The following is a 144,179-nucleotide window of genomic DNA, read 5'->3' as shown; positions in this document are numbered from 1 at the left end:
TGTGAAGAAGTATCAGGAGAGACTGTGTACAGAATGGAAAAAGGTGAGAACAATGGAAGTAAGGGGAGTGGGGGAGGAATGGGATGTATTTAGGGAATCAGTGATGGATTGCGCAAAAGATGCTTGTGGCATGAGAAGAGTGGGAGGTGGGCTGTTTAGAAAGGGTAGTGAGTGGTGGGATGAAGAAGTAAGAGTATTAGTGAAAGAGAAGAGAGAGGCATTTGGACGATTTTTGCAGGGAAAAAATGCAATTGAGTGGGAGAAGTATAAAAGAAAGAGACAGGAGGTCAAGAGAAAGGTGCAAGAGGTGAAAAAAAGGGCAAATGAGAGTTGGGGTGAGAGACTATCAGTAAATTTTAGGGAGAATAAAAAGATGTTCTGGAAGGAGGTAAATAGGGTGCGTAAGACAAGGGAGCAAATGGGAACTTCAGTGAAGGGCGTAAATGGGGAGGTGATAACAAGTGGTGGTGATGTGAGAAGGAGATGGAATGAGTATTTTGAAGGTTTGTTGAATGTGTCTGATGACAGAGTGGCAGATATAGGGTGTTTGGGTCGAGGTGGTGTGCAAAGTGAGAGGGTTAGGGAAAATGATTTGGTAAACAGAGAAGAGGTAGTAAAAGCTTTGCGGAAGATGAAAGCCGGCAAGGCAGCAGGTTTGGATGGTATTGCAGTGGAATTTATTAAAAAAGGGGGTGACTGTATTGTTGACTGGTTGGTAAGGTTATTTAATGTATGTATGACTCATGGTGAGGTGCCTGAGGATTGGCGGAATGCGTGCATAGTGCCATTGTACAAAGGCAAAGGGGATAAAAGTGAGTGCTCAAATTACAGAGGTATAAGTTTGTTGAGTATTCCTGGTAAATTATATGGGAGGGTATTGATTGAGAGGGTGAAGGCATGTACAGAGCATCAGATTGGGGAAGAGCAGTGTGGTTTCAGAAGTGGTAGAGGATGTGTGGATCAGGTGTTTGCTTTGAAGAATGTATGTGAGAAATACTTAGAAAAGCAAATGGATTTGTATGTAGCATTTATGGATCTGGAGAAGGCATATGATAGAGTTGATAGAGATGCTCTGTGGAAGGTATTAAGAATATATGGTGTGGGAGGCAAGTTGTTAGAAGCAGTGAAAAGTTTTTATCGAGGATGTAAGGCATGTGTACGTGTAGGAAGAGAGGAAAGTGATTGGTTCTCAGTGAATGTAGGTTTGCGGCAGGGGTGTGTGATGTCTCCATGGTTGTTTAATTTGTTTATGGATGGTGTTGTTAGGGAGGTAAATGCAAGAGTCTTGGAAAGAGGGGCAAGTATGAAGTCTGTTGGGGATGAGAGAGCTTGGGAAGTGAGTCAGTTGTCGTTCGCTGATGATACAGCGCTGGTGGCGGATTCATGTGAGAAACTGCAGAAGCTGGTGACTGAGTTTGGTAAAGTGTGTGGAAGAAGAAAGTTAAGAGTAAATGTGAATAAGAGCAAGGTTATTAGGTACAGTAGGGTTGAGGGTCAAGTCAATTGGGAGGTGAGTTTGAATGGAGAAAAACTGGAGGAAGTGAAGTGTTTTAGATATCTGGGAGTGGATCTGTTAGCGGATGGAACCATGGAAGCGGAAGTGGATCATAGGGTGGGGGAGGGGGCGAAAATTTTGGGAGCCTTGAAAAATGTGTGGAAGTCGAGAACATTATCCCGGAAAGCAAAAATGGGTATGTTTGAAGGAATAGTAGTTCCAACAATGTTGTATGGTTGCGAGGCGTGGGCTATGGATAGAGTTGTGCGCAGGAGGATGGATGTGCTGGAAATGAGATGTTTGAGGACAATGTGTGGTGTGAGGTGGTTTGATCGAGTAAGTAACGTAAGGGTAAGAGAGATGTGTGGAAATAAAAAGAGCGTGGTTGAGAGAGCAGAAGAGGGTGTTTTGAAATGGTTTGGGCACATGGAGAGAATGAGTGAGGAAAGATTGACCAAGAGGATATATGTGTCGGAGGTGGAGGGAACGAGGAGAAGAGGGAGACCAAATTGGAGGTGGAAAGATGGAGTGAAAAGGATTTTGTGTGATCGGGGCCTGAACATGCAGGAGGGTGAAAGGAGGGCAAGGAATAGAGTGAATTGGAGCGATGTGGTATACAGGGGTTGACGTGCTGTCAGTGGATTGAATCAAGGCATGTGAAGCGTGTGGGGTAAACCAAGGAAAGCTGTGTAGGTATGTATATTTGCGTGTGTGGACGTGTGTATGTACATGTGTATGGGGGGGGTTGGGCCATTTCTTTCGTCTGTTTCCTTGCGCTACCTCGCAAACGCGGGAGACAGCGACAAAGTATAAAAAAAAAAAAAAAAAAAAAAAATATATATATATATATATATATATATATATATATATATATATATATATATATATATATATATATATATATATATATACTGTCTGTTCTGAGTCCTTTATCTCGTTCTTATATCTCTTCTGACGACTCTTCACAATCCTCCTGAGGGAGATGACGATTTTCTGATAAGACTTTTCTTAACCGTATTATTTTTGCTGAAGACTATATCAATATCGAGAAAGAGTGAACAAAACTGGAACATCGAGTATTTTCATCTCACTAGCAGTAGGCCACGAACAAATATCAACAATATACCTGGACCATTAGATAGTACTAGGTAAGATGTCGTGAACCATCTTGCTTTGAAAAGATATATAAATCCCTTAAGAGGCATGAGAGAGGATTTCCCATAATCATACCATACTACTGTGAGAAGACACTATCACACAGTTGAAACGTACAATCTTTAACACATAGTTTAATCAACTTAACATGGTTTTTGTAGGCAGTGGTGAGGTATGTCTGTCAAGGTCTGCCGCCATAACCTCTTAATATATCACCAATAGTGACTTTGGTGGCCTGAACTTACACCAAATGACCTAACCATGCTCCTCCTTGACCCTGAACTTACACCAAATGACCTAACCATGCTCCTCCTTGCGTCTGAACTTACACCAAATGACCTGACCATGCTCCTCCTTGAGTCTAAACTTACACCAAATGACCAAACCATGTTCCTCCTTGAGTCTAAACTTACACCAAATGACCTAACCATGCTCCTCCTTGACCCTGAACTTACACCAAATGACCTAACCATGCTTCTCCTTGAGTATGAGCTTACACCAAATGACCTAACCATGCTCCTCCTTGAGTATGAACTTATACCAAATGACCTAACCATGCTCCACCTTGTGTCTGAACTTAGACCAAATGACCCAACCATGCTCCTCCTTGAGTCTGAACTTACACCAAATGACCTAACCATGCTCCTCCTTGAGTATGAACTTACACCAAATGACCTAACCATGCTCCTCCTTGAGTCTAAACTTACACCAAAGGACCTAACCATGCTCCACCTTGTGTCTGAACTTACACCAAATGACCCAACCATGCTCCTCCTTGAGTCTGAACTTACACCAAATGACCTGACCATGCTCCTCCTTGAGTCTAAACTTACACCAAATGACCTAATCATGCTCCTCCTTGAGCCTGAACTTACACCAAATGACCTGACCATGCTCCTCCTTGAGTCTAAACTTACACCAAATGACCTAACCATGCTCCTCCTTGAGCCTGAACTTATACGAAATGACCTAACCATATTCCTCCTTGTGCCTGAACTTACACCAAATGACCTAACCATGCTCCTCCTTGACCCTGAACTTACACCAAATTACCTAACCATGCTCCTCCTTGCGTCTGAACTTACACCAAATTACCTGACCATGCTCCTCCTTGAGTCTAAACTTACACCAAATGACCAAACCATGTTCCTCCTTGAGTCTAAACTTACACCAAATGACCTAACCATGCTCCTCCTTGACCCTGAACTTACACCAAATGACCTAACCATGCTTCTCCTTGAGTATGAACTTACACCAAATGACCTAACCATGCTCCTCCTTGAGTATGAACTTACACCAAATGACCCAACCATGCTCCTCCTTGAGTATGAACTTATACCAAATGACCTAACCATGCTCCTCCTTGACCCTGAACTTATACCAAATGACCTAACCATGCTCCTCCTTGACCCTGAACGTACACCAAATGACCTAACCATGCTCCACCTTGAGTCTGAACTTACACCAAATGACCTAACCATGCTCCTCCTTGAGTATGAACTTATACCAAATGACCTGACCATGCTCCTCCTTGAGTCTAAACTTACACCAAATGACCTAACAATGTTCCTCCTTGCATCTGAACTTACACCAAATGACCTGACCATGCTCCTCCTTGAGTCTAAACTTACACCAAATGACCTATCCATACTCTTCCTTGCGTCTGAACATACACCAAAGGACCTAACCATGCTTCTCCTTGCGTCTGAACTTACACCAAAGGACCTAGCCATGCTCCTACTTGCGTCTGAACTTACATCGAATGACCTAACCATGCTCCTCCTTGAGTCTAAACTTACACCAAATGACCTATCCATGCTCCTCCTTGAGCCTGAACTTACACCAAATGACCTAATCATGCTCCTTCTTGACCCTGAACTTACACCAAATGACCTAACCATGCTCCTCCTTGACCCTGAACTTACACCAAATGACCTAACCATGCTCCTCCTTGAATATGAACTTATACCAAATGACCTAACCATGCTCCTTCTTGAGTATGAACTTATACCAAATGACCTAACCATACTCCTCCTTGACCCTGAACTTACACCAAATGACCTAACCATGCTCCTCCTTGAGTGTGAACTTACACCAAATGACCTAACCATGCTCCTCCTTGACCCAGAAGTTACACCAAATGACCTAACCATGCTTCTCCTTGAGTATGAACTTACTCCAAATGACCTAACCATGCTCCTCCTTGACCCTGAACTTACACCAAATGACCTAGCCATGCTTCTCCTTGACCCTGAACTTACACCAAATGACCTAACCATGCTTCTCCTTGCGTCTGAACTTACACCAAACGATCTGACTATGCTTTCCTTGAGTCTGAACTTACACCAAATGACCTAACCATGCTCCTCCTTGACCCTGAACTTACACCAAATGACCTAACCATGCTCCTCCTTGAGTCTGAACTTACACCAAAGACCTAACCATGCTTCTCCTTGAGTCTGAACTTACACCAAATGACCTAACTATGTTCCTCTTCCTTGAATCTGAACTTACAACAAAATGACCCTACCATGCTCCTCCTTGAATATGAACTTAAGCAAATGACATAAACATGCTCCTCACTGAGTCTGAACTTACACTAAATGACTCAACCAGGCTCTTTCTTGAGGCTCACCACCTACTCTGCATGGCCCAACCAAGCTCACTTTCCAGCTCACATTTTGTGACGAAATGTAATCAAGTCCCAGTGTGGCCGAGCGTCGAGAGATATTTGCCTATGAGTAAAATGTCTCAAGAACTTTTGAATCGGTACGAATACTTACCCTCATAGAAAACATCTGGCTAAGGATTTTGAATTTTTGACTCCTTCGGCCTTGTTTGCGGTAGTAGTGATATTGTAGTTATATCAGAGCCTTCTATATACGATATATATCGTTAGATAGTGAGTGTCTAGGATTTTGAATTAAAGAATCCGGGAGAGAATTGAGTGAATCATAAAGATGGAGAATGGACGCTATTTTGGGTGACATGATCTGACGCCACGATGTCGAAAATGTAAATGGAGGCTAATGTAGGTGATCGAATGAGTTCGGTGCTGCCGTTTTTGAAGGGTTTTGCATCTCCTTGAGCGCACTGCTGGGAACTGTGAGCATATAACCGCTTGAGAACCGGGAGGGGGGACTTGACGGGCTATCATTACTGAGGAAGTGTTGAGGGTGATACGTGTGTGATAATGAGACTGTTCGACTGCCTTTCCTTACATTATCTTCACCTCCTTGAAAACAAACCTACTCCCCCTTTGATATGATGGCGTGTCCGTTAACCTAACGCGTAAGAGTCAGGTCAAAGGTCACGCCATTATACCCAATGATTTTGCTGTCTTGCTTAAGGGTCGTACCGTCGTGTCCTAGGATTGTACCGTCGTGCTCAGTGGGCGGACGCATCATTGCTCAAGGAGATAACCTCCTACCCTACCCATTGGTCTTTGGTGTCGGTAGATGTAGTGATGTAGTGGATGTTGTCTGTTGGTCCACACACCCGCTTAAATTATTCCACGTAGCCTGTAGTGTATTCCGTGGTACCTGTTCGTTGACCGCATTGGTCTAGTGATGTTTAATGATTCAGAATAGCTTGTATTCAGCGATTCAACGAGCCAGTATATTGATATTTAAGGATTCAGATTGCTTGTATTTAGTGGTTCATCGAGGCAATATACTGATATTCAATGATTCAGGATAGGCTGTATTCATTGGTTCAACGAACCAGTATAACGATATCTAATGATTCAGAATAGGTTGTCAGCCTCTTCTACATCTTAATAGATCTCGTATCACGTCTTTTCTCGAATAATATTTGTTAGCGTTCGTCGCTGGTTGAGTGATCTAGTTTTACTGATACACACGACATATAGGCCTCTGTCTGAGGCTCGTGCTCATATGTTGAAGATCGCCAAGCAGAGCTGTACAGTGCAGGCCCCAACTGCCGTAAACACTGTGTGAAAGCGGTCATGAGTGTATATACTGGTGAAAGGTGTGTGATGGCCTCCCGTGGAGGTGAGAATGTGTCTTGACCGAGGAGACTCACACGCTCCTCTACGATAAGCTGACACTGAGAAATAGATATTATACTCTTTGTAAATGTAGTGTATATATATATATATATATATATATATGTATATATATATATATATATATATATATATATATATATATATATATATATATATATATATATATATATGGAAAGGATCACAATTTTGCGCTCGATCAAGATATTCCTATGAGTCCACGGGGAAAATGAAACACGAAAAGTTCCCAAGTGCACTTTCGTGTAATAATCACATCATCAGGGGAGACACAAGAGAGAAATATAACAGTCAGTTGATATACATCGAAGAGACGAAGCTAGGACGCCATTTGGTAAACATGTGATTGTCCAAAACATGTTTTGGACAATCGCATATATATATATATATATATATATATATATATATATATATATATATATATATATCCCTGGGGATAGGGGAGAAAGAATACTTCCCACGTATTCCCTGCGTGTCGTAGAAGGCGACTAAAAGGGGAGGGAGCGGGGGGCTGGAAATCCTCCCCTCTCGTTTTTTTTTTTTTTTTTAATTTTCCAAAAGAAGGAACAGAGAACGAGGCCAGGTGAGGATATTCCATCAGGGGCCCAGTCCTCTGTTCTTAACGCTACCTTGCTAACGCAGGAAATATATATATATATATATATATATATATATATATATATATATATATATATATATATATATATATATATATATATATATATATATATATATAAAAATATATATATGTCGCCTTCTACGACACGCAGGGAATACGTGGGAAGTATTCTTAATCCCCTATCCCCAGGGATATATATATATATATATATATATATATATATATATATATATATATATATATATATATATATATACATATATATATATATATATATATATATATATATATATATATTTATATTATTTATTATACTTTGTCGCTGTCTCCCGCGTTTGCGAGGTAGCGCAAGGAAACAGACGAAAGAAATGGCCCAACCCCCCCCCCCCCCATACACATGCATATACATACGTCCACACACGCAAATATACATACCTACACAGCTTTCCATGGTTTACCCCAGACGCTTCACATGCCTTGCTTCAATCCACTGACTGCACGTCAACCCCGGTATACCACATCGCTCCAATTCACTCTATTCCTTGCCCTCCTTTCACCCTCCTGCATGTTCAGGCCCCGATCACACAAAATCTTTTTCACTCCATCTTTCCACCTCCAATTTGGTCTCCCTCTTCTCCTTGTTCCCTCCACCTCCGACACATATATCCTCTTGGTCAATCTTTCCTCACTCATCCTCTCCATGTGCCCAAACCACTTCAAAACATCCTCTTCTGCTCTCTCAACCACGCTCTTTTTATTTCCACACATCTCTCTTACCCTTACATTACTCACTCGATCAAACCACCTCACACCACACATTGTCCTCAAACATCTCATTTCCAGCACATCCATCCTCCTGCGCACAGCTCTATCCATAGCCAACGCCTCGCAACCATACAACATTGTTGGAACCACTATTCCTTCAAACATACCCATTTTTGCTTTCCGTGATAATGTTCTCGACTTCCACACATTCTTCAAGGCCCCCAGGATTTTCGCCCCCTCCCCCACCCTATGATCCACTTCCGCTTCCATGGTTCCATCCGCTGCCAGATCCACTCCCAGATATCTAAAACACTTCACTTCCTCCAGTTTTTCTCCATTCAAACTCACCTCCCAATTGACTTGACCCTCAACCCTACTGTACCTAATAACCTTGCTCTTATTCACATTTACTCTTAACTTTCTTCTTCCACACACTTTTCCAAACTCAGTCACCAGCTTCTGCAGTTTCTCACATGAATCAGCCACCAGCGCTGTATCATCAGCGAACAACAACTGACTCACTTCCCAAGCTCTCTCATCCCCAACAAACTTCATACTTGCCCCTCTTTCCAAAACTCTTGCATTTACCTCCCTAACAACCCCATCCATAAACAAATTAAACAACCATGGAGACATCACACACCCCTGCCGCAAACCTACATTCACTGAGAACCAATCACTTTCCTCTCTTCCTACACGTACACATGCCTTACATCCTCGATAAAAACTTTTCACTGCTTCTAACAACTTTCCTCCCACACCATATATTCTTAATACCTTCTTAATATATATATATATATATATATATATATATATATATATATATATATATATATATATATATATTATAGTTTGTCGCTGTCTCCCGCGTTAGCGAGGTATCGCAAGGAAACAGACGAAAGAATGGCCCAACCCACCCACATACACATGTATATACGTACACGTCCACACACAGCACAATTACATACATATACATCTCAACGTATACATATATATATATATATACACATACATATATACACATGTACATAATTCATACTGTCTGCCCTTATTCATTCCCGTCGCCACTCCGCCACACATGAAATGACAACCCCCTTCCCCCCGCATGTGCGCGAGGTAGCGTTAGGAAAAGACAACAAAGGCCACATTCGTTCACACTCAGTCTCTAGCTGTCTTATATAATGCACCGAAACCACAGCTCCCTTTCCACATCCAGGCCCCACACAACTTTCCATGGTTTACCCCACACGCTTCACACTCCCTGGTTCAATCCAGTGACAGCACGTCGACCCCAGTATACCACATCGTTCCAATTCACTCTATTCCTTGCACGCCTTTCACCCTCCTGCATGTTCAAGCCCCGATCACACAAAATCTTTTTCACTCCATCTTTCCACCTAAAATTTGGTCCTCCACTTCTCCTTGTTCCCTCCATCTCTGACATATATATCTTCTTTGTCAATCATTCCTCACTCATTCTCTCCACGTGCCCAAACCATTTCAAAACACCCTCTTCTGCTCTCTCAACCACACTCTTTTTATTACCACACATCTCTTTTACCCTTTCATTACTTACTCGATCAAACCACCTCACACCACATATTGTCCTCAAACATTTCATTTCTAGCATATCCACTCTCTTCCGCACAACTCTATCTACAGCCCACGACTCGCAACCATATAACATTGTTGGAACCACTCTTCCTTCAAACATACCCATTTTTGCTTTCCAAGAAAGCGTTCTCGACTTCCACACGTTTTTCAACGTTCCCAGAACTTTCGCCCCCTCCCCCAGTGTATGATTCACTTCCGCTTCCATGGTTCCATCCGCTGCCAAATCCACTCCCAGATATCTAAAACACTTCACTTCCTCCAGTTTTTCTCCATTCAAACTTACCTCCCAATTGACTTGTTCCTCAACCCTACTGTACCTAACCTAACCTAACCTAACCTTGTTCTTATTCACATTTACTCTCAGCTTTCTTCTTTCACACACTTTACCAAACTCAGTCACCAGCTTCTGCAGTTTCTAACATGAATCAGCCACCAGCGCTGTATCATCAGCGAACAACAACTGACTCACTTCCCAAGCTCTCTCATCCACAACAGAATGCATACTTGCCCCTCTTTCCAAAACTCTTGCATTCACCTCCCTAACAACCCCATCCATAAACAAATTAAACAACCATGGAGACATCACGCACCCCTGCCGCAATCCAACATTCACTGAGAACCAATCACTTTCCTCTCTTCCCTCTTGTACACATGCCTTACATCCTCGATAAAGACTTTTCACTGCTTCTAACAACTTGCCCCCCTCACCATATATTCTTAATACCTTCCACAGAGCATCGCTATCAACTCTATCATATGCCTTCTCCAGATCCAAGCATATGAAATAACAAAGCAAATCCATTCGCTTTTCTAAGTATTTCTCACATACACTCTTCAAAGCAAACACCTGATCCACACATCCTCTACCACTTCTGAAACCACACTGCTCTTCCCCAATCTGATGCTCTGTACATGCCTTCACCCTCTCAATCAATACCCTCCCATATAATTTCCCAGGAATATTCAACAAACTTATTATATATATATTACACACACACACACACACACACACACACACACACACACACACACACACACATATATTTTTTTTTCTTTTTTTTTTGCCGCTGTCTCCCGCGTTAGCGAGGTAGCGCAAGGAAACAGACGAAAGAAATGGCCCAACCCCCCCCATACACATGTATATACATACACGTCCACACACGCAAATATACATACCTATACATCACAATGTACACATATATGTACACACACAGACATATACATATATACACATGTACATAATTCATACTGTCTGCCTTTATTTGTTCCCATCGCCACCTCGCCACACATGAAATAACAACCCCTCCCCCCTCATGTGTGCGAGGTAGCGCTAGGAAAAGACACCAAAGGCCCCATTCGTTCACACTCAGTCTCTAGCTGTCATGTAATAATGCACCGAAACCACACACACACACACACACATATATATATATATATATATATATATATATATATATATATATATATATATATAAACTGGAGGAAGTAAAGTGTTTTAGATATCTGGGAGTGGATCTGGCAGCGGATGGAACCATGGAAGCGGAAGTGGATCATAAGATGGGGGAGGGGGCGAAAATTCTGGGAGCCATGAAGAATGTGTGGAAGTCGAGAACATTATCTCGGAAAGCAAAAATGGGTATGTTTGAAGGAATAGTGGTTCCAACAATGTTGTATGGTTGCGAGGCGTGGGCTATGGATAGAGTGGTGCGCAGGAGGATGGATGTGCTGGAAATGAGATGTTTGAGGACAATGTGTGGTGTGAGGTGGTTTGATCGAGTAAGTAACGTAAGGGTAAGAGAGATGTGTGGAAATAAAAAGAGCGTGGTTGAGAGAGCAGAAGAGAGTGTTTTGAAATGGTTTGGGCACATGGAGAGAATGAGTGAGGAAAGATTGACCAAGAGGATATATGTGTCGGAGGTGGAGGGAACGAGGAGAAGAGGGAGACCAAATTGGAGGTGGAAAGATCGAGTGAAAAAGATTTAGTGTGATCGGGGCCTGAACATGCAGGAGGGTGAAAGGAGGGCAAGGAATAGAGTGAATTGGAGCGATGTGGTATACCGGGGTTGACGTGCTGTCAGTGGATTGAATCAGGGCATGTGAAGCGTCTGGGGTAAACCATGGAAAGCTGTGTAGGTATGTATATTTGTATGTATATATATATATATATTTCTTTCTTTCAAACTATTCGCCATTTCCCGCATTAGCGAGGTAGCGTTAAGAACAGAGGACTGGGCCTTTGAGGGAATACCCTCACCTGGCCCAATTCTCTGTTCCTTCTTTTGAAAAAAAAAAAAAACGAGAGGGGAGGATTTGCAGCCCCCCGCTCCCTCCCCTTTTAGTCGCCTTCTACGACACGCAGGGAATACGATTGGCTCTGAGGATTGAGCCAGTCGGGCCTGTGCAGGAAGCGGGCCTGGGTTCAGGCGCAGGACTGGACGAGGTGAAGGAGGTTGTGGTGGTGGTGTTGGACTTACTTTTGGTGTTGTTGATTTTGTGTCCAAGCCCTCTGCATCATCACAGCAAAGTTCTTCTTCTTCTTCCTCCTCACCCGCCACCCATTGTTGGCACATCTCCGTGTTGCCCCTGTACTGTGTTTCTGCTACTTCTTTTTCTGTGCTGCTGCTGATGCTGTCGTATGACATGCATACACGCGTGCAGGCAGGGCTGTAGTAGTCAAGTGGTGCAGGCAAGCAAGGCAGTAGTAATGTGTCTGCGTCTTTGGTGTGGTTGCCTAAGGTGAAGGAAGGAAGGGTGTGGAATTTTGTGATGCACGGCTTGTCACTGATGATACCGATAGTAATAGTAATAATAATATATATATATATATATATATATATATATATTATATATATATATATATATATATATATATATATATATATATATATATATATATATATATATATATACCTACTTATACTGTGTTTTTTAATCGTTAGATAATTTCCAAAGTCACCTTAATGTTGCTTTAAGGAGATTACATTCAGCCACGGAGCGTGGCGACGTGCTCACACAAACACGCGGGTACTTACACAGGTGGAGGGCTCGTAACACTATGCTGGGTGATCTCTGATGTCCGTGACCATGCAGTCCCCTCACGAAGGCCATAACCCCTGCGTGTAACACAGATCGTAAAGAGCTTCAAGGCCCCTCATGAGGGTTACAATCTCAGCGATTAAGTCTGGCTGTGACGTGCTCGAGGTCCCTCCTCATTGGTGCCACAATTCCAGCTTTTCATTCGGGTCATGAGTTGCTCGAGGTCCCTTCAGGAGGGCTATACCCTCAGTGTGCAACTCTGGTCGTGATATGCTCGAGATCCCTTCAAGAGAGCCACACCCTCAGGATGTAACTGTGGTCGTGACATGATCGAGGCCTCCCTCTAGGGATATAACTCCAGCGATTAACTCAGGTCGTGGACTGCTTGGCTCGGTACGAACGCCTCCCGAAAACTGGCATATAGGACTGAGCAGGATGGCAGTCGTCTGTCCTTCGCTTCCTGTGTAGATATTTACCTTCGTCAGGCGCAGGACGTAGAAGCTGTAGCCTGGGAATAAGCCTATATTTTACAGCTTCAGAACCACTGATTGATATCTTGAATCCTCTGTGCGTCGAGTATTTATATGAAACCACTGGTGTGATCTTAGGTCTCCTCTCATTCTGTTTATCATTACTGGCTCCGAGAGCTGGCAGAGGCGTATGAGGGAGAGGAGGGCTGTGCCGCCTAGAAAGTTGATTCAGTTTATACTTTAAACTATTCAAGTTTCCTGGGGTAACTTTAGTGTTGGTACATGATAACCCTAATATAGTAAAAAAAAAGATAACTTTGTGAAAGCCGTTGTCTTACCATGTGTTGTCACCTTCTAATGACCAGATTTAAGTCATTTTAGTGAAGATTAAAGGGCTGAAGGGTTGAGAAGCTTAAGGTGATGATTCATTTATCAGTATTGTATGAGACACAGATGGACTGAGGATGGAATGACGAGATCCAGTGGGAGGTGAGGCAGTAGGGTGTGAGGACAGTGGGAGGTGGGTAGTGGGGAGTAAGATCCAGTGGGACGTGGGCTACTGGAATCTGAGGACAGAGGGAGGTTGGTGTAGGATGACTCCAGTGCAACTCTGGGCAGGGGGCTGGAAATTTTTTGATGTTTCAACCTGCAAAACTCATATCAGAACTAAAAGTATTCAAAATGCCCCGAGCACTAAACTGACTCCCTGATACCTTGGAACAAGCAATACAGTATTAATCAATAAACCCAACAGCAGAATAGTGTCAACATATATTATACGACAGCTTCTGGTACACTGATGTGATTTACTTAAACAGTACACCCTGAACAGTTTCCATCCAGAACACAATGCAGAATCTTTCTATTATCAAGAATATCATATATGATAGATAATTGCAAAATTGAAAGATTTAGTTATATAGCACATCACAGTACATAACAGAACAGAGCATTAACTTACACGGTACCTCCCGCCAGTGGACACCCGCCAAGACAACATACCACTCGTAACACAAGCCCACACATGAAACAACTCCCACAATGTACATGACATCCAGGCCTGGTACCACGATGGTGAGGTGACCAGGTAACCAGCACATTTCACTCAACATAGCTTACCTATCTATACTCCTAATGTTCACAGTTATGATTACTGTAAGATCAATACTTGATACTTGAATATACTTTTGTTCAGATTACAAGGTCCAAATTCACAAGCACTCTGTCACCAATTATGGCTTCCTCACAACATCAGCTATACTGCTGGTCCAGTCCTCAACCCAGTTCTTCAGATACTGTTTCTTGTTATTACAACTATCACCACATAACCAACATAGACACAAGTTTGAATTAAATTAAGAGTAAGACAGTGTTTACGTTATACAATCTCAGTCAAAACGTGTTACTAAACAAAGACAGAACCTCTCCCCAGTACTGCTCCAATCAAACTCCCGTCAAATTTGAACTACATGATCGTCTCTGACGATGCAGTGGGGTGTGAGGTCTAGGGAGATGGGTAGTGGAGTGTGAAGTCCAGTGGGAAGTGGGGTGATAGAGTGTGAGGACACTGGGCTATGTTAATGTCAGTCTGGAGTTTCTCTTTATGTTCAAGAGCCTTAATCTTAGCTAAGTGTTGAAGATAACGATTATAATTAATGAGTGTCTTCGGTGGATAAGTAGGTGTAGTGACGTCAAAGGGAGTTATCTGCCAGGGAGGTAAGAAATGCTGCTGCTTCTTAATTCTATAGAAATTATGCACATCAAACATTGTCATGTGGTTGCATCTATACTGACGGTTCTCGCGACTCTGCCACTGGGAAGGCAGGCAGTGCTGCCATTGTGATCCAACCCAATGGTAATAGAGAAAATAATAGAGAGTAATAGAAAGTAATAGAGAAAAATGATGCAATAAACAACTGGACATCTACTCTACACACTGAATTGTTCGCTATACTTATCGTCCTTGAGCAGATAGAAACCACTTCCACAGACAGCTTAATCAATTCTGATTCTTTATCTTCACTACTTGCCCTGAACACCCTGAGGTCAGAGCGTAACAAGCTGGTCTCTGAGGCCAGACACAAGTACTCAGCCATTATTGCTAAAAGGATTCGGATCCCCGTAAGTATGACAAAGCTGATGCTCTAGCCAAACTTGCACTGAGTAAAGGTGATGTTAAAGACAACGTTGGGTTGTCAATTAGAACCCTCAAACCTACAAATGGGACAGAACCAATTGACCTCTTTGAAGCACGAAGACGAGTTCAGATAAGCATAAGGAAAAACATTTTCCATCACAGTGAGATGTGTAAAGTAAAACATATCTATGGAAAAAACATTAAGATCAGCAGATTACAAGATGTTGTAACTGCTAGACCAAGGCTAGGCTATAGGTATTATTGGCGCTTTGGCCTAACTGGAGATGTTAACCGTTTGAATTGTAAAGTTTGTGGTCAAAGATTTCGTCACAAAGTAGAACACTGTGTCTTAGAATGTGAAAAAATAGAGCCTTTTAGGGATAGATCTAAACCAACCCTGCAAGGAGTGTCCCAACACCTTATTGTTAATAAGAAGATACCTGAAATATTAAGTTTGTATGCACTTTTTGCCTCTAGTCGATAGAACTTACCATATAAAATTGTGTAATGTACAGAAATACGAATTGTATTATCTTATGTCTGACTAAGACCCTTTGTGACCCCTGTAATCCTTTTGCGCTATCGCTCATAGGATGAGCATGGGGTGCACGATAGACTTACTGGGGACACTGGCACAATTCAAGTTAAGGACAGAGGGAGGTGGGGTTTGAGGACAGTGGAAGGTGGGGTAGTGGGCTGCGAGGTCCAGTGGGAGGTGGGTACTGGGGTGTGAAGTCCAGTGGGCGGTGGGTTGTGGGTTCTGAGGACAGTATGAGGTGGGGTAGTTAGGTGTGAGGAAAGTAGGAGGTGGGGTAGTGGGCTGTGAGGTCACTAGGGTGTCTAATGTTCATGCTAGACAAGAACATTAACATAGATAAGGGAAATGCGAGAGTCAGCAGTTATAGATAAGGGAAATGCGAGAGTCAGAAGTTTTAACGGCTTGTGTTATGCTCGAGGCAGCGCGAAGCCTTATAGTGGAGACCACTCTGAATATTACACCACATTCTTCGTGCAAGTTACACGCTCTTCACTTTTCGTGAAAAACGAAGCACTTAATTTTTGCGCTGAATAATGGAGCGTGAGTGTATAACTCTCATGAAGAATGTGGTCTCCACCATAGGGCTTCGTCCTGCCTTGAGCGTTACATAAATTGTTAAAACTGCTGACCTTCGCACTTCCCTTATCTATGCATGAACATAAAGTGTGTGGCTCAGTGGGAACCGGGGCAGTGGGATGTGAGATCCAGTGATAGGTGGGATGGTGGGGTGTGAAGTCCTGTGGGAGGTGGGGCAGTGGGGTGTGAGGTCCTGTGGGAGGTGGGGCGGTGGGGTGTGAGGCCCTGTGGGAGGTGGGGCGGTGGTGGGTGCGACTGTGGGGTGTGAGGACCAAGTGGGATATGGGGTGTTGGGTCCATTGGGAATGTAAGGCAATGAGTGGTGGGGTCCAGAGGGAGGGCTGTCCCCGCCGCGAGGTGTGAGGTTGGGGGAGGCAGGGTGTGTGGTGGTGAGCGAGTGTGCGGCGCGCCGCAGAAACCAGCTTTACCAGCATCACGAGGTCAGGCCCCGAGACTCAAGCTTTTGTTCTGGTCGGCTTGGACTGCCTTCCCCCTTAGTCATGCAGTGAGACGCCAGTTGTAGCTTACCTGTCGCCATGTTGACCATCAGGGAGGGCTGGACGAGCTGGCTTATGTAACCCCCATTACCGCTACTGTGCGACCCTGGAGTATGATGGCACGAACTTTGACGAAACCATTAGTGGTTGGGTCAGACGCCATCATGCCCAAGGGTCGTGCGGTCGAGCTCGAAGGATTAACTGGGAGGAAATGATGGCGGACACAGTCAGGAATTATGGGATTTACGTGGAGCAAATCGGAACAAAGCTGTCGCAGTTCTCCAACTTCACTTGGATTCATAAGATAATCTGGATTACGTCAGACTTCTTATACCTACCCAGGGCTCTCTGTGGAGCATGTATATCCCCCCTTCACGGTAGGTTCACCAAGATTGCTCTCTACAGCGGTTTCTCTCCACTCGATATAGTTGACCAAGCACAGTGGTCATCCCGTCCCCCAAAGTGGAATGACGATGGCAGTCGTAGTAGTACGGGTATCCGTGGTCTCCTGCTGGGGTGTACCGTGCGATGCCCTCACACACCTGCAGGAGGATCTGACGTGAGGGATCAGCTTCGTATACGTTATTATGTTACACGTGTCACTTGAGAACCTGGTAAGTGGAAGAGGGGTCTATCCGTGGCTTTCTTATCGCCTCGTGACTTATCACACAAACTCCTGGTGCACAGCAGATGTTGGATGCTAAGACATCTGGTTTCGTGTACAAGTGGATGATTTGAAGAGCAGCCTCTGTCCTTGTTACACACACACACACACACACACACACACACACACACAGACCCATATATGGTGGTTAAGAAGATTCTCTCAGGAAATTCCAATATAATATATATATATATATATATATATATATATATATATATATATATATATATATATATATATGTGTATATACATATATATATATTTTTTTTTTTTTTTTTTTTTTTTTTTTTGCCGCTGTCTCCCGCGTTTGCGAGGTAGCGCAAGGAAACAGACGAAAGAAATGGCCCAACCCACCCCATACACATGTATATACATACGTCCACACACGCAAATATACATACCTACACAGCTTTCCATGGTTTACCCCAGACGCTTCACATGCCCTGATTCAATCCACTGACAGCACGTCAACCCCGGTATACCACATCGATCCAATTCACTCTATTCCTTGCCCTCCTTTCACCCTCCTGCATGTTCAGGCCCCGATCACACTAAATCTTTTTCACTCCATCTTTCCACCTCCAATTTGGTCTCCCACTTCTCCTCGTTCCCTCCACCTCCGACACATATATCCTCTTGGTCAATCTTTCCTTACTCATTCTCTCCATGTGCCCAAACCATTTCAAAACACCCTCTTCTGCTCTCTCAACCACACTCTTTTTATTTCCACACATCTCTCTTACCCTTACCTTACTTACTCGATCAAATCACCTCACACCACACATTGTCCTCAAACATCTCATTTCCAGCACATCCATCCTCCTGCGCACAACTCTATCCATAGCCCACGCCTCGCAACCATACAACATTGTTGGAACCACTATTCCTTCAAACATACCCATTTTTGCTTTCAGAGATAATGTTCTCGACTTCCACACATTCTTCAAGGCTCCCAGAATTTTCGCCCCCTCCCCCACCCTATGATCCACTTCCGCTTCCATGGTTCCATCTGCTGCCAGATCCACTCCCAGATATCTAAAACTCATATTCCTATGAGTCCACGGGGAAAATAAAACACGATAAGTTCCCAAGTGCACTTTCGTGTAATAATCACATCATCAGGCGAGACACAAGAGAGAAATAAAAGTCAGTTGATATACATCGAAGAGACTAAGCTAGGACGCCATTTGGTAAACATGTGATTGTCCAAAACATACAACGAGCGTTCATAAACTTATCATTTTACAAATTTTATCAACAGTAAATTATCTAATTTGTATAGACTATCACTGATATTAAGATTATAATTCTTTGTGTATTTGATAATAGAAGATGATAGAAGATTCCAACAAGACCTATAGTGAGTTCAGTCGGCTCCATCACACATATATTGTCAAAATGGTTAGTTTCTTTATTAAGCCCTTTAGTGGGTAAGGTATAAAATTCTAATATGAACAATGTAGATTTAGTTAACAAGTTAAACAATGTCATTGTTAGTTTTGATTTCAAGCTAGTTAGCTTTGATGTTTCCTCACTATCACTAAAATTCCAGTTGATGACCTTTTAGAATATTCATTTGATGTCTTGGATGATATTCATTTACCTGTTTCAAGGTCTGTTTTCATTGAACTGATAAAATTGTGTATAAAAGACTGTGTATTTCAATTCAGTGGAGATTATTATGCTAAAAAGTTTGGTATGGCAATGGGTAACCCTCTTTCACCTGTACTAAGTAATCTTTATATGGAATTTTTTGAAATAAAATTACTAAAAGATATCTTACCTTCTAATGCAATTTGGTTTAGGTATGTAGATGATGTTCTTTTTTGTGTTTGGCCAACAAATGAAAATTTACAAATATTTCTCCCCTTACTTAACAACTTAGTACCTTCCATCAAATTTAGTGTAGAAAATGAAAATAATGGTATGTTACCATTTTTAGATTGCATGATCCATAGGCAAGGAAGCAAGTTTAAGTTTAGCATATACAGAAAACGCACCAATGTATGCTCATATATCCATTATTACTCATCTCAACATGACAAAGTTAAATTATCATCATTTCAATCTATGTTCCTTAGGGCATTACGTATTTGCAGTCCAGAGTTTATTGATGATGAGTTTGAGAAGATATATTCTATTGGATCTAAGTTAGAGTACCCTAGATCTTTCATTGATAAATCCTTTAAGTTAGCAAAGAAATGGTTTTATAGAGTTAAGCCCAAACCTCCCATTGATACCAAGAATCTTTTGGTTCTCCCTTTTAATAATAATAATTTCACTTTACTTCCCATGTTGCTTAAATCCTTTAATGTAAATGTTGCCTTTAGTAACAATAATACTATAAAGAATATCTTAATCAGGAATTCACCAGAAAATTCTCTTGGATGCATCTATAAAGTACCTTGTGGAAATTGTGATAAATTTTATGTTGGTCAGACTGGAAAGGATCTTTCTGTTAGACTTAAGCAACATAAATATAGTATAAGAATGGGACAAGATTCAAATGCCTTGTTTAATCACGTTAAAAACTATGATCATTGTATTGACTGGAGTAATGCCATCTCAGTTATTAACTCTAACTCTATTACCAAGAGAAATATCGTTGAATCTTCTATTGTTAGATGCACAAAGAATTATGATCTTAGTATTATTTATGATCCATACAAATTAGATAACTTTATTGTTGAAAAATATGTAAAATAAGTTTATGAACGCTCGTTGTATGTTTTGGGCAATCACATGTTTACCAAATGGCGTCCTAGCTTCGTCTCTTCGATGTATTACCAACTGACTTTTATTTCTATCTTGCGTCTCCCCTGATGATGTGATTATTACACGAAAATGCACTTGGGAACTTATCGTGTTTCATTTTCCCCATGGACTCATGGGAATATCTTTTTCACGCGCAAAATTGTGATCCTTTCCAATATATATATATATATATATATATATATATATATATATATATATATATATATATATATATATGTATATATATATATATATATATATATATATATATATATATATATATATATATATATATATATATATATATATATATATATATATATTCCTCTCAGCCCAGTCTATAGAAGCGATAGATAATGAAATTGCGAGAGTCAGTAGTTTTAACGACATGTGATACGATCGAGGTAGGACGAAGCCTAACAGTGGAGAACATCGTGAATGTTACACAACATTCTTCATGAAGGTTATACATTCTCTACACTGTTCACGAGGGGTTAAGTACCTTATTGTTCCCTTATCACCAAACTTGCTGATTTTCTAAACAGGACTGGAATAGAGCACTTCAGCCGCCATATGGCCTCTTGGCATACAAGATGAGCTGATTTTTCCAAGCTCGCTCACCCTTAAGTTTACAGACTTACCATAACAAGTTTCCAGCTTCCCGGGGACAGAAGTAGTCCTCTGTACTCCACCTTGTTGAAATATGATTTATTTTCGGTAATGGAAGATTTTCCTTTATATCTTACGTCCACGACTACAAGCAATTACAATCCCTGATTACGGGGACATCGACTGGTCAAGCCGGCATCTGCGCGAAGGCGTAATCACAATGGAATTCAGGTTGCGAGTGTTTACGAAAGAAGGTTTTGTAACAGCATATAAATGAGCACGCTTGGGTTAGACGTACCGTCGTCCAGTTAAGGTTGGATCTGGAAATTGAACTTCTGTATAGAAATCGCCCTGGGGAAAGGCTATCATGTCTTGTTAGAAGTAGATTGTACAAGAAAAGTGGGGAAATCCCGTAAGGTAAGAACAGACAAACTTCAGCAGTAGATACAACATGCAGAGAAACAACATAAGACTGAACAGTTAGTGCTTTATGCATGTGAGCCGGGAGGATAGATATCAACACAAGAGGAGAGAAATGTTGCAACAGATTCTGTGAGAACCACAATGGAGCAGGAAGTTTAGTACGAAGAGTAAGGAATGGACAGAGGAAATGCAAACACGAGATCAAGGTTAGTTAGATAGATATCAGTAGACAAAGGAAGGAGATAATCACTGTGAAGTTATACATAGTAAATGAAGGAACTAGGCTGGAGACAAATAGTTCAAAAAGGCTAGGAAATGCTGTAAACATGAGGGGGAAACAAAGAGAGGCATAGATGATTTTTTTTTTTTTTTTGAGGAATTAGGTGACCATCCCAAACTATATCATAAAAATATTAGGATCAATATAAAAGTTCAGGATGATGTGAACAAAAGTTCAGAAAATCATTGACTCAGGTCAAGGTATATGTGAGAAAGAATTAAGAAAATTGTAGTGGATCTTTGGCTCCCAGGAACTAATCAGAAAGAAATCTCCTCTTTGAATCTCTTAGGCCTCTATGAGAAAGGATCGCGTTTGAAAACATAAGCAGGGAGGTATATTATGCTTTCTTGCACTGCCAAAGAGCCGCCGGCACTGACCTTAAACAGAAGTTTGACCAAGATTTATGAAATCCAGGCTGTTGTCAGGGAAAAACTAATTTTATGGATCGACGGTCAATAATGAGAGAACTGAAAATACCGGTTTGTGTCGACTGGTACAAGCTGGGTACAGAAATGTAAAAGGATACCGTAGGGCATGGTATTGGAACCACCGATGATTCTGATCCATGTATATTACCTTCAAGAGAGAACTCATTTATGCTATTTCTTTTTTTATTTTATATATAAATCAAGTGGCATTTTATAGATTGTCAACATCCCATGGCATTTATAGTGTAGAAAGTTTGATCTTATGTAATCAAGAATAATCTTGATCTCTCATCTACTTTCCCTGCTTTTCTTGCCACACCACAAGAAAGACTTCCTTTACCTCTGGGTGGCAACTGAGGGTTGTACTTGAATTCTAACTCAGTCCATGAAGCCTCGTAATGCGTCCACCTTTACCAGATGGAACACAGTTATGGGCGTTCAGGGAATATCTCCCACCCTAACTACCCGCGTAAGCTAATGTACCAACTTCAAGTGTACATGAAAACTGATAAAAAGAAAATATCAATTGATTGCCTTTTGACGGTATGTCAGTGTGCCAATTACTAGCTTTCGAATGTGTGCACGTACGTACTACATATGCCCACATATTAATGTACATATTCCACGTACAAATAATTGCCACAGTACCTGGTGATATTCTCAAGGGAAGAAAAGAAAATACGACTGGCGTGGTTGCGAAACTATCAAACAGATAAATGGGAATATGGTGGTGTATGGCAGCGCCCGTGTCATTAAGGAAAACGTCTATAAGATCACGAGGCACAGAGTTACCCTCTGTGTGTATGTATGTATGTGCGCGCGGGCACTCAGCGTTTGTGAGTGTGTGCGTACCATACCCACAGTATTGCAACCAGCCAACCCCCAGTTACTGCCAGTTCCTCACTCAGCGCTCACCATCCGTCGGGGAATCTCCGTATTTAGACATGAAGTGAGATGAGCTTTGAACTATAGCAGTCACTGGTCTGTCCTGGTGTGCTTGGCCTTGATTCGAGATGGAAATGATAAAGGGAGGATTTTATTTTCTAAGAAGAGTATCTTCCACATCATTGTCAAAACAGGACAGACTAGACATTTTGTTCGTGAGTATAGTCAGTGCGTCTTTTTAAGTGCCATTGTTAACCTGATTTGAGATATGTTCGCCTCATGAATGGAAGATAGTTTTTTTTTTATCTATTTGAAAAAGACATCAGTCGTTTGTGTCAGTTTAATAATTTCACGTGAAGATGTGATTGATGTAAGGCTTATAGATCTAGAATATGGATTAAAAGAATGGGGCGTTGTTCTTAGATGTGTGTTATCTGTAAAGTTTTAGATCCACCACGGTGTTAAAGTAGCTTGCTGGAGTAGAAAATTGTTGCCGGCACTTATCTTGGGTATTGAAGATTGACACTAGTGACAGATAGTGTAGTAAATTTTGTGTTTAGTTTGGAAATCTGTCACTGGGGATATTTTTCTGGCATTAAGGTAAAACTGTATGTACATTATTGTAAAATTTCAGTTTGTGAAATTGATTTGATTTTAAGATTCTATCACCCAGCTTGATTTTAAGGTGGGTATCACAGTGGCACTGGGTAAAGCGTTGCAGGAAGTATCAAAAAGAATTAACCGTGAACTGTTTGCAGAGGATCAGAGACCATCGTGAATGTTACACAACATTCTTCATGAAGGTTATACATTCTCTACACTGTTCACGAGGGGTTAGATGCCTCATTGTTCCCATATCACCAAACTTGCTGACTTTCTAAACAGAACAGGTATAGAGCACATAAGCTAAGCCAGGTTTAAGCGGTAATGGTATTCTGGTTGACCTGTAATATAAATGACAACAGTTACGCTTAAGATTCTACTGGTCATTGAGTATGATTAGATACACTGGAGATTTATACTATCTTAGCTTGTGTTGGTCAGCTGTTTTGACTGCGACAGTTTGAGGCTGTTAACCGTGAACAGTACCAAGGCAGAGCAGTACGAAGGTACTGAAGACTGGTGATGTGTAATCCCACGAAGAATGCAATGAGCTGAAAATAGAAAGAAAAACATCAATGTTAGGTTAGTACAAAGATGAAAAGATATGAATTACTACGCGATATTGGCACTAAATAAATGCTGCTGGTAAGTTGTTTTAGACGTAATTCATCCCTGTTTTTATGTTTTTTTCACCAAAGACCTCCACTAGTTTAAGCATTTTGGTTATTCATGTAAATATTGTTTAAACCACAATTTGAACTCGAATAGAGTAGAATACATCACCGATGTCAAAAATGTTCTTTATTCTGAGTATGTTAGGGGGAAATATGGGAAGATATGTGTGATACTTAGAACATTGGAGCATTTTTTTTTTTTTTTTGTTAGGAAGAACATGCGAGCACGTGCCTGCTTGGGAAAAATATGGGGACATATGTTTCCGAGAAACGGAGCTTAGGTTTGCGAGGTACAACATAGGGATATGTGCCTTACTAGGAATAACTTGCGAGCATGAATCTCCTAGGAACAAGGGAACATGTGTGGGCAAGGAATATATGGGTAACGCGAGGGCATGTGTCTGCTAGGAACAACATAGGAGCATGTGTGCTAAGAACAACAGGTGAGCATATGGATGCAAAGGAAGAGCATGGGAGCATGTGTGGGCTAGGAACAAGGGAGTACACAGGTTAATAGGCCTCTACTTTTATTAGCCTATCAAAAGATGACGGTCATAAATGAAATCACGAGAAGGGAAATCATTTATATCGTGAAAGAGATTTATTTGATCTTCAGACTAACTCGGAATCTGTATAAACACTACCTTGAGATTATTGCATCTTTACTTTTCAAGACATAGATATTGAAACTAGAAATGGTTTTCTCGGCGCATCTGTGAAGTTCCTTCGTCTTAAAAAAAAAAGAAAAAAAAGTGGTAATTGCAAAATCAGTCGTCAGAACTATTTCAGATGAAGTAGAACAATGTTAGATGGTATGAAGATTGAGAGAAAAGACAGATTAACAATTCTAAGACGACTTTCCTATCCATATATCAAGAACTCCAGAGCATTGCATCTTATCACAATTGAAGTAGTCTATAGACGTATCAAGGATTCGCACACAAAAACGGAATCACCATATACATATTTGTTTTTCTGATACGTAATTTCCCTCATCAGCGAGGTAGCGCAAGAACTATACAAATTCTTACCAATGTACATTATTCCCAGTGTCACCGCTTCATTTTGGAACGTCATAGATCCGATCTCATTATTTCGAAACACAAGAATGACACTAAATAGCCTGAAATTAGGGAAACATACGTACTTTTATGCTAGGTTAGAGTTGTGATGTCCTGGATTTATGATGACTGAATCAATACTTCCGGAGTAATGATTAATGCCCTTGAATTACAACGATTCCGATAATTAGGATTATCCCTTTTCCTCAAACCCCATTAGTATTCCTTGATGATTCAGGTCTGCCATCACTTGAATGTTAAATTTTTATGAACAGTCCACAGCAGATTGGGAAAGTACGCCATCATCCCCAACCGTTTCTGTTGACCTTTACCACACCCAAACCGTCCACGATGGACACTGGCTGATTTCAAGGGCATATATATATATATATATATATATATATATATATATATATATATATATATATATATATATATAACGGCCTTCTCTCTGGACTTGCTGTGGTTTGCTGTGAGATCTTTTACAGTTGCACTCCAGAGGTTAATGAGTATCACGCTCCTCAAAATTTATAACCTTGTTTTAAAACCGTGTAGAATTGCAAACTTGGCGCCTTACACATGCTAACTTATTGTTATGTACTGAAGTAGTTTCCTCGGAAGGAAAGTATGCACTCTGGGGGAATAAAGACAAGGAAGATTGAAAATAGAGGAACGTAAGATGAACAAAAATGGTCCAGAGAGAGTGACTAACAGAGTGATGAAACGATGTTGATATTAGCTGAAATTAGGCTTCTTATTTTGAATGTTGGAACCATGTTATTCTATTGTTAGGTTACAAATCAAAAGGAGATTTTTTAGAGAATTTAGCTGTACTCTGCAACCTACGAGTGTTCCTCGACTTGCAACCGTACCCATCGTTATTTTACTCGGCTATTTATTGTCTACAACATTTTGGTTTTAGTTGAGTTAGGTTTTAAGTTAGACTTGGTGGGGTATAATGTCAGTTTTGATTGCTCATTAGATCATGTGATTAATGAAAGCTGGCTTACGTAAAGACGGCAACAAATGATAATGTTTATTACATTTTCTATTATTGTTTGTTTTCTTTTATTCAATTAATTTATGAATACTTTTGATATCATCTCCCCTCCTCCTGGTCCCCTAGAGGCTCATAACTCGGGAATTTTGCCTCGGTATCCGTTCCCTGCCGCTGGGCCTGATGATCAGTGGTGCAGCGTTCCAGTGTCTTATGTCATCAACACTTGTAGGAAGTTGGGATATGTTGTACCAAAGGCAATAACCTTCCTCTCTTCCACAGGGGATATTCTTCGTCCACCTGATCCTGACAGTATGGTAAATATTCCAGGCTCGTCACCATCTTGCTGCTGCTTTAGCCTTTTAGAGTTTGTTGATGGTATGGAATTATGTGCTTTTGAGATGGAAACTTTTGACCATTTGTGAGGGACTTCCTGGCTTGCTCTCACTTATGGGTGTTGGGAAAGTAGTTTTATGCTGATTGTAATGGTTATTTGCTGGAGTTCAGTAGAAATGTATGCTTTGATAACTATTTAATGCTAGATAACTTCTTTGCTAGCCTTAACGCTTGCAGATTTTTTTAGAATTATTTGTGCTATTCTTGACTATATATATATATATATATATATATATATATATATATATATATATATATATATATATATATATATGAGTGGGAGTATGGTAGTAAAAAGATACGGAATGAAACAGGACCACTTTAATCTCTTACGTTTCGAGAGATTGGACAGAATCACCTTATACAGGACTTTTATACACTCTCACAAGATCAGCTTCCTGACCGACCACGAACGCGTCCACTTGACTAGCCATTCCTGTGGTTGGATATGTTTGTTCACCTTGTTTTCTTGTGTCCCTTTTTGTGTAATATTTCAGCATCTTACCACCTTGGCCACGTGAAGTATCGCCATAAGCAACTGAGCAGCTACCACGAGGAATTTTGTGTACCGAACTTTTTTCGTTAATATTTGTGTCTGCATTTCATGTTCGCCAAGTCTTTAGTTTTTGTGTCTGACGCATATACTATTTTCATACCTGCGTTCCGTAGAGTTCTGCCCATAATCTCAGTCTTCTTATAATTTTGTTCTTTCACTGGGAGCAAACATAAGATGTATGAAATCATCTCTGTTTCTTGGTTTCCGTTACACTGAGAATTTCAAAATTGTTTATCCTGTGAACTGCCTATCTAAGAAGGGTAACTTCATTCCCTCCCCCATTTCTACAGTGAATGTTTTCGTCCACATTATTTAGCATCCTCAATTTGTTGTCTTCTCTTGCTCCACGTAGCGGTACCATGCCGATCCTCTTTCCCTGATCCTTATAGATTTATCCGCCTCTAACGTTTCCATGTACAGCGGGGCCATGACTCCACTAACAGGGGACTCCATAGCGAGGCCTCTGTGTTGCTTGTATTCTTGATTCCCAAACACAATGGCACCGAATTCCACGCACAGTGTGATAAGTTTCACGTAATCCGTCCTTCTCACTGGCAGGTCGCTCTACTCACTAATGGATCGTTTTACCGCTATTATCGCACTGTCTCCTAGAGCGTTAGTGAAAAGTGCTTTAACATCAAAACTAGCGAGTCTTTTATTACTGAAATTTAAGCACTTTAACCTTTCAGTCAAATGCGAGGAGTACCACTTATTGTTCCTGGAGTGTGATAGTGTCCGTGCTAAAGCATATGACTAGCCTGAGTGGAGCGGTACATGAGCTAGGTCTTATTGGTACCAATCCCAGGTTTGTGTACTTTTGGAAGGCCTCGCATTCTTGGAGATCTGAGTACTTCTTCCTAGAGCCTAAATAATTTCATTCCTTTCTCGATCTTGTTTAAGATCTTTCTGGTCTCGATCTTAAACCTGGTTGCCCCAGACTCTGCCAGACGCGTTCGTGGTCGGTTGGGAAGCTGATCTTGTGAGTGTACGAATCTGCTGTAAATGTGATTCTGGTCAGTTTCTCTGAAGAAGGCCTTTGGTCGAAATTTAAGAGATTTAAGTGCTTCCGTTTCACCCATACTCAATACTCCCACTCATGTCATGAATTACGTCAATATATATATATATATATATATATATATATATATATATATATATATATATATATATATATATATTTTTTTTTTTTTATTTATTTTGCTTTGTCGCTGTCTCCCGCGTTAGCGAGGTAGCGCAAGGAAACAGACGAAAGAATGGCCCAACCCGCCCACATACACATGTATATACATACATGTATATATATATATATATATATATATATATATATATATATATATATATATATATATATATATTATATATATATATATATATATATATATATATATTTAAAAAAAAAAATATATATATATATATTCCTATGAGTCCACGGGGAAAATGAAACGCGCAAAGTTGTGATCCTTTTCAATATATATATATATATATATATATATATATATATATATATATATATATATATATATATATATATATCTTTCTTTCATACTATTCGCCATTTCCCGCGTTAGCGAGGTAGCGTTAAGAACAGAGGACTGGGCCTTTTTTGGAATATCCTCACCTGGCCCCACTCTGTTCCTTCTTTTGGAAAATTAAAAAAAAAAAAAAAAAACGAGAGGGGAGGATTTCCAGCCCCCCGCTCCCTCCCCTTTTAGTCGCCTTCTACGACACGCAGGGAATACGTGGGAAGTATTCTTAATCCCCTATCCCTAGGGATAAGATAGATAGATAGATAGATAGATATTTAAGATCTTTGTAAATGAAAAAGTGAAAACGAAACTTAACTCTATCCTTTGCTCTTTAACAATGCATGACCAAATCTCGCAAGAAAGTTAATGGAAAACGGAGAGTGTTCTCTGTCGCAACATTTTCCATCTCAAGCCATAACATGTGCAGGGTATAGTGTTCTGCCTTGTAAGTAACAACGGCTGCAGAGAAGTGTTTTGCGACTTCTTTCACAAGAAGTGGCTGCAGGTCATGAATGTTGTGTTTTGCCTCATCTTTCAAAAAAAAATGTGTTGAAAACTCACTCTTGTTGCTTATGCTCTCACTCAAATCTGTTTTACTGTAAGATTTGCTTTTTTGTGTAAGTGTCATGTGGCTTGCAGTTCTTATTGGTTTAAACTAGCTCTGTGAACATCTCAGTGGTAGTAGGTATTATTTGCCGCTTGATTTTATATGTATGTTGTTGCGGTAGGTTAAGTGCTATGGAATCTAATTTGATTGCAGATTAGACCTTATTTTCTTTTCTTATTGAAATTCATCTTTCTTTCCTAATTATTATATTCTGTAATTCTATTTTTCCATGTTAAGAGCATGGTCACTATCTAGGAATTTACCAAAGTTCTGAGCCAGCTCCCTTTACCTTTCTCAGCCAATTTCTTTTTTTTTTTGTCAGTTTCCGTCGCTCAACCTGTCACAGTCACCCATACTCTACAATATAGACAAGCCAAGTCAGGCAAGTCAGAACGGCAATGGTGTTTGCTTCTTATGAGGCTGCTTCGTCATAAGACTCTTTATATGCCTGGTGCCGTCCCCAAGTCACTAAGACAAGTAGTCTTATTGCTCACGTTCTTAAACAGACGGAACTCAGTCGTGCCGTCGCGACGTACCCAGCTAGGCTTCCATTACGTTGCAGGTTTACCACCGCGCGGTGCGGCACTTGCTGTCATTCTGGAAGTTAGGCTTACGCGTTGAGGCACTTTGTTGTGGTGCGAATCCTTATACTAAGGAGACACGGAGCCAATGTGGTACACCTTTCCAGATTAACATTATAATCGACTCGCACAAGAGTCAAGTGGTATGTTAGCACAATCTCTTGTTAAATGAAGATGCTACCGGACTGGTGCTCGAACCCGAAAGCTGCTTTTCTAAAAACTCCACCACGGAGGTTAATAGTCGCCACAGACGTAGTATTTTTGCTGGAAGTAAGGCCTGGGGCTCCCATTCGGCAGCGTCACACCGCCAGTGTCCACGTATCATCTGAACCTGCCCCGTTGGACACTTGATATCCCCACAGTGTTGCTGTAGCCTCCTCGCCAACGTGTGATAGGATGGTGCATCTGTAGGAAGCGAAAATAACGAGGAAATATGAAATATTTAATGATCAATGGAAAATCTATATTGTAATTATGTATTGTTAGATTACTATCATAACTCGGCGGTATCTTGTAAATTGTTTGAATTCACGATACTGTCGGCTTGTCATATGAGTATTAAAGTGATGCCCAGAACCATCCCGCACCCTTCATGTTGGTCGGAGTGATACCCAGAACCATATCACACCCTCCATGTCAGTAGGTTGTAGGCTGCAGCCGCCCAGGGAAGTGCTGTCCTCCTGACCTATTAGTGTTGAAGTGTTGCCTAGGGTCACCTTACACCTCCGTGTCGAGGGTGTATTGTATTTTGCCTCTGATGCTAAGCTGCCAAGGTAGATTTTAAATCTTACCCCACGTCAATATTACACTCCGTCTTCCGCTCTTCCCCTTTCTTTTTCCAATTCACAAACTTTCACACACGTTTTTAGACCATCCCCCTACCCCTACACACACACAATCTCTCTCTCTCTCTCTCTCTCTCTCTCTCTCTCTCTCTCTCTCTCTCTCTCTCTCTCTCTCTCTCTCTCTCTCTCTCTCTCTCACTTCGTTAAGGGCCTCTTTCCGGAACTGGAGCCTGACTTACGTGTAACTTTATTGTACAAGCCCAGAACACCCTTTACGGGGTTGCTTCAGCTCTCAGGTTGCTTTCCAGTTAGGAGCAGAGGGTGATGGACTTCTTCGGAACGACAAGTTTCTCGACGAGACGGATGTACCCCTGTATGTCGAGTGATGATGGCCTTACCTTATATATATATATTATATATATATATATATATATATATATATATATATATATATATATATATATATATATATATATTGCATACTTGTTAGCCGTTTACTGTGGAACAGGCGATGAAAAGGCCTCACTCGCTTGCATCCATTGTCCAGCTTGAGTGGGTGTTCACGGTGAACCGATGCTCTGATTTTTTTTTTTTTTCATTCGCTATTTGTGGATCTTTTCTGATCTACCTAATGACACAGCATCGTTTGCATACAATGACCGCAGGAATAGCCCTTCTTTTTCTCCAAAGTTATATATAATACTAATGTATCTCACATTTTCTTTTAACTTTATTGCATTATTTTTCTTTCGTCGTATAACATACTTTTCCCTCCTTAGAACTCACATGATTTTCTTGCTATCAGCATCATGACTTCACGTAAGTATTGTACATCATTAGTTCTTCCAGAACGAGGGAGAGGAGAACTATTCTGCTCTACCCACGGTGTTCACGTCCTACGTAGCGATGATCGTCCACCCCTAGGTTAAGTTTTACGTCCAGGTCCAGTTCTCAGCCAGTACGGTCACTTAACTTCACACGTTCATATACGTTGGCGAATGCCTCAGCATCCCAACAAAAAATCTATCGTCATAACGTAGAAGTCATGCGCGAGAGGTAGCGAAAATCGTAACTGGAAATTTTGTTTCGAATTAGATATTGTTTAGACATGTTGCATATCCCAAAGTAAAGTGTTGTTAGATATACCTCATTGTTTAGTATATCACGTAATTATTTTCTTTTTAAATTGAAGTTTCATAACATGTGACGTACCTCCCATGCAATCTATACCTCACAACTTCATTACGATTATACCAAAGAATTACGGGACATATCAGTAATTTTCTTCTCATAATAGTAAAGCATTCCTTGGGATTTATTTCTTCACACAGTTTCACCTAGATGTGTGATCATTCGAGGTTTTCATCCATGTTACTTCTGGTTGACACGTCGAGTGTGGTAGCCGAGTCTGGTACTGGAAAAAAGTGTAAGCGTATGTAATGAACCACCTTCGTAACATCTGTTGTTAAGCGAATCTGGTCACAGGGTTAGACAAAGACCCTGTATGACTTGTGTAATCCTTTGGTACGACCGGTCGCTCATGGGGTGAGTGTGGCTGCCGCAGTGAATTAATTACTGATATCAACAAACGCTAGATCCGTGTGCTTAGATTTACCAGGTGCAGGATATCAAGATTTAACATGTTTTACATTTACCATGCACTGAATTTACCATGTGTTAAAAGTACCACATACTAGATTTACCTTGCACTAGAGTTGTTATGTGCTAGATTTATCATGTTCTGAATTTGAAGTATCCTAGATTTTTCATGAGCCATATATATACCATATACTGGATATACCACGTACTGAATTCACTGTGTACCAGAGTTGCCAAGGCTAGATTTACCATGTAGTGGATTTGCCATGTACCAAGTGTAAGACGTGATATTGCTTTTGCAGGAGCAACCTCTGTGGGTGTCTGCCCCAGAGCTTCATCATCTACAACACCCTCTTCTTGCTTACCCTCGTATGGAGCCTACATCACAGAGAGTCTGAGGAGGCTCCCTTCATGGTGAGTCACAGGAAGCGCCCCGTCTCTCTCTCTCTCTCTCTCTCTCTCTCTCTCTCTCTCTCTCTCTCTCTCTCTCTCTCTCTCTCTCTCTCTCTCTCTCTCCTTCCCATTGTTCATGGTGAGTCTCAGGAGGGCCTTCCCTCGTGGTGAGTAGGCGTTGTTACTCTATACTGGGGGGTGGGGGGTCTGAGAAGTCTTCGTTTGTGGTGAGTCACTGGGGAGTGCGTTCATGGTGAGTCACTGCATAGGACAGTCCGAGGATTCTCCATCCAGGTTGGGTCATGAGTTGAGGAGAGCCACGCGCTTGTTATTTGAGCCTGGGGTGAGTCTGTAGAGGTCCTGTTCATGAGAAGTCTGAGATTCTGACTGTTGTGAGTCCAGGTTTGGCTGTACCATCGGGCCCAAGAGCCGTTGCAACGTGCTCAAGGGTCGTACCGTTGTGCTCAGTGGCCGAAGTGTCGTACTCTGGAGACATACAGTCGTGTTCAAGGATCCTAGCTCATATCTACTGGTTGGACTTCACAGGCAAATGAAGCTTTGGTGTCTGCCACCTGGATTTTCCTTATCTTCCTTTTTTTTGCCAAGTTTTTCATGATTCTCATCTGTCATGAGCGGCGGACTAGAGATCCTTGCACGGAAGCCTGCAGCAGAGCCACAGTGGAGGATGCAAAGTGGCTTACACCTTACGCTGCAGATTTGTTATTTTGGAGTCTTTTTATTCTGGTAAGACCTGGTTCAGTGGCTCTGAGGTGCGCTAGCCCAGGCTTTGTCAACAGTCCAGAAGTCATGGGTTCGGAGCTTCACTCATCAAGCACAAAGCAGTCCAGTCGTCTCGATTCGAAGTTGTACTAATCATCAAACGAGTCAAGGACAAACAGAAATCCTGAAGTCAGGGTTCGTTGCTTCACTTTTCATCAATGAGGTCAGGGACACGGCAGTCTAGAGGTCAATGGTTCGGAGCTTTTATCATGAAGTGGGTCAAGGACACAGAGGGCGAATGTTTGCTTGACCTAGAGGTACAGGACGGTACCATCCTTGATACCTCTACATAATGGCGTGACCCAAGGATTATACCAAGGGTCGCACCGTCGTGATCGAGGGTCATACCATCCTGATCGAGGGTCGTACCGTCTTGGATATGTCGCAGCTCTTGTTTATGTCTGTGGCCAGTGCCTGACGTAAGTTTTCGCCTGGGTCATGAAGGACGACTGGCGTGGGTGTTGCCCCATTATTCAGCAGAGCAGGTGAGGCTTCACGTAGTAGGATATAGTAGCTCTGAATGGACAGTTCAAAGGAATAATTCTGATCTTAAAAACTCGTGGGTCAAAATATTTTTTGCATTAATATATTATGGATTATATTTCTTGGGATATTTATGGAAAAACTTACAGAAATTGTTCGTTCTTTAAAATAGATTTATTACAAAGTCTGTCGCAATTTATACGACCTTTTCAATTAAAAATGACAGCTATAAGTATATACAGGCACTGAGCTCACATATGTCTGCCTTTATTGTGGTGCACATGAGTACAGCCCTTACACTGAGGCATCGAATATTGATTGTTATTCCTTTTATTTCAGGCTCTGTGTACAAACGTCCTGGCCATAGTATTCGACACGGTGAACCTCACATTGTTCTGGCCCTTCATCATGAGTAAGTGCTTTCACATCTGGTGTCATCTGTCCTGCAAAATGTACCCAGAAGTAATGATAGTTATGGCCTTCATGCTTTTTTGCCTCAGTTGGGAAGTGATACACCGCAGAACGTCCTCTTGGATGCATATCGTGATACTGGATAGTGTTGTTACTGATCATGACGCTTCACGGATCGTTCGGGGTTGAACCAACATAAGTTGGAAGTCTTAGTTGAGGCAGACGGTTCCCAGTGGATCCATCCGTTCATCCTCTTCTAGGGACTAGTTGATAAACTGGGTAACTGGCTTAGAGTAAATATATATATATATATATATATATATATATATATATATATATATATATATATATATATATATACATATATATCATAGCGTTAATTAGGGCATTCAATCACCTGCTCTCTCAGCTGACATGAAATAAATAAAGAAAATTACTTTTTGCAGCAGTGCCATTAACAGTATATGACTATAGCTGTAGTGTTGCCAGTAATAGCATCTCATTGTATAGTCAGTCATAGGGCCGGTCACCAAAACATGATCCTTTTTTTCTGCGCGTGCGCAAAAAATGTTGGTGGACAAAATAACAATTATGACCGCTTAATTAGCTGTGAATATGATGTCAGTTTGCTACAGATCTTTGGATTCTGCGGCACACACACACACACACACAAAAAAGATTCAAAGTAACTTGTTTCAGTTGAAGAAGACGCTTAACAGATCCTTAATTTCTGACGGATGGTTGGCCAGACAGACCTAGGCATGGCCAGATGTTTCTTTTGGAGGTATTTTTCTTTATCAAACTCAGGCCATCCGGAAGTTTCACCAAATTAGATGAAAGAACATGCAAATCCCATGAAGTATGCAGGTAAGTCTTTAGATTTTGAATGATCTTTTTTTATTTGTAAATAATTTTGTAAATAATTTCTCTGTAAGTTCTGCTCTTTCTAATATCACCATGAAACCAGATGGACGTTAGTGGAGCTGTCATCCCACCAGTTCCCAGCTGGGATAGGCCTGTTTCTGAACCGTGTTGCAAGAGCCCAAACCTTGATATGCAAAACAAAATATTTAAAGTAACGACTAGATACTTGTTTACATTTAAGCTAGGCTTTACGAGCAGAAACTAAAGTACTAAAGAAAGAGATCAGTTATCACCAATTAAATGAATTCCGCATACTCTCACGTCATTATCTGGGCCAGGTTTAACGTCTTTTCGATTGATAGCTACCAACCAAAATGTCCATTCGAGTTTTTTTCTTTGTACAACTGGAACCCAAATTTGAACCGGTAGTTTGCCGATTGGCACATTCGTTAACGATACAGTTGTTCACCGTGATGGAAAACGTAAAACCAAGAGATCTTACAGAGAAAACATTGCTAAATGCTCCGTAAGAGAATACAAAGATAATTGAAAGCCAAAGCGCAATCTTTAATGTTGATGTTTTGCCCACCAACCTTTTAGGAGAGTCACGTTACATCGGTATTGAAGTCATGTCGACTGTTCCTATAGCGTTGCTGGGCCAACATCAGACTATAACCGTATAGTCCAGGTGGAGCTCCAACAAGGCGTATGACAGGCGTTGGGATTACATGTGCTCATGAATGCTATCCGTGATGACTCGTCAGACATGAGAACAATACCTGTACACACTCTTCCTCATGCCATTCTTCTCCAGGGTCGTAACTGCTCTCAACTATTCATCCAAATCCCCTTCACCCGTCTCAGAAAACACCAGATCATTTGAACCTAAAGTCTGCGTGAATGACCAATGGATGCTGCTGTATAAAGTCTCCACATTTCATACCAGTTTAACAACTTAGATGGCCACCTCGGGAAAATAAAAAAATGTCCTTCGATTGGTTGAAGGTTCTATTTTTTAATACAATGCAGTTAGATTTAACAGAAGTGATTGATGGATGGTCGTCTCCCGATCGCCTCATTTCGTGACGTCCAGTGTTGTGATAGGCTAGCAATACAGGCCCGCCTCAACCTCTGGTTTTCCCTTCATTTCGCCTCGTTAACGCACCAGGTTCCTACGGTAAGGTACACGACACTTGGCTCTGCTGATGATGTTTTGAAGTTAGCTTGAACCTTCTTAATCTTCCCTGGTGGTACAGCGACATCTCTCTAGTACTTACCCTTCTCCGCACGGTACTGTAAGATCTCTGGGGTACTTACTCACCCCGCAAGGTGCATTAGAGTCTCTGTGGTACTGATCGTTTCCTTCAGTTCCAGGTACAAAAAAGTGCATGTCTTGGAGAGGGTAATTAGCAGACCTTACTTGGAGGAGACGGGAGCCGCTGCTCTATCCTCGTCGAAGTCATCACGTCCTGAAGTGATAGCCTTATACATGACCCCACCAGCATGATCTTAACCCCGCCGCCATGATCTTAACCCCACCGCCATGATCCTAACCCCATCACCATGATCCCAACCCCACTACCATGATCTTAACCCCATCATCATGATCTTAACCCCATCACCATGATCCTAATCCTACCACCATGATCCCAACCCCACTACCATGATCTTAACCCGACCACCATGATCCCAACCCCACCGCCATGATCTTAACCCCACCGCCATGATCCTAACCCCATCACCATGACCCCAACCTCACCACCATGATCTTAACCCCATCACCATGATCCTAATCCTACCACCATGATCCCAGCCCCACTGCCATGATCTTAACCCGACCACCATGATCCTAACCCCACCGCCATGATCTTAACCCCATCACCATGATTCTAATCCTGCCACCATGATCCCAGCCCCACCACCATGATCCCAACCTCACCACCATGATCCCAACCTCACCACCATGATCCGAACCCCATCATTATTGTCCTAACCCTACCACTATGATCACAACCTCACTACCTTGTTCCAACTCTGCTGCAATGACATTGATCCCAAAACCATGATCCAAACCCCAAAATTCTGACCCCATTACAATGACCCTGATATCACTACCATGGTAACAACCAGACCCCCATGATTCCAATCCCACTACCATGATCCTGACCCCGGTACCATGACCTCAACCCACCACCATGATTCCAACCCCACTTTCGTGATCCTAAACCACCACCATGATCACAACCCCACCACCATGATTCCAACCCCACTTTCGTGATCCTAAACCACCACCATGATCACAACCTCACCACCATGATTCCAACCCCACTTTCGTGATCCTAAACCACCACCATGATCACAACCCCACCACCATGATTCCAACCCTACTTTCGTGATCCTAAACCACCACCATGATCTCACATTTACTGCCTGAGACAGGACTAGCGTTATCATACGAGACAGAAACCTTTCTTTAGTTATAATTTCCTGTAAGATAACACCATCTTTAATCTGTTCTGCGATTACCAATAACATGCTTCTTTCTTTGTATTGAAACCTTAGTCTTATCTTCTTCTTTGTTACTCTTTACATTGATAATCAAGATATATTCACCTATCCCTCACGGTTGGCCAAGCAACACACCCTCAGCAAATTGTGTTGTAACCTTGACCTGTACTGTATACATATGATGTATACATGTGTCTCATAAGCCATATATATACATTTGTTTCAGTACCCTCCACAATGCATTCCAGTCCTCTGTCGTATGCCTTTTGCCAAGATCAGGAACGTTGCATGACGGCTTCTTTCGTCCTGCACTCTTCCTTTACCCATATCAACAGAGACGATTTGATCTTGTCGCCTGTGTCACCCAAGGTTACAGGGAGTTCCTCTTTCCAGCGGGAACCATGAGGTTTGGAGCGACGATGGCCGTCCTGAACTTGGTGGTGCGTCCTTTGTCCAGTTTCTTGCTCTTCCGCGTCGTGCAGGACAGGGCAGAGGCGCTCGGCGGCTCCAGTCTTCCGTCTGGCTTCGAAGGCTTTTTCGGTCAGTGTTCAGGATTTCATTTTATTTTTTAGCATCTGAGAGAGAGAGAGAGAGAGAGAGAGAGAGAGAGAGAGAGAGAGAGAGAGAGAGAGAGAGAGAGAGAGATGTTTGAGAGGTTTTTCACTTCCTCCAAAAATCGTAAATACTTTTCCTTATCTCTCCCTTTTTTTTCCCCTCTCATGATCTCTTTGTGTTTCACTTATGGCCAGTTCTTGATGTGGACTTTGGTCCGTGACTGGAGCCTCCAACGTAAAAGAGAAAAAGTGCGATCATGGAGATTACCATGTTTTCTTATCTGACTCCTTCAGTCTTGTTTACGCGTTTCTTTCGTGTCTGGTGGGTAGTTTCTCACGAGGTGGCCATTGCAAGGATGTTCGCCGAACAAGGTCAGATCTCGAGAAAGCAAAATCAATGTTCGAAGGATTTGCTTGCGTGTTCCCTGCCGGGTATGTAACTCTAGGACACCCTCTCTGGTGCTCCTGCGGTCTGAGGCTTTGCAAATAGAGTAGTCACTCGCTAGGAAATTGATACATTCCTAGTCTTCGACTAGACTATACTCCTTTTCGTCCACTGACAATGATACAACGCCTCCGAAGGCGACATTCGCGCTAATATAAGCACCTCATTCGTTATGCCAGTGGAACTCTTGGCAAACTTCAGGTCGTGGCTCCTTCGGGAAGGTGGAGCGAGAAGACCTAGTAACATTCTTGGAACAGATCCGTCGTTGATCTTCGTCTGAAAAGTTCTGCGGCTGCAGCACATCGCGACAGGAGGATAGTCATGAGACGGGTGTTCGTGGTGAGGCGAAGGGTCGGGCTGCTTTCGTGGTAAGATGACTGTGTTCAGCTGCTGTGCGGGGAGAGTGACTGGAACGCGGCACCTGAAGGTCCCGTGCACAAGGCAAACCAGAGAGGTAGCAGAATAGAATAGAATAGCGACGAATGGCAGTATCATTGAATTACGGTACATGAAAAGTGTTCAGGGTGTTAGGGGACAAGTTTGAGTGCTGTTCAAGAGGCAAAATTTGAAGTGCAAGGTAATGTACTCTGGTATGTTAAAAATGGAGGTGAGTATCAGCAGTGGACGAAGTCGACAATGAACTTTTCTCGAAGCGGGAAGGACGTGTTGGAGGCAAGAGAGGGTTGTAAGACTGAGGTGCCGAGGGTCGCGAATGTCCAGACTGGCGTATATATTGAGGCTGAAAATATAGCGGAAATGTAATCATGACTCAAGTGGGTCTGTACCAAACAAAAGATGGTACTTGGACGGCGCACGTCCTTGTCTGCACGGATATATCCTTTGTTACGTACGCCTAACGTACCTGTGTTTTCTCTAAGAAGATAAATATACATCTCTATGGACATGAAAAGCATTATTTCACTCGCTGAGAACGACCAGTTGAATGATTATTTACTTTCCACGCTTCTTCATACCAAGACACAAAATACTAACAAAGAGGCAGACAGACAGATCATAAGTGTCTTCCTACAGACAGACAGATCATAAGTGTCTTCCTACAGACAGACAGATCGCAACAGAGTCTTCCTACAGACAGACAGATCGCAACAGAGTCTTCCTACAGACAGACAGATCGCAACAGTGTCTTCCTTGGAAGGGATGGGAGTCAAGTGTAATTATTTAGACGTATGTTAGGCGCAGGTTGTTATCAGTCAATGTATCAAGATGATAAACGTTCTTTAATCGAAGGACGTCTACATAGGTAGAGACTGGCGGGTTACCTGTGCACCAGATAAAGATGAAAGTGAGTTGAAAGGTAATTAGAAGGAAATAAAAGAAAAAGATGGAAGTGCGGAAGAGGAAATGCAATGTGGATTATCATTTGGAGATAGAGAGGTTCAGACACCAAATGTAGTGTTTGCTCAATAAATAGTTCAAAAGAGGGAAGAGATGCAGTATGTTGGAAAGATGTGAAGAGAACAATTGAGTAGTGGTGATCGTATGATACTTAAAGCTGTTGAAAAATTGAAAAAGAGATTTGAAGAGAGCAAGCCAAGCATTGTAGTTAGACTAGAATGAGAGGTACGAGTTTTATGAAAGATAACAGATTAACCAGTAAAAACCACGAAAAGGTAAATGAAGCTTATAACAAGATAAGAATGTTTTCTATGTGGGGTTGATAAGGTAGATAGCAAGAAGGACGCATCAGACTGAATATGAGAGTAGCTATACCTTGCATGAAGCGAACGACACGAGACGTGAAAGATGTAGCTAACAGGTACAAGATCCTGGAGGCCACAGGTATAATGTCTTGGAAGCCACAGTTACAAAACCCTGAATGCCACAGTTACAAGATCCTGGAGGCCACAGCGAACTCCCAGTATCCGCTGTGGTTTATGGTAAAGAAACATTCTTGAGGGGAGTGATGAGAAATCGTCATGAAACAAGAGGCACAGCAATCCCCTGGGCCTGGAGGAAATATCGGGAAGGATGCTGACCAAGAGGAGCGTAGGAGGCTGAAGCGATGGACCGAAGGGAGGGTAAGATCTTAGCCAGTAGGGTGGACGGAGGCAAAGTATATCGAACCATCATCTAACTGCCACCTCTTGACTTACTTCTGCCTATGCTATCAGCAGTCTGATCTTAAATCTTCCTCTGATGGTGTCCATACGCTCCTTCCCTAAACTAACAACTTCCTTCACTATCAACACGTTGTTAGGTCGCTTACCGACATCCACCCTTGCATAAGTAGTTTAGAATTACAAAAAAAAAAAAAAAAAACAGTTGTAGTAGTAGTTAGACTTTCCTGCACGTCCCATCACTAATTGGGAATCGATGAAGAAAATAGTGGGGGCTAGGTCGTAAGTGAATGGGGTTAAATGTTTGTCACTGGGTTTGGACGGAGACAAGATCGTGTGCCAAGTGGATGATCGGTGCCTTCCCATCATGTACCAGTAAGCTTCTTGGGCGGGAGGGAACAATGATCTGACAGCATTATTGAGAGCGACAGTCTCGAAACTCCGGATGAAGAGGCGGGTTCCACGGAGGAAAGTTGGACTAGAACCTGATGTTTGTTCTCAGATAATTACGGCGAAGCTGTAGTTGAAGTGTGAGAAGATTTCGGTGGTTATGAAGAAAAGATGGGTGATGAATACTGTAGCCAGTTATTGGAATGAATGCCTTTTACTGAAGTAGTATAAATCACAATGAAGTGGCTCAGTTAGAGCAAGTGATGGCTTGCTTCATCAACCAGGAACCATATCAGTTCAGTTTTTACTCTGCTGGAACGATGTCGAAGGTTATTGTAAATACATGTAAACGAACAGATGCTTCAGTCTTGATTGGGAAGTTTTGGGATAGTGCTGTGTGCCAGTGATTAATGCCAATGCAGTCTTGGTGGGAGATGCAAGTTCTGAGTTTAGTGAGGTGTATAAGAAAAGCTGTAGACACTTAGAGGTATGTTCGTACGTAATATAAATTTATTGCAATCCAGGGGCTTTAAGGGTGAATAGATCAAAGGTATGTTGAAAGGATCTTACATATTTAGATCACCAACGACAGTGGCTCGTAGTAGTTAAGAAGGTGGCGATCACGCGTCAAATGCTGGAATCATTATAGCCTCTTAAGCACAACCGTTCGACCCTTAGTTATGATGACATAATCTTTGACTTCACGCTTCAGGATTACGCCACAGGTTCACACAGTCATACCCAAGTGTCATACCGCCGTGTTCAAGTGTCATACCGCCGTGTTCAAGTGTCATACCGCCGTGTTCAAGTGTCATACCGCCGTGTTCAAGTGTCGTACCGCCGTGTTCAAGTGTCGTACCGCCATGTTCAAGTGTCGTGCCGCCGTGTTCAAGTGTCGTACCGCCGTGTTCAAGTGTCATACCGCCGTGTTCAAGTGTCATACCGCCGTGTTCAAGTGTCGTACCGCCATGTTCAAATGTCGTACCGCCGTGTTTATGAGTCATACTCAAGGGTCGTACGTACATATTGTTAAGCAATAATCATGTTATGCTACACTTAACGGCAGTAAATTTATATTAGAGTTATATCACCTTACTCTATTTAAGATGGTGGAAGCGCTTCACTCTCTCTACGTAAGTTTTGGGTTCATTTGCATAAAAGCCCTTACAGCATAGGGCACCGTTTTGTACATGCGATTTGAACAAACCTTCAAATTCCAGTCATTCGTTTTGACTACATCCTGGGCATGGTGAAGGCTCCCTGAACTTTGTGTTTTGTCAATCTTGAAGGGTTCCTGCGAGTCAAATGTTGTACATCCTCTGAATTTCACTATATCCACCCAGGGAGGCTGTTTCCCCGTGAATGTAAAATGCTGCAAGCATATCCATGCATAAGAGGAAGTTGTTAGCTTTGGGCTGTTGAAAAAGCGGCACTCACTTCTGTGGTCTGGTTTAAGGTTCCGTTGCTGCTGCATTATTCAGGCCAGAGGTAAAGTCCATTTTTTATCATTTTTTTTCTCTTTGATGTCTCCGTTTCGCTGTTATTTTTGTCTCCTGATTTAAATTTCATTTTCACAGTTTCCCTCTGATTCAGTGGAGTTTCTGTCCACAGCTCCTCGAAACCGCGGCCCTTATCTGGACATAGACCAGAATGCCGAGCCCAGTCCTCCGTCTGCCACCAACACAGAGAACCTCCCAACCTTAACGTTGGAATAGCACAAGGGGAATCCGCCACCACCATCATCTCAAAAGACAAGCCACGCGACACATGATATGGCCTACGCAGTTTTGACAGTCCGTAATTAATCGTTATAAGTTGGTAGTGCAAAGGGTCGTTCTCATACATCTCTACAACTTGGTAGTTTAACTGTATAGGTGTATTGTTAACGGGAGATATAGTTATGTCTGTCTGACACAGACTTCACGATGCTCTGGTGGGTGATAGTACCGACAAAGGCAATATATATATATATATATATATATATATATATATATATATATATATATATATATATATATATATATATATATATATCTATATTATATATATATATATATATATATATATATATATATATATATATATATATATATATATATATATATACTTATATTATTTTGCTTTGTCGCTGTCTCCCGCGTTAGCGAGGTAGCGCAAGGAAACAGACGAAAGAATGGCCCAACCCACCCACATACACATGTATATACATACACGTCCACACACGCAAATATACATACCTATACATCTCAACGTATACATATATATATACACACACAGACATATACATATATACACGTGTACATAATTCATACTGTCTGCCTTTATTCATTCCCATCGCCACCCCGCCACAAATGTAATAACAACCCCCTCCCCCCTCATGTGCGCGAGGTAGCGCTAGGAAGACAACAAAGGCCCCATTCGTTCACACTCAGGCTCTAGCTGTCATGTAATAATGCACCGAAACCACAGCTCCTTTTCCACATCCAGGCCCCACAGAGCTTTCCATGGTTTACCCCAGACGCTTCACATGCCTTGGTTCAATCCATTGACAGCACGTCGACCCCGGTATACCACATCGTTCCAGTTCACTCTATTCCTTGCACGCCTTTCACCCTCCTGCATGTTCAGGCCCCAATCACTCAAAATCATTTTCACTCCATCTTTCTACCTCCAATTAGGTTTCCCACTTCGCGTTCCCTCCACCTCAGACACATATATCCTCTTGGTCAATCTTTCCTCACTCATTCTCTCCATGTGACCAAACCATTTCAAAACACCCTCTTCTGCTCTCTCAACCACACTCTTTCTGTTACCACACATCTCTCTTACCCTATCATTACTTACTCGATCAAACCACCTCACACCACATATTGTCCTCAAACATCTCATTTCCAGCACATCCACTCTCCTGCGCACAATTCTATCCATAGCCCACGCCTCGCAACCATACAACATTGTTGGAACCACAATTCCTTCAAACATACCCATTTTTGCTTTCCGAGATAATGTTCTCGACTTCCACACATTCTTCAAGGCTCCCAGAATTTTCGCCCCCTCCCCCACCCTATGATTCACTTCCGCTTCCATGGTTCCATCCGCTGCCAAATTCACTCCCAGACTTCTAAAACACTTCACTACCTCCAGTTTTTCTCCATTCAAACTTACCTCCCAATTGACTTGACCCTCAACCCTGCTGTACCTAATAACCTTACTCTTATTCACATTTACTCTCAACTTTCTTCTTTCACACTTTTTACCAAACTCAGTCACCAGCTTCTGCAGTTTCTCACATGAATCAGCCACCAGCGCTGTATCATCAGCGAACAACAACTGACTCACTTCCCAAGCTCTCTCATCCACAACAGACTACATACTTGCCCCTCTTTCCAAAACTCTTGCATTCACCTCCCTAACAACCCCATCCACAAACAAAAAAAAAACAACCGTGGAAACATCACACACCCCTGTCGCAAACCTACATTCACTAAGAACCAATCACTTTCCTCTCTTCCTACACGTACACATCCTCGATAAAAACTTTTCACTGCTTCTAACAACTTGCCTCCCACACCATATATTCTTAATACCTTCCACAGAGCATCTCTATCAACTCTATCATATGCCTTCTCCAGATCCATAAATGCTACATACAAATCCATTTGCTTTTCTAAGTATTTCTCACATACATTCTTCAAAACAAACACCTGATCCACACATCCTCTACCACTTCTGAAACCACACTGCTCTTCCCCAATCTGATGCTCTGTACATGCATTCACCCTCTCAATCAATACCCTCCCATATAGTTTACCAGGAATACTCAACAAACTTATACCTCTGAAATTTGAGCACTCACTCTTATCCCCTTTACCTTTGTACAAGGGCACTATGCAATAATTCCGCCAATCCTCAGGCACCTCACCATGAATCATACATACATTAAATAACCTTACCAACCAGTCAACAATACAGTCACCCCCTTTTTTAATAGATTCCATTGCAATACCATCCAAACCCGCTGCCTTGCCGGCTTTCATCTTCCGCAAAGCTTTTACTACCTCTTCTCGGTTTACCAAATCATTTTCCCTAACCCTCTCACTTTGCACACCACCTCGACCAAAACACCCTATATCTGCCACTCTATCATCAAACATTCAACAAACCTTCAAAATACTCACTCCATCTCCTCACATCACCACTACTTGTTATCGCCTCCCCATTAGCCCCTTCACTGAAGTTCCCATTTGTTCCCTTGTCTTACGCACATTATTTACCTCCTTCCAAAACATCTTTTTATTCTCCCTAAAATTTAATGATACTCTCTCACCCCAACTCTCATTTGCCCTCTTTTTCATCTCTTGCAACTTTTTATTGACCTCCTGCCTCTTTCTTTTATACATCTCCCACTCATTTGCATTATTTCCTTGCAAAAATCGTCCAAATACCTCTCTCTTCTCTTTCACTGATAATCTTACTTCTCATCCCACCACTCACTACCCTTTCTTATCTGTCCACCTCCCACGCTTCTCATGCCACAAGCATCTTTTGCGCAAGCCATCACTGCTTCCCCCAATACATCCCATTCCTCCCCCACTCCCCTTACCTCCTTTGTTCTCACCTTTTTCCATTCTGTACCCAGTCTCTCCTGGTACTTCCTCACACAAGTCTCCTTCTCAAGGTCACTTACTCTCACCATTCTCTTCACCCCAACATTCTCTCTTCTTTTCTGAAAACCTCTACAAATCTTCACCTTCGCCTCCACAAGATAATGATCAGACATCCCTCCAGTTGCACCTCTCAGCACATTTACATCCAAAAGTCTCTCTTTCGTGCGCTAATCAATTAACACGTAATACTTACATACGTAAATTTATGTATATCTCTCTTTTTAAACCAGGTATTCCCAATCACCAGTCCTTTTTCAATACATAAATCTACAAGTTCTTCCCCATTTCCATTTACAACACTGAACACCCACCCCATGTATACCAATTATTCCCTAAACTATATATATATATATATATATATATATATATATATATATATATATATATATATATATATATATACCTCGCTACCTCGCACACATGAGGGGGGAGGGGGAAGTTATTCCATGTGTGGCGAGGTGGCGATGGGAATGAATAAAGGCAGACAGTGTGAATTGTGTGCATGTGTATATATGTATATGTCTGTGTGTGTATATATATGTGTACATTGAGATGTATGGGTATGTATATTTGCGTGTGGGGACGTGTATGTATATACATGAGGATCGGGGTGGGTTGGGCCATTTCTTTCGTCTGTTTCCTTGCGCTACCTCGCAAACGCGGGAGACAGCGACAAAGCAAAATAATAATAATAATATATATATATATATATATATATATATATATATATATATATATATATATATATATATATATATATATATATATATCCCTGGGGATAGGGGAGAAAGAATACTTCCCACGTATTCCCTGCGTGTCGTAGAAGGCGACTAAAAGGGAAGGGAGCGGGGGCTGGAAATCTTCCCCTCTTTCTTCTTTTTTTTTTTTTTTTTCCAAAGGAAGGAACAGAGAAGGGGGCCGGGTGAGGATGTTTCCTCAGAGGCCCAGTCCTCTGTTCTTAACGCTACCTCGCTGAGGCGGGAAATGGCGAATAGTATGAAAGAAAGAATATATATATATATATATATATATATATATATATATATATATATATATATATATATATATATATATATATATATATATATATATCTTGCGCTACCTCGCAAACGCGGGAGACAGCGACAAAGTATAAAAAAAAAAAAAAAAAAATATATATATATATATATATATATATATATATATATATATATATATATATTGATTTTATATAAAACAGAAACTACAAGGTATGAGGAATCATCGACTGCGTATTTAAGAAAGTTTATATTCTTATCTAGTTCTAACACATAAGGGAGTACCTATTCCGATAGTATAGAAAGAGAATAACATGTTAATTGTAAGAATTTATGTATACAAAGAGCACCTTGATGTAATTTTTTTTTAATACATGAATATGAATTACTGCCTGTCTTTTACCTGGGGTATCTATCTATCTATCAGTATATATATATATATATATATATATATATATATATATATATATATATATATATATATATATATATATATCGACAGTTTGGGTGGAAGGTTGAAACTAGTTTAAACTTTCAACTGATGACGTGTGAAGTGAATTATCATGAAATGCTTCATGTATATCGTAGACTTTCCCCTGTAGTCTTGGTGAATATAGATAAGCATGTAGTAAATTGGCTGTCGAGGCAGCACTTGTCCATCCTGTGTATATGGATAGAAGTATAAGTGATGATAACGAGCTTAGTAATTTGAAGGCGCTAAGCTTACTCAGTAAAGAAAAATACAATATGTTCATTGATTTTTAGCAAAATATTCCGTAAGGTTTGCCATTATTTACCGTAAATGAGAGGTTAACCTCATATAGTATAATTAATACAATGTCATATTGCTGTCAGCAGGAATGAGAGTCAAACTGAGTTACCAAAATCCCGGGCGTCTGTGGGAGAACACTTTATGTACAAACCTGTCTTGGGCAGCTACCCTAATAGATACAGACTTAGCAATCTCTCTTTCTCGCTATAAGCTTTCAACAAGGCCCTTCAGGAGGTTCTATTCCTTTCAGCAGTTAAAAAAAAAAAAGGAAAAAGAAACGATAAAATTTAAACTAAAGTGAACTCATAATACGGGAGTCATACGAGACTAATAATACGGTCTTGTAAATAGAAGACATGGTTATAGTGATCAAATTTGTACTTTCAGCAGGACAAGCACAGATGACATTCCTTACAGCTACGTACAGCTTGTATCTGTCATTTTGTTATTGGTACTGACAGTCCCCCCCCCCCCCATCCCCTTCCATATTCACTGCTTTTCTCTGATTTTTCTTTTTCTGTTTTGGATGGATACTATTAGTACAGAAAAGTCATGAAAATAGAGCCACAGACATCAGAGATAACTGACAGGGGCCAAAAGCAGGTATCAGGCACAGAGACCAGAAGCAGGTATCAGAAACGGGGGCCAGACGCAAGTTTTAGACGCATGGGCCAGAAGCAGTTATCTGACACAGTAACCAGAGTAATGTATTACACACGAACCACAGAAACGTATCAGACACAGGGTCCAGAGGCAGGCACCAGATACAGGGGCCAGGAGGAGGTATCACACACGAATTTTACACGGGTCATTGGCAAGTACGAAACACGGGCTGTAGGCAGGGCGCAGGGACCAGGACAAGGTATAAAAAAAAACCTGAGGAAGTCATCAGACAAGTGACACGTCTATTAGCGTTGATCCACACAACTGATGACTGCTCCAATCACTTCACCCCATCCTAATGGCTGGTATAAGTTTTGTAGCCCGTCTTTACACATCGTTAATTGCGTCTATGATTTTTTTTTTTCCAAATGAGGTGCTAGAGTCTAACTGGCAAACTCCAAATGTGGTCTCACTAAAGTCTTATATAGCAAAAAGCTGTCATCTATGTAATCATTTGTTCTTATAATACTCGTCCATGATGTTGTTGGTTCTGCTTATTTTCAGCAAACTTATGGCTCTCAATGACAGTCCTTCTCATCATGGATCACACTTATGATTATCAGTTCCCAAAACGAGTTCTGCCCATTCTTATTACTCCATCCTTATCTTGGTGAAGCTGTAATATCGAATTATCAGACCAGGTAATTAGCCTAGCCATACACAAAAGTGCAACCCAACCTCACAATATTCACACCAGAAGCTTGTTCCTTTCATGTGAAAAAGTACATGTGTCACATTCCTAACTTTGCTCATTAGGAACCCCCATACTTGGCCCTCTTGGCTATCTTGGTCTGCATCTAGGGTAAACACTTTCCTGACTTGGCGTTGGCCACCGGTCACCATCTTTGTTTTCTTGTGATGGTTTTTACTTCATTTCTGACTCTTCTAAGTTCTAACTTCCCTCTTTCAGGGAGGGTTATTGACGCAATGAGCCAGTTATCAAATGTCACTCCTTTGGCCTGGGTTGCTGGTTTTTCGTTCTGCCTCAACAACATGTGGGCACCTAGCTTTCATCCGTACATAACGCTTGACAACACATAACTCACACGTATAAATCTTCTGATAGCCAGCACTATGGGATAGTCGTGTCTTTTGCCACACTGTCGTCATTCGTGTAGTTCTCATACATGCTAAGTACACACGAATCACAAGAAAACCTTGGGTGCATCCCACCCTGGAATTCTTTGGAAATTCATCAGAATTCAGTATCAGAATTTCATACGATTGTTAAATTTTTGAAAAAAAAAATGACGTGCATGAGCATAATATTTGTTTCAAGGTCATGAAAACTAGAAATACTTTTCATTTTGTACATACATAGGTTTCCCAATCGCGGAGATTGTTTTAATGATTTGCAGTGTATTACACCGCTAACTGTAAGGTCCACCATTCTTGAAATATGTACATTATGCTCGATATCAAGCGTTCTTTCCATATGATTTAATCATGGTCGTCCACTCAAGAGATAATCACAGTACACCAATAAATCAACCTTGTTTGATTAATACTGCATTTTGCCTGTAATCTTTATTTGTGTTTCCAGCTGAGATTTACTAAACTGATTTTCTGGCAACTCTTTATCAAATTGTTTATCCGCAACTAATAATGGTGCTTATTACAAGGAAACATTGGTCTGATGTTTATAACAATGCCTAATGATAATGGTACAAATTAATCGGATTAATAAGAATCACTCGACCTGGATCCATAGTTAGTGAAAAAACAAAGTATTCTGATAAAGTTTGCAAGTGTGATTAATTATGTTCTACGCATAAAGTTGCAAATACATTCATATTTTCTATTCATTCTTTTTATTACTTATGTCACTGAAAATTTGACAATCTTTTAAGGTCGAAATGACAGTGTAAAGGGTATAATCCAAGAGAGAATATGATCCAATGATTTTTTTTTTTTTCATACTATTCGCTATTTCCCGCGATAGCGAGGTAGCGTTAAGAACAGAGGACTGGGCCTTTGAGGGAATATCCTCACCTGGCCCTCTTCTCTGTTCCTTCTTTTGGAAAAAAAAAAAGATATCCAATGATATTTATTTATATTTATTTTACTTTGTCGCTGTCTCCCGCGTTTGCGAGGTAGCGCAAGGAAACAGACGAAAGAAATGGCCCAAACCACCCCCACACACGTACACACATACACGTCCACACACGCAAATATACACACCCATACATCTCAATGTACACATATATATACACACACAGACACATACATATATAACCATGCACACAATTCACGCTGTCTGCCTTTATTCATTCCCATCGCCACCTCGCTACACATGGAATACCATCCCAATATAATCCAATGATACCATCTTCAGGCTCTTGCAGCAAGTAACTGGAGGTACGGTACTGTTACTACCATATTGCCAAGATATGAGTGGGTGAAATGCAACCGAGTCTTCGTTGGAGGAAAGGTATTACACTCTACGGGTTAGCTTGTTGGAGGTGCCTGAAGATGATGTCATTGAATTATGATCTTTATTTCTATACAACTATGCTCTTCATATTAGTTATTATTTTAATTTTTTCGGGGAGGATTATTTTGCTTGTGGAAAATATGATAATGCATTAATGACTGACAAATGAATGTCTCTGCGGCGGAGAGTTCGGTGTCAGCAGTGTGTAAGCGACCACGAGCTAGTTGTCAACATTGTTCCATTAGATCGATACCTGTCACGTTGTCATCATGGAAATTAGCATCCCCCATGCTTCCATCACCCTAAAGGTAAACTTAACATATGAAGAATTATATGCAGCTCAAGTTGTTTCATTACTAACGTGTGTTATTCTAATGATAGTTGCTGTCATACGGTGTTTACTGGACGTGATTGTTGAGAAGGGCTAGTCTGTCACCGAGTGCAATCTGTCATCTAGTTCAATGCGATCTGTAGTTATATGTATATTGTCGAAAGGAGTCCGTTGACGCTGTGACAGCACATAACTGTTGTATGTTATAGAGTAATTGACCAGTTTATCTATGCATCATGTTGAATAATTTTGTTATGCAGAAGTGCAGCGTTTACAAAATTTATTGAAAGTTTCGGAACATTATTTGGAGTAATACAGTTGATTTTGGGATAGTGGTTAGGGTGTTTGAATGTCAATGCTGGGCAAACATGAGCATGTAAAAGTCAAGAAAACCGACTCGCGGCTTATAGTATTTTGATATGTTCTCTACACGTACTGAATCGTTGTTACCATTGTTAAGAGTGTTTTGAAAGTGCAGAATTTTCCTCTATCACTGTTAGAACCTATCTTTCAATATGAAATAAGTAGTTACTGATAGGGCTATGAGGAAGAGGAAAATGTGGGGTTATATAATAGATGATATAAAGTACCAGTAGATATGAAAAATAGGTAACCTGCTTGTGTTGTGAATTTTGTTGTTAATGAAATTTCAGTGTTAAAACATATACTACACTTGTTTATTAATTTTTTTTCGTTTGGATTGCAATGTAGATTGTAAGTTCAAATGTCTGTAAGAGACATAGGAATCTGTGTCCCTCTGTGGGATAGATCTGATAAGCATTAATTTGAACCCTAAATCAATGTACACTTTTGATCTCTCCCAACATAGTTGCAAAATTTAGGTTGTTCAGTTGAAACATAATGCAGGGCAGCATTATTGGAATGCATATAAAATAAGAAACAGGCATCTCTGTCCTCTACAGGCAAGTTTTCTTGTTTCATTTATAGCTCCATTTGCTTTGTGCATCAACATGCATGTTGAATCCAAACAAGTGCCAGGTGAATGTTTTTTGTCAGCTATCCACAGAATGGTCACTGACATTAGAAAAAAAAGAAGTTGAGATGCCATAGGCAGCTGTTAGTTTTCAGTGTTTTTACCCTACAGTTTCCCTCTGTTTCTTGAAAAGCCCTGCTCACTTTGTGAGAACTTAAATGATCGAGGTAGATATGCTGCACCTAAAATTTCACACTGTATTAACTCTTCACATTATAAGGAATCCTTTGCTGCCAGTTTCATTAGATCCATTCATTCACAAATTATGCATTCATTTTTGAGACAATTCCTCATAAATTCAGGTAAAACATTTAACCAGAAAAACCAATGAAACCCTTATATATCCTCCCTTGCAGCTAAGATTTTCAATATTTTGGTAGAAATATATCAGGCACATATATGATTGAGTTTCGGTAGCAGACCATGTTAGTTTTGACACATATTTCATGTCTTGGCTTTTAGGGGGAGTTAGGTGAGGTTGTTGTAGGTTATTTTGATTTCTTTACATGTGTTTAACATACTTTTACATTAATTGACCCCCTTATATCCTGCAGTATTTATAGCTCATGACTTTTTTTAATTTGAACCCAGTTGATGCTCTTTTCTTAGTTCATCCAGTTGCACATGCATCTTACTCATGTGACTCCATGTACTGAAACCTTTTGAGACTTCATTAGAGCTGAGACTATGGTGGTGTTGCATACAGTTTTTATATGACAGTACTGCATGAGGTGTTTTCAACCCTTGATTATCAGCACCATGTGTAAAATTTTGAATACATTTTGTACTTATACTTTTCAGCATATTTTAGCTGATGAAGTTTTCCAGTTGTATGGGTGTTAGGGCATCAGTTCAGTCTAGGAATAGGAACATAAGGCCCTTTTTTTTAGCTTCTGGTGAATTGTAATTTTTTTTATTTAAAGGTAGATAGTTATATCTTTGAATTTATTAATATGGTCATAACAAGAAGTCCACTGCAATTATTTTTTAATGTATTTATATAATGATTTTTGAATTCCTTTTTGTGGTTATTTTGACCATGGATTACTTGTCATGTTACAGTTTTTAAGTTGGCCATCATTTTTTTTCATTGTTGTGGAGGGTGATACCATGTATCTTTAGGGTGAAGATGTGTCATTGGACAGTGATGATGTCTCTTGCCATTAATATTGTTCTGTTGTGATTGGATGGAGTGATCTTGGTTAAGTTGTGTAAGGTCTGTGTGCAGTGTGCAGTTTGTTGGTGGAGTGGTTGTCGGTAAAATTTTGAATATATTTTGTACTTATACTTTTTAGCATATTTTAGCTGATGAAGTTTTCCAGTTGTATGGGTGTTAGGGCATCAGCTCAGTCTAGGAATCGGAACATAAGGCCCCTTTTTTTTAGCTTCTGGTGAATTGTAATTTTTTTATTTAATGGTAGAGAGTTATATCTTTGAATTTATTTATATGGTCATAACAAGAAGTCCACTGCAATTATTTTTTAATGTATTTATATCATGATTTTTGAATTCCTTTTTGTGGTTATTTTGACCTTGGATTACTTGTCATGTTACAGTTTTTAAGTTGGCCATCATTTTTTTTCATTGTTGTGGAGGGTGATACCATGTATCTTTAGGGTGAAGATGTGTCATTGGACAGTGATGATGTCTCTTGCCATTAATATTGTTCTGTTGTGGTTGGATGAAGTGATCTTGGTTAAGTTGTGTAAGGTCTGTGTGCAGTGTGCAGTTTGTTGGTGGAGTGGTTGTGTGTAAAGCTATGTTATTTATATGAAATTGGAATATATACAGTGCTCACCAATGAAGTAAGCGCAATTGACCCGTGACATTTATATTGATGCAAATCACTTTACTCCACCTAAAGGTGTTGATATCTGCTAGTGAAGTGAAATTGGCACCCTCTAGTGAGCAGTGACAACTATGACATGCCAGCATACCACATGAGCCCATTTCAATAGCAGTTCACCTCTTGTATGAGGTGGGAATGCTTTGTTGTGCTCCCCACTCATACCCTGGATTTTTGTAGTTTTCCCTTTTCATACCTCAACTGCCGACTATGGCTGGAAATGCTCACCTTACAAGAAAAATATTATCATATGTGGTTGCACTTTGCGAATGAAGTAAGCCACTTCAGGAAATTTCTAATATTACCAGTGTAAACTTGAGAGCAATACAGTCATGGGTAAAAAAAATTGATGATAGCGATGGCACCACTACAATGACCCATGTGAAATGCCCTGCGAAGGCCTGGAAACCTTTCCACATACTCTGAATGTTCTTCAGCTTCAAGTGGATGCAGATCCATGCTTGAATGCCAAAGAATTAGAAAACCTTATACTGCTCAATGATATGTCAGTAAAGATAGTGCAGTGCCACTTACATGAGGACCTTAGATACTAGAACTGCAGGCTGTATCCTGAATGGCTTTAACTAGTAGGCACCAGAAGGATAGAGTCAGTTTTTGCAAGAAATATGTTGTGTGGGATATGGCTAAGTTCAGAAGTGTCTTGTGGAGTGATTAGTCCACCAGGCTGTGATCCATTTGACCCCAAGTGCATCACAAGCACTATAAAGTTCTTTGCTTGACTTATCGTATGAATATGCATAAAACCACAAGAAAAATGAAACACAGTAAGTCCACAAGTGCACTTTTGTGTTATCTCTCTTCACGGGAGATACAAGAATGAGATAGAAGACACAGAACAGTCAGTTGATATGCAAGGAATAGACATAGCTAAGATGCTATTGGTAAACAAGCTTTACTGGTAACAATTGTTTATTAGTAGTGTCCTTTAGCTATTTCTCATCCTTGTATATAAACTGAGTGTTCTATGTCTTCTATCTCATTCTTATATCTCTCCTGATGGTGTGATTATTACACGAAAGTGCACTTGGGGACTTATCGTGTTTCATTTTCCTCTTGGTTTTATGCACATAATAGATAACATGCACCACTGTGACCTTGCAATCATGGTATGGAATTGTTTTAATGAGTATAGTGTTGGGGACAGAGCCATGAGCTGGTGTGTGACCATCTTCCATATTCGTTCAAAAAAAAAAATTCAGTGTTCATGCAGGATGGTGCTTCATGCCTTACTGCTAGACTCATCACTGATTTGCTTAATGACTGTACATTGGAGTTTTTCAGTGACTGGTGTGGGAATTCAGTGGATTTAAATCCAGAAGAGAACTTGAGGACACTTACGAAAATGAAACTATGTAACAGGGATACTTCTTTGCTACCTAAACTGAAGGCAGCCATTCATGAAATTTGGGTAAAGATGGACACTAAATGTCTTCAGAACCTTCCTGATTCAGTTCCTGGTTATTTCAAGGAGTGTATAAAGTGGAAAGGGAAACTAATAAAGTTCTAGTTTTTATGGTTTTATTTCATGTTTGTCCTTGATGATTGTGCTGCAGCCTCCTCATGCCTGCTTCATTGGTAGGCACTGTTTATATACTGGGGTCGGTGTGCCATTAGTGAACTGAACCAGGATATGTGAAACATCTGGGGTAAACCATGGAAAGGTCTGTGGTGCCTGGATGAGGATAGGGAGCTGTGGTTTTGGTGCATTGCACATGACGGCTAGAGACTGAGTGTGAACGAATGTGGCTTTTTTTGTCTTGTTTTCCTGGCTCTACCTTGCTGATGCAGGGGGTGGTGATGCTGTTTCCTTTGGTGCAGGATGGTGCCAGGAATGAAGACAAGCAAGTATGAATATGTACATGTATGCATATTTTTTTTTTTTTTTTTTTGCTTTGTCGCTGTCTCCCGCGTTTGCGAGGTAGCGCAAGGAAACAGACGAAAGAAATGGCCCAACCCACCCCCATACAACATGCATATACATACATCCACACACGCAAATATACATACCTACACAGCTTTCCATGGTTTACCCCAGACGCTTCACATGCCCTGATTCAATCCACTGACAGCACGTCAACCCTGGTATACCACATCGATCCAATTCACTCTATTCCTTGCCCTCCTTTCACCCTCCTGCATGTTCAGGCCCCGATCACACAAAATCTTTTTCACTCCATCTTTCCACCTCCAATTTGGTCTCCCACTTCTCCTCGTTCCCTCCACCTCCGACACATATATCCTCTTGGTCAATCTTTCCTCACTCTTTCTCTCCATGTGCCGAAACCATTTCAAAACACCCTCTTCTGCTCTCTCAACCACGCTCTTTTTATTTCCACACATCTCTCTTACCCTTACGTTACCTACTCGATCAAACCACCTCACACCACACATTGTCCTCAAACATCTCATTTCCAGCACATCCATCCTCCTGCGCACAACTCTATCCATAGCCCACGCCTTGCAACCATACAACATTGTTGGAACCACTATTCCTTCAAACACCCATTTTCACTTTCCGAGATAATGTTCTCGACTTCCACACATTCTTCAAGGCTCCCAGGATTTTCGCCCCCTCCCCCACCCTATGATCCACTTCCGCTTCCATGTTTCCATCCGCTGCCAGATCCACTCCCAGATATCTAAAACACTTTACTTCCTCCAGTTTTTCTCCATTCAAACTTACCTCCCAATTGACTTGACCCTCAACCCTACTGTACCTAATTACCTTGCTCTTATTCACATTTACTCTTAACTTTCTTCTTTCACACACTTTACCAAACTCAGTCACCAGCTTCTGCAGTTTCTCACATGAATCAGCCACCAGCGCTGTATCATCAGTGAACAACAACTGACTCACTTCCCAAGCTCTCTCATCCCCAACAGACTTCATACTTGCCCCTCTTTCCAAAACTCTTGCATTCACCTCCCTAACAACCCCATCCATAAACAAATTAAACAACCATGGAGACATCACACACCCCTGCCGCAAACATACATTCACTGAGAACCAATTGCTTTCCTCTCTTCCCACACGTACACATGCCTTACATCCTCGATAAAAACTTTTCACTGCTTCTAAGAACTTGCCTCCCACACCATATATTCTTAATACCTTCCACAGAGCATCTCTATCAACTCTATCATATATATATATATATATATATATATATATATATATATATATATATATTTTTTTTTTTTTTTTGCCGCTGTCTCCCGCGTTTGCGAGGTAGCGCAAGGAAACAGACGAAAGAAATGGCCCAACCCACCCCCATACACATGTATATACATACGTCCACACACACAAATATACATACCTACACAGCTTTCCATGGTTTACCCCAGACGCTTCACATGCCTTGATTCAATCCACTGACAGCATGTCAACCCCGGTATACCACATCGCTCCAATTCACTCTATTCCTTGCCCTCGTTTCACCCTCCTGCATGTTCAGGCCCCGATCACACAAAATCTTTTTCACTCCATCTTTCCACCTCCAATTTGGTCTCCCTCTTCTCCTCGTTCCCTCCACCTCCAACACATATATCCTCTTGGTCAATCTTTCCTCACTCATTCTCTCCATATGACCAAACCATTTCAAAACACCCTCTTCTGCTCTCTCAACCACGCTCTTTTTATTTCCACACATCTCTCTTACCCTTACGTTACTCACTCGATCAAACCACCTCACACCACACATTGTCCTCAAACATCTCATTTCCAGCACATCCATCCTCCTGCGCACAACTCTATCCATAGTCCACGCCTCGCAACCATACAACATTGTTGGAACCACTATTCCTTCAAACATACCCATTTTTGCTCTCCGAGATAATGTTCTCGACTTCCACACATTCTTCAAGGCTCCCAGAATTTTCGCCCCCTCCCCCACCCTAAGATCCACTTCCGCTTCCATGTTTCCATCCGCTGCCAGATCCACTCCCAGATATCTAAAACACTTCACTTCCTCCAGTTTTTCTCCATTCAAACTCACCTCCCAATTGACTTGACCCTCAACCCTACTGTACCTAATAACCTTGCTCTTATTCACATTTACTCTTAACTTTCTTCTTTCACCCACTTTACCAAACTCAGTCACCAGCTTCTGTAGTTTCTCACATGAATCAGCCACCAGCGCTGTATCATCAGCGAACAACAACTGACTCACTTCCCAAGCTCTCTCATCCCCAACAGACTTCATACTTGCCCCTCTTTCCAAAACTCTTGCATTCACCTCCCTAACAACCCCATCCATAAACAAATTAAACAACCATGGAGACATCACACACCCCTGCCGCAAACCTACATTCACTGAGAACCAATCACTTTCCTCTCTTCCTACACGTACACATGCCTTACATCCTCGATAAAAACTTTTCACTGCTTCTAAGAACTTGCCTCCCACACCATATATTCTTAATACCATCCACAGAGCATCTCTATCAACTCTATCATATGCCTTCTCCAGATCCATAAATGCTACATACAAATCCATTTGCTTTTCTAAGTATTTCTCACATACATTCTTCAAAGCAAACACCTGATCCACACATCCTCTACCACTTCTGAAACCACACTGCTCTTCCCCAATTTGATGCTCTGTACATGCCTTCACCCTCTCAATCAATACCCTCCTATATAATTTGCCAGGAATACTCAACAAACTTATACCTCTGTAATTTGAGCACTCACTCTTATCCCCTTTGCCTTTGTACAATGGCACTATGCACGCATTTCGCCAATCCTCAGGCACCTCACCATGAGTCATACATACATTAAATAACCTTACCAACCAGTCAACAATACAGTCACCCCCTTTTTTAATAAATTCCACTGCAGTACCATCCAAACCTGCTGCCTTGCCGGCTTTCATCTTCTGCAAAGCTTTTACTACCTCTTCTCAGTTTACCAAATCATTTTCCCTAACCCTCGCACTTTGCACACCACCTCGACCAAAACACCCTATATCTGCCACTCTATCATGAAACACATTCAACAAACCTTCAAAATACTCACTCCATCTCCTTCTCACATCACCACTACTTGTTATAACCTCCCCATTTGCGCCCTTCACTGAAGTTCCCATTTGCTCCCTTGTCTTACACACTTTATTTACCTCCTTCCAGAACATCTTTTTATTCTCCTTAAAATTTACTGATAGTCTCTCACCCCAACTCTCATTTGCCCTTTTTTTCACCTCTTGCACCTTTCTCTTGACCTCCTGTCTCTTTCTTTTATACGTCTCCCACTTAATTGCATTTTTTCCCTGCAAAAATCGTCCAAATGCCTCTCTCTTCTCTTTCACTAATACTCTTACTTCTTCATCCCACCACTCACTACCCTTTCTAATCAACCCACCTCCCACTCTTCTCATGCCACAAGCATCTTTTGCGCAATCCATCACTGATTCCCTAAATACATCCCATTCCTCCCCCACTCCCCTTACTTCCATTGTTCTCACCTTTTTCCATTCTGTACTCAGTCTCTCCTGGTACTTCCTCACACAAGTCTCCTTCCCAAGCTCACTTACTCTCACCACCCTCTTCACCCCAACATTCACTCTTCTTTTCTGAAAACCCATACAAATCTTCACCTTAGCCTCCACAAGATAATGATCAGACATCCCTCCAGTTGCACCTCTCAGCACATTAACATCCAAAAGTCTTTCTTTCGCGCGCCTGTCAATTAACACGTAATCCAATAACGCTCTCTGGCCATCTCTCCTACTTACATAAGTATACTTATGTATATCTAGCTTTTTAAACCAGGTATTCCCAATCATCAGTCCTTTTTCAGCACATAAATCTACAAGCTCTTCACCATTTCCATTTACAACACTGAACACCCCATGTATACCAATTATTCCCTCAACTGCCACACCTTTGCATTCAAATGACCCAACACTATAACCCGGTATCATGCATCAAAACCACTAACACACTCATTCAGCTGCTCCCAAAACACTTGCCTCTCATGATCTTTCTTCTCATGCCCAGGTGCATATGCACCAATAATCACCCATCTCTCTCCATCAACTTTCAGTTTTACCCATATTAATCGAGAATTTACTTTCTTACATTCTATCACATACTTCCACAACTCCTGTTTCAGGAGTACTGCTACTCCTTCCCTTGCTCTTGTCCTCTCACTAACCCCTGACTTTACTCCCAAGACATTCCCAAACCACTCTTCCCCTTTACCCTTGAGCTTCGTTTCACTCAGAGCCAAAACATCCAGGTTCCTTTCCTCAAACATACTACCTATCTCTCCTTTTTTCACATCTTGGTTACATCCATATATATATATATATATATATTTTTTTTTTTTTTTTTTTTTTTTTTTTTTTTACTTTGTCGCTGTCTCCCGCGTTTGCGAGGTAGCGCAAGGAAACAGACGAAAGAAATGGCCCAACCACCCCCCCCATACACATGTACATACACACGTCCACACACGCAAATATACATACCTACACAGCTTTCCATGGTTTACCCCAGACGCTTCACATGCCTTGATTCAATCCACTGACAGCACGTCAACCCCTGTATACCACATGACTCCAATTCACTCTATTCCTTGCCCTCCTTTCACCCTCCTGCATGTTCAGGCCCCGATCACACAAAATCTTTTTCACTCCATCTTTCCACCTCCAATTTGGTCTCCCTCTTCTCCTCGTTCCCTCCACCTCCGACACATATATCCTCTTGGTCAATCTCTCCTCACTCATTCTCTCCATGTGCCCAAACCATTTCAAAACACCCTCTTCTGCTCTCTCAACCACGCTCTTTTTATTTCCACACATCTCTCTTACCCTTACGTTACTTACTCGATCAAACCACCTCACACCACACATTGTCCTCAAACATCTCATTTCCAGCACATCCATCCTCCTGCGCACATCTCTATCCATAGCCCACGCCTCGCAACCATACAACATTGTTGGAACCACTATTCCCTCAAACATACCCATTTTCGCTTTCCGAGATAATGTTCTCGACTTCCACACATTTTTCAAGGCTCCCAAAATTTTCGCCCCCTCCCCCACCCTATGATCCACTTCCGCTTCCATGGTTCCATCCGCTGACAGATCCACTCCCAGATATCTAAAACACTTCACTTCCTCCAGTTTTTCTCCATTCAAACTCACCTCCCAATTGACTTGACCCTCACCCCTACTGTACCTAATAACCTTGCTCTTATTCACATTTACTCTCAACTTTCTTCTTCCACACACTTTACCAAACTCAGTCACCAGCTTCTGCAGTTTCTCACATGAATCAGCCACCAGCGCTGTATCATCAGCGAACAACAACTGACTCACTTCCCAAGCTCTCTCATCCCCAACAGACTTCAGACTTCATATATATATATATATATATATATATATATTTTTTTTTTTTTTTCAAACTATTCGCCATTTCCCGCGTTAGCGAGGTAGCGTTAAGAACAGAGAACTGGGCCACTGAGGGAATATCCTCACCTGGCCCCCTTCTCTGTTCCTTCTTTTGGAAAATTAAAAAAAATTAAGAGGGGAGGATTTCCAGCCCCCCGCTCCCTCCCCTTTTAGTCGCCTTCTACGACACGCAGGGAATACGTGGGAAGTATTCTTTCTCCCCTATCCCCTATCCCCAGGGGGTGACTGTATTGTTGACTGGTTGGTAAGGTTATTTAATGTATGTATGACTCATGGTGAGGTGCCTGAGGATTGGCGGAATGCGTGCATAGTGCCATTGTACAAAGGCAAAGGGGATAAGAGTGAGTGCTCAAATTACAGAGGTATAAGTTTGTTGAGTATTCCTGGTAAATTATATGGGAGGGTATTGATTGAGAGGGTGAAGGCATGTACAGAGCATCAGATTGGGGAAGAGCAGTGCGGTTTCAGAAGTGGTAGAGGATGTGTGGATCAGGTGTTTGGTTTGAAGAATGTATGTGAGAAATACTTAGAAAAGCAAATGGATTTGTATGTAGCATTTATGGATCTGGAGAAGGCATATGATAGAGTTGATAGAGATGCTCTGTGGAAGGTATTAAGAATATATGGTGTGGGAGGCAAGTTGTTAGAAGCAGTGAAAAGTTTTTATCGAGGATGTAAGGCATGTGTACGTGTAGGAAGAGAGGAAAGTGATTGGTTCTCAGTGAATGTAGGTTTGCGGCAGGGGTGTGTGATGTCTCCATGGTTGTTTAATTTGTTTATGGATGGGGTTGTAAGGGAGGTAAATGCAAGAGTCCTGGAAAGAGGGGCAAGTATGAAGTCTGTTGGGGATGAGAGAGCTTGGGAAGTGAGTCAGTTGTTGTTCGCTGATGATACAGCGCTGGTGGCTGATTCATGTGAGAAACTGCAGAAGCTGGTGACTGAGTTTGGTAAAGTGTGTGGAAGAAGAAAGTTGAGAGTAAATGTGAATAAGAGCAAGGTTATTAGGTACAGTAGGGGTGAGGGTCAAGTCAATTGGGAGGTGAGTTTGAATGGAGAAAAACTGGAGGAAGTGAAGTGTTTTAGATATCTGGGAGTGGATCTGTCAGCGGATGGAACCATGGAAGCGGAAGTGGATCATAGGGTGGGGGAGGGGGCGAAAATTTTGGGAGCCTTGAAAAATGTGTGGAAGTCGAGAACATTATCTCGGAAAGCAGAAATGGGTATGTTTGAGGGAATAGTGGTTCCAACAATGTTGTATGGCTGCGAGGCGTGGGCTATGGATAGAGATGTGCGCAGGAGGATGGATGTGCTGGAAATGAGATGTTTGAGGACAATGTGTGGTGTGAGGTGGTTTGATCGAGTAAGTAACGTAAGGGTGAGAGAGATGTGTGGAAATAAAAAGAGCGTGGTTGAGAGAGCAGAAGAGGGTGTTTTGAAATGGTTTGGGCACATGGAGAGAATGAGTGAGGAGAGATTGACCAAGAGGATATATGTGTCGGAGGTGGAGGGAACGAGGAGAAGAGGGAGACCAAATTGGAGGTGGAAAGATGGAGTGAAAAAGATTTTGTGTGATCGGGGCCTGAACATGCAGGAGGGTGAAAGGAGGGCAAGAAATAGAGTGAATTGGAGTCATGTGGTATACAGGGGTTGACGTGCTGTCAGTGGATTGAAGCAAGGCATGTGAAGCGTCTGGGGTAAACCATGGAAAGCTGTGTAGGTATGTATATTTGCGTGTGTGGACGTGTGTATATACATGTGTATGGGGGGGGGTTGGGCCATTTCTTTCGTCTGTTTCCTTGCGCTACCTCGCAAACGCGGGAGACAGCGACAAAGTATAAAAAAAAAAAAAAAAAAAAAAAAAAAAAAAAAAAATATATATATATATATATATATATATATCATGAGAGGCAAGTGTTTTGGGAGCAGCTGAATGAGTGTGTTAGTGGTTTTGATGCAGGAGACCGGGTTATAGTGATGGGTGATTTGAATGCAAAGGTGAGTAATGTGGCAGTTGAGGGAATAATTGGTATACATGGGGTGTTCAGTGTTGTAAATGGAAATGGTGAAGAGCTTGTAGATTTATGTGCTGAAAAAGGACTGATGATTGGGATATCCAGAGAGCGTTATTGGATTACGTGTTAATTGACAGGCGCGCATAAGAGAGACTTTTGGATGTTAATGTGCTGAGAGGTGCAACTGGAGGGATGTCTGATCATTATCTTGTGGAGGCTAAGGTGAAGATTTGTATGGGTTTTCAGAAAAGAAGAGTGAATGTTGGGGTGAAGAGGGTGGTGAGAGTAAGTGAGCTTGGGAAGGAGACTTGTGTGAGGAAGTACCAGGAGAGACTGAGTACAGAATGGAAAAAGGTGAGAACAATGGAAGTAAGGGGAGTGGGGGAGGAATGGGATGTATTTAGGGAATCAGTGATGGATTGCGCAAAAGATGCTTGTGGCATGAGAAGAGTGGGAGGTGGGTTGATTAGAAAGGGTAGTGAGTGGTGGGATGAAGAAGTAAGAGTATTAGTGAAAGAGAAGAGAGAGGCATTTGGACGATTTTTGCAGGGAAAAAATGCAATTAAGTGGGAGACATATAAAAGAAAGAGACAGGAGGTCAAGAGAAAGGTGCAAGAGGTGAAAAAAAGGGCAAATGAGAGTTGGGGTGAGAGAGTATCATTAAATTTTAGGGAGAATAAAAAGATGTTCTGGAAGGAGGTAAATAAAGTGCATAAGACAAGGGAGCAAATGGGAACTTCAGTGAAGGGCGCAAATGGGGAGGTGATAACAAGTAGTGGTGATGTGAGAAGGAGATGGAGTGAGTATTTTGAAGGTTTGTTGAATGTGTTTGATGATAGAGTGGCAGATATAGGGTGTTTTGGTCGAGGTGGTGTGCAAAGTGAGAGGGTTAGGGAAAATTATTTGGTAAACAGAGAAGAGGTAGTAAAAGCTTTGCGGAAGAAGAAAGTCGGCAAGGCAGCAGGTTTGGATGGTATTGCAGTGGAATTTATTAAAAAAGGGGGTGACTGTATTGTTGACTGGTTGGTAAGGTTATTTAATGTATGTATGACTCATGGTGAGGTGCCTGAGGATTGGCGGAATGCGTGCATAGTGCCATTGTACAAAGGCAAAGGGGATAAGAGTGAGTGCTCAAATTACAGAGGTATAAGTTTGTTGAGTATTCCTGGTAAATTATATGGGAGGGTATTGATTGAGAGGGTGAAGGCATGTACAGAGCATCAGATTGGGGAAGAGCAGTGTGGTTTCAGAAGTGGTAGAGGATGTGTGGATCAGGTGTTTGCTTTGAAGAATGTATGTGAGAAATACTTAGAAAAGCAAATGGATTTGTATGTAGCATTTATGGATCTGGAGAGGGCATATGATAGAGTTGATAGAGATGCTCTGTGGAAGGTATTAAGAATATATGGTGTGGGAGGCAAGTTGTTAGAAGCAGTGAAAAGTTTTTATCGAGGATGTAAGGCATGTGTACGTGTAGGAAGAGAGGAAAGTGATTGGTTCTCAGTGAATGTAGGTTTGCGGAAGGGGTGTGTGATGTCTCCATGGTTGTTTAATTTGTTTATGGATGGGGTTGTTAGGGAGGTGAATGCAAGAGTTTTGGAAAGAGGGGCAAGTATGAAGTCTGTTGGGGATGAGAGAGCTTGGGAAGTGAGTCAGTTGTTGTTCGCTGATGATACAGCACTGGTGACTGATTCATGTGAGAAACTGCAGAAGCTGGTGACTGAGTTTGGTAAAGTGTGTGAAAGAAGAAAGTTAAGAGTAAATGTGAATAAGAGCAAGGTTATTAGGTACAGTAGGGTTGAGGGTCAAGTCAATTGGGAGGTGAGTTTGAATGGAGAAAAACTGGAGGAAGTGAAGTGTTTTAGTTATCTGGGAGTGGATCTGGCAGCGGATGGAACCATGGAAGCGGAAGTGGATCATAGGGTGGGGGAGGGGGCGAAAATTCTGGGAGCCTTGAAGAATGTGTGGAAGTCGAGAACATTATCTCGGAAAGCAAAAATGGGTATGTTTGAAGGAATAGTGGTTCCAACAATGTTGTATGGTTGTGAGGCGTGGGCTATGGATAGAGTTGTGCGCAGGAGGATGGATGTGCTGGAAATGAGATGTTTGAGGACAACGTGTGGTGTGAGGTGGTTTGATCGAGTGAGTAACGTAAGGGTAAGAGAGATGTGTGGAAATAAAAAGAGCGTGGTTGAGAGAGCAGAAGAGGGTGTTTTGAAGTGGTTTGGGCACATGGAGAGAATGAGTGAGGAAAGATTGACCAAGAGGATATATGTGTCGGAGGTGGAGGGAACGAGGAGAAGAGGGAGACCAAATTGGAGGTGGAAAGATGGAGTGAAAAAGATTTTGTGTGATCGGGGCCTGAACATGCAGGAGGGTGAAAGGAGGGCAAGGAATAGAGTGAATTGGAGCGATGTGGTATACCGGGGTTGACGTGCTGTCAGTGGATTGAATCAGGGCATGTGAAGCGTCTGGGGTAAACCATGGAAAGCTGTGTAGGTATGTATATTTGCGTGTGTGGACGTATGTATATACATGTGTATGGGGGGGGGTTGGGCTATTTCTTTCGTCTGTTTCCTTGCGCTACCTCGCAAACGCGGGAGACAGCGACAAAGTATAATAAATAAAATAAAGATAAATATATATATATATATATATGGGGATAAGGGATTAAGAATACTTCCCGCGTATTCCCTGCGTGTCGTAGAAGGCGACTAAAAGGGGAGGGAGCGGGGGGCTGGATATCCTCCCCTCTCGTTTTTTTTTAAATTTTCCAAAAGAAGGAACAGAGGGGGCCAGGTGAGGATATTCCAAAAAAGGCCCAGTCCTCTGTTCTTAACGCTACCTCACTAACGCGGGAAATGGCGAATAGTTTAAAAGAAAAAAGATATATATATATATATATATATATATATATATATATATATATATATATATATATATATATATATATATATTTCTTTCTTTTCTTTCTTTTAAACTATTCGCCATTTCCCGCGTTAGCGAGGTAGCGTTAGGAACAGAGGACTGGGCCTTTTTTGGAATATCCTCACCTGGCCCCCTCTGTTCCTTCTTTTGGAAAATTAAAAAAAAAACGAGAGGGGAGGATTTCCAGCCCCCCACTCCCTCCCCTTTTAGTCGCCTTCTACGACACGCAGGGAATACGTGGGAAGTATTCTTAATCCCCTATCCCAGGGATAATATATATATATATATATATATATATATATATATATATATATTTTGAAGGTTTGTTGAATGTGTTTGATGACAGAGTGGCAGATATAGGGTGTTTTGGTCGAGGTGGTGTGCAGAGTGAGAGGGTTAGGGAAAATGATTTGAGAAACAGAGAGGAGGTAGTAAAAGCTTTGCGGAAGATGAAAGCCGGCAGGGCAGCAGGTTTGGATGGTATTGCATTGGAATTTATTAAAAAAGGGGATGACTGTATTATTGACTGGTTGGTAAGGTTATTTAATGTATGTATGACTCATGGTGAGGTGCCTGAGGATTGGCGGAATGCGTGCATAGTGCCATTGTACAAAGGCAAAGGGGATAAGAGTGAGTGCTCAAATTACAGAGGTATAAGTTTGTTGAGTATTCCTGGTAAATTATATGGGAGGGTATTGATTGAGAGGGTGAAGGCATGTACGGAGCATCAGATTGGGGAAGAGCAGTGTGGTTTCAGAAGTGGTAGAGGATGTGTGGATCAGGTGTTTGCTTTGAAGAATGTATGTGAGAAATACTTAGAAAAGCAAATGGATTTGTATGTAGCATTTATGGATCTTGAGAAGGCATATGATAGAGTTGATAGAGATGCTCTGTGGAAGGTATTAAGAATATATGGCGTGGGAGGAAAGTTGTTAGAAGCAGTGAAAAGTTTTTATCGAGGATGTAAGGCGTGTGTACATGTAGGAAGAGAGGAAAGTGATTGGTTCTCAGTGAATGTAGGTTTGCGGCAGGGGTGTGTGATGTCTCCATGGTTGTTTAATTTGTTTATGGATGGGGGTGTTAGGGAGGTAAATGCAAGAGTTTTGGAAAGAGGGGCAAGTATGAAGTCTGTTGGGGATGAGAGAGCTTGGGAAGTGAGTCAGTTGTTGTTCGCTGATGATACAGCGCTGGTGGCTGATTCATGTGAGAAACTGCAGAAGCTGGTGACTGAGTTTGGTAAAGTGTGTGAAAGAAGAAAGTTAAGAGTAAATGTGAATAAGAGCAAGGTAATTAGGTACAGTAGGGTTGAGGGTCAAGTCAATTGGGAGGTAAGTTTGAATAGAGAAAAACTGGAGTAAGTAAAGTGTTTTAGATATCTGGGAGTGGATCTGGCAGCGGATAGAACCATGGAAGCGGAAGTAGATCATAGGTTGGGGGAGGGGGCGAAAATCCTGGGAGCCTCGAAGAATGTGTGGAAGTCGAGAACATTATCTCGGAAAGCAAAAATGGGTATGTTTGAAGGAATAGTGGTTCCAACAATGTTGTATGGTTGCGAGGCGTGGGCTATGGATAGAGTTGTGCGCAGGAGGATGGATGTGCTGGAAATGAGATGTTTGAGGACAATGTGTGGTGTGAGGTGGTTTGATCGAGTAAGTAATGTAAGGGTAAGAGAGATGTGTGGAAATAAAAAGAGCGTGGTTGAGAGAGCAGAAGAGGGTGTTTTGAAATGGTTTGGGCACATGGAGAGAATGAGTGAGGAAAGATTGACCAAGAGGATATATGTGTCAGAGGTGGAGGGAACGAGGAGAAGTGGGAGACCAAATTTTAGGTGGAAAGATGGAGTGAAAAAGATTTTGTATGATCAGGGCCTGAACATGCAGGAGGGTGAAAGGAGGGCAAGGAATAGAGTGAATTGGATCGATGTGGTATACCGGGGTTGACATGCTGTCAGTGGATTGAAATAGGGCATGTGAAGCGTCTGGGAGAAACCATGGAAAGCTGTGTAGGTATGTATATTTGCGTGTGTGAACGTATGTATATATATGTGTATGGGGGTGGGTTGGGCCATTCCTTTCGTCTGTTTCCTTGCGCTACCTCGCAAATGCGGGAGACAGCAACAAAAAAAATATATATATATATATATATATATGTCTGTGTATTTGTAAGTATGTGTTTATATGTGTATGTTTATATATATGTATATGTACGTGACTGAGTTTGGTAAAGTGTGTGAAAGAAGAAAGTTTAGAGTAAATGTGAATAAGAGCAAGGTTATTAGGTACAGTAGGGTTGAGGGTCAAGTCAGTTGGGAGGTAAGTTTGAATGGAGAAAAACTGGAGGAAGTAATGTGTTTTAGATATCTGTGAGTGGATCTGGCAGCGGATGGAAGCGGAAGTGAATCATAGGGTGGGGAAGGGGGCGAAAATTCTGGGAGCCTTGAAGAATGTTTGGAAGTCAAGAACATTATCTTGGAAAGCAAAAATGGGTATGTTTGAAGGAATAGTGGTTCCAACAATGTTGCATGGTTGCGAGGTGTGGGCTATGGATAGAGTTGTGTGCAGGAGGGTGGATTTATTGGAAATGAGATGTTTGAGAACAATATGTGGTGTGAGGTGGTTTGATCGAGTAAGTAATGTAAGGGTAAGAGAGATGTGTGGAAATAAAAAGAGCGTGGTTGAGAGAGCAGAAGAGGGTGTTTTGAAATGGTTTGGTCACATGGAGAGAATGAGTGAGGAAAGATTGACCGAGAGGATGTATGCGTCAGAGGTGGAGGGAACGAGAAGTGGGAGACCAAATTGGAGGTGGAAAGATGGAGTGAGAAAGATTTTGAGTGATCGGGTCCTGAACATGCAGGAGGGTGAAAGGCGTGCAAGGAATAGAGTGAATTGGATCGATGTGGTATACCGGGGTCGACGTGCTGTCAATGGATTGAACCAGGGCATGTGAAGCGTCTGGGGTAAACCATGGAAAGTTGTGTGGGGCCTGGATGTGGAAAGGGAGCTGTGGTTTCGGTGCATTATTACATGACAGCTAGAGACTGAGTGTGAACGAATGGGGCCTTTGTTGTCTTTTCCTAGCGCTACCTCGCACACATGAGGGGGGAGGGGGTTGTTATTCCATGTGTGGTGGGGTGGCGATGGGAATAAATAAAGGCAGAAAGTATGAATTATGTACATATGTATATATGTATATGTCTGTGTGTGTATATATATGTGTACATTGAGATGTATAGGTATGTATATTTGCGTGTGTGGACGTGTATGTATATACATGTGTATGTGGGTGGGTTGGGCCATTTTTTCGTCTGTTTCCTTGCACTACCTCACTAACGCAGGAGACAGCGACAAAGCAAAATGAAAAATATGTACGTGTATGTGTGTTTATATATTTTTTATTTTTTATTATACTTAGTCGCTGTCTCCTGCGTCAGCAAGGCAGAGCAAGGAAACAGACGAAAGAATGGCCGAACCGACCCACATACACATGCATATACATATATTGTTTTTATTATTATTATACTTTGTCGTGTCTCCCGCGTTAGCGAGATAGCACAAGGAAACAGACGAAAGAATGGCCCTGCCCACCCACATACACATGTATATACATACACGTCCACACACGCACATATACATACCTATACATTTCAAAGTATACATATATATACATACACAGACTTATACATATATACACATGTACATAATTCATACTTCTCACGTATTCCTTGCGCGTTGTACAAGGTGACTGTAGGGAGCAGGAGCAGGGGGCTGAAAACCTTCCCCTCTTTATATTTCAATTTCTAAAAGGAGAAAAAGAATAGGTGTTTTGGTCTGGGTGGTGTGGAAAGTGTGAGGGTCAGGGAGAATGGTCTGGTTAAGAGAGAGGAGGTAGTGAAAGCTATGCAGAAGATAAAATCTGGCAAAGCTATGGGGTGGGATGGTATTGCAGTATAATTTATTAAGAAAGGGGGTAATGTGTTGTTGACTGATTGGTAAGGATATTCATGGTATATATGGATCATGGTGAAGTGCTTTAGGATTGGCAGAATGCATGCATAGTGCCATTGTACAAAGGCAAAGGGGATAAATGTGACTGTTCAAACTACAGAGGCATAAGTTTGTTGAGTATTACTGGGAAATTGTATGGGAGGGTATTGATTGAGAGTGTGAAGGCATTTACAGAGCATCAGATTGGGGAAGAGGAGTGTGCTTTCTGAAGTGGTTGAGGATATGTGGATCAGGTGTTTGCTTTGAGGAATCTGTTTGAGAAATACTTAGAAAAACAGATGGATTTGTATGTAGCATTTATGAATCTGGAGAAGGCATATGACAGGGTTGATAGAGATGCTTTGTGGAAGGTCTTAGGAGTATATGGTGTGGGAGGTAAGCTGCTACAAGCAGTGAAAAGTTTTTACCAAGAATGTAAGGCATGTGTACAAGTAGGAAGAGTGGAGAGTGATTGGATTCCAGTGAAGGTTGGTCTGTGGCAGGCAGGGGTGCGTGATATCCCCCAAGGTTGTTTGATTTGTTTATGGATGGGGTGGTTAGGGAGGTAAATGCAAGAGTTTTGGAGAGAGGGGTGAGTATGCAGTCTGTTTAGGATGAGAGGGACTGGGAAGTGAGTCAGTTGTTGTTCTCTAATGATACAGTGCTGGTGGCTGATTCGAGTGTGAAACTGTAGAAGTTGGTGACTGAGTTTGGGAAAGTGTGTGAAAGAAATTTGAGAGTAAATGTGAATAAGAACAAGGTTATTAGGTTCCTAAGGGTTAAGGGACAAGTTAATTGGGATGTAAATTTGAATAGAGAAAATTTGGAAGTGAAGTTTTTTTAGATATCTGGAAGTGGACTTAGCAGCGAATGGAACCTTGGGAGCAGAAGTGAATCACAGGGTGGGGGAGGGGATGAAGGTTCTTGGAGCAATGAAGAATGTGTGGAAGGAGAGAACATTATCTTGGAGAGCTAAAATGGGTATGTTTAAAGAAACAGTAGTTCCAACAGGATTATATGGTTTGTGAGGAATGGGCTATTGATAGGGTTGTACGGAGGAGGGTGGATGCATTGGAAATGTTTTAAGACAATATGTGGTGTGAGGTGGTTTGATCAAGTAAGTAATGAAAGGGTATGAGAGATATGTGGAAATAAAATGAGTGTGGTTGAGAGAGCATAAGATGGTGTGTTGAGATGGTTTGGACATATGGAGAGAATGAGTGAGGAAAGATTGACATGGAGGATATATGTGTCAGAGTTGGTGGGTAGGAGGAGAAGCAGAAGACTGAATTGGAGGTAGGAGGATAGAGTGAAAAAGTATAAAGTGAGCTATCATTTTTCCCCTTAATGTTAACTATAAATGGTGTTAATAATCTTGTGGTTTGAAGTGTTTGGTTATAAGTTTTGAAAACAACTAATTTTTCCTTTTTTTTTCAGGGAGTTTTCTTCGCACATCTGATACTCACAGTATGGTAAGTAACACACTAATTAGGAAGTGTTCACTGTATTTAGCTTTTGTTTTTTTGTGTTACTGCATGACTATGTTAAATTTAGTGGGCTTTATTTTTCGTGATTTTTATTTCCATAGTTTATTGCTATATGTTGATATTACTTTCTATCTATCTATCTGTCTGTATCCCGGATGCCTGTTCCCTCCAGAAACTCCCATCAAGGGGATGGCCCCCGGCAAAAGAGTCTCCACTTATCCCTGTCCTTACATGCCTCCCTTGTGTACACTATTCCATGCATTCTTCCACTATTTCTCTCCCTCATGTATTCTTCCACTCTATTTGCCCATGTCATGGGTGGTTTTCCTTTCACACCAACCCCTTTAATTGTACTAACATATACTCTCTTATAAACTCCCAGCTTACATTCTTTCTTTATGCCCAAACCACCTCGAAGTATTATATTTCACCCACTCTACCTTTCCACAATTGATTCCCTTTGCATTCCATGCCATACCACATCTCTCATACACCTCTTCATTTCTTTCTTCATTCCATCTAGTTATACCACATGCTCCCCCCTCAAATAGCCCATTTCAACAGCTTGGACTCTTGACCTTTGTGACTTATTCCATGTTCATGTTTTGGCTGCATAGATTAGGGGGTTAGGAGGACGATACTGTCCCTTAATTCTCTCTTCACTTTCATACTTAAGACTCTACCCTTCATTATTCTGTTAAGGGACCCAGTGACTCTTTGACTGTGTACTGCTCTCTTCCTTATCTCTTCTTCCATATCACCAAACTTGCCTAAGATAGCTCTTAGATACTTAAATTAACTTGCCTCTTCCAGTCTTTCTCCCCCTATATCTAAAACACAGTTTAGGAGACTTTCTTCTTTCACTTTTCTTCTTTCACTTTATATGGTTTTGCAAAATCTATACTTTCACTCTGTTTCCTTTCAAACACCATTACTTTACTTGCATCTCCTTCATTCATGTATGCTTATACACACCATAAAACACACTTACAACTTTTTTTCTTTTTTATGCCGGGCCTTGATTAGAATATAGAGAGAATTATGAAATAGAAAGAGAAAACAAGGGAAAGTATTTATGAATATTGGAGGAAGGGAAAGACCTGTCTTTTGAAATGTGCATCTTCCCTTCACTCTTAGCAAACAACATAGTATTATCCACAAACAGGCTTGCTACTAGTCACCATACCTTTGCCACACTCCATTTCTACACCCCCTTTCTCTAGTTTTGCTTTCATCTTTCTTATAACTCTTATCAATCTGTATACTGAAATATCACTGTGACATCACACAGCCATGTCTCATTCCCACATGTATACCGAAACTTTTGTACAACTCTCCATCTGCTCTTGTACTTGCATTTGCTTCTCTGTAGAAGGTTTTCATACCATCCTGTAGTTGTCCCACTACTCCATATATCCTTAACTTATTCCATAAAGCAATCCATTCAACTTTGTCATACACTTTCTCCAGATCTATAAATGCTGCATACAGCTTCTCACCTCCCACTAAATACTCTTCCACAGTCATCTTCTCCATGAGAATCTGGTCCACACATCCCCCATCTTTCCTAAAACCCTCTTACTCCTCACCTATTCTGCATTCAGTCATTTCCGTCACTCTATCAAACAGCATTCTTGTATACACTTTTCTCGGTATACTTAACAGGGTTATTCCCCTATAATTGCAACATACATCCTTAGGACCTTTTACATCACACTTTCTTCTCTGTACTTTAGCATTTTAGCTGCAATCCCATCCACTCCAGGTGCGTTTCCAACCTTTAGCCTCATTATTGCTATTTTAACTTTTTTTTTCACTTAAGGCCCTTGCACTTGTACCCTCTCTTCCATTCTCTATACTCATGAATGTAACAACTATTCCCCATGTACTGAAAGAGTTTGCCTCTGAACCTGTGCTTGATCGTCTCTGCATTTTCTATTTAAAAACCAGGTTTCCTTCTCATTGGAAGCATGCATTGATACAGCCCATCCCTAAGAAGGGTGACCGTTCTCACCCCTCTAACTATCTTCCTATTGCTTTGACATCTGCCATTTCCAAAGTTTTTGGATCCCTCGTCGACTACCATATCCTTAAACACCGCGAAAATCACAGTATTCTCTCTAATCTCCAGTATGGTTTCCGTAAAGTTAGATCCACTGGTGATATTCTTTCCTATTTTTGTAATGTCTGCTCATCATCCCTGAAAGATCTTGGGGAATCTTATGTAGTTGCCTCTGACGTATCTAAGGCTTTTGACAGGATGTGACTTTTGGGTCTCATCTCTAAGCTCCCCTCTTTTGGTTTCCCCTGTCTCACTTTGCTCCATCATATCTAGCTTCCTCCCTTGGCTATCTATTTCTGCAGTTGTTGATGGATCACCCTCTCCCCTTTTCTCCATCACCGATAGTGTTTCTCAAGGCTCTATTCTGTCCCCTAAGCTTTTTCTCCTTTTTTTTCAATGATTTCCTCTCCTACACAAATAATCCAATGCATTCATATGCTGGCGACTCAACACTGCATTCTTCCGCATCCTTCAGTTGTGCTCCCATCCCTCTATCAAAAACTCCTCACATCTCTGGTCTCTCCTTTGACTGTTCTGTAATTCCACCTCCTGACTCATTGAACATACTTGGTAATACTGTAACATCTACTCTTTCTTGGAAACCCCGCATTACAAGAATTGCTAATTCTGCCTGTAAGGAACTGAGTGTCCTGTTTAGTTGTCAAAACTTCTCCTCTGAACAGCTGCTCTGTTTATGATAGGGACTGATTCCTCCTTTTATGGAGTACTGCTCTCACATTTGGGATGGTTCTAGCTCTGTATTCTTACTTGACGAAGTTGAGTCAAAAGCGATCCGCCTCATAAACTGCTCCAGGCTAACTCCAAACTTGACCCCCTTGCCCTACACCACAATGTTGGTTCAATTTCCCTCTTCTGTAGGTATGACTTTGGTTTTTGCTCCTGAGAGCTGGCTGCTTGTGTGCCCCCACCACTAGCTAGACAATGCAATACTTGGCAATCTGTTGCATCACATTATTATTGTGTGTCCATCAACAACTCAAGAGTGAGCTGTTTTGATACCTTATTCTTTCCCTATACATTAAGCTCTCTACCCTCTCATGTCTTTCCCAATAACCATGACCAAGCACATTTCAAAAGACAGGTTTTTCACTCTCTAAAAATTTTAGGTACTTTCCTTTCTTTTCTTTTTCTATTTCTATTTCATAATTCTCTATATTTCAGTTAAGGCTTGGTCTTGTGGACTCTTGTCCATCATTGGAGTCTTCAGCATGAAGAAAAAAGAAAAAAACATTAAAAGTTATCAAAGGTTTTGATAATCTAGATAATGAATTACATATGGATAAATTCATCTGATTTTACTCGTAGTGATGGTCACAAACTTGTAGGTAATGAGGCAAAATGCTTTTTCTTCAGCAGGATTGTTAACATATGGAATGATTCATCAATTAGAGTGGATGGAAGTAGTGCTACTGATATGTTTAAGAATAGACTTGATGAATATTTCACTTCAAATCCAAGACTGACATTATTTGTGCCTCCTTAGCTAAATGAAAAGTACAGAATTTTTTTTATCTATAATATGTATGTATATCTCTGTACATGCCTTCACCCCTTCAATCAATACCCTCCCATATAATTTACCAGGAATACTCAACAAACTTATACCTCTGTAATTTGAGCACTCACTCTTATCCCCTTTGCCTTTGTACAATGGCACAATGCACGCATTCCGCCAATCCTCAGGCACCTCACCATGAGTCATACATATATTAAATAACCTTACCAACCAGTCAACAATACAGTCACCCCCTTTTTTAATAAATTCCACTGCAATACCATCCAAACCTGCTGCCTTGCCAGCTTTCATCTTCCGCAAAGCTTTTACTACCTCTTCTCTGTTTACCAAATCATTTTCCCTAACCCTCTCACTTTGCACACCACCTCGACCAAAACACCCTATATCTGCCACTCTATCATCAAACACATTCAGCAAACCTTCAAAATACTCACTCCATCTCCTTCTCACATCACCACTACTTGTTATCACCTCCCCATTTGCGCCCTTCACTGAAGTTCCCATTTGCTCCCTTGTCTTACGCACTTTATTTACCTCCTTCCAGAACATCTTTTTATTCTCCCTAAAATTTAATGATACTCTCTCACCCCAACTCTCTGATGATACAGTGCTGGTGGCTGATTTATGTAAGAAACTGCAGAAGCTGGTGACTGAGTTTGGTAAAGTGTGTGAAAGAAGAAAGTTAAGAGTTTAAGAGTAAATGTGAATAAGAGCAAGGTTATTAGGTACAGAAGGGTTGAGGGTCAAGTCAATTGGGAAGTTAGTTTGAATGGAGAAAAACTGAGGAAGTAAAGTGTTTTAGATATCTGGGAGTGGATCTGGCAGCGGATGGAACCATGGAAGCGGAAGTGAATCATTGGGTGGGGGAGGGGGCGAAAATCCTGGGAGCCTTGAAGAATGTGTGGAAGTCGAGAACATTATCTCGGAAAGCAAAAATGGGTATGTTTGAAGGAAAAGTGGTTCCAACAATGTTGTATGGTTGCGAGGCATGGGCTATGGATAGAGTTGTGTGCAGGAGGGTGGATGTGCTGGAAATGAGATGTTTGAGGACAATGTGTGGTGTGAGGTGGTTTGATCGAGTAAGTAATATAAGGGTAAGAGAGATGTGTGGAAATAAAAAGAGCGTGGTTGAGAGAGCAGAAAAGGGTGTTTTGAAATGGTTTGGGCATATGGAGAGAATGAGTGAGGAAAGATTGACCAAGAGGATATATGTGTCGGAGGTGGAGGGAACGAGGAGAAGTGGGAGACCAAATTGGAGGTGGAAAGATGGAGTGAAAAAGATTTTGAGTGATCGGGGCCTGAACATGCAGGAGGGTGAAAGGCGGGCAAGGAATAGAGTGAATTGGATCGATGTGGTATACCGGGGTTGACGTGCTGTCAGTGGATTGAATCAGGGCATGTGAAGCGTCTGGGGTAAACCATGGAAAGTTGTGTGGGGCCTGGATGTGGAAAGGGAGCTGTGGTTTTGGGCATTATTGCGTGACAGCTGGAGACTGAGTGTGAACGAATGGGGCCTTTGTTGTCTTTTCCTAGTGCTACCTCGCACACATGAGGGGGGAGGGGGATGGTATTCCATGTGTGGCGAGGTGGCGATGGGAATGAATAGGGGCAGACAGTGTGAATTGTGTGCATGGGTATATATGTATGTGTCTGTGTGTGTATATGTGTACATTGAGATGTATAGGTATGTCTATTTGCATGTGTGGGCGTGTGTGTGTGTGTACATTGTGTATGGGGGTGGGTTGGGCCATTTCTTTCGTCTGTTTCCTTGCGCTACCTTGCAAACACGGGAGACAGCGACAAAGCAAAATAAAAAAAAAAAAAGTATGTATTTCTACTCTTACTTTGCTGATCTATGATATCAATGTCTCTTCCACAATCACAAACATTCTTGAAGGGACCAAGTGGTTTGTTGCTGTTTGCATTCCTTTGTATGCCTTTGTACTCTCCCATTCAACTTACCAGGTGCGCTCAACAAACTTTTACCTTTTAAGTTTGAGCACATTATCCCCATGTCTTTATACAGTGTCACTATTTATGCATTCTGCCAATCATCAGGCACCTCACCATGATCCATATGGATATGAAAAATCCTGACCAACCACTCAACAACACAGTCACCCCTTTTCGTAAATATTTCAGCTGCAGTACTGTCCACTTCAGTCCCTCTTGCCATATCTCATCTTATGCTAGACCTTCACCACCTCTTCTCTCTTCACCAAACCACTCTCCATGACTCTCATTTTGTATACTGCTGCAACCCAGTCACTCTATATCATGAGGCATGTCCAGTCCATCAAATTACTCCACATCATTCTCTCTTCTCCATTTGACCCCCTTCACCATTGTTCCCACTTGCTCTTTTGTTTTTAACATGCTCTTAGCCTTCTTCCAAAACATCTTACTGTCCCTTTAGTTTACTGATACTTGTTCACCCCATCTCTCATTTGCCCTCTTTAGCAACCCCTGCTTCTTCCTGTTAACTTCCAGCTGCTTTCTCTTATACATCTCCGAGTCAATATCACTCCTTCCTTGTAAGTACTGGCCATATGCTTCTTTTTTCTCTTTTAGTCCACCACTCATTACCCTTTCTAACTAGCCAACCTTACATGTGCCACATTCATATCTCTCACATTCCAGAACTGCTTCTATAAATACCTTTCATTCCTCATTCACCCCCTGGCTTTCTTTACTCCCACAATTTGCCTTTCTGCACTCAATTTCTCCTGATATTGCTTCACTCACATCTCATTTCTGAGTATACTCTCCTCTTACCATTACATTTCTTCTTTTCCAAAAACCCTCAACACATTTTTCCCTCACCTTCACAAGGTAATGATCCCATATCCCACCAGCTCCCTGTTTCAGCAAATTCACATCCAAAAGTCTTTCTTTTACAAGCCAATCAATTAATGCATAATCCAGCAATGTCTGCTGACCATCTTTCCTATTCATATTCTTATACTTGTGTATATCCCTCTTTTTAAATCAGGTATTTCCAGTCACTTTTTCTTTTCCAGTCTATTTTCAACACACAACAAGCTGTTTACCATTTTCAATCATAATACTGAATCCCCCATGTCTTCCCAGTTATTTCCTCAACTACCGCATTACTACCACATTACTCACCTTCACATTTAAATCACCCATCACTAATACCCAGTCTCTTGCATCAGACCCCTGACACACTCGCTCAGCTTCTCCCAAAACACTTGCCTCACATGATATTTCTTTCCATAATATAGGAAGTGCCAGGAACAGATGAAAAAATGCTATATTCACTCTCCAATTTGGCCTTTCCCTTTTCCCCTCCACCTCTTACACATTTATATCCTCTTTGTCAGACTTTTATTGCTCATTCTGTCCATGTGTCCAAATAAATCAGTACACACTCTTCAGCTCTGTTGAGCACACTCTTATTACCACATCTCTTATATACCCATTTATTACTAACTTGAATGAATGACTTCACACACACCTCCTTTCCAAAATGTCCACCCTTGTCTGCACATCCTTATCTATAGCCCATGCCTTGCATCCATAGAACAAAGTTGGGACAGTTATACCTTCAAACATACTTATTTTTACTCTCCCAGAAATGACCTCTTTCCACACATTCCTTGATGTTCCCAGAACATTTACCTCATTGACCACCCTATGATTCATTTCTGCTTCCATAGTTCCATTTACTCCCAGGTATCTAAAACAGTTCTTATTCCAAATTTTCTCCATTGAGACTCACACCCCAGCCAACCTGTTCCTCTGTCCTAGATTTTCCTTTTATTCACAGTAAATCTCCTCCTTTCACACACTTCCAAACTCAGTCACCAACTTCTACAATTTCTCATTTAAATATGCCACCAATGTTTTGTCATCAGCAAACAACAGACTCACTTCCCAGGTCTCCCCACCCCATACATGCCCTTCTTTCCAAGAGGATATATGAGTTTTGCAGCTTATGAAGCATGTTATGTTAAAGTAAGATTGGGAAAGGGAGAAGTTGAAGGATGTAAAGTTTGGATATTGAATGACCAAAATTTTGTGAGTTTAATTGAGCTTGGTAGTGGAAGTGTCACAGACTTCAGGCAAAGCTCAGCAATGTTATTACCTTCAATAAATCAACATATTTTAAAAATGTGTGGAAGGCGAGAACGTTATCTCGGAGAGCAAAAATGGGTATGTTTGAAGGGATAGTAATTCCAACAATGTTACATGATTGTGAGGCATGGGCTATAGATAGGGTAGTGTGGAAGAGGGTGGATGTGTTGGAAATGATATATTTGAGGACAAAATGTGGTGTGATTAAGTAATGAAAGGGTAAGAGAGATGTGTGGTAATAAAAAGAGTGTGGTTGAGAGAACAGAAAAGGGTGTGTTGAAATGGTTTGGACACGTGGAGAGAATGAGAGAGGAAAGATTGACAAAGAGGATATATGTGCCAGAGGTAGAGGGAAGAAGGAGAAGCAGGAGACCAAATTGGAGGTAGAAGGATGGAGTGAAAAAGCTTTTTGAGCAATCGAAAGATTGATAAAGAGGATATATGTGCCAGAGGTAGAGGGAAGAAGGAGAAGCAGGAGACCAAATTGGAGGTAGAAGGATGGAGTGAAAAAGCTTTTTGAGCAATCGAAGCCTGAACATACAGGAGGGTGAAAGGCATGCAAGGAATAGAGTGAATTGAAATGTGGTATACCTGGGTGGACGTGCTGTCAGTGGATTAAACCGGGGCATGTGAAGCATCTGGGGTAAACCATGGAAAGGTCTGTGGGGCATGGATGTGTAAAGGGAGCTGTGGTTTTGGTGCATTACACATGACAGCTAGAGACTGAGTGTGAACGAATGTGGCCTTTTTTGTCTGTTCATGGTCCTGCCTCGCTTGGGGGGGATGGTATTTCGTGTGTGGCTGGATGGTGATGGGAATGGATGAAGGCAGCAAGTATATGGATATGTATGTCTGTATATATGTATATGTCTGTGTATGTATATCTGCGTGTGTGGACATTTATGTATATACATGTGTTTGTGAGTGGGTTGGGCCATTCCTCGTCTAATTCCTTGCGCTACCTCACTAACGCGGAAGACAGCGGTTAGGTATGATAGATAAATGAATAAATATATATATATATATATATATATATATATATATATATATATATATATATATATATATAATATTTATATTTATTTTGCTTTGTCGCTGTCTCCCGCATTTGCGAGGTAGCGCAAGGAAACAGACGAAAGAAATGGCCCAACCCTCCCCCATACACATGTATATACACACACGTCCACACACGCAAATATACATACCTATACATCTCAATGTACACATATATATACACACACAGACACATACATATATACCCATGCACACAATTAACACTGTCTGCCTTTATTCATACCCATCGCCACCTCGCCACACATGGAATACCATCCCCCTTCCCCCTCATGTGTGCAGGGTAGCGCTAGGAAAAGACAACAAAGGCCTCATTCGTTCACACTTAAGTCTCTAGCTGTCATGCCATAATGCCCGAAACCACAGCTCCCTTTCCACATCCAGGCCCCACACAGCTTTCCATGGTTTACCCCAGACACTTCACATGCCCTGATTCAATCCACTGACAGCACGTCAACCCCAGTATACCACATCAATCCAATTCACTCTATTCCTTGCCTGCCTTTCACCCTCCTGCATGTTCAGGCCCCGATCACTCAAAATCTTTTTGACTCCATCTTTCCACCTCCAATTTGGTCTCCCACTTCTCCTCGTTCCCTCCACCTCTGACACATATATCCTCTTGGTCAATCTTTCCTCACTCATTCTCTCCATGGGCCCAAACCATTTCAAAACACCCTCTTCTGCTCTCTCAACCATGGTCTTTTTATTTCCACACATCTCTCTTACCCTTACATTACTTACTCGATCAAACCACCTTACACCACACATTGTCCTCAAACATCTCATTCCCAGCACATCCACCCTCCTGCACACAACTCTATCCATAGCCCACGCCTCGCAACCATACAACATTGTTGGAACCACTATTCCTTCAAACATACCCATTTTTGCTTTCCGAGATAATGTTCTCGACTTCCACACATTCTTCAAGGCTCCCAGAATTTTCGCCCCCTCCCCCACCCTATGATTCACTTCCGCTTCCATGGTTCCATCCGCTGCCAGATCCACTCCCAGATATCTAAAACACTTTACTTCCTCCAGTTTTTCTCCATTCAAACTTACCTCCCAATTGACTTGAAGCTCAACCCTACTGTACCTAATAACCTTGCTCTTATTCACATATATATATATATGTATATATATATATATATATATATATATATATATATATATATATATATATATATATATATTTTTTTTTTTTTTTTTTTTTGTCGCTGTCTCCCGCGTTTGCGAGGTAGCGCAAGGAAACAGACGAAAGAAATGGCCCAACCCACCCCCATACACATGTATGTACATACGTCCGCACACGCAAATATGCATACCTACACAGCTTTCCATGGTTTACCCCAGACGCTTCACATGCCTTGATTCAATCCTCTGACAGCACATCAACCCCGGTATATATATATATATATATATATATATATATATATATATATATTTTTTTTTTTTTTGCTTTGTCGCTGTCTCCCGCGTTTGTGAGGTAGCGCAAGGAAACAGACAATAGAAATGGCCCAACCCACCCCATACACATGTATATACATACGTCCACACACGCAAAATATACATACCTACACAGCTTTCCATGGTTTACCCCAGACGCTTCACATGCTCCAATTTAATCCACTGACAGCACGTCAACCCCGGTATACCACATCGCTCCAATTCACTCTATTCCTTGCCCTCCTTTCACCCTCCTGCATGTTCAGGCCCCGATCACACAAAATCTTTTTCACTCCATCTTTCCACCTCCAGTTTGGTCTCCCTCTTCTCCTCGTTCCCTCCACCTCCGACACATATATCCTCTTGGTCAATCTTTCCTCACTCATTCTCTCCATGTGCCCAAACCATTTCAAAACACCCTCTTCTGCTCTCTCAACCACGCTCTTTTTATTTCCACACATCTCTCTTACCCTTGCGTTACTTACTCGATCAAACCACCTCACACCACACATTGTCCTCAAACATCTCATTTCCAGCACTTCCATCCTCCTGCGCACAACTCTATCCATAGCCCACGCCTCACAACCATACAACGTTGTTGGAACCACTATTCCTTCAAACATACTCATTTTTGCTTTCCGAGATAATGTTCTCGACTTCCACACATTCTTCAAGGCTCCCAGAATTTTCGCCCCCTCCCCCACCCTATGATCCACTTCCGCTTCCATGGTTCCATCCGCTGCCAGATCCACTCCCAGATATCTAAAACACTTCACTTCATCCAGTTTCACTGCTTCTAACAACTTGCCTCCCACACCATATATTGTTAATACCTTCCACAGAGCATCTCTATCAACTCTATCATATGCCTTCTCCAGATCCATAAATGCTACATACAAATCCATTTGCTTTTCTAAGTATTTCTCACATACATTCTTCAAAGCAAACACCTGATCCACACATCCTCTACCACTTCTGAAACCACTCTGCTCTTCCCCAATCTGATGCTCTGTACATGCTTTCACCCTCTCAATCAATACCCTCCCATATAATTTACCAGGAATACTCAACAAACTTATACCTCTGTAATTTGAGCACTCACTCTTATCCCCTTTGCCTTTGCACAATGGCACTATGCACGCATTCTGCCAATCCTCAGGCACCTCACCGTGAGTCATACATACATTAAATAACCTTACCAACCAGTCAGCAATACAGTCACCCCCTTTTTTTAATAAATTCCACTGCAGTACCATCCAAACCTGCTGCCTTGCCGGCTTTCATCTTCCGCAAAGCTTTTACTACCTCTTCTCTGTTTACCAAATCATTTTCCCTAACCCTCTCACTTTGCACACCACCTCGACCAAAACACCCTATATCTGCCACTCTATCATCAAACACATTCAACAAACCTTCAAAATACTCACTCCATCTCCTCAGATCACCACTACTTGTTATCACCTCCCCATGTGTGCCCTTCACTGAAGTTCCCATTTGCTCCCTTGTCTTACGCACTTTATTTACCTCCTTCCAGAACATCTTTTTATTCTCCCTAAAATTTAATGATACTCTCTCACCCCAACTCTCATTTGCCCTTTTTTTCACCTCTTGCACCTTTCTCTTGACCTCCTGTCTCTTTCTTTTATACGTCTCCCACTCAACTGCATTTTTTCCCTGCAAAAATCGTCCAAATGCCTCTCTCTTCTCTTTCACTAATTTTTTTTTTTTTTTTTTTTTTTTTTTTTTTATACTTTGTCGCTGTCTCCCGCGTTTGCGAGGTAGCGCGAGGAAACAGACGAAAGAAATGGCCCAACCCCCATACACACGTACATACACACGTCCACACACGCAAATATACATACCTACACAGCTTTCCATGGTTTACCCCAGACGCTTCACATGCCTTGATTCAATCCACTGACAGCACGTCAACCCCGGTATACCACATCGCTCCAATTCACTCTATTCCTTGCCCTCCTTTCACCCTCCTGCATGTTCAGGCCCCGATCACACAAAATCTTTTTCACTCCATCTTTCCACCTCCAATTTGGTCTCCCTCTTCTCCTTGTTCCCTCCACCTCCGACACATATATCCTCTTGGTCAATCTTTCCTCACTCATCCTCTCCATGTGCCCAAACTACTTCAAAACACCCTCTTCTGCTCTCTCAACCATGCTCTTTTTATTTCCACACATCTCTCTTACCCTTACGTTACTCGCTCGATCAAACCACCTCACACCACACATTGTCCTCAAACATCTCATTTCCAGCACATCCATCCTCCTGCGCACAACTCCATCCATAGCCCACGCCTCGCAACCATACAACATTGTTGGAACCACTATTCCTTCAAACATACCCATTTTTGCTTTCCGAGATAATGTTCTCGACTTCCACACATTCTTCAAGGCTCCCAGAATTTTCGCCCCCTCCCCCACCCTATGATCCACTTCTGCTTCCATGGTTCCATCCGCTGCCAGATCCACTCCCAGATATCTAAAACACTTCACTTCCTCCAGTTTTTCTCCATTCAAACTCACCTCCCAATTGACTTGACCCTCAACCCTACTGTACCTAATAACCTTGCTCTTATTCACATTTACTCTTAACTTTCTTCTTCCACGCACTTTACCAAACTCAGTCACCAGCTTCTGCAGTTTCTCACATGAATCAGCCACCAGCTCTGTATCATCAGCGAACAACAACTGACTCACTTCCCAAGCTCTCTCATCCCCAACAGACTTCATACTTGCCCCTCTTTCCAAAACTCTTGCATTTACCTCCCTAACAACCCCATCCATAAACAAATTAAACAACCATGGAGACAGCACACACCTCTGCCGCAAACCTACATTCACTGAGAACCAATCACTTTCCTCTCTTCCTGCACGTACACATGCCTTACATCCTCGATAAAAACTTTTCACTGCTTCTAACAACTTTCCTCCCACACCATATATTCTTAATACCTTCCACAGAGCATCTCTATCAACTCTATCAACTCTATATATATATATATATATATTTTTTTTTTTTTTTTATACTTTGTCGCTGTCTCCTGCGTTTGCGAGGTAGCGCAAGGAAACAGACGAAAGAAATGGCCCAACCCCCCCCATACACATGTACATACACACGTCCACACACGGAAATATACATACCTACACAGCTTTCCATGGTTTACCCCGGACGCTTCACATGCCTTGATTCAATCCACTGACAGCATGTCAACCCCTGTATACCACATCGCTCCAATTCACTCTATTCCTTGCCCTCCTTTCACCCTCCTGCATGTTCAGGCCCCGATCACACAAAATCTTTTTCACTCCATCTTTCCACCTCCAATTTGGTCTCCCACTTCTCCTCGTTCCCTCCACTTCCGACACATATGTCCTCTTGGTCAATCTTTCCTCACTCATTCTCTCCATGTGCCCAAACCATTTCAAAACACCCTCTTCTGCTCTCTCAACCACGCTCTTTTTATTTCCACACATCTCTCTTACCCTTACGTTACTTACTCGATCAAACCACCTTACACCACACATTGTCCTCAAACATCTCATTTCCAGCAAATCCATCCTCCTGCGCACAACTCTATCCATAGCCCACGCCTCGCAACCATACAACATTGTTGGAACCACTATTCCTTCAAACATACCCATTTTTGCTTTCCGAGATAATGTTCCTGCAAAAAAAATCGTCCAAATGCCTCTCTCTTCTTTTTCACTAATAATCTTACTTCTTCATCCCACCACTCACTACCCTTTCTAATCAACCCACCTCCCACTCTTCTCATGCCACAAGCATCTTTTGCGCAATCCATCACTGATTCCCTAAATACATCCCATTCCTCCCCCACTCCCCTTACTTCCATTGTTCTCACCTTTTTCCATTCTGTACTCAGTTTCTCCTGGTACTTTCTCACACAAGTCTCCTTCCCAAGCTCACTTACTCTCACCACGATTTTTGCAGGGAAAAAATGCAATTGAGTGGGAGATGTATAAAAGAAAGAGACAGGAGGTCAAGAGAAAGGTGCAAGAGGTGAAAAAGAGGGCAAATGAGAGTTGGGGTGAGAGAGTATCATTAAATTTTAGGGAGAATAAAAAGATGTTCTGGAAGGAGGTAAATAAAGTGCGTAAGACAGGGGAGCAAATGGGAACTTCAGTGAAGGGCGCAAATGGGGAGGTGATAACAAGTAGTGGTGATGTGAGAAGGAGATGGAGTGAGTATTTTGAAGGTTTGTTGAATGTGTTTGATGATAGAGTGGCAGATATAGGGTGTTTTGGTCGAGGTGGTGTGCAAAGTGAGAGGGTTAGGGAAAATGATTTGGTAAACAGAGAAGAGGTAGTAAAAGCCTTGCGGAAGATGAAAGCCGGCAAGGCAGCAGGTTTGGATGGTATTGCAGTGGAATTTATTAAAAAAGGGGGTGACTGTATTGTTGACTGGTTGGTAATGTTATTTAATGTATGTATGACTCATGGTGAGGTGCCTGAGGATTGGCGGAAAGCGTGCATAGTGCCATTGTACAAAGGCAAAGGGGATAAGAGTGAGTGCTCAAATTACAGAGGTATAAGTTTGTTGAGTATTCCTGGTAAATTATATTGGAGGGTATTGATTGAGAGGGTGAAGGCATGTACAGAGCATCAGATTGGGGAAGAGCAGTGTGGTTTCAGAAGTGGTAGAGGATGTGTGGATCAAGTGTTTGCTTTGAAGAATGTATGTGAGAAATACTTAGAAAAGCAAATGGATTTGTATGTAGCATTTATGGATCTGTAGAAGGCATATGATAGAGTTGATAGAGATGCTGTGTGGAAGGTATTAAGAATATATGGTGTGGGAGGCAAGTTGATAGAAGCAGTGAAAAGTTTTTATCGAGGATGTAAGGCATGTGTACGTGTAGGAAGAGAGGAAAGTGATTGGTTCTCAGTGAATGTAGGTTTGCGGCAGGGGTGTGTGATGTCTCCATGGTTGTTTAATTTTTTTATGGATGGGGTTGTTAGGGAGGTGAATGCAAGAGTTTTGGAAAGAGGGGCAAGTATGAGGTCTGTTGTGGATGAGAGAGCTTGGGAAGTGAGTCAGTTGTTGTTCGCTGATGATACAGTGCTGGTGGCTGATTCATGTAAGAAACTGCAGAAGCAGGTGACTGAGTTTGGTAAAGTGTGTGAAAGAAGAAAGTTAAGAGTGAATGTGAATAAGAGCAAGGTAATTAGGTACAGTAGGGTTGAGGGTCAAGTCAATTGGGAGGTAAGTTTGAATGGAGAAAAACTGGAGGAATAAAGTGTTTTAGATATCTGGGAGTGGATCTGGCAGCGGATGGAACCATGGAAGCGGAAGTGAATCATAGGGTGGGGGAGGGGGTGAAAATCCTGGGAGCCTTGAAGAATGTGTGGAAGTCGAGAACATTATCTCGGAAAGCAAAAATGGGTATGTTTGAAGGAATAGTGGTTCCAACAATGTTGTATTGTTGCGAGGCGTGGGTTATGGCTAGAGTTGTGTGCAGGAGGGTGGATGTGCTGGAAATGAGATGTTTGACGACAATGTGTGGTGTGAGGTGGTTTGATTGAGTAAGTAATGTAAGGGTAAGAGAGATGTGTGGAAATAAAAAGAGCGTTGTTGAGAGAGCAGAAGAGGGTGTTTTGAAATGGTTTGGGTGCATGGAGAGAATGAGTGAGGAAAGATTGACCAAGAGGATATATGTGTCAGAGGTGGAGGGAACGAGGAGAAGTGGGAGACCAAATTGGAGGTGGAAAGATGGAGTGAAAAAGATTTTGAGTGATCGGGGCCTGAACATGCAGGAGGGTGAAAGGAGGGCAAGGAATAGAGTGAATTGGATCGATTTGGTATACTGGGGTTGACGTGCTGTCAGTGGATTGAATCAGGGCATGTGAAGCGTCTGGGGTAAACCATGGAAAGTTGTGTGGGGCCTGGATGTGGAAAGGGAGCTGTGGTTTCGGGCATTATTGCATGACAGCTAGAGACTGAGTGTGAACAAATGGGGCCTTTGTTGTCTTTTCCTAGCGCTACCTCACACACATGATGGGGGAGGGGGATGGTATTCCATGCGTGGCGAGGTGGCGATGGGAATGAATAAAGGCAGACAGTGTGAATTGTGTGCATGGGTATATATGTATGTGTCTGTGTGTGTATATATATGTGTACATTGAGATGTATAGGTATGTATATTTGCGTGTGTGGACGTGTATGTATATACATTGTGTATGGGGGTGGGTTGGGCCATATCTTTCGTCTGTTTCCTTACGCTACCTCGCAAACACGGGAAACAGCGACAAAGCAAAATAAATAAAATAAAATAAAATAAAATAAAATAAAATAAATAAATAAAACAAGTAGTGGTGATGTGAAAAGGAGATGGAGTGAGTATTTTGAAGGTTTGTTGAATGTGTTTGATGATAGAGTGGCAGATATAGGGTGTTTTGGTCGAGGTGGTGTGCAAAGTGAGAGGGTTAGGGAAAATGATTTGGTAAACAGAGAAGAGGTAGTAAAAGCTTTGCGGAAGATGAAAGCCGGCAAGGCAGCAGGTTTGGATGGTATTGCAGTGGAATTTATTAAAAAAGGGGGTGACTGTATTGTTGACTGGTTGGTAAGGTTATTTAATGTATGTATGACTCACTGGTGAGGTGCCTGAGGATTGGCGGAATGCGTGCATAGTGCCATTGTACAAAGGCAAAGGGGATAAGAGTGAGTGCTCAAATTACAGAGGTATAAGTTTGTTGAGTATTCCTGGTAAATTATATGGGAGGGTATTGATTGAGAGGGTGAAGGCATGTACAGAGCATCAGATTTGGGAAGAGCAGTGTGGTTTCAGAAGTGGTAGAGGATGTGTGGATCAGGTGTTTGCTTTGAAGAATGTATATGAGAAATACTTAGAAAAGCAAATGGATTTGTATGTAGCATTTATGGATCTGGAGAAGGCATATGATAGAGTTGATAGAGATGCTCTGTGGAAGGTATTAAGAATATATGGTGTGGGAGGCAAGTTGTTAGAAGCAGTGAAAAGTTTTTATCGAGGATGTAAGGCATGTGTACGTGTAGGAAGAGAGGAAAGTGATTGGTTCTCAGTGAATGTAGGATTGCGGCAGGGGTGTGTGATGTCTCCATGGTTGTTTAATTTGTTTTTGGATGGGGTTGTTAGGGAGGTGAATGCAAGAGTTTTGGAAAGAGGGGCAAGTATGAAGTCTGTTGGGGATGAGAGAGCTTGGGAAGTGAGTCAGTTGTTGTTCGCTGATGATACAGCACTGGTGGCTGATTCATGTGAGAAACTGCAGAAGCTGCTGACTGAGTTTGGTAAAGTGTGTGAAAGAAGAAAGTTAAGAGTAAATGTGAATAAGAGCAAGGTAATTAGGTACAGTAGGGTTGAGGGTCAAGTCAATTGGGAGGTGAGTTTAAATGGAGAAAAACTGGAGGAAGTGAAGTGTTTTAGATATCTGGGAGTGGATCTGGCAGCGGATGGAACCATGGAAGCAGAAGTGGATCATAGGGTGGGGGAGGGGGCGAAAATTCTGGGAGCCTTGAAGAATGTGTGGAAGTCGAGAACATTATCTCGGAAAGCAAAAATGGGTATGTTTGAAGGAATAGTGGTTCCAACAATGTTGTATGGTTGCGAGGTGTGGGCTATGGATAGAGTTGTGCGCAGGAGGATGGATGTGCTGGAAATGAGATGTTTGAGGACAATATATGGTGTGAGGTGGTTTGATCGAGTAAGTAAGGTAAGGGTAAGAGAGATGTGTGGAAATAAAAAGAGCGTGGTTGAGAGAGCAGAAGAGGGTGTTTTGAAATGGTTTGGGCACATGGAGAGAATGAGTGAGGAAAGATTGACCAAGTGGATATATGTGTCGGAGGTGGAGGGAACGAGGAGAAGAGAGAGACCAAATTGGAGGTGGAAAGATGGAGTGAAAAAGATTTTGAGTGATCGGGGCCTGAACATGCAGGAGGGTGAAAGGAGGGCAAGGAATAGAGTGAATTGGAGCGATGTGGTATACCGGGGTTGACGTGCTGTCAGTGGATTGAATCAGGGCATGTGAAGCATCTGGGGTAAACCATGGAAAGCTGTGTAGGTATGTATATTTGTGTGTGTGGACGTATGTATATACATGTGTATGGGAGTGGGTTGGGCCATTTCTTTCGTCTGTTTCCTTGCGCTACCTCGCAAACGCGGGAGACAGCGACAAAGCAAAAAAAAGAAAGAAAAAATATATATATATATATATATATATATATATATATATATATATATATATATATATATATATGTGATTGGGTATTGATTGAGAGGGTGAAGGCATGTACAGAGCATCAGATTGGGGAAGAGCAGTGTGGTTTCAGAAGTGGTAGAGGATGTGTGGATCAGGTGTTTGCTTTGAAGAATGTATGTGAGAAATACTTAGAAAAGCAAATGGATTTGTATGTAGCATTTATGGATCTGGAGAAGGCATATGATAGAGTTGATAGAGATGCTCTGTGGAAGGTATTAAGAATATATGGTGTGGGAGGAAAGTTGTTAGAAGCAGTGAAAAGTTTTTATCGAGGATGTAAGGCATGTGTACGTTTAGGAAGAGAGGAAAGTGATTGGTTCTCAGTGAATGTAGGTTTGCGGCAGGGGTGTGTGATGTCTCCATGGTTGTTTAATTTGTTTATGGATGGGGTTGTTAGGGAGGTAAATGCAAGAGTTTTGGAAAGAGGGGCAAGTATGAAGTCTGTTGGGGATGAGAGAGCTTGGGAAGTGAGTCAGTTGTTGTTCGCTGATGATACAGCGCTGGTGGCTGATTCATGTGAGAAACTGCAGAAGCAGGTGACTGAGTTTGGTAAAGTGTGTGGAAGAAGAAAGTTAAGAGTAAATGTGAATAAGAGCAAGGTTATTAGGTACAGTAGGGTTGAGGGTCAAGTCAATTGGGAGGTGAGTTTGAATGGAGAAAAACTGGAGGAAGTGAAGTGTTTTAGATATCTGGGAGTGGATCTGGCAGCGGATGGAACCATGGAAGCGGAAGTGGATCATAGGGTGGGGGAGGGGGCGAAAATTCTGGGGGCCTTGAAGAATGTGTGGAAGTCGAGAACATTATCTCGGAAAGCAAAAATGGGTATGTTTGAAGGAATAGTGGTTCCAACAATGTTGTATGGTTGCGAGGCGTGGGCTATGGATAGAGTTGTGCGCAGGAGGATGGATGTGCTGGAAATGAGATGTTTGAGGACAATGTGTGGTGTGAGGTGGTTTGATCGAGTGAGTAACGTAAGGGTAAGAGAGATGTGTGGAAATAAAAAAGAGCATGGTTGAGAGAGCAGAAGAGGGTGTTTTGAAGTGGTTTGGGCACATGGAGAGGATGAGTGAGGAAAGATTGACCAAGAGGATATATGTGTCGGAGGTGGAGGGAGCAAGGAGAAGAGGGAGACCAAATTGGAGGTGGAAATATGGAGTGAAAAAGATTTTGTGTGATCGGGGCCTGAACATGCAGGAAGGTGAAAGGAGGGCAAGGAATAGAGTGAATTGGAGCGATGTGATATACCGGGGTTGACGTGCTGTCAGTGGATTGAATCAAGGCATGTGAAGCGTCTGGGGTAAACCATGGAAAGCTGTATAGGTATGTATATTTGCGTGTGTGGACGTATGTATATACATGTGTATGGGGGTGGGTTGGGCCATTTCTTTCGTCTGTTTCCTTGCGCTACCTCGCAAACGCGGGAGACAGCGACAAAGTATAAAAAAAAAAAAATATATATATATATATATATATATATATATATATATATATATATATATATATATATATATATATATATATATAGGTAGCGTAAGGAAACGGACAAAAGAATGGCCCAACCCACCCACATACACATGTATATATATACACGTCCACACACGCAAATATACGTACCTATACATCTCAACGTATACATATATATACACACACAGACATATACATATATACACATGTACATAATTCATACTGCCTGCCTTTATTCATTCCCAACTCCACCCCACCACACATGAAATAACAACCCCCTCCCCCACATGTGCCAGAGGTAGCACTAGGAAAAGACAACAAAGACCACATTCGTTCACACAGTCTCTAGCTGTCATGTAATAATGCACTGATACCACAGCTCCCTTTCCACATCCAGGCCCCACAGAACTTTCCATGGTTTACCCCAGGCGCTTCACATTCCCTGGCTCAATCCATTAACAGCACATTGACCCTGGCACACGACATCGTTCCAATTCACTCTATTCCTTGCATGCCCTTCACCGTCCTGCATGTTCAGGCCCTGATCACTCAAAATCTTTTTCACTCCATCCTTCGTCCTCCAGTTTGGTCTCCCACTTCTTGTTCCCTCCACCTCTGACACATATATCCTTTGTCAATCTTTCTTCACTCATTCTCTCCATGTGACCAAACCATTTCAGTACACCCTCTTCTGCTCTCTCAACCAAACTCTTTTGATTACCACACATCCCTCTTACCCTTTCATTACTTATTCGGTCACACCACCTCACACCACATATTATCCTCAAACATCTCATTTCCAACACATCCTCCCTCCTCTGCACAACCCTATCTATAGCCCACGCCTCGCAACCTTATAACGTTGTTGGAACCACTATTCCTTCACACATACCCATTTTTACTTTCCAGGATAATGTTCTCGCCTTCCACACATTCTTCAACACTCCCAGAACCTTCGCCCCCTCCCCCACCCTGGGACTCACTTCTGCTTCCATGGTTCCATCTGCTGCCAAATCCACTACCAGATATCTAAAACACGTCACTTCCTCCAGTTTTTCTCCATTCAAACTTACCTCCCAATTGACTTGTCCCTCAACCCTACTGTACCTAATAACCTTGCTCTTATTCACATTTACTCTCAGCTTTCTTCTTTCACACACTTTACCAAACTCAGTCACCAGCTTCTGCAGTTTCTCACTGATTCAGCCACCACCACCGTATCATCACTGAACAACGACTGACTCACTTCCCAAGCCCTCTCATCCACAACAGACTGCACATTTACCCCGCTCTCCAAAACTCTTGCATCCACCTCCCTAACAACCCCATCCATAAGCAAATAAGACAACCCTTCCGCAAACCGAATTCACTGAAAACCAGTCACTTTCCTCACTTCCTACTCATACACATGCATTACATCCTTGATAAAAACTTTTCACTGCTTTTAGCAACTTGCCTCCGTCACCATATATTCTTAATACCTTCCACAGAGCATCTCTATCAGTTCTGTCATATGCCTTCTCCAGATCTGTAAATGCTACATACAGATCCATTTGCTTTTCTAAGTATTTCTCACACACATTGTTCAAAGCAAACACCTGATCCACACATCCTCTACCACTTCTGAAACCACCCTGCTCTTCCCCAATCTGATGCTCTGTACATGCATACACCCTCTCAATCAATACCCTTCCATATGATTTCCCAGGAATACTCAACTAACTTATATCTCTGTAATTTGAGCACTCACCTTTATCCCCTTTGCCTTTGTCCAATGGCACTATGCATGCATTCTGCCAATTCTCATGCACCTCACCATGAGTCATACATACATTAGAAATACATACCAACCAGTCAACTACACAGTCTCCCCCTTTTTTTGATGAATTCCACTGCAATACCATCCAAACCCGCTGCCTTGCCGGCTTTTATTTTCCGCAAAGCTTTTTACCTCTTCTCTGTTCATCAAATCATTCTCTCTAACCCTCTCACGTTGCACACCACCTCGACCAAAACACCCTATGTCTGCCACTCTATCGTCTAACTCATTCAACAAACCTTCAAGATACTCTATCTCCTTCTCACATCACTACTACTTGTTATTACCTATCCATTACCCCCCTTCACCAAGGCTCCCATTTATTCTCTTGTCTTATGCACTTTATTTACCTCCTTCCAAAACATCTTTTTCTTCTCCCTAAAATTTAATGATACTCTCACCCCAACTCTCATTTGCCCTCATTTTCACCTCTTGCACTTTTCTCTTGACCTTCTGCCTCTTTCTTTTATACATCTTCCAGTCATTTGCACAATTTCCTTGCAAATCTCATCCAAATGCCTCTCTTTCTTCTCTTCCACTGATAATCTTACTTCTTCAAACCACCACTCACTACCCTTTCTAATCTGCCCACCTCCCATGCTTCTCATGCCATAAGCATCTTTTGCACAAGCCACCGCTGCTTCCCTAAATACATCCCATTCCTCCCCTACTCCCCTTACATCCTTTGCTTTCACCTTTTTCCATTCTACACTCAGTCTCTCCTGGTACTTCCTCACATAAGTCTCCTTCTCAAGCCCACTTACTCTCACCGCTCTCTTCACCCCAACATTCTCTCTTCTTTTCTGAAAACCTCTACAAATCTTCACTTTTGCCTCCACAAGATAATGATTAGACTTCCCTCCAGTTGCACCTCTCAGCACATAAACATCCAAAAGTCCCTCTTTCATGTGCCTATCAATTAACATTTAACCCAATAACGCTCTCTGGCTATCTATCCTTCTTTATTATTATTATTTTACTTTGTTGCTGTCTCCCATGTTAGCGATGGTAGCGCAAGGAAACAGACGAAAGAATGGCCCAACCCACCCACATACACATGTATATACAAACACGTCCACACACACAAATATACATACCTATACATCTCAACATATACATGTATATACTCACACAGACATATACATATATACACATGTACATAATTCATACTGTCTGCCTTTATTCATTCCCATCGCCACTCCGCCACACATGAAATAACAACCCCCTTCCCCCACATGTGTGCGAGGTACCGCTAAGAAAAGACAACAAAGGTCACAGTCTCTAGCTGTCATGTAATAATGCACTGATACCACAGCTCCCTTTCCACATCCAGTCCCTACAGAACTTTCCATGGTTTACCCCAGACACTTCACATGCCCTGGTTCAATCCACCGACAGCATGTCGACCCCGGTATACCACATCCTTCCAATTTACTCTATTCCTTGCATGCCTTTCACCCTCTTGCATGTTCAGGCCCCGATCACTCAAAATCTTTTTCACTCCATCTTTCCACCTCCAATTTGGTCTCCCGCCTCTCCTTGTTCCCTCCACCTCTGACACATATATCCTTTTGGTCAATCTTTCCTCACTAATTCTCTCCATGTGACTAAACCATTTCAAAACACCCTCTTCTGCTCTCTCAACCTCTCTTTTTATTACCACACATCTCTCTCACCCTATCATTACTTACTCAATCAAACCACCTCACACCACATATTGTCCTCATACATCTCATTTCCAGCACATCCACCCTCCTGCGCACAACTCTGTCTATAGCCCACGCCTCGCAACCATATAACATTGTTGGAACAATATTCCTTCACACATACCCATTTTTACTTTCCAGGATAATGTTCTCGCCTTCCACACATTCTTCAACACTCCCAGAACCTTCGCCCCCTCCCCCACCCTGGGACTCACTTCTGCTTCCATGGTTCCATCTGCTGCCAAATCCACTACCAGATATCTAAAACACGTCACTTCCTCCAGTTTTTCTCCATTCAAACTTACCTCCCAATTGACTTGTCCCTCAACCCTACTGTACCTAATAACCTTGCTCTTATTCACATTTACTCTCAGCTTTCTTCTTTCACACACTTTACCAAACTCAGTCACCAGCTTCTGCAGTTTCTCACTGATTCAGCCACCACCACCGTATCATCACTGAACAACGACTGACTCACTTCCCAAGCCCTCTCATCCACAACAGACTGCACATTTACCCCGCTCTCCAAAACTCTTGCATCCACCTCCCTAACAACCCCATCCATAAGCAAATAAGACAACCCTTCCGCAAACCGAATTCACTGAAAACCAGTCACTTTCCTCTCTTCCTACTCATACACATGCATTACATCCTTGATAAAAACTTTTCACTGCTTTTAGCAACTTGCCTCCGTCACCATATATTCTTAATACCTTCCACAGAGCATCTCTATCAGTTCTGTCATATGCCTTCTCCAGATCTGTAAATGCTACATACAGATCCATTTGCTTTTCTAAGTATTTCTCACATACATTGTTCAAAGCAAACACCTGATCCACACATCCTCTACCACTTCTGAAACCACCCTGCTCTTCCCCAATCTGATGCTCTGTACATGCTTACACCCTCTCAATCAATACCCTTCCATATGATTTCCCAGGAATACTCAACTAACTTATATCTCTGTAATTTGAGCACTCACCTTTATCCCCTTTGCCTTTGTCCAATGGCACTATGCATGCATTCTGCCAATTCTCATGCACCTCACCATGAGTCATACATACATTAGAAATACATACCAACCAGTCAACTACACAGTCTCCCCCTTTTTTTGATGAATTCCACTGCAATACCATCCAAACCCGCTGCCTTGCCGGCTTTTATTTTCCGCAAAGCTTTTTACCTCTTCTCTGTTCATCAAATCATTCTCCCTAACCCTCTCACGTTGCACACCACCTCGACCAAAACACCCTATGTCTGCCACTCTATCGTCTAACTCATTCAACAAACCTTCAAGATACTCTATCTCCTTCTCACATCACTACTACTTGTTATTACCTATCCATTACCCCCCTTCACCAAGGCTCCCATTTATTCTCTTGTCTTATGCACTTTATTTACCTCCTTCCAAAACATCTTTTTCTTCTCCCTAAAATTTAATGATACTCTCACCCCAACTCTCATTTGCCCTCATTTTCACCTCTTGCACTTTTCTCTTGACCTTCTGCCTCTTTCTTTTATACATCTTCCAGTCATTTGCACAATTTCCTTGCAAATCTCATCCAAATGCCTCTCTTTCTTCTCTTCCACTGATAATCTTACTTCTTCAAACCACCACTCACTACCCTTTCTAATCTGCCCACCTCCCATGCTTCTCATGCCATAAGCATCTTTTGCACAAGCCACCGCTGCTTCCCTAAATACATCCCATTCCTCCCCTACTCCCCTTACATCCTTTGCTTTCACCTTTTTCCATTCTACACTCAGTCTCTCCTGGTACTTCCTCACATAAGTCTCCTTCTCAAGCCCACTTACTCTCACCGCTCTCTTCACCCCAACATTCTCTCTTCTTTTCTGAAAACCTCTACAAATCTTCACTTTTGCCTCCACAAGATAATGATTAGACTTCCCTCCAGTTGCACCTCTCAGCACATAAACATCCAAAAGTCCCTCTTTCATGTGCCTATCAATTAACATTTAACCCAATAACGCTCTCTGGCTATCTATCCTTCTTTATTATTATTATTTTACTTTGTTGCTGTCTCCCATGTTAGCGAGGTAGCGCAAGGAAACAGACGAAAGAATGGCCCAACCCACCCACATACACATGTATATACAAACACGTCCACACACACAAATATACATACCTATACATCTCAACATATACATGTATATACTCACACAGACATATACATATATACACATGTACATAATTCATACTGTCTGCCTTTATTCATTCCCATCGCCACTCCGCCACACATGAAATAACAACCCCCTTCCCCCACATGTGTGCGAGGTACCGCTAAGAAAAGACAACAAAGGTCACAGTCTCTAGCTGTCATGTATAATGCACCGAAACCACAGCTCCCTTTCCACATCCAGTCCCTACAGAACTTTCCATGGTTTACCCCAGACACTTCACATGCCCTGGTTCAATCCACCGACAGCATGTCGACCCCGGTATACCACATCCTTCCAATTTACTCTATTCCTTGCATGCCTTTCACCCTCTTGCATGTTCAGGCCCCGATCACTCAAAATCTTTTTCACTCCATCTTTCCACCTCCAATTTGGTCTCCCACCTCTCCTTGTTCCCTCCACCTCTGACACATATATCCTTTTGGTCAATCTTTCCTCACTAATTCTCTCCATGTGACTAAACCATTTCAAAACACCCTCTTCTGCTCTCTCAACCTCTCTTTTTATTACCACACATCTCTCTCACCCCATCATTACTTACTCAATCAAACCACCTCACACCACATATTGTCCTCATACATCTCATTTCCAGCACATCCACCCTCCTGCGCACAACTCTGTCTATAGCCCACGCCTCGCAACCATATAACATTGTTGGAACACTGTTCCTTCAAACATACCCATTTTTGCTTTCCGAGATAATGTTCTCGACTTCCACACATTCTTCAATGCTCCCAGAACTTTCGCCCCCTCCCCCACCCTATGATTCACTTCCATTTCCATGGTTCCATCCACAGCAAAATCCACTTCCAGATATCTAAAACACTTAACTTCGTCCAGTTTTTCTCCATTCAAACTTACCTCCCGATTGACTTGTCCCTCAACCCTACTGTACCTAATAACCTTGCTCTTATTCACATATACTCTCAGCTTTCTTCTTTCACACACTTTACCAAACTCAGTCATCAGCTTCTGCAGTTTCTCACACAAATCAGCCACTAGCGCTGTATCATCAGCGAACAACAACTCTCCTACTTACATACGTATACTTATGTATATCTCTCTTTTTAAACCAATTATTCCCAATCACCAGTCCTTTTTCAGCACACAGATCTACAAGCTCTTCACCATTTCCATTACAACACTGAACACCCCATGTACACCAATTACTCCCTCAACTGCCACATTACTCACCTTTGCATTGAAATCCCCCATCACTATAACCTGGTCTCGTGCATCAAAACTACCAACACACTCACTCAGCTGCTCCCAAAACATTTGCCTCTCATGATCTTTCTTCTCATGCTCAGGTGTTACCATATTCTGCCTTCTTGAGGCTACACTGTGGGTGAAAAGTCACCTTTGGTGAGTCTTTATCATTAGGAGTACAGGCTTGTTAAACAACTACTTGCTCCTAAGAAATCCACATTTGCTTGTTCCTGGAAGTAGCTTATGCTGCAGGCATCATTAGAAAGTTCCTGGTTAACTCAGGATTTTTTCATAGAAATTGGTCCTGGGATATTTATGAATGAATATGCTATAAATCTGTATATAATATGTTATGAATAGATATATATAGTGTGTATGGGGTAGCCATGACTAGGGCTTTCCCTTGTTTTTGCCTTCTCAGTTTCCATTAAAAAATTGTCTTTCAGGAGCAACTTTTGTGGGAGCCTCCCAGAAAGTTTTGTTCTTTACAACAGCATCCTTCTCTTCAGCATCATATGGAGCCTGCACCAGAGGGAATCTGAGGAGGCTCCATTTATGGTCAGTCTCTCCCTTTTTTATGTTTTTGCTTCCCTTGTGCTTGCCTTCATGCTATATCCTATCATGCATTTCATTTTGTTCCATTGAGTACTAGTATCTAGAGAGTTACATTGCATTTTAGTGCAACCTTTTGCTATTGTGAAAATAACTTTTGCAGCTTCATTTAATCAAGTTTTTCTGTCATTATATATGGAAAATTCTGTATTTATAAAGAATTAAGGTGGTGGTAAAGATATTATCACCTATCACTTTGATACTTTTGATTATATAAGCCATATTTCAAGTTTAATTTTGATCTTCAAGGGGCTTCATGTGCCTCATGTTGTGCCCTTATATTCTGTAATGATTTCTTAGGCTGTCTTTCTTTAAAGATAATACATTGTGCTTATGAAAACCCTTAATAATCTGTTTCTTTGTAAAAATACTCTACATATGCTTAAATATACTTCTGGAGAACTACAAACTCATGGCAGCTTATCAGTTCAAGTTGTAGGGCACATAGCAGATGTAATCAGTGTTTTGCATAGTTGAGTTGTACTTTGTTTTATTTAGAAAATTATGTCTGTTAATTTTAATGCAGTACAATGAACTCCTGTATATCACAAACTCATATGACTGCAAAACCCAAAACATCAGCCACATAGTTTTTCTCTGTATGGATGAACACCCCAGATAGTGGCACCATTCAATCCCTGTATTGATAAAAACCCCAGACAATGTCACCATTCCATTCCTGTGAAGATAAAAAAAATCCCAAGTAGTGGCATCATTAGATTGTTCCCCTTTAGTTATTTGAGACATTATTTATACAGAGGGTGCTTAATTTCAGTAAGATGATATTCTTTACCTCTCCCTTCAGACATGTTTAACCTCATCTCCGATTTGGCTAGGTACAAATAGGTAATCGCACAGATACCTATCCGTGGGGATAGGGGAGAATGAATACTTCCCACGCATTCCCCACGTGTCATAGAAGGCGACCAAAGGGGACGGGAGCGGGGGACTAGAAACCCTCCCAACCTTGTATTTTGACTTTCTAAAAAGGAAAACAAAAGAAGGAGTCACGTGGGGAGTGCTCATCCTCCTCAAAGGCTCAGATTGGGGTTTCTAAATGTGTGTGGATGTAACCAAGATGAGAAAAAAGGAGAAATAGGTTGTATGTATGAGGAAAAGAATGTGGATGTTTTGCCTATGAGTAAAGGGGAAGAGTGGTTTGGGAATGTTTTGGAGTAGAGTCAGGGGTTGACGAGAGGACAAGAGCAAAGGAAGAAGTAGCACTACTCCTGAAACAGGATTGGTGGGAGTATGTGATAGAGTGTAAGAAAGTAAACTCTAGATTGATATGGGTGAAACTGAAAGTGGATGGAGAGAGATGGATGATTATTGGTGCCTATGCACCTGGGCATTAGAAGAAAGATCATGAGTGGCAAGTGTTTTGGGAGCAGCTGAGTGAGTGTGTTAGCAGTTAGCAGTCTGACCATTATCTTGTGGAGGCGAAGGTGAAGATTTGTAGAGGTTGTCAGAAAAGAAGAGAGAATGTTGGGGTGAAGAGAGTAGTGAGAGTAAGTGAGCTTTGGAAAGAGACTTGTGCGAGGAAGTACCAGGAGAGACTGAGTACAGAATGGAAAAAGATGAGAACAAAGGAGGTAAGGGGAGTGGGGGAGGAATGGGATGTATTTAGGGAAGCAGTGATGGATTGTGCAAAACATGCTTGTGACATGAGATGCATGGGATGTGGGCAGATTAGAAAGGGTAGTGAGTGGTGGGATGAAGAAGTAAGATTATTAGTGAAAGAGAAGATAGAGGCATTTGGACGATTTTTGCGGTGAAATAAGGCAAATGAGTGGGAGATGTGTAAAAGAAAGAGGCAGGAGGTCAAGAGAAAGGTGCAAGAGGTGAAGAAGAGGGCAAATGAGAGTTGGGGTGTGTGAGAGTATCATTAAATTTTAGGGAGAATAAAAAGATGTTTTGGAAGGAGGTAAATATAGTGCATAAGACACGAGAACAAATTGGAACATCAGTGAAGGTAGTGAATGGGGAGGTAATAAAAAGCAGTGGTGATGTGAGAAGGAGCTGGAGTGAGTATTTTGAGGGTTTGTTGGATGTGTCAGATGATAGAGTGGCATATATAGGGTGTTTTGGATGAGGTGGTGTGCAGAGTGAGAGGGTCAGGGAGAATGGTTTGGCAAAGAGAGAAGAGGTAGTAAAAGCTTTGCGGAAGATGAAAGCCAGGAAGGCGATGGGTTTGGATGGTATTGCAGTGGAATTTATTAAAAAGGGGGTGACTGTGTTGTTGACTGGTTGGTAGGGTTATTCACTGTATGTATGGCTCATGGTGAAGTGCCTGAGGATTGGCAGAATCCATGCATAGTGCCATTTTACAAAGGCAAAGGGGATAAAGATGAGTGCTCAAATTACAGAGGTATAAGTTTGCTGAGTATTCCTGGGAAATTATATGGGAGGGTATTGATTGACAGGGTGAAGGCATGTACAGAGCATCAGATTGGGGAAGAGCTGTGCAGTTTCAGAAGTGGTAGAGGATGTGTGGATCAGGTGTTTGATTTGAAGAATGTATGTGAGAAATACTTAGAAAAGCAAATGGATTTGTATGTTGCATTTATTGATCTGGAGAAGGCATATGATAGAGTTGATAGAGATGCTTTGTGGAAGGTATTGAGAGTATGTGATGTGGGAGGCAAGTTTCTGGAAGCAGTGAAAAGATTTTATCGAGTATGTAAGGCATGTGTATGAGTAGGAAGGGAGGATTGGTTCCCAGTAAAAGTTGGTTTGCGGCAGGGGTGCGTGATGTCTCCATTGTTGTTTAATTTGTTTATGGATGGGGTTGTTAGGGAGGTGAATGCAAGAGTTTTGGAGAGAGGGGCAAGTATGCATTCTGTTGTGGATGAGAGGGCTTGGGAAGTGAGTCAGTTGTTGTTCGCTGATGGTACAGCGTTGGTGGCTGATTCGTGTGAGAAACTGCAGAAGCTGGTGACTGAGTTTGGTAAAGTGAGTGAAAGAAGAAAGCTGAGAGTAGATGTGATTAAGAGTAAGGTTATTAGGTACAGTAGGGTTGTGTGACAAGTCATCTGGGAGGTAAGTTTGAATGGAGAAAAACTGGAGGAAGTGAAGTGTTTTAGATATCTGGGAGTAGATTTGGCAGCAGATGGAGCCATGCAGAAGTTGGTAGCCGAGTTTGAAAAAGTGTGTGGAAGGAGAAAGTTGAGAGTAAACGTGAATAAGAATGGGGTTATTAGGTTCAGCAGGGTTGAGGGACGAGTTAGTTGGGATGTAAGTTTGAAAGGAGAAAAATTGGAGGAAGTGCAGTCTTTTAGATATCTGGGAGTGGACTTAGCAGTGAAAGGAACCATGTAAGTGGAAATGAGTCATAGGGTGGAGGAGGGGGCGAAGGGTCTGGGAGCAACAGAGAATGTGTGGAAAGGGAATGTTATCTCATAATGCAAAAATGGGTTTGTTTGAGGGAATAGTAGTTCCAACAATATTACATAGTTGCCAGGCCTGGGCTATAAATAAGGTTGTACAGAGGAGGGTGGATGTGTTGCAAGTGAAATGTTTGAGGACAGTATGTGGAGTGAGGTGGTTTGATCGAGTAAGTAATGAAAGGGTAAGAGAGATGTGTGGTAATAAAAAGAGTGTGGTTGAGAGAGCAGAGGAGGGTGTCTTGGATTGGTTTGGGCATATGGAAAGAATGAGTGAGGAAAGGTTGACAAAGAGGATATATGTGTCAGGGGTAGAGAGAACAAGGAGAAGTGGAAGACCCAGTTGGAGTTGGAAGGATAGAGTGAAAAATATTTTCAACCCTTGGGGCCTGAACATGCAAGAGGGTGAGAGGCATGCAAGGAATAGAGTGAATAGCTATGATTTGGTATACCAGGGTTGACCTGCTGTCAGTAGACTGAACCAGGACATGTGAAATGTCTGGGGTGAACCATGGAAAGGTCTGGGGGGCCTTCACATGGATAGGGAGTTGTGGTTTTGGTGGCCTTTTTTTGTCTGTTTTCCTGGTGCTACCTCGCTGATGCAGAAGGTGGTGATGCCGTTTCTTTTAGGGTAGAGTGGTGCCAGGAATGGATGAAGGTAGGTGAGAATTTGTGTATATGGCTGTGTATGTGTGTGTATATGTATGTATATATGTATATGTTGATATATATATGTATGTATATGTACATGTATGGGCATGTATGTATATATATATGTTTGATTATGAGTGGATGGGTCTTTCTTCGTCTGTTCCCTGGTACTAACTTGCTGATGTGGGAAACAGTGATCAAGTATAATAAAAGATACTCATGTATATTACAAGTGTGCCAAAAAAAATTTGAGCGATCATTTTCTGAACGTACAGGAGGCTGAGAGGCATGCCAGGAATAGACTGAACTGGAACAATGTGGTATAGTGGGGTTGCCGTGCTGTCATTGGACTGAACCAGAGCATGTGAAGCATCTAGGGTAAACCATGGAAAGGTCTGTGGAGCCTGGATGTGAATAGAAAGCTGTTGTTTTGGTGCATTACTCATGACAGCTAGAGACTGAATGTGAACGAATGTGGCCTTTTTGTCTGTTTTCCTGGTGCTACTTTGCTGAAGCAGGGGATAGCGATGCAGTTTTCCTGTGGGGCGGGGTAACAACAGGAATGGATGAAGACAAGCAAGTATAGATATGTACGTTTGTATGTATGGAAAGGATCGCAATATTGCTTGTGATCAAGATATTCCTATGAGTCCAAGGGAAAATGAAACACAATAAGTTCCCTAGTGCACTTTCGTATAATAATCACATCATCAGGGGAGACACGAGAGAAATATAACAGTCAGTAGATATACAATGAAGAGACGTAAGTAGGACGCCATTTGGTAAACATGACGTCCTAGCAACATCTCTTCATTATTTATCAACTGACTGTTATATTTCTGTCTTGTGTCTCCTTTGATGATGTGATTATTACGCGAAAGTGCACTTGGGAACTTATCGTGTTTCATTTTTCCCGTGGACTCATAGGAATAATTTGTATGTATGTAATGTCTGCATATGTATGTATATGTGTATATGAGGGGATGGGTCATTCTTCAGGCTGTTTACTGGTGCTACCTCGCTGACATGGAAACTGCAAGTATGTATAATAAACAAATGAATATAGGTTTGAGGCAGGGGTGTGTGATGTCTCCATGGTTGTTTAATTTGTTTATGGATGGGGTTGTTAGGGAGGTGAATGCAAAAGTTTTGGAAAGAGGGGCAAGTATGAAGTCTGTTGGGGATGAGAGAGCTTGGGAAGTGAGTCAGTTGTTGTTTGCTGATGATACAGCGCTGGTGGCTGATTCATGTGAGAAACTGCAGAAGCTGGTGACTGAGTTTGGTAAAGTGTGTGAAAGAAGAAAGTTAAGAGTAAATGTGAATAAGAGCAAGGTTATTAGGTACAGTAGGGTTGAGGGTCAAGTCAATTGGGAGGTGAATTTGAATGGAGAAAAACTGGAGGAAGTGAAGTGTTTTAGATATCTGGGAGTGGATCTGGCAGCGGATGGAACCATGGAAGCGGAAGTGGATCATAGGGTGGGGGAGGGGGCGAAAATTCTGGGAGCCTTGAAGAATGTGTGGAAGTCGAGAACATTATCTCGGAAAGCAAAAATGGGTATGTTTGAAGGAATAGTGGTTCCAACAATGTTGTATGGTTGCGAGGCGTAGGCTATGGATAGAGTTGTGCGCAGGAGGATGGATGTGCTGGAAATGAGATGTTTGAGGACAATGTGTGGTGTGAGGTGGTTTGATCGAGTAAGTAAGGTAAGGGTAAGAGAGATGTGTGGAAATAAAAAGAGCGTGGTTGAGAGAGCAGAAGAGGGTGTTTTGAAATGGTTTGGGCACATGGAGAGAATGAGTGAGGAAAGATTGACCAAGAGGATATATGTGTCGGAGGTGGAGGGAACGAGGAGAAGAGGGAGACCAAATTGGAGGTGGAAAGATGGAGTGAAAAAGATTTTGTGTGATCGGGGCCTGAACATGCAGGAGGGTGAAAGGAGGGCAAGGAATAGAGTGAATTGGAGCGATGTGGTATACCGGGGTTGATGTGCTGTCAGTGGATTGAATCAAGGCATGTGAAGCGTCTGGGGTAAACCATGGAAAGCTGTGTAGGTATGTATATTTGCGTGTGTGGACGTATGTATATACATGTGTATGGGGGTGGGTTGGGCCATTTCTTTCGTCTGTTTCCTTGCACTACCTCGCAAACGCGGGAGACAGCGGCAAAAAAAAAAAAAAAAGAAAAAAAGAAATAATAAATACATAATGAATATTATTCTCAGAAAACTGTATACAACTATACCTTTATGCTTTCAAAGAGAAATTAGCAGTCTGCACCCATTCGTCAAGTTATGTATATAATTAGTAGATGAATACGAGTACTGTGCCCAAGAATTTGAATGTAAATGCAAATACTATGATATAAGGATAGTTTGAATACAAATATACATAAATACTGTATTCAAATGCATTCTAAGATGAATATCAAATATGAATACTCAGTGTCAGCACCATACATTGTTCTATCACATACTTGTCTCACTTATCACTAGCGCTCACCTGCATACTTAGTGATGATAACTTTAATAGTAAAACACACTCATGTAGAAATGACCAACCTTATCACACCAATCTTAACAATAAAGATTAGCAAGTTTCCTTCTTTAAGTAAAATTTCCAGGCTTAAGCTTTTCCTCTGTTAGACTGTTAAATGGCTATTCTACTCATGAAGTAGCTTGTGATCACAGTAAATAAAAAAATTAGAGGCAGACAAAACTTACGTTGTGATAATTGTGTATCACAACATGTCAGTCATCCAACACAGCAACACCAGAAGTGAGTAAGAAGTGACACTGCGGTTGCATCAGGCTCCTGCTGCTTCAGCATTTAAGTAATGGATGTGAACAGACTTGAATGCATCTGGAGTTTTCATACATTTAATAATGCTTTATTTACAACTATTTTCTCTTTCAGTCTCAATGATGCTTTATATTCCACAATTTTGGTGTAAATATATTTGCACTATTTTGTACATTTAACTACTTTTATTTTCTTATTGTATTTTTTCAAACCATCCTGTGACCCTCATGAGCATCCTTGCGACCCTCATTTGGGTTGCGACCATGAGTTTGGGAAACACTGGTGTGAGGCATTATGCAATTTATTTATTCTGGTGTAAATATAGCACTTTTACTTTTCTGTATTTTCCAATAGTCAATTTCATTTTCGTTTATGTTCAGAAATTTGCTTAATCAGCACCATCAAGGTCCCAAGAGTGCCATTTTGAGGGGAGACTACTGTAAACAGACTTAATGAGCTATTTTTTTGAGAATATTTGAGATTATCCTACACATGTAGTGTACCATGGGACAGCTGCATCTTTATTTGAATGTAATTTTTGGTCTTGAATGCTGATGAGTAATATCTGCCAGCGCAATAATATGTATTTTTTCCCCTTGCAGGCGTTGTGCACAAACCTTTTGGCCATTTTGTTTGACATTGTGAATCTTGCACATTATTGGCCTTCCCATATGAGTAAGTACTTCAGCTTGTTTTTTTAATGTAAGATTGTGAAGCATTGTAAACAAATGATTACATTGATCCAGATTGTTTTCCTATTTTATTTCTAATCAGTTGTAATGTTTGACAGAGGCATCACAAACAGTAATTAAAGTTTGAAATATTAGGTGGACAAAATTAAGATCTGAACAAAATGCAGTGTGGAAAAAGTAAGGGTTTGTAGGAAATGGGTCCTTTGTTTGATATGATTTCCATATTTATGCAGATTACAATGTGAATATTAAGCATTTGATAATGACAGGTTTCAAGATCATATCTGGATAATGCATACAGTAAAGCATTACCAAAAGAGGATTAAAAAATGATTGAAGTAATGTACAATATTTACTTGAACACTCTTATGAGGAGCTGCATTAAAGCATGCAAACACTGCTTTAGGGAAAGTGTTGTCTATGAGTATCAAATAAAAATTCAGGAAATGGTTTTATGAATTAGAATATTTATATTTTGTTCAGTTAAATTCAAAGATAAATTTCATTTTTATTTCAGCGGGAATTGAGAAGTTTGGAGCTGCCATGGCCATTTTCAACTTGTTACTGCGTCCTCTGACCAGCTTTTTACTCTATCAAATTATGCAGGATCGGGCTGGATCATATGGAAATTTTGGTCTGCCCTCAGGTTTTGAGGGTCTCTTTGGTTGGTATAGCTCAACATTTTATGCAAATTAGATAAGTAGTGGTAGATAGTTGAGAAAGATATGTTGTGTTGCATTCTTGTGTGTATGTAATAATAGTAATAATGATAATATGATAATGGTAAGGAGTTATGCAGGGAGTGCTCATCCTCCTCAAAGGCTCAGATTGGGGTGTCTAAATGTGTGTGAATGTAACCAAGATGAGAAAAATGGAGAGATAGGTAGTATGTTTGAGGAAAGGAACCTGTATGTTTTGGCTCTGAGTGAAACAAAGTTCAGGGGTAAAGGGGAAGAGTAGTTTTGGAATGTCTTGAGAGTAAAGTCAGGGGTTAGTGAGAGGACAAGAGCAAGGGAAGGAGTAGCACTAATACTGAAACAGGAGTGGTGGGAGTATGTGATAGAGTGTAAGAAAGTAAACTCTAGATTGATATGGGTAAAACTGAAAGTGGATGGAGAGAGATGGGTGATTATTGGTGCATATGCACCTGGGCATGAGAAGAAAGATCATGAGAGGCAAGTGTTTTGGGAGCAGCTGAATGAGTGTGTTAGTAGTTTTGATGCACGAGACCGGGTTGTAGTGATGGGTGATTTGAATGCAAAGGTGAGTAATGCGGCAGTTGAGGGAATAATTGGTGTACATGGGGTGATCAGTGTTGTAAATGGAAATGGTGAGGAGCTTATAGATTTATGTGCTGAAAAAGGATTGGTGATTGGGAATACCTGGTTTAAAAAGAGAGATATTCATAAGTATACGTATGTAAGTAGGAGAGATGGCCGGAGAGCACTATTGGATTATGTGTTAATTGATAGGCACGCGAAAAAGAGACTTTTGGATGTTAATGTGCTGAGAGGTGCAGCTGGAGGGAGGTCTGATCATTACCTTGTGGAGGCGAAGATGAAGATTTGTAGAGGTTTTCAGAAAAGAAGAGAGAATGTTGGGATGAAGAGAGTGGTGAGAGTAAGTGAGCTTGGGAAGGAGACTTGTGTGAGGAAGTACCAGGAGAGACTGAGTACAGAATGGAAAAAGGTGAGAACAAAGGAGGTAAGGGGAGTGGGGGGGGGGATGGGATGGATATAGGGAAGCAGTGGTGGCTTGCGCAAAAGATGCTTGTGGCATGAGAAGTGTGGGAGGTGAGCAGATTAGAAAGGGTAGTGAGTGGTGGGATGAAGAAGTAAGATTATTAGTGAAAGAGAAGAGAGAGGCATTTGGATGATTTTTGCATGGGAATAATGCAAATGAGTGGGAGATGTATAAAAGAAAGAGACAGGAGGTCAAGAGAAAGGTGCAGGAGGTGAAAAAGAGGGCAAATGAGAGTTGGGGCGAGAGAGTAGCATTAGATTATAGAGAGAATGAAAAGATGTTCTGGAAGGAGGTAAATAAAGTGCGTAAGACAAGGGAACAAATGGGAACATCAGTGAAGGGGGCTAATGGGCAGCTGATAACAAGTAGGGGCGATGTGAGAAGGAGATGGAGTGAGTATTTTGAAGGTTTGTTGAATGTGTTTGATGATAGAGTGGCAGATATAGGGTGTTTTGGTCGAGGTGGTGTGCAAAGTGAGAGGGTTAGGGAGAATGATTTGATAAACAGAGAAGAGGTAGTAAAAGCTTTACGTAAAATGAATGCCGGCTAGGCAGCAGGTTTGGATGGTATTGCAGTGGAATTTATTAAAAAAGGGGGTGACTGTATTGATGACTAGTTGGTAAGGTTATTTAGTGTATGTATGGCTCATGATGAGGTGCCTGAGGACTGGCAGAATGCTTGCATAGTGCCATTGTACAAAGGTAAAGGGAATAAGAGTGAGTGCTCGAATTTCAGAGGTATAAGTTTGTAGAGTATTCCTGGGAAAATATATGGGAGGGTATTGATTGAGAGGGTGAAGGCATGTACAGAGCATCAGATTGGGGAAGAGCAGTGTGGTTTCAGAAGTGGTAGAGGATGTGTGGATCAGTTGTTTGCTTTGAAAAATGTATGTGAGAAATACTTAGAAATGCAAATGGATTTGTATGTAGCATTTTATGGATCTGGAGAAGGCATATGATAGAGTTGATAGAGATGCTGTGTGGAAGGTATTAAGAATATATGGCGTGGAAGGTAAGGTGTTAGAAGCAGTGAAAAGTTTTTATCGAGGATGTACGGCAAGTGTACATGTAGGAATAGAGGAAAGTGATTGGTTCTCAGTGAATGTAGGTTTGCGGCAGGGGTGCGTGATGTCTCCATGGATGTTTAATTTGTTAATGGGTGGGGTTGTTAGAGAGGTGAATGCAAGAGTTTTGGAAAGAGGGGCAAGTATGCAGTCTGTTGTGGATGAGAGTGCTTGGGAAGTGAGTCAATTGTTGTTTGCTGATGATACAGCGCTGGTGGCTGATTCATGTGAGAAACTGCAGAAGCTGGTGACTGAGTTTGGTAAAGTGTGTGAAAGAAGAAGAAAGCTGATAGTAAATGTGAATAAGAGCAAGGGTATTAGGTACAGTAGGGTTGAGGGACAAGTCAGTTGGGAGGTAAGTTTGAATGGAGAAAAACTGGAAGAAGGGAAGTGTTTTAGATATCTGGGAGTGGATTTGGCAGCGGATGGAACTATGGAAGTGGAATTGAATCATGGGGTGGGGGAGGGGGCGAAAGTTCTGGGAGTGTTGAAAAATGTGTGGAAGTTGAGAACGTTATCTTGGAAAGCAAAAAATGTTTGAAGGAATAGTGGTTCCAACAATGTTATATGGTTGTGAGTCATGGGCTAAAGATAGAGTTGTGTGGGGGAGGGTGGATGTGCTGGAAATGAGATGTTTGAGGACAATATGTGGTGTGAAGTGGTTTGATCGAGTAAGTAATGAAAGGGTAAGAGAGATGTGTGGTAATAAAAAGAGTGTGGTTGAGAGAGCAGAAGAGGGTGTTTTGAAATGGTTTGGTCACATGGAGAGAATGCGTGAGGAAAGATTGACCAAGAGGATATATGCATCAGAGGTGGAGGGAACGAGGAGAAGTGGGAGACCAAATTGGAGATGGAAAGATGGAGTGAAAAAGATTTTGAGTGATCGGGGCCTGAACATGCAGGAGGGTGAAAGGCGTGCAAGGAAAAGAGTGAATTGGATCGATGTGGTAAACCGGGGTTGACGTGCTGTCAATGGATTGAACCAGGGCATGTGAAGCGTCTGGGGTAAACCATGGAAAGTTTTGTGGGCCCTGGATGTGGAAAGGAAGCTGTGGTTTCGGTGCATTATACATGACAGCTAGAGACTGAGTGTGAACGAATGTGGCCTTTGTTATCTTTTCCTAGTGCTACCTCGCGCACATGCTGTGGAGGGTGTTTTCATTACATGTGTGGTGGGGTGGCAACGGGAATGAATAAGGGCAGACTATGAATTTTGTACATGTGTATATATGTATGTCTGTGTGTGTATATATATGTATACGTTGCAATGTATAGGTATGTATATGTGCGTGTGTTCACATGTATGTATATACTTGTGTATGAGGGTGGGTTGGGCCATTCTTTCGTCTGTTTCCTTGCACTACCTCGCTAACGCAGGAGACAGTGACAAAGTATAATAAAATATAATAAAATGATGATAATAATGTAAGGCATGTATATGAGTAGGAAGAGAGGAAAGTGATTGGTTCCCAATGAATATTGGTTTGTGGCAAGGGTGCGTGATGGCTCCATGGTTGTTTAATTTGTTTATGGATGGGATGGTTAGGTAGGTGAATGCAAGAGTTTTGGAGAGAGGGGCATGTATGGAGTCTGTTCTGGATGAGAGGACTTGGAAAGCGAGTCAGTTGTTGTTCACTGATGATACAGCGCTGGTGGCTGATCTTGGTGAGAAACTGCTGAAGTTGGTGACTGAGTTTGGTAAAGTGTGTGAAAGAAGAAAGTTGAGAGTAAATGTGAATAAGAGCAAGGTTATTAGGTACCGTAGGGTTGAGGGACAAGTTGATTGGGAGGTAAGTTTGAATGGAGAAAAACTGGAGGAAGTGAAGTGTTTTAGATATCAGGGAGTGGACTTAGCAGTGGATGGAACCATGGAAGCGGAAGTAAGTAACAGGGTGGGGGAGGGAGCGAAGGTTCTAGGAGTGTTGAAGAATGTGTGGAAGGTGAGATTTTTATCTTGGAGAGGAAAAATGGGTATGTTTAAAGGGATAGTGCTTCCAACAATGCTATATGGTTGCGAGGCATGGGCTATAGATAGAGTTGAGTGAAGGAGGGTTGGTGTGTTGGAAATGAAAAGTTTAAGGACAATATGTAGTGTGAGGTGGTTTGATCAAGTAAGTAATGAAAGTGTAAGAGAGATGTGTGGTAATAAAAAGAGTGTGGTTGAGAGAGCAGAAGAGGGTGTGTTGAAATGGTTTGGACACATGGAGAGAATGAGTGACGAAAGATTGACAAAGATGATATATGTGTCAGAGATGGAGGGAAGAAGGAGAATTTGGGGACTGAATTGGAGGTGGAAGGATGGAGTGAAAAAGATTTTGAGGGATTGGGGCCTGAACATAGAGGAGGGTGAAAGGCATGCAGGGAATAGAGTGAATTAGAACGATGTGGTATACTGGGGTCGACATGCTGTCAATGGATTGAACCAGGGCATGTGAAGCATCTAGGGTATACCTTGGAAAGGTCTATGGGGCCTGGATATGGAAAGGGAGCTGTGGTTTCGGTGCATTACACATGACAGCTAGAGACTGAGTGTGAACGAATGTGGCCTTTTTGTCTGTTCCTAGTGCTGCCTCCCTGGAGGGGGGGATGCTATTTCTTGTCTGGCTGGGTGGCAACGGAAATGGTTGAAGGCAGTTAGTATGGATATGTACATGTGTATATATGTATATGTCTGTGTCTGTATGTATATGTATACGTTGAAATGTATTTATATATATATTTATTTTGCTTTGTCGCTGTCTCCCGCGTTAGCGAGGTAGCGCAAGGAAAGAGACAAAAGAATGGCCCAATCCACCCACATACACATGTATATACATACACATCCACACATGCAAATATACATACCTATACATCTCAGTGTACATATATATATATACACACACAGACATATACATATATACACATGTACATAATTCATACTTTCTGCCTTTATTTATTCCCATCGCCACCTCGCCACACATGGAATAACAACCCCCTCCCCCCTCATGTGTGCGAGGTAGCACTAGGAAAAGACAACAAAGGCCCCATTTGTTCACACTCAGTCTCTAGCTGTCATGTAATAATGCACCGAAACCACAGCTCCCTTTCCACATCCCACAGAACTTTCCATGGTTTACCCCAGACGCTTCACATGCCCTGGTTCAATCCATTGACAGAACATCGACCCCGGTATACCACATCGTTCCAATTCACTCTATTCCTTGCATGCCTTTCACCCTCCTGCATGTTCAGGCCCCGATCACTCAAAATCTTTTTCACTCCACCACCTCCAATTTGGTCTCCCACTTCTCCTCGTTCCCTCCACCTCTGACACATATATCCTCTTGGTCAATTTTTCCTCACTCATTCTCTCCATGTGACCAAACCATTTCAAAACACCCTCTTCTGCTCTCTCAACCACACTCTTTTTATTTCCACACATCTCTCTTACCCTTACATTACTTACTCGATCAAACCACCTCACACCACATATTGTCCTCAAACATCTCATTTCCAGCACATCCATCCTCCTACGCACAACTCTATCCATAGCCCACGCCTCGCAGCCAAACAACATTGTTGGAACCACTATTACTTCAAACAGCCAATTTTGCTTTCCGAGATAATGTTCTCGACTTCCAACATTCTTGAAAGCTCCCAGAATTTTAGCCCCCTCCCCCACCCTATGATTCACTTCCGCTTCCATGGTTCCATCCGCTGCCAAATCCACTCCCAGATATCTAAAACACATTACTTCCTCCAGTTTTTCTCCATTCAAACTTACCTCCCAATTGACTTGACCCTCAACCCTACTGTACCTAATAACCTTGCTCTTATTCACATTTACTCTTAACTTTCTTCTTTCACACACTTTACCAAACTCAGTCACCAACTTCTGCAGTTTCTCACATGAATCAGCCACCAGTGCTGTATCATCAGCGAATAACAATTGACTCACTTCCCAAGCTCTCTAATCCACAACAGACTGCATACTTGCCCCTCTTTCCAAAACTCTTGCATTTACCTCCCTAACAACCCCATCCATAAACAAATTAAACAACCATGGAGACATCACACACCCCTGCCGCAAACCTACATTCACTGAGAACCAGTCACTTGTCTCTCTTACTACACGTACACATGCCTTACATCCTCGATAAAAACTTTTCACTGCTTCTAACAGCTTGCCTCCCACACCATATATTCTTAATACCTTCCACAGAGCATCTCTATCAGTTATATCATATGCCTTCTCCAGATCCATAAATGCTACATACAAATCCCTTTGCTTCTCTAAGTATTTCTCACATACATTCTTCAAAGCAAACACCTGATCCACACATCCTCTACCACTTCTGAAACCACACTGCTTTTCCCCAATCTGATGCTCTGTACATGCCTTCACCCTCTCAATCAATACCCTCCCATATAATTTCCCAGGAATACTCAACAAACTCTGTAATTTGAGCACTCACTCTTATCCCCTTTGCCTTTGTACAATGGCACTATGCAAGCATTCCGCCAATCCTCAGGCACCTCACCATGAATCGTACATACATTAAATAACCTTACCAACCAGTCAACAATACAGTCACCCCCTTTTTTGATAAATTCCACTGCAATACCCTCCAAACCTGCTGCCTTGCCGGCTTTCATCTTCTGCAACGCTTTTATTACCTCTTCTCTGTTTACCAAATCATGTTCCCTAACCCTCTCACTTTGCACTTCACCTCGACCAAAACACCCTATATCTGCCACTCTATCATCAAACACATTTAACAAACCTTCAAAATACTCACTCCATCTCCTTTTCACATCACCACTACTTGTTATCACCTCCCCATTAGCCCCCTTCACTGAAGTTCCCATTTGCTCCCTTGTCTTACGCACTTTATTTACCTCCTTCCAGAACATCTTTTTATTCTCCCTAAAATTTAATGCTACTCTCTCACCCCAACTCTCATTTGCCCTCTTTTTCACCTCTTGCACCTTTTTATTGACCTCCTGCCTCTTTCTTTTATACATCTCCCACTCATTTGCATTTTTTCCCTGCAATAATTGTCTAAATGCCTCTCTCTTCTCTTTTACTAATAATCTTACTTCATCCCACCATTCACTACCTTTTCTAATCGACCCACCTCCCACGCTTCTCAAATGCCACAAGCATCTTTTGCGCAAGCCATCACTGCTTCCCTAAATACATCCCATTCCTCCCCCACTCCCCTTACCTCCTTTGTTCTCACCTTTTTCCATTCTGTACGCAGTCTCTCCTGGTACTTCCTCACACAAGTCTCCTTCCCAAGCTCACTTACTGTCACCACTCTCTTCACCCCAACATTCTCTTTTCTTTTCTGAAAACCCCTACAAATCTTCACCTTCGCCTCCACAAGATAATGATCAGACATCCCTCCAGTTGCACCTCTCAGCACATTAACATCCAAAAGTCTCTCTTTTGCGCGCCTATCAATTAACACATAATCCAATAACGCTCTCTGGCCATCTCTCCTACATATATACGTATACTTATGTATATCTCGCTTTTTAAACCAAGTATTCCCAATCACCAATCCTTTTTCAGCACATAAATCTACAAGCTCTTCACCATTTCCATTTACTTCACCATTTCCATTTACAACACTGAACATCCCATGTATACCAATTGTTCCCTCAACTGCCACATTACTCACCTTTGCATTCAAATCACCCATCACTATAACCTGGTCTTGTCCATCAAAACCACTAACACACTCATTCAGCTGCTCCGAAAACACTTGCCTCTCATGATCTTTCTTCTCATGCCCAGGTGCATATGCACCAATAATCACCCATCTCTCTCCATCAACTTTCAGTTTTACCCATATCAATCTAGAATTTACTTTTTTACACACTATCACATACTCCCACCACTCCTGTTTCAGGAGTAGTGCTACTCCTTCCCTTGCTCTTGTCCTCTCACTAAACCCTGACTTTACTCCCAAGACATTCTCAAACCACTCTTCCCCTTTACCCTTGACCTTCGTTTCACTCAGAGCCAAAACATCCAGGCTCCTTTCCTCAGACATACTACCTATCTCTCCTTTTTTCTCACCTTGGTTACATCCACACACATTTAGACACCCCAATCTGAGCCTTCGAGGAGGATGAGCACTCCCTGCATGACTCCTTCTTCTGTTTCCCCTTTTAGAAAGTTAAAATATAAGGAGGGGAGGGTTTCTGGCCCCCCACTCCCGACCCCTTTAGTCGCCTTCTACGACACGTGAGGATTGCGTGGGAAGTATTCTTTCTACCCTATATGTATATGTATATATATGTGTGTGTGTGTGGGTGTTTATGTATATACATGTGTATGTGGGTGGGTTAGGCCATTCCACGGCTGTTTCCTTGCGCTACCTCGCTAACGCAGGAGACAGCGGTTGGTTATAGTAAAAAATAATAATAGTAATAATGATGACGATGATAATGAGGTAGGAGAGAAAGAGTTCTATCCCCATATTCCCCATGTCATAGAAAGCAACTAAGGGGGAGGGAGCGGGAAGCTGGAAACTCTCCTCTTTTTGTATTTTGATTTCGAAAAGAGGAAACAGAAGAAAGAGCCAGGTGGGGAGTGTTGATCCTCCTTAAAGGCTCAGATTGGTGTGTCTTAATGTCTGTGTGGATGTAACCAAGATGAGAAGAAAGGAGAGATAAGTAGTATGTTTGAGGAAAGAAACCAGGAAGTTCTAGCTCTGAGTGAAATTTAGCTTAAGGGTAAAGGGGAAGAGTTGTTTAGAGATGTCTTAGGAATAAAGTCATGGGTTGGTGAGAGGAAAAGAGCTAAGGAAGGAGTAAAACTGTTCTTGAAGCAGGAGTTGTGGGAGTGTGTGATAGAGTGTAAGGAAGTAAATTCTACATTGATATAGGTAAAACTGAAAGTGGATGGCAAGAGATGGGTGCTTATGCACCTGGCCATGATAAGAAAGATCATGAGACTCAAGTGTTTTGGGAGCAGCTGAGTGAGTCTGTCAGCAAATTTGGTGTACAAGACCAGGTATTAGTGATGGGTGATTTAAATGCGAAGTTAAGTAGTGTGACATTTGAGGGTATTATAGTTCACATGAGGTATTCACTGTTATGAATGGAAGTCGTAAAGAGCGTTTGGAGTTGAATGCTATAAGATAGACTGGTGATTGGTAATACCAGGTTTGAAAAGAGAAATTCAAAAGTATATGTATGTGAGTAGGATAGATGGTCGATGAGCATTATTAGATTATGCATTGATTGATAGCCATGTTAAAGAGAAACTTTTGGATGAGGCATGTAAAAGAGAGACTTTTGGATGTAAATGTGCTGAGAGGGGCAGCTGGTGGCTTGTCTAATCACTTATTTTGTGGAGGCGAAGGTGAAGTTTTGTAGTTTTTTTTTAAAAAGAGGAAACAATGTTGGTTAAAAGAGATTGGTGAGAATAAGTGAGCTTGGAAAGGATACTTATGTGAAGAAATACCAAGAGAGAAATACCAAGATGAGAGCAAATGAAGCGAGTGAAGTGGGTGAGGAATGTGAGGTATTTAGGAAAGAAATGATGGTACATGCAAGATGCAGGTAGCATGCAAAAGGTGAGAAGTGGGTAGATTAAAAAGGTGAGTGGTGGGATGAACAAGTTAAGTTGCTAGTGAAAGAGAAAAGAGAGGCATTTGGGCAGTACTTACAAGGAAGGAGTGCAAATGATTGGGAGATGTATAAGAGAAAGTGGCAGGAGGTTAAGAGAAAATTTGCAAGGGCTGAAAAAGAGGGCAAATGAGAGTTAGGGTGAGTGAGTATCATCTAACTTTAGGGAGAGTAAAATGATGTTTTGGAAGGAGATAAATAAGGGAAGTGATAATAGGTAGTGATGAAGTGAAGAGGAAATGGAGTTAGTGTTTTGGTTGGAGTGATATGCGAAGTGAGAGAGTCATGGGAAGTGGTTTAATGAATAGAGAAGAGGTGGTGAAAGCTGTGAGGAAGATGAAATTTGGCAAGGCATCAGGAGTTGATGGTATTGCACATGAATTTGTTTAGAAAGATGGTGACTGTGTTGCTGATTTGTTGTTAAGGATATTCAGTTTATGTATCGATTATGGTTGAAATGTTTGAGGATTGGCAAAATGCATGTATAGTGCCATTGTATAAAGGCAAAGGGGATAAAGGTGAGTGTTCAAACTACAGAGGTATAACTTTGTTGATTGTGCCTGGTAAGTTGTATGGGAGGATATTGATTGAGAGGGTGTGGTTTCAGAAGTGGTAGAGGATGTGTGAATCAGATGTTTGCTTTTAAGAATGTGTGAGAAATACTTAGAAAAACAGATGAATGTGTATGTGGCATTTATGCATTTAGAGAAGGCATATGATAGGCATATTTAGAGAAGGCATATGATAGATGCTTTAGGGAAGGTCTTGAGAATATATGGCGTGGAAGATAAGTTGCTAGTAGCAGAGGAGTTTTGATCAAGGGTTTAAGTCGTGTGTACGAAAAGGAAGAGGAAAGTGAATGGTTCCCAGTGAAGGTCATTATGTGGAAGGGGTGTGTGATTATCACCATGGTTTTTAATTTGTTTATGGATGGGGTGTTGAGGGAGGTAAATTCACGAGGGTGAGAGGGCCTGGGAAGTGAGTCAGTTGTTGTTCTCCAATGATAAAGCACATGTGGCTGGTTCGAGTGAGAAAATGCAGATGATAATGACTGAGTTTGGAAGAGTGTGTGAAAGGAGAGAGATGAGATTAAATGTAGATTAAATAAAAGTAAGGTTATTAGGTTCAGCAGGGTTGAAGGACAAGTTAATTGGAATATAAGTTTGAATATAGAAATATTGGAGGAAGTGAAGTGATTTAGATATTTGGGAATGAACTTTGCAGTAAATGGATCTATGGAAGCAGAAGTGAGTCATAGGATGTGGGAGGGGGTAAAGATTCTGGGAGTGGTGAAGAATGTGCAGAAAGAAAGAACGTCGCCTCTGAGGAATAAAATGGAAATGTTTGAAGGAATAGTAGTTCCAGCAATATTATATGGTTCCGAGGCATGGGCTATAGATGGAGTTGTGTGAGGTATTTTGATTGAGTAAGTAATGAAAGGCAAGATAGATGTATGGAAATTAATAGAGTGTGGTTGAGAGAGTAGAAGAAGGTGTATTGAAATGGTTTGGATATGTGGAGAAAATGAGTGAAGAAAGATTGACAAAGAGGATATATGTGTCAGAAGTGAAGGGAACAAGGAAAAGTGGTTATGTGAAATGTCTGGGGTAAACCATGGAAAGGTCTTTTAGGCCTGAATGTGGATAGGGAGCAGATGTGGTCTTTTTTCGTCTGTTTCCTGGCATTATCTTGTTGGCACTGGGGGTTGTGAATCTGGTATAGGGGAAAAAAAGAGGTTGTATATGTTATATTTTTCCCTTCATGCATTTGTGCTGTTTCCTCTGGGCAGGGTTGGTGTCAGAATTGAATGAAGGCAAGCTAGTATAGATATATACCTGTGTATATATTTATATGTATGTATATTTAAGTGGATGTGTCTTTCTTAGTCTGCTTCCTGGTTCTACCCCACTAGCTCGGGAAGCAGCATTCAGGTGTGAAAAAACAGAAAAATATCAGGGAAGAAAGAGTACTGTCCATGTAGTCACTGCATAACGTACAAGGTGACTAAGAGGGATGGGAGCAGGTGCTTAAAATCCTTTGTTCCCTCATTACTTTTCAAAAAGAGGAATGTAGCAAGGAGCCGAGTGAGGAATTTTCCTTTAAGGCTCTGTCATCTGCTCTTGATGCTACCTCACTCATGTGGGAAATAAGAGACATGTATTACAAGAAAATGATAATGATTGGGTTACTCAGTTTAGGAAGCCATTTGACAGAAAACACAGTTGAAATATTACAAAACTTGGTGATAATAGTAACTATTAATTACAACAGATCTTAGAATACAGATTTATGCTTGTTCCAAAGTTAAGTATTGGGTATGACTTGGTGAGACTGTGTATATTATAATTCTTTAAGTCCAGTAGCTGAAACCATGCCTCTGTAGCAGCTGTTATTAAAGTTGCAAGGTGACCAAGTAGTTAGAGCAATCTCCTTGTAATCTGATTCATCAGATTTAAATCTATAGATATGTGCCTTCAAGGTCATTCAAATGCACATGATTGTCCATTCTGTCTTACCAGGAAGTCATAGTCTGATGAGTTTAATGCCAGCTGCATCATTCCATTTTATGTTTTACTAGACAGTTGGTATGTTGCAACAACATTAGACTGTGGCATGGAAATCATTGAACAGAAGTGTAAAGGATAATGAATCTATTTATTGATATATGAAAATGCAGCCTTTATCTCTCATGCAAGGTGGCCAGCATAGAGTCTGCCCTCTGCCATTTTGCTCTTAAACTACTTCGAATGTTCCTTTTTGCTTCAATCTTTACCCCATATGTAATACCTCACTTTATTTTCCTGCCATGCTGTAGGTTCAACCTATCTTAGTATTTCATCCTTCTTTTTTAAATCTGTTCCTTTTTTTTGTTGCTGAGTTTGATTTATCTTAATTTCTTACTCTGTCAGCTTTTCTTAATTCACATTTTAGGAAAATCTATGTATGAATTTTAATCACAATCATCATATTGTACACCTATGTTTCACTCCCAGCATGAATGTATGCTTAGTTATGCTGATCAGGAAATCCTTCCAAACATGCAGATTCTTATCTTCCCCATCTTAAGTTTTGTGACAGCATACTCCCATTTTCTTTAACACATTCCCAGATTCTTGTATCTTTCATCCATTTAACCATCTTCAAAACTAAATCAGCTAGAATATGCAGACCTCTGGAACCCTTTCAATCTAATCATCTGATGATACCTCAAACACTGCAGTTCTTATCTCAAGAGTGCCTTGACCATGAAGTGCAGATTTACCATTATCTCCCATTTTTCACGCAAAATTCTCTCCATCTCTATCCATGATGCTTGTTCCCAACTAGAACTCCCTTATGTGGGTGGCCATGGCTATAGAGCTTCCATAACTAGTGAACTCCAGTGCTGCTTCTCAACCTTTAGTGCCTTGCCCTTAACAGGCCACTGGCAAAGGGCAACTCTAGTGCAGTGTTTTCAGAGATTCCTTTCTAATTTTTGTATTGACTACTTTTGCCTAATGTTCCTATCTCTAACTTTTACCAACTGTTTCTACCTTATGTTCCTGCCTAAATGTTCCTACCTACTCTTTCTACTTAATGCTTTTGCCTAAATGTTCCTACCTACTACATCTATCAGTTGCTCCTAACATTTTGCCAAAAGGCAGGGCTAGCTCATTTGCTCTCCGCAGGAAAATCTAGAATTACGAATAATGAGCTGTGTGAGTTTAGTGTTGTCAAGTGTTATGTTAGACAAGTAGAGATTGTATGCATGAGGACCACATGCCAGTAGTCCACATGTGGGTGATGCAGAAAAAGTCAGCTACCTAAGTCAGAGGAGTGCAGCTTGAGAAGTGCTGAAGTGCTGGCTCACAAAGCAGGTGTCACTAACCTTACTGATACTCAGGTGGGTAATACTGGTAATATACCTCGCTGGTCATTGGCTGCCTGCTAACTACTAACTGCAACAAAATTCCACCTTTAGATAGTGTCTCACTATCTATATCTATCATTATCTCTGATGCCCATTCTCTTTGGGAACTCCTTCAAGGGGGTGTCCATGAGATTCTCCATAACTAGTGAACTCCAGTGCCTCATCTTTAACAGGACACTGGCCTTGGCTAGTGCAGTGTTTTCAGAGGCTTCTACCAAATGTTCCCCCATCCTCAGTTATGTAATGTCTTCTTGATGTTCCAATCTATTACTTTACCTAATAGTCCTACCTACTGCTTCTATGTAATGTTTCTACCAAATGCTCCTGTTTAATGTTCCTACCTACTACTTCTATCTATTCACTGTATTGCAACTACCATTCGGCCTGAAGGCAGGGCTAGTGTATAGCACTCACTGTAGAAAAATTTAGAGTTAGGAAGAATGAGTTATGTGAGTTAAGTATTGTCATGTGTTATGTGTGACAAGGAGAGATTGTTTGTTTGTGGGCTGAATTCCAATAGTCCATGTGTGGGTGAGGCAGAAAGAAGAAACAGCTACCTAGGTGAAAGGAGTGTATCTTGACAACCACTGAAGTGCTGGCTTACTACAGAGCCATCACCGACCCTCCTGATACCCAGGCAGGTAGTGCCAGTAATATGGTAGCTGCCTACCAACTACTTTCTATTCTGCTTTCTCACATACTTTCAAATTCCCTTATAGTGTCTTACATATCCTATACAGTCTCACCCATTAACACAGTGTGATCTGCATATGTCATACCCACTTCTTCTTTTACATTTATGCCTTTCCAGTCATACCCCTATCCCAATACTTCCATTAAAGATCCTTTGTAAAACTGCCCAGGGAGAAATTAAAGAGCCATGATGACTCAAGACAGGCTGTACCTGCTTCTTTCCATTCTTTAGATATTTCTGTGCATTTCACTGACCATTCTTGTTAGTTGTCTTATTAATTTTTCCAGGTGTATAAATGCTGTGTATACTAACTCATATTTCATACTTTTTTTCATGAGATCATCAAACCTTTAGCTCTCCATAGAACTGCAATATATTTTTTATGTTTCTGCTTTGCACTTGCCTCCAACACTTAGTGAAATAATCCTCAAGTAGGTTTTACACTTATTCCTAACAGCAATACCTTTATCATCAAAGGTATATGTTATATGTATCCACTGACACTTTTGAAGCAAAGGTGGAAGAGTTCTTCATGGTGGCAATGGGAAACTTCCGAGAAACACTAGATTTCCAAACAATTTTCACAGTTGAGTCATTTCCCATTCAACACAACCTTGACAGATGCCCTTCGATCCCTAGTGAATAGACGACTTATCCCATCCAGCATCAGAAAAGAAGGATTTGCTTTAATAGTGTGAATGCTTTTAAACATCCTTAAAATAGTACCACAAGTCAAGATTGTATTATCATGAGCTATCATGAATGCTATGGCCAAAGAATATGATCTTTAATTGTTCTCTGTCCATTTGCTGTCTCATCTGCAACTGTAACTTGATATTCTTGTACTGGGAGCAGAATGTGTGCCCATATGATGGTAGCACTTGAAGAATATGTCTGTTGTCTGTAAAGCCTGTATTTATTGCATGCTTAAGGTCTAGCAGCATTTTCATAAGCCCTGAATTAACTCAACAGTGTGCAGAATAGAACAGCTATTGACTTGAATTATCTTGACAACATTTGTGAATGGGTTAAACATTTTCTTTTGTATTGTTTTTGCAAGAGTCAGTACAGAAGTTGCAAATCTTATTTTTGTTTCTCATTGGTGCTTGAAAGAGGAAATATGCATTTTAAATCCTTTTGTTTAAATACATGCTGTCCTCTTCAATACCATCACACAAAATAGAAATTGAAGTACAGCACAAAATGAAAATGTACTAATATCATATCATGCACAAGAATTTAGAGGATGGAACTAGTTGATACAGGTACACCAGCAATTTTCCGGCAACTGATGGTTCGGCACCTCTTTTGGTTCGAACAAAATTATGAGGGAACTTGAAATTATTGCGGCCACGAGACTAGTTTACTGGGCGGCCGCAGATGGCATGTGTAGGGCGTGCTTATTTACATTCTTTACAGTGCACTTTTTGGGGTGTTACTGCAATTTTGTGAGACTCTTAGCTTATTTTGCTTAAATTTAACCCTAGCTATGGCGTCTAAGACGTATGAGAGTGTCATTTGTGGTGTCAAACGTAAACACCAGTCCATATCAATCCAAGATAAAGTAGAACTGTTGAAAAAATGTACCGTGGTGTTTCGATGCGTAAGCTGTGTGACATCTACAGCATGGTTCATCAACTGTTTATGATGTAAAGAAGCCAAGGGAGAAAATATTGAAATTATGCAGACCGATTCCAAGAAGCAAATGACGATTAGAAGTACTATGAAAGATGGTAAGAGCACTGAGCACGATCGAGTGATGATGGAATGGTTTCGACAGTATTGGAGTGATGGAGTGGACTTGTCAGGTAGCATGATAATGGGGCAGGCTAAGTTTTTCCATAAAGAACTTGAATTACAAAATGAGCGTGACTATAGTGAAGGATGGCTTCAAAGATTCAAGAAGCGTTATGGACTTTCCATGAATAAAGTGTGCAGAGAAAAGTGGTCTGCAAACCACGAAGGAACTGCAAGGTATGTGGACGAATTTGCAAAACTCGTAGCTGATGAGCACCTCAGTCTTAAGCAGGTGCAGATGAAACTTTATTATTCTAGTGATGCACACCTAGGAAAACACTCACAACAGAAGATGAAGAAGACCCCACAGGATTCAAACAATCTAAGGACAGACTTACCATCTTAGGGTGCTTAAACATTAAATATTTGTTTGATTTAAATTTCTAGCTGTCCATGGTATACTTTAGACACATGGGAGATGTATGATTAGTGGGTTAGAGGTGTGTTGATGAATTATTATGTGACCACGGTTGGTTCAGCAAAATGGTTAATCCGGCAAGGCTTTGGAACCAAGAGTGGCAGAAAATTGGTGGTGTACCTGTACCACATTATGGTCATCTTTCATTGGTAAATTTGGCAGAACATATTGGAGTAGTTGTCATTTGAGAGGGGGGGATCTTTTGATACAAAATTAGATTCTTGTACCCAAAAACCTGTAACCAGTCTCTTACAAATCAAAAATTTTATGTCTTAGAATCTGTATTTTTGTTGAAAAGACTCCTGCCAGTACTGTATGAACATTCAACCCTAATCTATCAAGGCCCAAGCAATGAGTTTTTATCCAAACTGACAAAACATGAAGGAGTATAGACCATTTGAAGACAGAAATAAGATAATAGTTAAAGGGATGATCCAAGAAATATGATGCTAGATAGAGAGATGATCCACTCCAACATGAGAAGGAAATGTAAGTTGTGATAGATGTTTAACATTATATTTCAACATTATGCTTGCAAGGGAGATAAGAGCAGTATGCATCTAGACTAGAAGATACAGATTACTAGCCAAACATCAGATTTCTTTTCAAGCTTTACTACAAGTTGCATATTGTAGATTGTAGATTGTGTCTCCTCAGGTATGATGAAGTTAGGCTCTTAATGAGAATCTTTCATTTGCACCAAATTGTTAAAGTCTTCAAATGTAGAAGTGTTCTTCAGTAAACCTGGATATACTGATGTGATAAGTATCAGTTTAATAGAGCATTTTAGGTGTTGTTAGACTGAGTTCCCAGACTCATGATAAGTAACCTTTATACATAGTTACCAATAATTCATCCATTTCTTTAATGGGGCTGACTGCTGAAATGATATATTTTTGTCAGACTCATGATAACTAACCCTCATGCATAGTTTCCAATGATTCATCCATGTTTTTGACATGGCTGGCTGCTGAAGTGGTGCATTTTAGCAAAAAAAAGAATATTCATGTGTGTATGTGGGTGGGTTGGGCGATTCTATTGTCTGTTTCCTTGCACTACCTCACTAATGCGGGAGGCAGCAACAAAGCAAAACTTACCTCCCAATTAACTTGTCCTTTTACCCTACTGTACCTAATAACCTTGCTCTTATTCACATTTACTCTCAGCTTTCTACCTCACACACTTTACCAAACTCAGTCACCAGCTTCCATAATTTCTCACCCGAATCAGCCACCAGTACTGTATCATTAGTGAACAACAAATAACTCACTTCCCAAGCTCTCTCATCCACAACAGACTGCATACTTGCCCCTCTTTCCAAAACTCTTGCATTCACCTCCCTAACAACGCCATCCATAAACAGAAGAAGCAACCATGGAGACATCACACACCCCTGCCGCAAATCAACATTCACTGAGAACCAGTCACTTTCCTCTCTTCCTACACATACACATGCCTTACATCCTCGATAAAAACTTTTCACTGCTTCACTTGCCTCTCATGATCTTTCTTCTCATGCCCAGGTGCATATGTACTAATAATCACCCATCTCGCTCCATCCACTTTCAGTTTTACCCATATCAATCTAGAGTTTACTTTCTTACACTCAATCACATACTCCCACCACTCTTGTTTCATGAGTAGTGCTACTCCTTCCCTTACTCTTGTCCTCTCACCAACCCCTGACTTTACTCCCAAGACATTCCCAAACCACTCTTCCCCTTTACCCTTGAGCTTCGTTTCACTCAGAGCCAAAATTTCCAGGTTCCTTTCCTCAAACATACTACCTATCTCTCCTTTTTTCTCATCTTGGTTACATCCACACACATTTAGACACCCCCAATCTGAGCCTTCAAGGAGGATGAGCACTCCCCATGTGACTCCTTCTTCTGTTTCCCCTTTTAGAAAGTTAAAATACAAGGAGGGGAGGGTTTCTAGCCTGCCCGCTCCCATCCCCTTTAGTCGCCTTCTGCAACACGTAAGGAATGCATGGGAAGTATTCTTTCTCCCCTAGATATAGAATAAAATAAATATGTATATATATTTTTTTTTTTTCTTTTTTTTTTTTTATACTTTGTCACTGTCTCCCGCGTTTGCGAGGTAGCGCAAGGAAACAGACGAAAGAAATGGCCCAACCCCCCCCCCATACACATGTATATACATACGTCCACACACGCAAATATACATACCTACACAGCTTTCCATGGTTTACCCCAGACGCTTCACATGCCTTGCTTCAATCCACTGACAGCACGTCAACCCCGGTATACCACATCGCTCCAATTCACTCTATTCCTTGCCCTCCTTTCACCCTCCTGCATGTTCAGGCCCCGATCACACAAAATCTTTTTCACTCCATCTTTCCACCTCCAATTTGGTCTCCCTCTTCTCCTTGTTCCCTCCACCTCCGACACATATATCCTCTTGGTCAATCTTTCCTCACTCATCCTCTCCATGTGCCCAAACCACTTCAAAACACCCTCTTCTGCTCTCTCAACCACGCTCTTTTTATTTCCACACATCTCTCTTACCCTTACGTTACTCACTCGATCAAATACACCTCACACCACACATTGTCCTCAAACATCTCATTTCCAGCACATCCATCCTCCTGCGCACAACTCTATCCATAGCCCACGCCTCGCAACCATACAACATTGTTGGAACCACTATTCCTTCAAACATACCCATTTTTGCTTTCCGAGATAATGTTCTCGACTTCCACACATTCTTCAAGGCCCCCAGGATTTTCGCCCCCTCCCCCACCCTATGATCCACTTCCGCTTCCATGGTTCCATCCGCTGCCAGATCCACTCCCAGATATCTAAAACACTTCACTTCCTCCAGTTTTTCTCCATTCAAACTCACCTCCCAATTGACTTGACCCTCAACCCTACTGTACCTAATAACCTTGCTCTTATTCACATTTACTCTTAACTTTCTTCTTCCACACACTTTTCCAAACTCAGTCACCAGCTTCTGCAGTTTCTCACATGAATGAGCCACCAGCGCTGTATCATCAGCGAACAACAACTGACTCACTTCCCAAGCTCTCTCATCCCCAACAGACTTCATACTTGCCCCTCTTTCCAAAACTCTTGCATTTACCTCCCTAACAACCCCATCCATAAACAAATTAAACAACCATGGAGACATCACACACCCCTGCTGCAAACCTACATGTATATATATATATATATATATATATATATATATATATATATATGTATATCCCCAGATCCATAAATGCTACATACAAATCCATTTGCTTTTCTAAGTATTTCTCACATACATTCTTCAAAGCAAACACCTGATCCACACATCCTCTACTTCTGAAACCACACTGCTCTTCCCCAATCTGATGCTCTGTACATGCCTTCACCCTCTCAATCAATACCCTCCCATATAATTTACCAGTTGATAGAGATGCTCTGTGGAAGGTATTAAGAATATATGGTGTGGGAGGAAAGTTGTTAGAAGCAGTGAAAAGTTTTTATCGAGGATGTAAGGCATGTGTACGTGTAGGAAGAGAGGAAAGTGATTGGTTCTCAGTGAATGTAGGTTTGCAGCAGGGGTGTGTGATGTCTCCATGGTTGTTTAATTTGTTTATGGATGGTGTTGTTAGGGAGGTAAATGCAAGAGTTTTGGAAAGAGGGGGAAGTATGAAGTCTGTTGTGGATGAGAGAGCTTGGGAAGTGAGTCAGTTGTTGTTCGCTGATGATACAGCGCTGGTGGCTCATTCATGTGAGAAACTGCAGAAGCTGGTGACTGAGTTTGGTAAAGTGTGTGGAAGAAGAAAGTTAAGAGTAAATGTGAATAAGAGCAAGGTTATTAGGTACAGTAGGGTTGAGGGTCAAGTCAATTGGGAGGTGAGTTTGAATGGAGAAAAACTGGAGGAAGTGAAGTGTTTTAGATATCTGGGAGTGGATCTGGCAGCGGATGGAACCATGGAAGCGGAAGTGGATCATAGGGTGGGGGAGGGGGCGAAAATTCTGGGGGCCTTGAAGAATGTGTGGAAGTCGAGAACATTATCTCGGAAAGCAAAAATGGGTATGTTTGAAGGAATAGTGGTTCCAACAATGTTGTATGGTTGCGAGGTGTAGGCTATGGATAGAGTTGTGCGCAGGAGGATGGATGTGCTGGAAATGAGATGTTTGAGGACAATGTGTGGTGTGAGGTGGTTTGATCGAGTGAGTAACGTAAGGGTAAGAGAGATGTGTGGAAATAAAAAGAGCGTGGTTGAGAGAGCAGAAGAGGGTGTTTTGAAGTGGTTTGGGCACATGGAGAGAATGAGTGAGGAAAGATTGACCAAGAGGATATATGTGTCGGAGGTGGAGGGAACGAGGAGAAGAGGGAGACCAAATTGGAGGTGGAAAGATGGAGTGAAAAAGATTTTGTGTGATCGGGGCCTGAACATGCAGGAGGGTGAACGGAGGGCAAGGAATAGAGTGAATTGGAGCGATGTGATATACCGGGGTTGACGTGCTGTCAGTGGATTGAATCAAGGCATGTGAAGCGTCTGGGGTAAACCATGGAAAGCTGTGTAGGTATGTATATTTGCGTGTGTGGACGTATGTATATACATGTGTATGGGGGGGGGTTGGGCCATTTCTTTCGTCTGTTTCCTTGCGCTACCTCGCAAACGCGGGAGACAGCGACAAAGCAAAAAAAAAAAAATATATATATATATATATATATATATATATATATATATATATATATATATATATATATATATATATATTTCTTTCGTCTGTTTCGTTGCGCTGCCTCGCAGGCGTGGGAGACGGCGACAAGGTATAGTGGAAAAAAAAAAAAATATATATATATATATATATATATATATATATATATATGTATGTATATATATATATATATATATATGTGTGTGTGTGTGTGTGTGTGTGTATGTATACGTTAAGATGTATAGATATGTATATGTGCGTGTGTGGACGTGTATGTATATACATCTGTATGCGGGTGGGTTGGGCTATTCCTTCGTCTGTTTCCTTGCGCTACCTCGCTAACGCGGGAGACAGCGACAATGTATGATAAATAAATAAATATATATATATATATATATATATATATATATATATATATATATATATATATATATATATATATATATATTCTTTTCTTCTTTCATTTAAACTATTCGCCATTTCCCGCGTTAGCGAGGTAGCGTTAAGAACAGAGGACTGGGCCTTTTTTGGAATATCCTCACCTGGCCCCCTCTGTTCCTTGTTTTGGAAAATGAAAAAAAAAACGAGAGGGGAGGATTTCCAGCCCCCCGCTCCCTCCCCTTTTAGTCGCCTTCTACGACAGGCAGGGAATACGTGGGAAGTATTCTTAATCCCCTATCCCCAGGGATATATATATATATATATATATATATATATATATATATATATATATATATATATATATAATTGATAGATTCACGAAAGAGAGACTTTTGGATGTCGCTGTGCTGAGAGGTGCAACTGGAGGGATGTCTGATCATTATCTTGTGGAAGCAAAGGTGAAGATTTGTGTTGGTTTTCAGAAAAGAAGAGAGAATGTTGGGGTGAAGAGAGTGGTGAGAGTAAGTGAGCTTGGGAATGAGACTTGTGTGAGGAAGTACCAGGAGAGACTGAGTACAGAATGGAAAAAGGTGAGAAGAAAGGAGGTAAGGGGAGTGGGGGAGGAATGGGATGTATTTAGGGAAGCAGTGATGGCGTTCGCAAAAGATGCTTGTGGCATATATATTTTTATATTTATGTATATTTATGTATATATATGTATATATATATTTATCTATATATACATAAATATATTGAGGACAATATGTGGTATGAGGTGGTTTGATCGTGTACGTAATGTAAGGGTAAGGAAGATGTGTGGAAATAAAAAGAGCATGGTTGAGAGAGCAGAAGAGGGTGTTTTGAAATGGTTTGGGCACATGGAGAGAATGAGTGAGGAAAGATTGACCAAGAGGATATATGTGTCGGAGGTGGAGGGAACGAGGAGAAGTGGGAGACCAAATTGGAAGTGGAAAGATGGTGTGCAAAAGATTTTGAGTGATCAGGGCCTGAACATGCAGGAGGGTGAAAGGCGGGCAAGGAATAGAGTGAATTGGATCGATGTGGTATACCGGGGTCGACGTGCTGTCAAGGGATTGAATCAGGGCATGTGAAGCGTCTGGGGTAAACCATGGAAAGTTCTCTGGGGCCTGGATGTGGAAAGGGAGCTGTGGTTTTGAGTATTATTGCATGACAGCTGGAGACTGAGTGTGAGCGAATGGGGCCTTTGTTGTCTTTTCCTGGTGCTGCCTCGTGCACAGGAGGGGGGAGGGGGATGTTATTCCGTGTCTGGCGGGGTGGCGATGGTGGTGAGTAGGGGCAGACAGTGTGAATTTTGTTCATGTGTGTATATGTGTGTGTGTGTGTGTGTGTGTATGTATATATATGTGTTTACATTGGGATGTGTCGGTGTGTATGTTTGCGTGTGTGGACAGTGTGTGTGTGCATGTGTATGGGGGTGGGTTGGGCCATTTCTTTTGTCTGTTTCCTTGCGCTACCTCGCAGGCGTGGGAGACAGCGACAAAGCAAAATAGATAAATAAATTTAAATACATATTTATATATTTGATCACCATTTCTTGCATTAGTGTCAGGAACAGTTGAAGAAATGGTGCATTTGCACACATCCATTCTTTAGTAAACATATGTAATGCACTGAAACCATAGCTCCCTATCCAAAACCAGACCCATAGACCTTTCCATGGTTTACCCTTGCTGTTTCACATACTCTGATTCAGTCCATTGAAAGCACATTGACCCCTGTATGCCACACCATTCCAGTTCACTTTATCTCGTATGCCTTTTTCACCATCTTGCATTTTCATCAATTGATCAGTTGAAAGCTTTTTCACTCCATCCTTCCATCTCCAGTTTGGTTCTCCCCTGCTTGTTCCCTCCACTTCTGACACATACAGGTTGAACCTCTTTATTCTGGCAATATTGGAACCTGGCCATATCTGGACCACAGAAAATGCTGGAAAACAGAAATTGACCCCTAAAGGAAACCCCTATGTAAATATATGTCTTACTAGCTTATACCACATATATATTGCTTTGTTATCAAAGGTAGAACAAAGCTTAAAACAGGAAGTAATACAACCATTAATGCTTCCAAACAAGATTTTTATTGTTACTCCAGATTACATCAGAAGTACCCCTAGATGGAGACTCCGTAGTATCTTAGGCAAGGGTTTTTCATGGCATATGTTGCCAATACAGGGTATATTTGTCAGCATTATATGCATGTTCTGTGGCTAAGTTTTCTGCTGTCACTAATTGTGCAAGTTCATCCGCAGACTTTGTTGCAGCTTTGTAACGAGTAGTTAATGTAACGGAATGACCACTGGTTGGTTGCTGGCTTTGGTGGTCTCGGTACTGTTGTTGTTTTATTGTTATTGTCAAGTTAGCCAGCCTGCGCTGCATCAATCCCAGCCAGGCAGCCAGCTCGTACACTCTGTCTCTCTCTCTCTCTCCCTGTACATATTGCTGTTGGGTTATTTAATAGAGAAATAGAGTTTTTATTTTTTTTTTATTACACCCTTACACTACAAGCTTCTGTGTGTGCGCTACTCTTTTCACCGAACACACTTTGAGCTAAAATTCCATGTCTTAAGCTTCAACTTTTGTAATCATTCTTGTGAATATTCACAGTCATAGTTTAGCTTTAGTTCTCTTTGAAGAAATTTGGCCTGCTTAATTAGTATTTCCCCAGAAATGCTTACACCTTCATTACGAGGGAGCTTAAACCACTTTATAAGTGCACTGTCTAATTCTCTACTTCTGGCACCTTTCAAAGTTTTCCAGAACTTTAAACTTTTCTGGCTTTCATTTTCAGCAAAGAAAAACTAAATGTAAGAAATTAACAGAGCTTTTGATTAACTTGGCTGCTGTGTAAACAGATTTTGGCACCTTAGCACTGCGAACAGCACTGCCCTAGTGGCAGATCTACAAAATAATGACGGCATATTAAAATCGTGCCCGACCATGGGAATTGCTGGACCACAGAGCTCCGGATTAGAAAGGTACAACCTGTATATCCTCTTTTTCAACCTCTCCTCCCTCTTTCTCTCCATAAGTCCAAACCACACTGTTTTTATTATGACACCTCTCTCACTCTTTTAATTACTTAATTGATCAAACCTCCTGATACCACATATTGTCCTCAAAAATTTCATTTCCAACACTTCCACCCTCTTTCATATCCTCATCTCTAGTCCATACCTCGCATCCACACAGCATCGTTAGGACTACTATCCCTTCAAACATATCCATTTTACTGTGTTATATAATGTTTTTTTTCATGATTGGTGGTCTTTTCCTGTTTTATGTAATGTAGAAAGTCATTCTGATCACCTTATGTCTGTGCTCATGCCAAGGAAATTGCCAGATACATGACATCTAACCAGTGCACACAGTTGCCAATAATTCATTAACTTCTTTGGCAGAATAGAAATTACTGACTGCTGGGAAAATATGTTGATGTGAAGGTTGTGCCAGCAATTTGGGAGGTATAAGGAGGGAAAATAAGGGAAATTAATATTTGTACCACTGAGTAAAGTCATTCTGCTGTTCTCTGATGAAGCACAACAAGGGTTTGTTATTGCTGGAGTGTAAGTTCAGTGTTTGTCTGAGAACAAAGGTCAAAGGGCAGGTGGTCAGTGGCACCCCATTTCTCCGGAGAGCCTGAATCTGTTCTCTATATCCCTGAAGCCATTTCATTCCTTGAACTCCCATTAAGAGGTGGCCACGACAAGAGTTTCCATTTATCCCTGTCCTTACATGCCTCCCTTACATACACCATTCCATGCATTCTTTCACTATTTCTCTCCCTCTAGTATTCCTCCACCCTATTTTTCTGTGTCACAGGTGGTCTTCCACTCACACCAACTCCCTTAATTGTACTGTCATACACTCACCTTGTAAACTTCCAGTCTTGCATTCCTTCCACATACCCAAACTACCTCAAAGTATTACATTTCACCCATTATACCAGCTCCATTATTCACTGCTGTACCACATCTCTCATACACACTTTCATTTCTTTCTTCATTCCATCAAATCATACCACATGCTCTTCTCAAATAGCTTATTTCCACAGCCTGGATTCTTGACCTCAGTGACTCATTCCATGTCCATGTTTCAGCTGCATAGGTCAGGGTTGGGAGGACTATGTTGTCCCTTGAACCTCTCCTCATATTTATACCTACACCTCTACCCTTCATCATTCTATTAAGGGACCCAGTGACTCTTCTGCCCTGTACTGCTTCTCCCTTATCTCTCCTTCCATATCACCACACTTACCCAAGACAGATCCTAGATACTTAAATTCTCACGTTTTCCAGTATTCCCCCCCCCCCCCCCCCCATATACTAAGCACATTTTAGTACATTTTCGTCTTTCACTCTATATGGTTTAACAAAATCTATACTTTCACTATGTTTCATTTCAAACACCATTGCTTTACTTTTACTTGCATTTACCTTCACATCATAAAACACAATTACAAACTTCTGCAACTCCTCTTCACTCTCAGCAAACAACACAGTATCATCTGTAGACAGGCTTACCTCTAGCCACCATATTCCACTGCCACACTCCATCTCTGTATCCCAAGTTTTGCTTTCATCTCTTATCACTCCATCCATATATATATTAAAAAGCCACAGTGGCATAATGCAGCCCTGCCTCACACTTACATGTGTCCCAAAACTTTCACTCAGCTCGCCATCCACTCTTACACGTGCATTTAGTCCTCTATAGAAGGCTTTCATACCATCCAGCAGTTGTCTCCCTATACCATACATCCTTAACGCATCCCACAAAGCATTCGTCTCAAGTGTCATATGCTTTCTCCAGATCCATAAAAGCTGCCTACAACTTCTTACCTTTTGCTAAATGCTTTTCCATGGTCATCTTTACAACAAAAACTGATCCACACATCCCCAACTTTTCCTAAAACCTCCTTACCCTTCACTTATTATACGTTCAGTCTCTCCCATCACTCTGTCAGTTAATATTCTTGCATACACTTTTCCTGGCATACTTAACAGACTTATTCCTCTATAATTGCTACATTCATCTTTAGCACCTTTTCCATTGAGTAAAGGAATAATATAGCTTTCACCCAGTCCTCAGTCACAACCTTTTGTCTCCATGTTGAATTACATACAAGATACGTCCACTCTATCACACTCTTATCAGCCATCCACTCCAGGTGCCTTTCCTACCTTCAGCCTCATTAATGCCCTTCTTACCTCCTTTTTTTTGCTATAGACCCTTGCACTTGTATCCTCTCCCTTCCATCCTCCATACCCATGCATGTAACAACTGCTACCTCCCAATCTCCCACATTCATCAGTTCATCAAAATACTCTTTCCATCTTCCTTTCACTTCCTCCTTTTGATTCAGCAACTCCTCTTCCTTGTTTCTTGCATGAACATTTCCACTCTTACATCCACCTCTTTCCTTTTTCACCTCCTTCTAGTATAGTTTCGTATTATTCCAAAACTATCCACTTAACTTCCTTTCAGAATCTTCTTATACTCGCTCTTTGCGTTCCTTTATCAGCTTAATATACCACTTACATATTTTGTATTCTTCCCTCCTCCTTTGCTGAACTTTTACTGGTACATTCCTATCAGCCTACCATAAGCCTTTTTCTTTTCTTCCACAGCATTTTGAATCCCTTTTGTCCACCATAAATTTCCCCTTTTTATTCCTATATCTCACTACCTTGTATCCAGCTACTGATTCTACTACCTTTATTTGTATTTCTCCAAACACTTTTAAACACCTCATGACTACATTCACTGCACATCCATCTAAGCTTTCAGTTACCTTCCTTTCATACTCATTCCTGCATTTTCTCTGATTTATTTTCTCGCTTGCGAGCACTTTTACCTCTCCATTCTTCTTTACACCTTACCCCCACTTCTCCTCGATCCTCATCTCCACAAGAACCGCAAAATGGTCATAGTCTCCAAAGAATCCTTTAACGACTCTAGCATCTAGCACGGCCATTCTCAGTCTTTCATCCACTGCCACATAGTCAGTCAAAGCCTTTTACTCTTCTCTCCATCATTTCTCATACACGTATATCTGTGGACCATCTTGTGCTGAAAAAAGGTGTTTTCTGGGAATAAAACCCTCTCAGCACAAATATCCACAAGATAACTTCCATTCTCATTTACTCCTGGCACTCCCCATTTACCATCTATCTCACCAATTTCATCATATCCCTCTTTCCCATTCATATCACCCAATACAACCACATTTCTTTCATTCTCAAAACTATTTATACAGTCATTCGAATTTCTTCAGAAAAGCTTCATTTCACCCTTTCCTCGTACAGTCTTCATATTCACAGACACATATACTCATGCCCATGCATACTTCACAATCCCAGTCTTTCCTTTCACCCACTCTATTCTTGATCCATTCCATCCATGCTCTGCAACACCCTCCCATACTTTTGGTGACAGTAGAATTGCACATCCTGCTTGCCCTCTTCTCAGATGATTTTCACTCATTCCCGTCCATACCACACCTCCTTCCATGCCCTCCCATCACTTGCATTCATCCTTTTCATTTTCACTTCACACACCCTGCCCAAGGATATAGGTTTTCCCAATCCTTAGCACATCCATGCTAAAACTTTTAAACCTCTCTACAATCTCCCACCATTTACTCTCACCAGTCATTCCATTCACAGTGCCATCACCCTCAGTCGCTTGTTCTTTTAACCCTCGACATAATTGTTATAATTGGTAGACTCCAGTACTGCTTCTTAGCCTTTCATGCCTCAACCTTGACAGGTCACTGGCAGAGGGCAACTCGAGCACAGGGTTTCCAGAGGCAGTGAGGCTCCAAAATTGTCAAAATACTAAAAGTGACAGCACACTTCAGTTGTCTGTCTAAATCTAAAAGTATTGTCTTGATGTAATTGGCAATGCCTTCCCATTTAGTTCCACCTCTAAGGAGTGTTATAACAATGTCAGCACGAGAATGCGGGGTAAGACTTGGTTACTCCAGTAAAAGTAGGGTATCCCCTCAAGGTACTGAAACTTCATAACTTTTAACGATTTTAAGCTTCTTTTACTTTCCATAGTAGCAGCACCTCCTACCTCATTGGTTAAGATACTGCCACTGCACAAATCTGAATCTGTCAAGTAAGCAGTTAAGGAATTCTGGAACCTTGATTAAGCAAATGGGAAGTACCATCCAAAATATAAATTTTTCACTTTTGAGGTGATAACTCACTAAAATCAAGTTGATAGTTGAGAAACTTCCAAATTGGTAGTCTAGATGAGCAATTATGTTCTCTGTTTCCTTGAATTTAATGGCAAACACTTAAGGGTCACTTTGTCATTGTTGTCCACCAAAGCCATGGTCACAACTTGAAAACTTTCAATCAGAGACTCATAAAACCTGATTTAATTTTTCTAGCCTTTGATGAATTGAATGGCTCAAGACCCACAACTCTAGTTTGGAATGTATTTTAGTTTGCCCCTTATTTAAAGATTTAAGTTTAACTGAACCTTGCCAAGGAACTTAAACAAATTTTTTATTTTTTATTCTTTATTATGTTGAAGGCTCCAGTCATGGATGAAAGTCCACATCAAGGCTGTGCCCTAATTGACATAAAGAGAGAATAATGAAAAAAAGAAAAGACAAGGGAAAGCATTTAAAAATTTTGAGAAAGTGAAAAACCTGTCTTTTGAAACATGGCAGGTTGTAGTTATTGGGAAAGACATGAGAGGGAAGAGAGTTCCAGAGCTTTGACATGTAGGGAAAGAAGCAGGTGTCAAGACTGCCCACCTTTGAGTTGCTGTTGGCCACATAATAGTCATATGACGCAGCAGCTTGCCAAGTATTGTGTGGTCTAGCTAGTGGTGGGGTCACACAAGCAGCCAGCTCTCAAGAGCAAAAACCAAATTAATACCTATTGAATAAGGAAAGTGACCCAACATTGCAGCGGAGGGCAAGGGGGTCAAGTTTTAGAAGTTAGCTTGGTTCAGTTTATGAGGTGGATTGCTTTCAACTCTTGTCAAGTAAGGATGCAGAACTAGAACCATCCCAAATGTGAGATTAGTACGCCACACAAGGACAAATCAATACCTTGTGTAAACAGAGCAACTGTTCAGAAGAGAAGAAGTTTTGACATCTAAACAGGAAACCCAGTTTCTTAGAGATAGACTTAGCTATTCCCGTAATGTGGGGTTGCCAAGAAAGAGTGGATGTTACAGTAATACCAATAATGTTCCCTGAGTCTAGAGGTGGAATTATAGAACTGTCAAACGAGAGACAAAAGTTGTGAGGAGTTTTTGATAGGGAGATAGGTAGAAACTGCATTTTGGAGGTATTTAACTTAACTAGATTTTATCTACCCCACTGAGGTATCCTGTCCAAGTCTGAGTTTATTGAGGAGGCTGTGTCAAGACGAGAAGCAGATTGAGTAAGAGAATAGGGAGCAAAATTGAAGGATGTGGATGAAAGCAGTGTTGAGTCATCAGTGTATGAGTGCATTGAGTTATTTGTGGAGGAGAGAAGATTGTTGAAAAAAGGAGAATAAGTGTATAGGACAAGACAACTTTGAGGGACACTGCTGTTGTTGGAGAAAAGGGGGAAGCTGATCCATCAATTATCACAGAGATAGATCGGCCAGAGAGGAAGCTAGATATGAAGGAGCAAAGTAAGGGAGGGGAGCTTAGAGATGAGACCCTGATGCCATACCCTGTCAAAAGCCTTAGATATGTCAAGGGCAACTACACTTGTCTCCCCAAACTCTTTCAGGGATAATGACTAGATATTAGTAAGTTAGGAAAAAATTTCACCTGTGGATCTTACCTTACAGAAGCCATACTGGTAATAATAGAGATGACTATGATTTTCAAGGTGTATAAGTAAAGATATGGGAGTTGAGGAGGGATTCAAAGACTTTGGAAATGTTAGATGTCAAAGCAATAAGACTATAATCAAAGGGGTCAGATGTTCACCCTTCATAGGGATGGGATGTATCGGTTCATGCTTCCAAAGAGAAGGAAAAGTTGTCATTATTTTCCAGAGCTTTCCAAAGGGATTGATAGCTGCAAAGCATTGATAGTGCATATTGTAGGGGACAAAACTTTAATGAACACATTGGTTAAAAGAATATTTTGAAATAAAGATTAGCCTTATGTGATAAAATATGCTTCAGGAGGAAAAACCATTTCTTGAACATTTTAGAGGAAGGGGAGTGAGAATAAATGAAGGTAAAAGTAATGGGTTTGGGGGCTCAAGAATTATTGTACTGAGAAAGTGATAGTATAGATGATATATTTCAGGCCTGAAATGTGAGAGGTGTAAAGGGATTCGGGAAAGTAGGAGGGGTTCCTTATGCCAAGATGAGAGATACAGCAGTGTTCGGAGAATCTGTGTGAACCACTTTGCTGTTTAGTGGGATGTGGCATTTGAATATAATTGGTGATACCAGTTGTGTTTATATGTTGATTATGTATTTGATTTGAACCTTTATTTAATACTTCACTCTTGATTTTTATTGATTTCAGGGGGTCCTCGTCGTAGCCCATATGAAGATATTGACCAGACTCCTCAAACTAACCCCTCAGCTGGCATGGATCCAGAGAATGCTCCTACATCATCACCAAATGAAAACCTCTTCACCACCTAAGTAGAAAACTCACAAAAACTTTTGGGTTTGAATTCTTGGTAACTTTTAGTCAGAGTTGTTCATCAGAAGAAACCATGTATCCATTGATTTAGGCTGCCTTTGCCTGTTAGGGCAGATAAGAGTTACAGTATAACATTGACAAACTTTTATAGGTTGGCCTAGATTTTGTTTTTCACAGCTAGCACCATCAAATAAAAGGTGAACTAAGGATAATGTATGTATACCAGATATTGTCAGGACAAGTATATCATGACCTGAATAGGTAACAGTGAGTCTAGTAATTTCTTGGACAGATGAATTGTGTTGAGCCTACAACTGCACTATATTAACTGCTCTCTAGACTGTCATCCATATTTTGTTTCAGAAAGACAATGTCCCACTTAGAAATGCAATGCCACATGTAAAACATAAAATGCATAATACACAATCTCCACAATCTGCCTTGATTCTTGGTAGTTATAAGGTATCTGTTCATATCTGTTTATATCATGGATACCTTTGTTGTACCTGACACAGCTGCAGAAAGAAACTGTAACCTATTACAGTAAGATTGGATTATTATCATTTATTAGATAGACTTGCCCAAGTGGTTGTGCCATTCCAGTTAACAACTTGCCATTTCAGTAAGTAAAAGGTTGATTAGGATATTCTTAGCATTAGCAAACTTAAACAGTCATTCAATGAGCCAGATGCCATAAATTTCCTCTTGTCCCTCTTGCCCTAGCCTTTTCCTTACTGCAAAGAGCACTTTCTGTGATTCCTTTAATATGCAGGTCCTAGATTTTTGCATCATGTAAGTACTGTGTGAGAACTATGTGAAAAAATACCTTGTTGTCTACGTATGATAGAATTTATAGAATTATTTTCCACCTAAAAATTTCGATGTCATAGAATTAACCAACAACTGGAAAGTCCATTTGCCATTCTTTTAGGTCTGATCTAGTATTACTGTAAGTAGTTTTATTACAAAGAAAGCACTCATGAGAATTTAGTCATTGATATCAAAATGATACATTACCATTGATATTGAAATCTTTATTTTCCAAATGATTTTGGTTGCACTTCACGTTTCTATATAACTAGAAAAGTACATATGAAATATCATGAAGTCAACTTGTCTGTTTTTGCATTAAAGTTAAACCATTAGTATTTGTAAAACTGGTAAATTGGATATCAGATAGAAGCATTAGAACAGGAGAAATTTTTGTATACATTGCCAATGAGACAGCATTAAGAACAAATGAACAGCATCCTTATTTGCACAGATTCACTTTGTAGCATATATTCATTATTTACTGAAACCAAAACCTACCTTCCACAGCAAAACCCAAGAGATTATTGTATGGTTTATTGACTGCAAATCACCCTTTTATGTACCACATTGATATAGCTCATTCTATTTCATGCTCACTTCTCATGCCTCCTAAATGCTCAGGTCCTAATACCCCAGTGCCTCCATCACATTGTCCTTCCATCTCCATTATGGTCTTTTAACAAGGAAGTAGCAAATTGATTAAGTCTGCAAGAATGCTATAGGCTATACCAAAAAGGTAACAAGCTTAAATTTATGAGAGCCTGGTTAGAAAATTTAGACTCTTCAGTTGATTGTTGTGAGCAAGTGAGAAATATGTACAGAACATCCACAAACACAGTAAAAAGAAAATTTGATATATGGTTGAAGTGAATTTCATGTGAACTCTGTATCAGCAATTACATAATGAGCATGGCAGCAGAGAGAAACTGTATTATTTATTAGGCAAGATATGTGGTAGATACTACACACTATCCTTGTCTTTTGGCCAAATCTCATTGTTGGTACTCTTAGTTAGCATAGGTAGGTAGGTACTTCCCATTCTCCTCTGCACTTATGACATGAGGAAAAAACCACGAAACTATTTTGACACAGCCATATCAGCTGTCTCGTTACCTGTTACCATGCCCTTCTCGTATCCTGTCATCCATTACTCAGTCAACTCACTTCATCTTAAGGCATTATGTTTACAGCACATCCACTCTCTTTCATTACTTTGTGTTCAGAACCCAAGATACATATACAAACAATACCATCTCAACAAGAAAGATGGTGAATATTATTGGTCCAGGGACTTGGGAATATACCAAAAAGATATCAGACGATGTATGAGATTCCGGCAAAAAAGTTTGAGAGTACAATATCTTGAGAAATAGAAAAATTTGTGAAAAATCTACAGGAACATTAGCAAGAAAACTTGATATGTGGTTGAGGTCAGTCTCCAATGAAGTAGGAAGTAGGAACATTTAGGCAGGAACAATAGGTTGAAACAGTAGGTAGATGTAGTGGGTAGGAACTTTAGGCAGGAGCATTAGGTAGAAGTAGTGAGTAGGTAGGAGCCTTTACAAACTTTGCACTAGAGTTGCTCTCTGCTTGTGGCCTGTTAAGGGTGAGGTACTAAAGGCTATGAAGCGACACTGGAGTCCACTAGTTATGGAGACTATTGCCATGGCCATCCACTTGAAGGAGGTCCAGATGGGAGTGAGCATCAGAGATATAGATAGATATTTAGTCCTCCGTGAATCTTGAATTGCAGATTTTAAGTTGCTTGCTGTGGAGAGAAACAGTATGATTCATCACGCAATATATGGTGATTGCAACTTGCCGGTCTTGATCTTTTGGCAAAATCTTGTGTCAGTTACTTGTACATGGGTACCTTTGTCATAGTTACTTATAGGTAGGTACCTTCAAACTTATCAGTCTTTGCCCTCTCTATCCATATACTCCCATGTTAGGAGAATAGTTAAGGAAACAAATTTGTATGCTGGCAAATTTTAGAAAAACCTTCAATTGAATGGATGAGGAAATACTCAGCAAGTTATTCATGTCTTACATAAAACCAAAACTAGAATATATTTCTCAGATTTGGTTACCATACCTAAAGAAGCACAGTCAACTAATAGAAAAGACTTAGAGGAGGGCTGCAAAGATGGTACTAGAAGGAAGGAGATAAGTTACAGGGAAAGATTGGAGACTTTAAGTTTATTCACCTTGGAAGACAAGCATGAGGGGTGACCTGATCACAAGTTTCAAGTATTTAAAATGGATTAACTGTGAACAGTGAACACTTTGTCAAGAAATGTAGGGATAGAACAGCCAGAGAACAGAACATGAAATTAAGTAAGAACCTTGTTAAAAAGGATGTAAAGAAATACTCTTATTGAATGAGAGTGGTGGATGAATGAAACAAAATGGCTAAGGACATGTGTAATGCAGACAACATACATAAATTGAAGAGTTTGTTTGGGAGTAAAGAATGGGGCCTCATACAGTATACATATATAATTACTTCTCAATGCACCTAGGACCTAATCCCCCTTTCTCCCACCAGTGACTTGCATCAGCCTTCATTGTTTCATCCACTGCCATGTCATTCTCGCAAGTACCATGATACCTATTTTAAGTAATCATTTTAATTCCAGGCACCGAATGCACTCCACTCCTACAGAATCCTCCCCTCAAATGTACTTGCAAACCTATGCTGCTCTTCATTAAATTACATATTATTTATTTATTTATTTTGCTTTGTCGCTGTCTCCCGCATTAGCAAGGTAGCGCAAGGAAACAGACAAAGGAATGGCCCAACCCACCCACATACACATGTATATACATACACGTCCACACACGCAAATATACATACCTATACATTTTAATGTATAGACAGACATATACATATATACACATGTACATAATTCATACTGTCTGCCTTTATTCATTCTCATCGCCACCTCACCACACATGGAATAACAACCCCCTCTCCCCTCATGTGTGCAAGGTAGAGCTAGGAAAAGACAACAAAGGCCCCATTCATTCACACTCAGTCTCTAGCTGTCATGTAATAATGCACCGAAACCACAGCTCCCTTTCCACATCCAGGCCCCACAGAACTTTCTATGGTTTACCCCAGACGCTTCACATCCCCTGGTTCAATCCATTGACAGCACATTGACCCCGGTATACCACATCGTTCCAGTTCACTCTATTCCTTGCACGCCTTTCACCCTCCTGCATGTTCAGGCCCCAATCACTCAAAATCTTTTTCACTCCATCTTTCCACCTCCAATTTGGTCTCCCACTTCTCCTCATTCCCTCCACCTCTGACACATATATCCTCTTGGTCAATCTTACCTCACTCATTCTCTCCATGTGACTAAACCATTTCAAAACACCCTCTTCTGCTCTTTCAACCACACCCTTTTTATTACCACACATCTCTCTTACCCTATTATTACTTATGTTCACATATATTCTCGACTTTCCCATTCACACACTATCCCAAACTCTGTCACCAGCTCCTGTAGTCTCTCTGTAGTGTTCAGTTAGAACCATGTCAAAGAAGAACAGAAACTTATTCACCTCCCATGCCCAGCCCACTTGCTCTAAGACCCTTGAAAATTCCTCCTTCCCCATCCTATCTATAGATTGATTAACAACCATGGTGGTGTCACACATCCTTGACTTAGACTAGCCTTCACCAGGAACCACTCATCCTTCTTCCTTCATGCTTACACAGATGCCTTATTCCTGGTAAAAACTACTTACTGCATTTAGTAAGTTTCCATATATCTCATATTTGTCATATTATCCGTAAGGCCTCTCTTTTATTTCTGTCGTATGTTTACACCAGACTTGGAAAGGCCTCATAATATTCACTCATTCACAAAGTATTTGTCAAACAGATTCTTCAGAGCAAGCACCTGTAAACATCCCTGAATACCTGCCACCTTGGCTGTCTAAATATACCTCAGCCATATGCTTATCCACTTTGGAAATATCCAGCTCACCCAGATATTAAGCTCCCAGATCGCTAATATCTGTAATACTTCAACTGTGTATGTTCACCTGATTGGCTGCATAAATCGAGTAAACTTTTAATTATTTATTAGTTTATTTATACATTATGTAAATTTTTAAGAAATATTGACACCAACTTTTTTGTTTTCACTTCCCCTTTTCCTTTTTGTGTTCCCCCTATTTGTTTTCAAGTTCACACACTTGTCATCTGCTTCCAAAACATTTTCATATTCTCTTTTTCATCAGTACTGTCTCACCCCATCTCTCTTTTGCTCTCTTCTCTGGTATTTTTCTCTCAATCGTCTGCCAGTTTCTAGTCTACTCCTCCCACTCACTTGCATTTCCCTGCAATTACCATCCATACATCTTTCTATCTTTTACTAGCATTTTATCTTATCCCACCATTTGCTATGCTTTCTCATGTGTCCTCATCTGTTTTTCCAAATACCACACTTCACCTGTACCTATAAGCACTGCTTCCCTGAACTTCACTTGCACATTTAAG

General features: G+C 41.3%; 2 protein-coding genes across 2 annotated transcripts; both read left to right on the top strand.

Annotated features, from left to right (window-relative positions):
* Positions 1–22,922: 22,922 nt before the first annotated feature.
* LOC139754174 (type-1 angiotensin II receptor-associated protein-like) lies at positions 22,923–43,312 on the top strand. The gene is made up of 6 exons (XM_071671362.1): positions 22,923–23,205; positions 26,608–26,642; positions 32,678–32,789; positions 34,371–34,443; positions 38,208–38,354; positions 42,893–43,312. The coding sequence occupies exons 1-6, from the start codon at positions 23,119–23,121 to the stop codon at positions 42,994–42,996; spliced, it is 558 nt and encodes a 185-aa protein (XP_071527463.1). The 5' UTR covers positions 22,923–23,118; the 3' UTR covers positions 42,997–43,312.
* A 7,711-nt stretch (positions 43,313–51,023) lies between these two features.
* Positions 51,024–139,873, top strand: LOC139754173 (type-1 angiotensin II receptor-associated protein-like). The gene is made up of 6 exons (XM_071671361.1): positions 51,024–51,141; positions 71,798–71,832; positions 99,178–99,289; positions 106,779–106,851; positions 107,386–107,532; positions 138,728–139,873. Exons 1-6 carry the CDS (start codon positions 51,103–51,105, stop codon positions 138,847–138,849), a joined length of 528 nt encoding a protein of 175 aa, XP_071527462.1. The 5' UTR covers positions 51,024–51,102; the 3' UTR covers positions 138,850–139,873.
* The last annotated feature ends 4,306 nt before the right edge of the window (positions 139,874–144,179 follow it).

This window comes from Panulirus ornatus, chromosome 16 (genome assembly GCF_036320965.1).
Source record: "Panulirus ornatus isolate Po-2019 chromosome 16, ASM3632096v1, whole genome shotgun sequence".
Classification (NCBI taxonomy): domain Eukaryota; kingdom Metazoa; phylum Arthropoda; class Malacostraca; order Decapoda; family Palinuridae; genus Panulirus; species Panulirus ornatus.
The sequence above is the reverse complement of the archived record's forward strand: the minus strand, read 5'-3'. Positions and strand labels throughout refer to the sequence as shown.

Excerpts from the sequence above, each read along its gene's own strand:
- LOC139754173 (XM_071671361.1), top strand. The coding sequence starts at position 51,103 with ATGGAAATTAGCATCCCCCATGCTTCCATCACCCTAAAG. Across the intron at positions 99,290-106,778 it reads CTGAGGAGGCTCCATTTATG|GCGTTGTGCACAAACCTTTT; the intron begins GTCAGTCTCTCC and ends TTCCCCTTGCAG. Across the intron at positions 107,533-138,727 it reads AGGTTTTGAGGGTCTCTTTG|GGGGTCCTCGTCGTAGCCCA; the intron begins GTTGGTATAGCT and ends TATTGATTTCAG.
- LOC139754174 (XM_071671362.1), top strand. The coding sequence starts at position 23,119 with ATGGAAATGATAAAGGGAGGATTTTATTTTCTAAGAAGAGTATCTTCC. Across the intron at positions 32,790-34,370 it reads CTGAGGAGGCTCCCTTCATG|GCTCTGTGTACAAACGTCCT; the intron begins GTGAGTCACAGG and ends CTTTTATTTCAG. Across the intron at positions 38,355-42,892 it reads TGGCTTCGAAGGCTTTTTCG|CTCCTCGAAACCGCGGCCCT; the intron begins GTCAGTGTTCAG and ends TTCTGTCCACAG.